This window comes from Oryx dammah, unplaced genomic scaffold, assembly GCF_014754425.2.
Source record: "Oryx dammah isolate SB20612 unplaced genomic scaffold, SCBI_Odam_1.1 HiC_scaffold_4, whole genome shotgun sequence".
Taxonomy (NCBI): domain Eukaryota; kingdom Metazoa; phylum Chordata; class Mammalia; order Artiodactyla; family Bovidae; genus Oryx; species Oryx dammah.
The window spans coordinates 63,992,339-64,136,517 of NW_024070188.1; the positions used below are offsets into that span (position 1 = coordinate 63,992,339).

Sequence of the window (144,179 nt, forward strand, 5' to 3'; positions counted from 1 at the left end):
AAATAGTAGAGGGATGAACTTGTGACTTTCAAGAGCCTAGTAAATAACAAGACATCAAACTCCTTTTGGAAAAAAAACACAAGTAAGATATAATTCTGGTTCCTAAATTGGATGTGGTGATGGCTGAGCAATTTTGGAGGCAAGAACAGTTAACGTAGTAATTTTGGTTGTGGCATAATTCTGGGCTATCAATACCAAGACAGACTCTGGGCTTTTTATGAGGGGACAATGAGAGCCCCTGAGCACAGACCAGCATTGCTGGTTCAGCCTCCATATTCCACAGTAGACCGCTGAGCAGAAAGCCCTGCATGATCCCAGGTTGGTTACGAGCCTCTGTGGCTTGGTCACGTGAGTTTGGGTATATGTATTGTAAACCTGGCGGCACTTTTCAGAAAAGTGAATTGAAGCCAGTGTTTAATAAACTTGAACTTAAAGTACGTGTTTCATTGACAGTAGTTGGTAATCCATCATTATTCTAAAAGGACAACTTGGGCATATATGATATGTATCAAATATTTTGCTTTTTATATTTGTTCAGATGAAAAAGTGTTAGCTTATAACTGATAAATAAGCATTTGTTTTAATCCCCTTTGGTGACCAAAGGTGGCTTCTTTGCCAGCCGCTCTCAGCCTCGTGTCTTCTGTGCACAGGGAGGCTCATGCACCTGTATGCCGTGTGTGTGGACTGCCTGGAAGGTGTTCACAAGATCATCTGCATCAAGTGTAAGTCGCGGTGGGACGGCAGCTGGCACCAGCTGGGCACCATGTACACCTACGACATCCTGGCCGCCTCTCCGTGCTGTCAGGTTGGTGTTGACCCCGCAGAGCAAGCAGTGGGGGACCTCAGGCTTCTGTCCCCAAGTAAATATGGAAGAGTCAGGGGCAGCCCTGGGGTGACACTGGAGGAGGTGGGAGGGCGTGGAGAGCGTGCCGCAGGAAGGAGCGGCCAGGGGCCTCCCAGGAGTCCAGCAGTGACGCTTGATTAACTACAGCATGGTGCCGCTGCTCCTGGAATACTTGGCAGTCATTAAACGGGATCTTGCAGGATACTGTATAATTCTGTGGGAAATAGTTTCAGTCTTTTAAGTCAAAAAAAGCACGTCTTAAATGGCAGAATAGCACACTTTCATTTGTAAAAACTGAACATGAAAAGGACTCTGCTAGCCTGTTACCAGAGCTTGTCTCTGGTTGGTGGGATGGGATGCTCAATGGTTTCTTTAGTTTTCTTCTTGCTTACTTAGAGTTTTTAAAGCTTTAGATGTAAGAAAAAGTTGTCATTTAAAAGGAAAGAAGAAAGTCTCACTTCCTTTCATAGACAGGATTTTCTTTTTGTTTCCTTTGTGTGGGACAGTGCAATTTATACAGAATCTGCCTGCCATGGAAAGTGTCTGAGGCTGACTTGAAAGATTTGTAATCCTTAAAGCTCTGCTAAAGGGAGGCATATTCTGATGCTAAGAAAGCATCTGAAATTTAGCTGTCAGGAGGAAAAGAGGGAAGTATTAACATGTGAAAATGCATTAAATAAGTCCATAGAAACAGAAGACAAAACAAAATCCTTGGAAATATCTTGATTTGTTTCCAAGTGCTTTGGAAAAGAAAAGGCTTTTTATATAATTCCTTGATATTTACAGGCTGGAGAGATTATCTTCCTTTCCTCTTAAGTGGCTAAGCCTTTAATATAAACACCTGATAAACATTTCAGTAGTTTATTAATAGTTTTATATCTTTAGCATTATGATTTGATTTTTATAAAGAGAACATCCTTACCATTAGCAGTTTATTCAGAATGTGTTGGTTGAATGAAGAGGTTGGCAGGGTTGGTATTTCAGCCTTTCTGTGTCTGTACTACTGATCTTAGAAGAGAAATGTAGTCGTGAGAGCCCTGAATGGGTCATTCGTAGCCTGTCGTTTGATTCTAGATATAATTGATTCCTTTTATGCTATTCTCATATACAGACCACATTTCCATTTTAAAACTTAGTCTTGGAAATGAGATATCATTGTCTTTTACTAAGAGTTATTCACTGTAGCATTTTATAATACCCATATACCTTGATGCCTGCTCTTGAGATGAGAGAAACAAAAGGAAGAGTTCTCTCCCACACACACCAGAGAGTTACCTTTTAAAGAATAGGGAAGTGAAAGAATGTGTGGGCCTGTAACTCATAAGAGTGCTAGCACTAGAAAGGACTCTTTATTTTTCACATGCTGTGGAGGCCTGAACAGTTAGAACTTTTTCCCCAGGTCTACCCACATGTATCAGCATGACCACAAACCTCTGTCACTCCCAGCCTGGTTGCTCTTTCTGCTTCACCACTGACAGGCCCTGGGATTGCTGTCTTATCTTTAGGGAGAAAAGTAGAGTGGTATCATGCCACACTCAGCCTGTTGTTACTCACCATATATTTCTTCCTTAAAACAATTTAATCCCAGACACTTTTTTTTTTTCTTGCCCCTTACTGGAGTGGACTTAAAAAAAAAAATCAATTTTTTGACTTAAAAAAATTAATTAACTATATTCACTGAGAAAGGTACAAATGTTAGATGCTACAAAGGCATCAAGGAGTGTCTTCAGGAAGACTTTGAGGCCGAAATAAGCAGGAATTCATTATTAGAAATGAGTAACAGGTTAAAGAGAGTGGTTAAAGAGAGAGGTGTGCTTAGAATCTCACTTTTAATACTGTTCAGAGAGATTAGTCAGTTAAAAGGGAGTTTATTTCAGGGAGACTGTACTGACCAAGAGGGTAGGCTCTGGGAAAGCTACTGGGTTCAGATCTCAGCTTTTCTGCTTCATCACCATATGCTTCAGTATGACCATCTAAAATTGATATGCTACTACCTACCTGTGGAGCGTTTTGAAGATGAAGTGGTTGTAGAATGCATCTGAATTGAGAGCCCACTGTACTTTATAATTTCCTATTATTCACTGAAGTCCTTGGACCTGTTGCTGAAAGCTTAGGTCTGGCGCCACTAGAGGGAGGCCAGGGCATGAATGAAGGTACAGTGTTTTCGCAGGTTCTAGAAGCCTCGGCGTAAACATGGCCCTTATTTCCAGATCCTCAATTTTACTAGCGTATTTTAGGGAAATTTTATTTTTACCTCAAAGAAAGCAGAAGTATAGTTAGGAGTAGAATGAAAAATGTATATACATTTAAGAAATAAACTCAAAAACAATCTTCAAAGAAATTTCATGCAGGTTTGGATAAGAGAGATTGGTTTCAGCCACTTTTTAAAACCCACAGGGAAGAGATTTTTGATTGTTAGGAGTTTTACTGGAGAAGTTTAGGCAGTAGAGATCGAGAATTTTCTTCCCATCTGTAGAGTAATTGCAAGCAGTGCTGCACATCAGGAGAGAAATGAAGAATCGTTAATCTTTTAGGCTGCTGGGTAAATATTTGCGTGTGTAATATCTCGTGCTTATCTGATGCTCTGCCCACTCTGTTTGGGGTGATAAAGGGATGCTTTATTAAACTCTTGATTAGTTTCCCAGGTAAGCAGTCTTGAGTGTTGGTTGCTAATGCTGGGGGGCAGAGGGGTAGTGTGGCTCACGGCCTCTTGTGTTTCCCCCTCAGGCCCGCCTGAACTGTAAGCACTGCGGGAAGCCGGTGATCGACGTGCGAATCGGCATGCAGTACTTCTCCGAGTACAGCAACGTCCAGCAGTGTCCACACTGTGGCAACCTGGACTACCATTTCGTGAAGCCATTTTCCTCTTTCAAAGTTCTTGAAGCTTATTGATGAAAGCTTTGCTTTAGTAATAGCTATTTTATTGATATTACTTTGTTACATATCTTTTCTAGGGAAGCCTTCTGTGACATTCATTTCTTTTCTAATTGAAAGGAGAGTTCCTTTGTGTACATGTGCCACTTAAAGGGGTCCTGCCCCTTGCCCTCTCTTGACCCCCACGTGTTAGTCTGTGGTCATGACCAGCACCCAGCCAGGTACTCCTGTGAGCTTGGGGGAACGGTTCGCTATCACTAAGAGTCTCTCAGGCAGCTTTTAGGGTGGTGGAGGATGGGGTGAATTTAGGAAAGGGATTACGTGGTCATAAACTGAGAGCATGGAAGGAGTTGGGAAGAAACTCTTACTAAGATGTTAACTGCCTACAGATCCACTTTTAAGTCTTCTCTGGGCCTTGGGCAAAACATGTGACAAGTGAATGTAACCTGTGCCTGGAGAGCTGATGGTGTGTTTGTCTGCTTTGGTTTGGCATTCTGCAGCACACACTGACCTGCAGTTTCCCCTCACTGGCAGATCACTGGGAAGTGGACGTGAGCCCTGATCTATCCCTGTTGTATTCTAGCAGCCAGTTTTCATACTGAAAATAATGTCCAAATTATAAGGCATGTGAAAACAATGGGTGTTGCACATATTTTTAGGTAAAACTGACCCGTAACAAAGAGAATATGCTAAAAGAATTTGGAAATGGTGCATACTGACTCAGAGGGCAAAAGGGCAGAATGCTGTCATTTGAATTGTATCTTTGAGGTTGGTCAAACAAGCTTGTAAGGAGAATTCCATGAATAACATGATTTGGGCGGTACTGATTTATATAGCTTTACACTGTCGAAGTGTCGTTTGATGTCAGATTCTTCTCACAGGTAAATCTCGCAGCCACAGACCCTAACTGGTAAGTTTCACAAGCAGTCATTGCCACACTTACCTTCCCCCCAAACTGCTTATGGCTGCATTTTACTCTGTTAGTGCTGAGTTTTCAAAATCAAAGATTTGACCTTTGGAAGGAATGGAAAAAAATCATTTGTGAAGCTTTGAGGAAAAGAATAATTTTAGTATTTCTTTTTAAAGTGTTTCATTTTGGAGGATCACCAATTATAATGCATAACAATATGTTTGAGGATAGATTATTCTAAAGATCTCCATGATACCTTACCACTGTTGAAAAAGATGGTAATTTATAGAACTTTGTTAGTCAGAGCATTGAGCTTTCTAAAATACAGCCTCTGTTTATAGTCTCCTGATTTAAATAGACTGACACCCCTTATCTTTATAAAACTGGAATTGGAATATAATTTCTCAAAAAATGAATTTGGTAATTTCAGCTGTAATACACATATGTGTTATAAGGATGCTGAGAATATCCTTTTATGGGTAACTAAATTTGGGGTTATGTGGATATTTTCTATTATTTAGTTTATATCATTTCCTCCTCTCACCCCCAAGAAAAAACAGTTGTTTTTCCTCTCAGAAGTGTTTAGGCATCATTGCAAGTGAGTTTCAGTTCTGCTACATGGAATATTTGATGTTTTTTTTTGAAAGAACACAGCTGACTGAGAGTTTGACTAATACTCTTCGTCTTTCGGTTTGGATGATGATAATTTGGCTGACCACATCTCGTTTGCATCTAGTTTGATATTTGACGATCTGAAGAATATTTCACAGTGGGGGGAAATGCTCAATTCTCATAAGACGCAGCAAGTTGTTATTAGCCTGTTGGTGTTTGATGCAAGGAAAAGAGGTCTGGAGGACATAGCCCTTGCAAATCTGTCTTTGATACACAAAACTGTAACTGAATCAGCTGTTTCCCTATTGATTCTCTGTCATGGACCAGGTATAAAAAAATTGAGAAGTTTCTCTTGTCTTCAGCGTACCATTGGATTTTATTTCTGAAATTCAGATGAGTAGTAAAATATTTGTAATGCTGTTCTTTAACCCACATAAATTTCTAAAGAGAAGCCTGCTTGTCTTGTTGTTCTGAAGCTTAAAAGCTTACATGTAGATCACCTACATGCCCCTCAGCCTGAAACTTGCAAGTGGAGATGTTTTCCCCTTAGGTTGCTGTCTACTCTTGGAGAAATAAGTATGAGGAGGTGTCACTGTAGTTGAGTAAAATTTGCTTGTGGCCGTTATTTTGATGGTTCTGTTAGGATTCTGTGGGTGTTAAATTGATAATGCCTTTACGGCATTGCATTCTTGTCTAAAATGGAAAATTTGGCAGATTTGAGAATAAAATATAATGGAGTATGCAACCATGTGAAGAATAAATTTTATTTTGGAATCTGCTGACCTTAATATTTTCATCATACTTTCTAGAAGTACTTTGCTCTGAGTACCTTGATAGGAATTGGAATTGTACCACAAAAGATGATTATTTTGGTTGAGGTTCAAATGTTAAAGGATATTAGTCATCCAAGAGGTCCATTTTCTGTTTTTCTAATAGTGTTCAAAGACATGAACCCACTTATGGGTAATTTTTATCTACTTTAACTTGTTTTATCATTATTTTTAAGAGTTAAACCTTGAACAAATAAAATTACCTGCTTTAGTTTAGTGGGATGACTATTTCTGATCGTATTGTCATCTTCTCTTCAGGCTAGCTCAGTTCTTCACTCTCTTCTGTTTTCTGGTTGCATTTGAAGCAGTTGATAACACCTATGGCCATGAAGTTAGGGAGTGGGCTGCATTATCCCATTGTAATTAAGAAAGAGCTTTCTCCAAACAGAATATTCCTAGGTGTTTAAATCCTAAAACTAACAGATAAACTTTTAATGTAACTTGTTAGGTCACCCAGACTAACTTGCTGAAATCTTTCGTTTTGTCCTGTAAGATCAGTGCTTAACATGCAGTCACTACTCCTGTGTTCGGGTCAGCCGCTCCAGTTTGCGCCTCTTTAGTCTCACGGTAGCAGCTGTTGGGTCACTGCAGTCAGAGGTTGGGGAGGAGGTGAGGAGAAAGTGCTCTTGTTCAGTGTTTTGGTTCCTGTAAAAGGATGCTGCCTAACCCAACTCATCTCTGTGTCCTGTTGACTTTATTATTATTCCAGATCATTGAAAGAAAACATAATGGATGGGCGTCATTAACACCAGCTCAAAAATACATTCTTGTCAGTAAAGATTTCTTGTCAAGATGTCTTGGATTGCACTTTTGTTGAGAGAAGACAGTGTAAATAGTTAAAGAATGTTGATAAAGTTGAAACATTTGGAATTGTGTGGTGTTAGAAGGTTTCTGTTTGTGAAATGTCTGTATTAAAAATAATAAAATTTCAGAAACTAATATTGTATTCTCTTTTTAGTGTGCCACTTTATTTTCTGTTGGGATTATAGGTTTTTGAGCGTGGGATTGTTTGGTCAGAAAAGATAATAGAGAAGTGTTAACTATGGTTTGGGTACTATTCATGTAGCTATTTCAAAGTCCCTATTGCAGCTAATAAAGACTGAGAACTTTTTTTGCTGTTTAAAAGTGATGCGTCACATACAAATTCCCTTTACAACAAAATAAGCATTCTGTATAACAGAGTTGGTTCCATGTGGATGATCCACAATTATTGTTCTGGTTATAGGGAATTATATCTGACTAAGTAGATAATCCTGTTCTACAATTTGTTGTTGTTGTTTCTAGGCCTGCAACAATTTGCATAATGAAAAGACTAGATTATATCCTTCTTCTATAAGAAAATGAGAACTGAGTTGTTAAACTTCTTGCTGACTTGAGGCACTGTGATCTAGTTTAGCTTATGTTTCAAATTTCCTTGTTCCCTTCATTTCACATATTATTCTTAGCCAAAAATTGAAATCCACAAAATCATTAGAGTACATAATAACATGTGGAAAGGAGGGTGAGGAAAGAGTCTCCAGGGGATTCCAAGCTTGTTTTACCATTATTTCCTACAGACATCTGAGATATAAATTTTATTTTATTCAAAGCCTTAATGACTTAGGATATCATGATTGCTACTAGTGTAATTTATTTCAACAAAATTCCTTTGCAATTGTAAGGAACATATAGTTCTTACTATGGTAGAAAGAAAAAAGTTAAACTGATTATTAAGAATTATGTTTAATGGAGGAAAATTTTATTTGTTCTTAGTAGTTTCCATTTCTTTAAATCTTGCTTATGTAGCTTTGACTTAAATTTAGCAGCAGTTAGCTTGCTAATTTTATAGGCTGTTTCTCTAGTAAAGAGTTAAATTTTGGAAGAAAAAAAAGCTTTGCGTGAGCTTTTATTCTTTTTATGTTCTTTCAGTTCTCTATACCTGGGATAAACCTTATCTAATGAATATGAAATATCTTTGAAGATCGTAAAGTGTCATGCAAATACACTAGAAATAATGTATTTTTAAAGAACACTTTTATTCTAACGACAATCTTTGACACTGTGGTAATTAATTCATATAAGCTCAATTTGGTATTGTCTCAGGGACAGCAAAAATAAACAGAGCGCTTTGTCTCATGGTATTCAGTAAAGACACTGATTACATCTGTCAGTATCCAAGTGGAACCCAAGTGGAATCTGGCCCCATAGCACCATTTCCTTGTGATGGACACCATGCCAGGGGTTCTGGTACAGTTGTTTGAAAGTTTAGATCATAACTAAAATCAAGTTTGGAATTATCTAATTACATTCCCCATAAGCTTAAAAGTAGAAAATTCATAGCTGTAACAGTCATAGAATTAGACATCCCAGAATTTAGAGCGAGGACTGTGTTTTTTGTCATGTTCACATTGTGTGTGTGTGTGTGTGTGTGTGTGTGTCATTGTGTGTGTGTGTGTGTGTGTGTGTGTGTGTGTGCGCTTCCCAGGTGGCTCAGTGGTAAAGAATCTGCCTGCCAGTGCAGGAGTGCAAGAGACACGGGTTTGATCTCTGGGTGGGGAAGATCTAGAGGAGGAAATGGCAACCTGCTCCAGTATTCTTGCCTTAAAAATTCCATGAACAGAAGAGCCTGGCCAGCTAGGGCTGCAAAGAGTTGGACACAATTGAGCATACACACACATACCTTTAACTGAAGTATAGTTGCTTTACAATATTATATTAGTTACACATGGGCAACATAGTGATCCTGTGTTTTTATAGATTATATTCCATTTACAATTGTAAAAGATTGGCTATATTCCCTGTGCTGTACCATATATCCTTAAAAGTTTATATATTTTATGCATAGTAATTTATACCTCTTAATCCCTTCTATCATGCGCTTCCTTACTTCCCTCTCCCCGTTGGTAACCAGTAGTTTTGTTCTCTGTTTTGTTATTTTCATTTGTTTTTTCAATCTTATTGACTGTTACATTCATCTTAAAGATAAACTGAGGCCCAAAAAACTTGCTGCTGCTGCTGCTAAATCACTTCAGTCGTATCCAACTCTGTGCACCCCCATAGACGGCAGCCCACCAGGCTCCCCCGTCCCTGGGATTCTCCAGGCAAGAACACTGGAGTGGGTTGCCATTTCCTTCTCCAATGCATGAAAGTGAAAAGTGAAAGTGAAGTCGCTCAGTCATGTCCAACTCTTCGCGACTCCATGGACTGCAGCCCACCAGGCTCCCCCGTCCATGGGATTTTCCAGGCAAGAGTACTGGAGTGGGGTGCCATTGCTTTCTCCGCCAGAGAACTTAAATCTACGTAAATAAGTCTGAACAGTTAATGGCTGACTGGGAATTAAGTCTGGATTTCCTCTCCTCTTTCTCAAAATGACATCAGTGAGTGTGTAGTTTGTTTTCAGTTGAGAGAGAGCTTTGGATTTGTTTTGACAAGGGATGTGTGTGCTTAGTCGCCTCTGACTCTTTGCAACCCTGTGGACTGTAGCCCGCCAGGCTCCTCTGTCCATGGGATTTTTGAGAGTACTGAAGTGGGTTACCATTTCCTCCTCCAGCCTATCTTCCTGACTCAGGGACCAAACCCCTGTTTCCTGTGTCTCCTGCACTGCAGGCGGATTCTTCACCCACTGAGCCACAGGGGAAGCCCTTTGACAAGGTGCTGGATTTCAAAGGTACAGTGGCCCTCACTTCAGCAGCAGTGGTGCTAGAGTGGAAGTAATTCTGAGAGGCTTGCTGAGCCCCCTGTGTGAGGGTGAGAAGCACATGGGAAAAATCTCCTATTTTTAGAAGAAAACAAACGGGAACACGTCTAATTTCTAAAGAGGAGAAGTAATATTTGAAATCAGAATAATCGTGTCTTTTCTCTCATTTTTTTGTGTGTTCATTTATTGACTGCTGTTCTTTTGTTAAAATCAATCATTGCTTGAGGAGAGCTGTGTCTGAGTGTTGGGTGACATTGCAACAGTCTACTCTAAGAATCCGTCACTACTTCACTTGGGATCTGACTTTAAGATGTTTCTGGATTCAAACATGTCAGGCTGTCAGATTTGATACCTTTGGTCTCCCCAGCTGGGACAGGGTTTTCCTTTTTGACTAAGTTTTCAAACAGTTGCTCTCGGTGTGTTTCATGTTCAATTTCTCTTCAGTGCTCTTTGTCTGAAGCTCTAGTATTTCAGACTTTTTTGAGTTGCTCTACCTGATCACTGTTTATTTGTAGTGCTGAGAGGGAGAAATTTTTTCATGGTGTAGGGGTTATCTCTTGAGCTAATCATTAGTGGCATTCCTAATTACTGTAAAACCATGGATTGGCAATCACTGCCTTACAGTTTCTTGTTATTTTTTATCACATCAAGGAATCACATATTTTTCTGAGGCTCTGATGACACTGCAAGTGGTTGATGGAGAAAGTAAAGCCAGATGAAGCCCCTGGGCTGGAGTTTGTCTGAAACTCCAGAACCCCATGGCTCTCAGAAGAGAGTGGTTTGGGCCAAGAATGAGACAGTGGAAGTCCCAGGGGCTTCTGTGACTATTTCACAAAACTTAAATGTTACCTATCGCAAGACTGCACAGGATATCTAAAAGGTCAGTTTATTTTTGGCATGAGCAATCCTGGTTATCCCATACTGCTCAGAAACAATGGTATATGCCTTTGATGAATAATATATGAGAACACGAATTAATATCTAATGCTGTTTATTTTGTAGACATAACTTTTCAAAACAAGATAAGAGTTCTGTTAGGTGGAGGGTGGACTTTGTTGATGGCAGAGTTGAGAAAAAGCCATTTTTTATTAATGGAAGTGTCAGCTTTTTCTAATCTTTGTCTTATTACCTGTTGTGATACCTTTGCTTTATCTTTTTTCTACCTGCCCATCTTGTCGTTTCTTCTGCTTTCCCTTCCCTATCAATTTTCTTAACTACTGGAATATAGCAAAGTGAAGGTGGCTCAGTTGTGTCTGACTCTTTGCAACCCCATGGATTGTAGCCCACGAGGCTTCTCTGTTCATGGATGTCTCTAGGCCAGAATACTGGAGTGGGTAGCCATTCCCATCTCCAGGGGATCTTCCCAACCCAGGGATTGAACCCAGGTCTCCCACATTGCAGGAATACAGTAAAAGCCCCCAGACAAACCTAGACATGAGCTGGTTGGTAAATCAAAAAATTTAAAAAGAAAAGATTGCTACAGTTGGCACAGAAATGGGAAAGTGTAAGTGTTGTCGCTTAGTTGTGTCTGACTCTTTGGGATCCCACGGACTGCAGCCTGCCAGGCTCCTCTGTCCATGGATTTCTCCAGACAAGAATACTAGAGTGGGTTGCCATTTGCTACTCCATGGGATCTTCCCGATTCAGGGATCGAACCCATGTTTTCTGCTTTGCAGGCAGATTCTTTACCATCTGAGCCACCAGGAAAGCCTGCACAGACGTGGGCAATTTGATCAATGGAAGGATAGAGTTCAAAAGTAAACCACACTTACATAGATGGGCAATTAATTTTTGCCAAAGGCATAAAAAGAATTCAGTGAAGAGAAGATAATGTAACAAATGGAGCTGGAAAATTTGATATCCATATGTGAAAAAACAAACTTGGATCAAGACTCTTACCTTATTAAAAAAAATTTAACTAGTGGATCATAAATGTAAAATCTAAAAAAGATACTAAAGAGCTTCTCAAAAGACATTATTAAGGAAAAAAAAAGCCACAAACTGGAAGAAAAGGGCTTAGATCCAGAAAATAATGAATGATTCCAAAATGTAGTAATAAAACAAATGAGCCAATTTTAAAAAAGTGCAAAATATTTGAATGCTTTGCCAAAAAAATAAAAATGACAAACACTCAACATCATTAATCACTAGGGATACGCACTTTAAAACCATCATGAAATGCCACTACACACCCATTGGAATGACTTTAAAAAAAAATACCAATTGCTGGCAAAAAATGTGACATAAAAAACACTCACACACTGTTGGAAAATAGCCGGTAGTTTCTTAAAAAGTTAAACATATACCTATTCTATGTCTTGGCCATTCCACTTCTATGTGTTTACCCAAGAGAAGTGAAAGCATGTCCACAAAAAGACTTGTTTAGAAGTTTCTGGCAGCTTTATTTGTAATAGCGCCTAACAGGAACAACACAAATGTCTATATCAACAGGAGAGTGGATGAACAAAGTGGGGGCTACCTATACTATAGAATAGTACTCCACAATAAAAGGGAACAAACTATTGATGCATGCAACACGGCTGAGTCTCATTTACACTAAAGAGAAGTCAGGAGGAGGAAAGTATATACTATATGACTCCATTTATGTAGAATTTTAGAAAATGCAAATGAGCCTGTATTGGCAGATCAATTTTGCCTGGAGATGGAAAGAGGAAATGGGGGAGGGTTTCTCTGGTGGCTCAGATGGTAAAAATTCTGCCTATAATGCGGGAGACTTGGGTTTGATCCCTGGGTTGGGAAGATTCCCTGGAGGAGGGCATGGCAACCTACTCTAGTATTCTTGCCTGGAGAATCCCCATGGACAGAGGAGCCTGGCAGGCTACAGTCCATGGAGTTGCAAAGAGTTGGACACGACTGAGCGACTAAGCACAGCACAGTGAGGGGGAGGGGAGGTAAAATGATGACAGAGAGGCATGAGGACCTTTTGGGGGTGGTGAGTGAGTGAGTGAGTGAGTGAAGTCGCTCAGTCATGTCCAGCTGTGACCCCATGCACTGTAGCCTGCCAGGCTCCTCTGTCCATGAAATTTTCCAGGCAAGAATACTGGAGTGGGTTGCCATTTCCTTCTCCATTGGCAGATGTGGTTCTTTTGCTTGTTTTAACGTGTGATTCTGTCACTTGTAGGACCAGGCTGCCTTTCTTTCTTGCAAAATCTCCTTTTGTGATGCATTCTCTAAGAAACCTCCCATTTGGATTTCTTCAAAATGGAATTAGAACATAAAGGCGTAGGAGAAACTATAAATTTACCAACTCTCTTGACTTTGGGGGTTTCTGGCCCCTAATCTTTGACTGTACTATCTCTTGTGTGTATTATACTCAACAACATTTTTGTGTGTATATGATTTGTCCTGTCACTCCAAAGCATCTTAGTGAGTTACTGAAATGGTGTTTTCTTTATATAATTATATGTCATTGGCTTATGTACTGTTTTTATTAAATTACATTTTTCCAGTGCCAAGTATAACTGGCATAAACAAGTTTGGGGACAAACACGACTAACTCTTGGTAAGGACACAGCTTTGCAGGGGTAAACTGTATGGAGACCCTGCCTAAGAGCAGCTACCAGCTACTAACATCCGAGGTCATCCATCACAGTGTAGATTTACAAAATGAACGAGTCAGTGCACTTGCTAGATTGGCCACGGAAAGGTTGAGGACGATTTTCCTGCTCAAGCACCCATACTGTCTTTCATCAGCTGCAAATAGTAAGAGTGTCTGCCTAGGGGTAAGGGTATTATTATTAAGGTTTAAATGAAGTAATGTAAATAAAGTGCTTAATGCAATAAAATGCTTTAGCACATACCCTGGCGGGTAATAAGTGCTAAAAATGCACCTTATTTTGATCATGTATGTTATTTCAGAAAGCGTTTTTATAATAGTAGGGCAGGAAGGACCTTAGACATAGACTCAACCCATTTATTTTACAGACAAGGAAAGTGGCCCAACCACACACACGTTGGCAAGCATTTTGCCAAAAGTGGGAAATGCTAAGGATGCTTCACAGGAGGCTTCTTCCTAAGGGGCTCCTGAAGATATGGAGAGTTCTCTAATACCAGGGGAGGAATTGCACACCTTGTGTCAGACTCAGGAGCTTCTTTTGAGAGCAGGCTTACTTGTTCAGAAGGTGGATCATCTTCAATAGCTGTGAACATCTTTTGAAAAACATTTGCTGAATTCTGCCCTTGAAGTGTCAGTATTCCTCCCCACAGCCTAAAGCAGTAGGGTGTGTGCAGTGAGCTAAAACCAGCATCAGTGAGGCAGTAAGGAAAGAAGGGGGGTGAGAAGGTGATGGGACTAATAGATGACATCTGATTTAGTAAGGTGGGTTAGACATCTCGTGAAAGCCATGTTTGATTATGCCTATTTGGGTTTTTAGCTTCAAACTGAGACCTGTGCTTTCTTGGGCTGGGAAATGATCCACTTTTTCCCTACTTCATGGTGAAAACAGACAGGGGCCCGTCAGTTGTGCTACAGTGATTATATTTTTCATCTCAAGTATGCCCATGAAGGCTGGCATCCATTCTCCGGACTTGGTGCAATGAACAGCACTTGCAGATGATAACGCTTGGAGTGTGACAGTGACAGACCATGGTCGCCCTGTGCTGGCCAGGGTGATGTCCTATGCTGTTGGTATCTGCCTCTACTGGCCCGGTCCAGCTTGAGGCATCAAGGTTGCGATGCACCTGCTGAAACACTGCAGGATCAGTAACCCGTAACAGGCATCTGAACTCACTCAGCCACCAGGGACTCGGAGGCAGGAAACCTGGGTTTAAACTGTGCCTTCTTCACACTCAGGCCTATCACTTGACCTTTTGGGTCACGCTTTCTGTTACTGCAGGAAAACACAAGTACCAACTTTCTAATATTCTTAGAGTGAGGTTTAATGAGTTAATAGCTTCATGAATTTATAAACTCTTCCCTGAGAAACAGATGTAAGAGGTTATTAAAATGAACAAGTTAGTAATGACTCTGTTTCTACTTAAAAAAAAATTATCCCAGATGCTCTTGATTTCTGGTGTTAAACAGCTATGACTATCTCACTAAAATTCATCTTTCACATGTCATGCTTGACATGCTAAATGCTAGTCAATTCAGTGTTTATTGAGCACATATTATGTGCAGGGGTGGGAGCCAAAAGGAGTCATGATGTTCAGAAGACTGGTCACATTTGATAGCTGTGTGCAGCTTTTAAAAACTGCTGAATTCTACTTCTGAAGTGGTGGCATTCCATGAGAGGGGACAAGACTCCTCAAGGTACGTACACCTAAAATATTCTTGCTGAGAATTACTGTGTCATCTGTGATCTTCCCTGACACTGAAATGAAATTTTAAATATAGATCCTTCTTAAAATAATGAATTGAAATTCTAACAAAGCATTTGGCATATATGATTTGCGGTTTTTGATTAAGAAGAATTTTACTAGATTGAAAAAATTCTGAAGGAGAAGTTTCACTCCTGGCATGTCTCTCATTTACATTTCTGTCAGGTTTATTAATGCATATGTACCACATTGTGTGCAAGGCAGCAAGAGTTCTTTTTGAAGAATTGTGTTGAAATCGCCATCATTTTCCAGATGTCTTTTAATCTGTCATCTAGGTAGATGGGACGTAGGTTCTGGTTCTTACTCTTTTGAAATTGGGATTTTAACATTAAGTATTTATATGATGTTTAGTGTAAGAGGTATTAATGTTTTATTATAGCTTTTGGGGTGAAAAAATTAAAAAGGAGGTAACAGGCAAATTCTGTTTCTGTTGCTAAAAACCTTATAATTTCTCTTAAAGCGGGTGTGCATATTTGGGTTTGTATTAGTTGAAAGCTTTAAGAAAATATCTCTAGCAAATCACTGAAGCTGTGGAAGAAAGTGTATTCAAAATTGCTAAGTTCTAAAATTCAGAAGAAATGATTTTATCAAAGAAGAATGATGTTTAAAATAGTTCAGGAGAAGTTTTTTCTTTTAAAGCTGTCTCTATTTTGAGATTGGAGTGGGTACTTTGGCACTTTCAGTTTTCTTGGTGTGTCCTGTGCTCTGCTAAGTCACTTCAGTTGTGTCCGGCTCTTTGCGACCCTGTGGACTGTAGCCTGCCACTCCAGTATTCTCCAGGCAAGAATACTGGAGTGGGTTGCCATTCCCTTCTCCAAGGTATTTTTCTGATCCAGGGATTGAACCTGCATTTCTTAGGTCTCCTGTACTGGCAGGTGGATCTTTTACCTCTAGCATTACCTGGGTAAGCCCTTTCTTGGTTTAAATATAATTTAAGTTAACAAGATACTAATTATGAGTGTAAAGATTTCAAAATTTATAATTCAACCCCAAAGGAAGAAAATCAGAAAGGCCTTAAAGTAAACGGTCTGCTTTGGAGCTGTGCTCATTTTGAAAGTATACATTTCTGGACCAGATTTCTAATGTGGGCCAAGGAATTAAGCTTTCAAGGTACTGAGAGAAGTTTCTCCCAGCAGCTCACCTAATGGTTAAACTTGAATTTGTAGTAGCTGATAGTTGCTTTAGGTGCCCTCTTTGAACTGAATTGTAGGAATTAAATAAGCCATCTAAGAAATCTTAACGGGTCAACAGTTGAATGATTGGCTGGAAACATGTTTTCAAAACTACTTTGCACAGAACCTTGCAAAAAGAAGGGGGCTGGAATGGATGGAAAACATGATGATTGAGTCTTTATGGGTAAAACTATGAGCTCACATAAATATTTAATACCTTAAGTTATTGCCCACCTGGACTGTAGTCAAAAATAAAATCATAGTAAAATACCAGAAAGTTTAGCAGGGCCTTAAATGCAATTCTCACAGTAGTAGCTTAAGAAAGTTTGTGATGGGATGTGAAAGTCGCTCAGTCATGCCCAACCCTTTGTGACCCACAGGACTATACAGTCCATGGAATTCTCCAGGCCAGAATATTGGGGTGGGTAACCTTTCCCTTCTTCAGGGGATCTTCCCAACCAAGGGATCGAACCCAGATCTCCCACATTGCAGGCAGATTCTTTACCAGCTGAGCCACCAGGGGAGCCCAAGAATACTGGAGTGGGTAGCCTATCCCATCTCCAGTGGATCTTCCCGACCCAGGAATTGAACTGGGGTCTCCTGCATTGCAGATGGATTCTTTACCAACTGAGCTATCAGGGAAACCCTAAGAAAGTTTAGTTTGTGAATAATTAATTCTCCCTTCAATCTGGGTATCTTGCATCCAACATGATACTTCTTTTCCCAGTTCCTATTTGTGTTTACCTGGTCTCTTCCTGGAGAAGGAAGCTCACCTGTGCAGTTCATTGGATTATGCTTGGATGATGGCTGTGGACCGAGGCTGGGCACCAGGATCTCTCTGCAGGAAGGGTCCCCTGGGGTGTTCAGGTTCTGCTGCCCAGATGCAAAAGTGCGTGACCATATCACCCAGTTTTGGGTTTTTTACTTAATAGACTGTTTATTTACTAACTAACCTATTGTTTGTATGTATTGAGGAAGTAAGATTGGGTCATTAGGTGCTAAAAACATTTGAAACCATATTTTATTGATCATTGTCAGAAATGCACTATTAGCACATGTGGAGTTTATGAACACAGGGAAGGGATTGAATACTTTGAGAGTTTTCCTGGCATTATTTTCAGAAAGCCTGGCCAAGAGGACCGGCTTAGGGCATCTGCAAAGCAGCTATTTTGAGAACAAAATTCCAAACATATCATTTGTCAGTCAGCAACTCAAGAATCAAACCAAAACAGAACAATAAAGAATTCGTCATGACTTCTCCTTCTCAGCTTAGTGACAGTGGTGATGGAACACAGGGAAAGATGGAAAACCCTTGGAGGTGGACTCGGGAGTGAATCGTGGCTGAGTTCAGTGAGTGTGTTTCTCAGCTGTGGAATACAGACACAGCTTCGCCACCTTTCTGTTGTTGGTCTAGTGTAGATCATTCCTCCTCCTGTCCCTGGTGCCTCACCCACCGCCTGTTTAAGGGTGAGTCCTTAATTGTGTTCTATAAACTCTGCAGTTGCTGGCTTGCCCATGTCTCACTTAAGTGGAATACTGCCTGGATCCCAACTGTAGTTAAGTTTCAAGTTTGTTCAGAGCAAAATGAACTTCCTTGTAACTTTTTTCAGTGTAACCCTCCAAAACAGTCACTAACCTTGGCAGAAGATGAGGCCTCCTTAATGTCTGTACAAAGGTGGTTTTCAGGCCCGCCCTGGGTGCCATGCCCGTCTTGCTGGCCGTGAAGCCAGCTAGGCCTGCAGTGCTCAGTAGGTGGCGCTCGTACTCTCTCTGTGCCGCAGCCATCGAGGAGGGTGTGGGTTTGGGCCGCAGGAATGCAGATACATCGTCAACTCAAAGCGGCTTCCTTGGGTCGGCAGCAGCATAAACCCATTATCGGCGCAGTGGCAGCTACTGCTGAACTGTCCTTGCTTGCAGGCAGGTTCAGAGTAAAGGCCTTTGGAATCTGTGAGGTTGGGCACTGCAAGAAGCAAAACCGCTGACTGAAATAAGCAGGTTAGGAGTCTGTTATCTGGTTCCCTGCAGATGGGTCTGGGAGCAGCTTGAAGCCTGAGACCAGAGTCCACGAAGGCCCTTCTCTCCTGTAACTGTGGTCTGGAAAAATCTCATCAATGTGGCCAGCTCTCTAAAGCCCCATTTTGGAGCCAATTTAGTGAAAATCAAGAATATTTTGAACCAGTGACAGAATTATAATTTTTATACTTATGAGCTGGCTTCTCCTGGTCAGTCTTGATTTCCAGCATTCGATCTTATTACTGATGTAAGAGCAGTAGCCCTCAGTGCCTCCTTCTATTTGGGGTATAGAATATACAGTCACCATAATTACCACTTTCTGACAGCTGCTGCTGCTGCTAAGTCGCTTCAGTCGTGTCTGAGTCTGCGACCCCATAGATGGCAACCCACCAGGCTCTGCCGTCCCTGGGATTCTCCAGGCAGGAACACTGGAGTGGGTTGCCATTTCCTTCTCCAATGCGTGAAAGTGAAAAGTGAAAGTGAAGTCACTCAGTCCTGTCCGACTCTTCGAGACCCCATGGACTGCAGCCTTCTAGGCTCGTTCGTCCATGGGATTTTCCAGGAAAGAGTACTGGAGTGGGTTGCCATTGCCTTCTCCTTCTGACAGCTGAGTCTCAAGCAATGTTATGGACTGAATGTGTTCTTCGAAATTCTTGTGTTTAAATTGTAATCCCCAATGTGATGAGATCCCCTGGAGGAGGGCATGGCAACCCATTCCAATATTCTTGCCTGGAGAATTCCATGGACAGAGGAGCCTGGCAGGCTCATGGGGTGACAAAGAGTCGGACACCAGTGAGCGACTAATGTGATGGTATTAAGATGTGGGGCCGTTGAGAGGTGATTCAGTCATAAGGGTGGAACCCTCATGAATGGGATGAATGCCCTTGGAAAAGAGGTTCCAGAGAGGCTTCTCATCCCTCCAGCAGGTGAAGACACAGAAGATGGCCAGCTCTGAACCAGGAAGCAGGCTCTCACCAGACATTGAATCTGCCTGCACCTTGATTTTGGACTTTCCAGCTTCCAGAACTGGGAGAAATAAATTCACGTTGTTTTTAAGCCACTCGGTCTGTGATATTTTGGTATAGCAGTATGAAGACTAAGACAATCAACAACATGCCCCCTATTTCTAATTTAAACTTCAATTCTTATAAACAAAGTGATGGGAAACCGAAACCATGGGTCACTGAGATTTGGCTTTTGCTAGTCTCTGGTAGTTCAGCTGGTAAAGAATCTGCCTGCAATGCAGGAGATCCTGGTTCAATTCCTGGGTTGGGAAGATCTGCTGGAGAAGGACTAGGCTACCCACTCCAGTATTCTTGGGCTTCCCTGGTGGCTGGTAAAGAATCTGCCTGTCATGCGGGAGACCTGGGTTTGATCCCTGGGTTGGGAAGATCCCCTGGAAAAGGGAATGGCTACCCACTCCACTATTCTGGCCTGCAGAATTCCATGAACTGTATAGTCCATGGAGTTGCAAAGAGTCGGACATGATTGAGTGATTTTCACTTTAGTCTCTTTTAATAAACAATGCAAAGAAGTATAAGAAAACAATAGAGTGAGAAGGACTAAAGATCTCTTTGAGAAAATAGGAGATATCAAGGGAACATTTCAGGCAAGGATGGGCACAATAAACATCAGAAATGGTAAGGACCTAACAGAGGCAGAAGAGATTAAGAAGAGGTGGCAAGAATACACAGAAGAACTAGACAAGAAAGGTCTTAAAGACCTGGATAACCACAATAGTGTGGTTATTCACCTATAGCCAGACATCCTGGAGTGTGAAATGAAGTGGGCCTTAGGAAGCATTACTATGAACAAAGCTAGTGGAGGTGATGGAATTCCAGCTGAGCTATTTCAAATACTAAAAGATGATGCTGTGAAAGTGCTACACTCAATATGTCAGCAAATTTGGAAAACTCAGCAGTGGCCACAGGACTGGAAAAGATCAGTTTTCATTCCAGTCACAAAGAAGGGCAGTGCCAAAGAATGTTCAACTTCTGGACAATTGTGCTTATTTCACAGGCTTGTAAAGTAATGCTCAAGCCAGGCTTTGGCACTAGGTGAACCAAGAACTTCCAGATGTACAAACTGGGTTTAGAAAAGGCAAAGGAACCAGAGATCAAATGGCCAACTGATTCACTGGATCATAGGGAAAGCAAGGGAATTCCGGAAAAACATCTACTTCTGCTTCATTGACTATGCTAAAGCCTTTGACTGTGTGGATCATCACAAGAAATTGTGGAAAATTCTTAAAGAAATGGGGCTACTTAGACCACGTTACTTGTCTCTTGAGAAACCTGTATCTGGGTCAAGAAACAACAGTTAGAATCTTACATGGAACAAATGACTGGTTCAAAATTGGGAAAGAAGTATAAGGTTGTATATTTTCATCCTGTTTATTTAACTTCTATGCAGAATATATCATGTGAAATGCTGGGCTGGATGAATCCCAAGCTGGAATCAAGATTGGCAGGAGAAATATCAACAACTCACATAGGCAGAGGATACTACTATAATGGCACAAATTGAAGGGAAACTAAAGAGCCTCTTTAGTTCCTCTTTAGAAAGAGGAGAGTGAAAAAGCTGACTGAAAACAACATTCAAAAAACTAAGATCATGGCATCAGGTCTCAGCTCTTCTTGGCAAATAGAAGGGGGAAAAGTAGAAGCAGTGACAGATTTTCTTTTCTTGGGCTCCAAACTCACTGTAAACAGTGACTGCAGCCGTGTAATTAAAAGACACTTTCTTCTTGGAAGGAAAGCTATGATAAACCTAGAAAGTGTATTAAAAATAAATACACTGTTTGTCCACTTTGTGTTTGTACACTTTGTGGACAAACAGTTATATAGTCAAAGCTATGGTTTTTCCAGTGATCATGTATAGATGTGAGAGTTGCATCATAAAGAAGGCTGAGTGCTAAAGAATTGATGCTTGAACTGTGGTGCTGGAGAAGACTCTTGAGAGTCTCTTGGACAGCAAGGAGATCAAACCAGTCAATCCAGAGGAAATCAATCCTAAATATTCACGGGAAGGACCTGATGCTGAAGCTGAATCTCCAATACTTTGGCCACCTGATGCAAAGAACTGACTCATTGGAAAAGACCTTGATGCTGAGAAAGATTGAAGGCAAAATGAGAAGAGGGTGGCAGAGGATGAGATGGTTAGATAGCATCATTGACTCAGTGGACATGAGTTTGAGCACACTCCGGGAGATAGTGAAGGACAGGGAAGCCTGGCATGCTGCAGTCCATGGGGTTGCAGAGTCGGACATGACTTAGCCACTGAACAACAACAATCTCTTAGTTTATGGGATGAATATCTGCCATGTTAGCAAACCTTTGCCCACCTTGCAAAGAGAGGTATTAGCTGTGTCTTTTAAAAATCTGAATGCATACAAAGTAACTTCTCAGAGAGATGAGTCCACTTGTGGGGCATTTTCTTTGTGTCTGACAAATGCCTGGCAAATATGGGCCACCACTCCTCTAAAGGGCAGGCACTATTCATTTATCATGGCACTTTCCTGCTGGATCGGTTGTAGCCTCAGAGTCTTTGGCACATGGGAAAAAAAAAAACTTCTTTGTCTGGTTTCAACTATGGTAGATCTTTAGTATTTTCATTGTATTAGATAATAATAAAGATTAAAATGTTAGCTGAAACAACAAAGCAGATCCCCTCGACTTGGTTCTTTAAGGAAACAGAAACTCTAAGGAGAGCCATAGGGAATAATTTAATTTTAGAGCTCAAAAGAAATGGGATGCATTTCCAGAATCTCAGAATGAAACGGATGCTCAGAAGACGAGCTGGGTGGGAATTTTGCTTCTGGTAAGGGAGGAAGCACTCATTGCAGCTGTTCTTTGCTCCAAGAACAACTAGAAAATATGAAGAAAATACATAAAATGCCTTTGTGAAGGTCCTGGAATGCTACTCAGGCAGCAAAAACTTGAAGGGACAAGGTTCTTAAGAAAAGAAAAAAAAACAAACAAAAAAACAGAAATGAAGTGACATGGGACAAGGTCCTTAAGAAAAGGAAAAAAAAAAAAAAACAGAAATAAAGTGGCATTTGGACTGGTTTTCTCCCTCAAGGAACTTGCAAAAATCTGAACTGTGGCTGAGAGGCTGAGAAGCTCAGCAAAGGTTCCTATAGCTTTATGGGGCATCAAGAACAGAATTGGTGTTTAGAGTGTTGATGACCTAGGCTTCCCAGGTGGCACTAGTTGTAAAGAACCCGCTTGCCAATGCAGGAGACCTAAGAGATGTGGGTTCGATCCCTGGGTCAGGAAGATTCCCCTGGAGAAGGAAATGGCAGCCCACTCCAGTACTCTTGTCTGGAGAGTCCCATGAACAGAGGAGCCTGGCAGGCTACAGCCCAGGCTCTTTAAGTCACAAAGAGTCAGGCACGACCGAAGTGACTTAGCAAGCAATGATCTAGAGTCCTGACAAAAGCTCAGGCTGTGGGATGGGACTGTCTAATTACTATATCATAGGAAGTAGAAGATTCTTTAAAAAGTCAGAAGCCCAACCTCAAATCACTTCAATTTATGCTTGGGTAAGGCTATCTGCTCCAATTTAAGTGTCTGTTAAATTGCTAATATTTGACATTACCAATATTTAAATTTCTGTCAGTCTAATGAGCAAAAGTGATAGTATTTTTTGTTTGTTTGTTTTATACTTTTTGTTGGCCTGATGTATTTCAGTCATTTACATTTCTTCTGTGAATTCCCATCCTGTTCCATGCCAGCAGTGTAAAACTCTTCTGAGTTTACATTGCTTTGTAGGATTTCTGTTTGTTTTCTACATGTTAATGCTTTGTTGTAATTTAGTATGACTGACTTCTCCCAATCTGTGCTTGTCTTTTAATTTTATTTATGGTTAGTTGTTTTGTTCCCCTTAACTTTGGAAGATCATCAGTTAACTTGTATGACAGTCAGTTCATTTGTTATAAAGAAATCTCACTCTCCTTCCTTTGGCTATTGCTTTGAATTACTCCCAGATGGAACTGGAGGACTTCTGGATCAGTTTTCTAATAATGGACAAGGGAGCAGCCAGTTGGTCCAGCTATGACAGCACAGCTCATCAATACTAGGTATTTTTGGGAGATGAACTGTATTACAGCCAAAAAGCTCTCTGTGCAAAGGATGAGTCATGGGCCTGACTGGTGGACTGGTAGCATCTGCAATCAACTCTGGTTCCCTTCTGACTCAATGATTAAGGCAGAAACAGATTGGGGGACTATCTACTTGGCTTTAAGTTCAGAGAAACATTCTTGATATTCAGGGGGTTGGTTTCAGCTGGATACTGGTTTAGCAGAGATAAAGAAGAGTATAATGCTGCCTCCAAGGATCCTGCCTTTAGAGACGGAGGCCATGTGAGAAACTTATTTTACATACAGAAAGACCAGGCCTTTTTGCTGCCATTGCTTATGTTCCTTGCTCACAAGGTCTCATAAGGCCTGTGTAAATTTCCCCAGATATACCCGTAGCCTTGCTTGATGATGGAGTCATGAGTCAGTGGTGGCCGGCACCTTGGGCTGGTGGTGTGTGCAGGTATTTCATGAATAGCAGCCACATTTGTGGCTTACACACCTGCCTGTTTATTCAGAGGCAGATTGTCAGCCAAAAAAGAATGAGCCTTGTGACACTGCAAGCAAAAAAATAAAGGATTAGCTGTGTAAACGGAAGTCTGCAACAAGACATGATCCTATGAAAACAAGCTAGCCACATGCCTAAAAGCACACGTATAGCATTTCAGCTTTTCAGTCCCAGACATCATGCACATGCCATAAACCCGGACACAACTACACACACTTATGTAGGCTCACGTCAACTTACTGTGCAGTGGTATAGTTACATTCAGCTATAAGCATTCACATAGAGATACATTATAGCACACACTTGCACAAAACTGCACACATAAACTGGTACATATAACACAAAAACCTTGTAAATGCCCTCACACACAAGTATGCACTCAGACACATATATATTCACATTTATGTACATATACATATATATGCATATACATTCACACACACAAATAACCACAAACATGTTTCATATAATCTTCCTGCTCTACCAGGAACACACACTTTCCCACCTGGAGATCTGGGTGGCATTTGTAATGAAAATGCCCCTAGAGGTTTCCTTCCTGCTGTTTGGCTGCTGAAATTTGTGGGACAAGTAGTGGGAGGGATGCTTAAGTCTGAGTTAGATGACCAGGTGCTCTGATTGGGAGCAGATAGAGTTAAGGTGTGGGTGGTCCTGAAATCCTTGGTTCAGCCTTGTAGCCACTGCCATTCCAGTGGCCACTATGGAACCTCACACATAGAAGGACTTCAATATTTGTTGAGAAAAATCAACAAACCCCTTAACGCTTTGTCTTTTAAAATTAAAAACAATTTATTAGAGTAATTTCATGTCTCTTTCCCCTTGCCTAACTTCAAATAGACGTGCCCAAGGTGATGTGCAGATCTCTTAGACTAAAACCTCCCTGTAGAGCATAAAACACACGTAACTTCTGAAGTCTTTTTAATCAGAGATGCCAAAACCCTCAGAGATCATCATCTGCTGCTGCTGCTAAGTCGCTTCAGTCGTGTCCGACTGTGTGCGACCCCATAGATGGCAGCCCAACAGGCTCCCCCGTCCCTGGGATTCTCCAGACAAGAGCACTGGAGTGGGGTGCCATTTCCTTCTCCAATGCATGAAAGTGAAAAGTGAAAGTGAAGTCGCTCAGTCGTGTTCGACGCTACTTCAAATACAACTAAGGAGACAGCAACAAAAAATCTAATCGTAAAGTACATTAATATCATGGATAAATCCAAGGTAATCATTTTATAGTTGAGTGAATTCAGGCCCCGCAATGTCAGGTGGTTTCTCCAAAGTCACACAGCAAGTGGGCAGCAAAACAGGAACAAGAGACTCAACAGCCTGATTCCTGGATTAATGCTATCTACATTTTTCACTTTGATTGGACTTGAGTGATATTATTCCAGGGAATGACTCTTTGATAAGAATGTTAAGAAAACAAAGACTTACTTGTAATATAGACTATATTACAATAGTCCATGAGGAATTACACTGGTTTGGGTAGAGCATTGCTATATTCGATTAAATCTTGCCTATGCTATCACACTGGTAGTATTCCAACTAATACATGTTTAACCACGTGACTTTAGATGTGATGAAAGGCATCTCTGTCATACTCTTTTTATAAATTTGGACTCTGATTTTCTTAGCATATGAGATTCTTGGCTATTCCATGGCTGTTTGCATCTGCCTGGTAGATATTAGAGCAATCTCAGGTTTACAATGGTTTTTAGCCTTGCCCAGCTTAATGGATATACTATAGCTAGTGCCGGCAACCATCATTTCATTAGAGCAACAAAACCACTAATGGTCTCATTAACTTTGAAGAAATTAGATTTGCTTTAGAACATTGACCTTTATTTAGTAGTGATTGATGGTATTATCATATGTTTCCTGTCACTTCATCAACTTGAGTCTGACTTTCTCTTGTTTTGTTATTTAAGGCATTTGTATTTCTTTAGAGTAGGTTTCTGATTTTTATATTATTTTTGAGCTGTGTTAGGTTTAGACATGTCACTCTAGCCTATGTCCAGGAGATTTACTTGGAAATGGTAGAATGTTTACGTGAATTGCATTGCATAACTTTTCCAAACAACGTATAAGTGTGCTGTGTATTTGTCTTTGCATAGTCATGCTTATTCCATAAGTAATATAATAAGCTTCCATGTAAGCATATAAAATTTGAATACACAGTGTGAATGCACAAATCTGGTGGCTATTAACAGCTATTACCCTCACTTGAACTACTGTGCCCTCCCAGTGTTAAATAAAAAAGATAATTTAAAATACACCATTATATAGTGAACACTGACAGTGGTTGTTAGTGTGATGAAGTCATGGGAAATTTTTGTTTTCTAAATGTTCTATACTCTTTAATACTAAAAAGAACATGTTTATTATTTTAAAAGAAAGGCAAATGAGAAGACAATAAAACATGATGCTGAGAAACACGCTTGTAAAAATTCCCCAAGTTGAAGTTACCATGTGGAGATGTGTGAATGTCATTATGGAACTTGCCCTTTATTGATGTTCTGCTTTCACAAAGGGGACCACCAATTGATGTGCCACTTCCTTTACTGCTCTTCATCAAGTTTTATATTTTTATTTTTTCTTTTATATAATAGCTTTTCTCTCTCCTTCTTCCTTTCCCTCTCTTAACACATGGCTTCTTGCTTTGCTTCTTATGGTGGTTTTGTGTTATTTGTTGTAAGATGTTATCCACTGGCTATCAATTCTGAGATAATGAGATAACATACCTTACATTAAGGTATGTTTTAATTATGATATGAGGCAATTTAACATTATGATACATCACCTTTAAAAAATTCAAAAGTTAAAATTTAAAACATAGCCAATATTTTAACATAACTGTAAATGGAAAGAAACCTCTAAAAATTGTATAACAGTTTAAAAATTTTTTAAATGGACTTAATTAAAAAATAATTTGGGGTTAAAAAAGAATCAGATAAAATTTCAAAATATAATAAACACTTCATTCATTCATTCAAAAAATATTGTTATATATTGCAAATAAATAAATGAGATGCATGTTGGTGTTAGTGGAAAGTCTGAGGCTCTAATATCCAACAGGAAAGACTTGCACTTGGATTTTACCAACCTTGATTGTCCTGCTGAAATGATTTATCTCATTTCTCATCTCCTGATAGAGTGAAACAGCTTCTATGAATAGTTTTTATGCCATGGATCAATGAATTTGTAGGTTTTTTTTGCTAGTTAAATGTTTCTATCAAATATCCTTATTCATGCAGGAAATGATTCCTTTTTATACTTTGTCCAGGAAAAATGATGCTAAGTATCCTTTGAAAATACAGGTGCAAAGACTCACCCATAGTAACAGAATTAAATCTAGGTCAATTTTATACATGTGTGTATTCACACACATCTGCATCAGCGGATGCAGATGGAACTTCTATCTGTGGAACTTCTATCAGGGGATACCACCAAGGAGACTCAACTTTAGGTACTGAGGATACAACTGAACAGTGCTAAGGAAAACCTTTAATGCTATTATTTGTGAATGTTTCTATTCTCATGGCGTGCTCTCATGGATAAGCTAATGATAACTTTAAGGTTCAGAAATGGCAATTATTTAAGCCTTGTGCAAATTTAACCCATATACTCTACTTGCTTACTTAGTTACTTATGATGGGAACAAATTTTAGAGACCAGAGTTATCATTTGTATTTCATATCTTCTTTTAGAGAATTCTTTACATTTTAATTACTTTTATGTTTTTTCTAAATACTGGATGTAACTACTGGTTAGAGAAGGGGCTAAGGAAGTTTTCCTGAAATGATCTCTCTCCTAATGGTATCTCTTAGCCTTATTGAAAAGCAACCTCAGTTTTGCAATGAACACATAATGATACTTTTATCATTTCAGAAAAAGGAGATATTTTAAAAGTGCGTATCTATACAATACAAAAAGGGCAAGGCTTAATCTTTCTTTGCATTCTAGTTAAGCAATCCTCTTCTCCAAGTGTGCTAGGAAATGCCCTGTTCAAGAAGCCCCTCCTGGATCAAGATGGGTTGGAGAGAGAGAATAAGCAAAAGGCAGAACAATGGGCCTCCTCTGGTCTTCCTAGAGAAAATGCTTAAGGCAGTCAGAGGAACTGGGTAGAGAAAGGAAAATAAGCTGACACCTTTGTACACTCCCTCCCTCAGGGTATTGCAAAGAGGGCACCTTACAGAGAAACCTGTGGAACCTAGTTTCAGGGGAGATTGGCACTGACTGTAGGTCTGAAGCAGTGATGGCCATCCACTGGGTTCTTTGCTCTCATTAGATGTGGGTCGTCATGTTCTCTCCACCTCCCTTCCTCCCTCCCTCTTTCCTCTCTCTCACACACAAACCCAGGTTTCCCAAGTCTTCATGTACATCCTATTCCTAGACTAAAAATTCAACCAAGAGAATATAACCACAATCTGCGTTAGGTACTATTGAAACACAGGAGTAACAAAGGTAAAAATAAATATAAATAAAAAATTTAAAAAGAAAACCACTACAGGAGCATGTGGGGAGAGGTACCTTTTTAATAAATACATAAATTATAGTTATTTAATTTAGAAACCACCAAATAATTCCAGTGTTTCTGGAAAGCAGACTTATCACCTCTAGAATTGGTTACATGACCTTGATAAAGAAGAGAAATTCCTTATTCTTTTGGGTCTTATGAGTTATTGTTATAATTAGTAAGGCCAAAGGACTATAATAAAACATTCTTTGAATATTAAAATAATTATTTCAAAGCCTATATTAAACCTTGCAAATTTTAGGCAAGTTATTGTATCTGAAATTTTGCCCAAGATGTCATGAGTAATGTGTTGCCATGAAAGCTTTTGGATTACAAAAATGAACTTTGGGTATTAGAATATTTGATTTACTAGATTTTGGCTCCTCTCCTGCCTGTTCCTCTTGCTAAACATTCAGACTGAGTCTTTACTATGATTATCTAATCTTACCCCTTCTTGGAAGTTCAGTTGCTGAAAATAAAGAGGAAGGAGACCCTCCTAGATTGTTCTAGTGCATATTTGGCTCTGAGTTAAATGAACATTTAAATCTCTAAGATTTTCAGTTAATGTTGAATTTGGCTGGATACCCTGTGGTTATAACATCTTAAGCCTTTAAAAATACATGGGTTCTCAAATAGCAATATGCTTTTTTCCTGATTTTTTTCCCAACTAGCATTTTGTTATGACTCTCACTGTCTACATCAAACAAATTTTATGCAGTTTACAATGCTTACAGCATACGGTTGCCACCTACAAGTACTCTGTGTGCCTTAGCAGACAGCCACGTGCAACACTGAAGAATGATTTCTTGGATGAGTAGTAGAGAATCTTGCTTCTATCTTTCAAGGTAGGACTGGGTTAGATGTTTTTTCCTCTTCCTCCCTTTCTCTCTTCCTTTTTCCTACCTCCCTCTCTTTTTTTCCTATTTCTCTGTCGCAGCCTCTCTTTACTACAGATACAGTAATTCATGCTGTCAGTATTAGAGGTTCTTATTATGCAATGATAATGTAATACTCGTGTAGACAACCCCAGGTGTTTCTAGCTTTTTCATCTCCTGAATCTTCACCTATGTTTCAAATCATTTTGAGTAGGAATCCATATGTCCTTTGCTTTGTATTTCTGGCTGTACAGTATTCATTAAAGCAGAAAATGTGTTAGCTTGTACACCTCATCACTCATATTGAGACCCTGTGTAGGTTTCTGTTTCAGAAGAATAATAGCTTTTACTAAGCCATAATTGAGATGAGGGCTGAGTGTAATTTTCTGCTGCAAAGGAGAGGATTGGAAAGAAGGAGCAGAAGCTTTGAGAATTTAGACCATGAAAGTGACAGCAGGAGATAGTGGGGAACCCTCTGGAGAGAGTGGTAGACACTCTCTCAGAGAGGCAACTGATGAGTTGGCAGGGTCAGTTGAATATGGTCTCTTGAGACCTCTAGCTGTCGGGGGGAGGGGACGGGGGATCAGAGCACAGCCTCTCAGTCTGAGGGCCCTCAATGCCTCCACCCCCTAGTTCCCTCTCCCACTTCCAACTCTTTCCTTGTAGGAAGCTGCCTCACCACATGAGCGGGTTGCAAAGCAATGGGCTGAGTTGTGTAGGAGAAGCAGCTGGAAGAGGTGAGCAGTCCACTGCTGTGATTGTTCCCCCCTTTTTAGGGCCTCTTTTGGCTATCTTTGTGTCCATGCACTCTCTATAGCCTTGCAGTCTAACTCAGTTCTGTTCTGTCACTTAATCCGTTGGCTGAATTTATTGACCTACCCTTGGGTTACTTATTTTTGCCCAACATTATATGGCCTAATATTTGTGTTCTGAACATATTTCTGATTCACAGAACATTAATCTACTGTAGTCCCAAGTGCAAGTAAGAGATAATTTTTTTTGATTAGCATCTAAATATTTTGCATGAGAGAAAGCCAAAAAGAGGTAAGAGAAATGTGTATGCAATATTTGTTTGCATACATATATATAAAATATGCATGCATATATGTGCATAGACACATATATGTATATATTCACACATATACATGATAAGCATACATACATATGCATAATTATATGTATATAATGTCTAACTGGAAACTGATCATCCATTTAACTTACTGTGGAACTTATTAAACTTTATGGAAATAAAGCATTACATTTTCAGTATTTATGTAGTGGAAGTCTTTAAACACCAAATCTTACTGTTGATTAATAAATTGAATTAAGTACCATCTTAATGGCAAATTAATATAGATTTGCTATGCTGTATGTTTTGTTGTCATCTGGGAAAATTATACTGTCAACCAATGTTAAACAGAAAAGCTCCAAATCAATTATAAATTGAGAACAAATAGCAAAGGCTGAAGATACTTTACATAATATTTAAAACTGTATTGATTCTAATTAAGCCTCTTCCATTAGACCTCCCTAGCCCTTAATGTTCCTTCAGGAGATAATCCTGTTACCACGATGATGGAAAGTCAGGAAGAACAGCCTCCAAAGGCAGAGGAGGCTTAGTCTACTCCTTCCAGATTGGTGTCAGCCACTTTGGGCAGTGGGGGTCCACCTGAGGCCCCTCCTGGCAGCCCCTCTGCTGCTGGTGGGGGCTGTCTCATGGGCTCACATCCAGACTCCCTAGCTGGCAGGTGTGCTCCCACTGCAGGTGGTGGGGTGGAACATTTGGCGTCCATCACACATAAGAAGGTCTCAGCTGGGGGCTCCAGGGCTTGACCGGAAGTCGCTGCCTCAGGCTTCCGGGGCTGCCCGTTCACTTCCATCACCGTTAGCAAGGCCTCGGCTGCGGGCTCCTGGGCCTGACCTGAAGCTGCCTCTGACTTCCAGGGCTGCTCATTGGCCTTCACCACGGGTAGGGAAGGCTTGGCTGGGGCCTTCGGGGTCTGACTGGAAGCTGCTGCCTCTGGCTTCCGGTTCTGCTGATCAGCTGGTGCTGCGCCAGGGAGACCATCGCCTTGGGCCTCAGCTCCTGTCTCTGTTCTGAGGGTAGGTTCTGTCTCACTGACTCCCTTGTCCTCAGCCTGAGGATTTGGGGGAGGGAGGGGGATTTCTGAATGGCATGCGGGACTCAGAGGAGCTTGTTCCAGCCCCCTGAGGGCCGTGTCGCAGTCCCCTGGAAGACTGTTGACTTCTGGGTGGATTTCTTTGGACACGTCAAGGGTTGACTGTGGACAATGCATTATCATGAAGGCCGCCGCGAGATTTTGCACAGCCTTGTGAACGCTGTTGGCTTCCTCTGCGTCAGCCTCTTCATTCACAGGGGTGTTTGGCTCGTCATCAGAGGTGTGCTGACCTTGGTCATCCTTTTCAGGCTTTTTTGCTTCTCTAATTTTTTTATAGAGTTCATTTCTCTCTTCTTGTAAAGCTCGACAGAGGTTCTCTAACCTTCCAATTTTCATCACGAAGCACTCATATTCTTTAGCTCTCAACGCTTTCTGTGATTTAAACACACACACACAAACAAAACGGTGTGAAAAGTAAAACTGCCAGGTTTTACTGGAATAAAGTAAAATGCTCTCTGGAGACAATTAAAATCATTAATCCAGGAATTTGTTTGTTAGGCTCTGACCACAGGGTGGTGGCTGAACAGATACTTGGTCAGGGACATCACTTCTATTTTTGCATTATGTTGGAGACTTCAGTAGAATTTTAATCCACTTTTTTTTTTTTTAAAGGAAAGAAAGCAAAGCTTCTTTCTGCTTCGGTCTAAGGCTTCTACAAATCTTAAAATAGATGCATTTTCTGCTTCTGAGACTTAGAAGGAATAAGCAGAGGCTTGCGACAAAATGCCTGAGATGGACTGGGATTTGGTCAGCAATGCCTTATCTGTCCTATAGGTAAACTGCTATATGCTAATCCAGCAACTGTTTGATTTCTGTTTATGAATAATAAGCACATCTCTTTGGAATTGGTTGCAGTTTGGGATGAATCATTAAAACAGTAATTATATCCAGAGAAAGTAACCACACTCTTTCATGATGCTGCTCAAACTATTCAGTTCTCCTTTTCTCTAGAAATGTTGGTGTGTTGTGCATGGAATCATCTTACTTCTCCACCCCCCACCCTCCCCCACCCTTCTGCTTTGTGCTACTCTGTACCTTTTAAGACTTTTTTTTTTCACCTGTAAGCCCTGCCTCTCACATTAAGGGTCATGTATCTTTGCTTTTTATGATCTCAAAACCTCCAGAGCCTGATGTAATATCAGTATTTAAATGCCTGTTGGAGGAATTAAACAATGTACATGCACATCTGTCTGTAAATTAGCACATACCCTGGGTGCTTGGGCTGGTGTTTTCTCTCAGTATGCTTGAATCAATTAATAAATTTATTCTGCATCTGTTATGTGTCCGGCACTGGGGAAATTCAAAGACAGGTAAAACACTCATCCTGCCTTTGAGGAATTCACAGTCCAGCAGGTGTGGTGCTGTCTTGGGCACAGCTTTGGAATCAACAAGTAGGCATGTGACAAGGTCACAATGCTCTTTATGAGTCTGGAGCCAACTCTAAATTACTTTTGCTCTGATTATTTTTTTATTAGAGTATCATATACCACATCCTAGAAAAAACATTCAGCTCTTCAGAGGTCATCATTTGTGCTATTGGGGCATAATTATTTTCTGAGTATAAATGTATTGACAAGGGAAGATGAGCAAAGGGAAAAACTTCACCTCTTCAATCATGTCCAACAGAGCTTTGTTACAGTTCTCAAACCGAGCTTTCCATGTGGCTGTGTCCTTTTCCAGCTTCTTCATTTTCTTAGTGGTCTACAGAAATTATAGTGTTTTAATGTTAATTCTGAACAGTTAATATATCAGAGAAACTATCAGTTCCATATGTGACATCAAGAAAAAGTCCCTTCATTACTAGGTGCTGAAGCAAGCAAAAATCCAATGTCAAGGAATGAAGATTGAGTGGAAAGAGTCATGATATATTTCTGAATCATCTAGGTCAGTGGTGAACAAACTTATTTGCACCAGAGCCAGTTCAGGAGAAAGAAAACTATTTAGGTCCTTCTTTTTTTGTCATTGTGTCTTCTTGTGTTTAAAAGTAAAAATAACTTTATTGAGTTCCAAGAATACACTTTAAATTTAGATTATTTACTGTATTGAATGCAAGACTGTTAATGAGAAAGTTGGCCCAGCTTTTTTGCTATTAAAGTGTTGATAATATCTGGGCATATCTGAGAAGTAGCCACAAAAAGGCAACTTTCAGTTTTCTCAGCCTTCGTATTTGTAGAGTGTAGTAGGATTCACAGAATGTGATTACATGCGTTATACATTTCATCCTTGAGACAGTCCCCCAAGGAAGGTTCTGTTTTCAACTCTACTTTATAAATGGGAAAACTAACGTTCAGAGAGATGGAGTAATGATTCAGGTGAGTTCTCAGAGGAGTAGGGCTGGAGTCATTTACATTTAATGCAGCATATGCAGAGTGGCTTCTGGTGGCTAGGCAGAGGCTGGGTGTAGGGTATACAGAAATGAATAAAATGCAGCCTAACTTTTGAAAATCTGAAACTACTCTGCATTCCTGGTTATAGAATCTCCTCTCTGCTTGGATGATGTGAAGGACAAGGGTTGTATTCAGGGACAGTTACCCTGGATTAACTACACATGGGTACTGGTTGCTTCATGTCAAAAAGCCTAAGGTTGGATCTGCTTGGAGGCCCAGGCTGTTGGCTTCTGGGCTCTGTAGAGAAGCTACATGAGCCTCCAGTGCTTTTTTTTTTTTCATCATTTCTTAACTGAGTTAATAGTTTATTAACTTTTTAAGATCATCAGCCCCTTTAAGAATTTAATGAAATCTATGGAAAGTGGAGGAGAAGGAAATGGCAACCCACTCCAGTATTCTTGCCTGGAGAATCCCAGGGACAGGGGAGCCTGGTGGGCTGCCGTCTATGGGATCGTGCAGAGTCAGACACAACTGAAGCAACTTAGCAGCAGCAGCAGCAGCTTGGAAAGTGGAAGTGAAAAATAGATTCCAAGGGATTAAATCTGATAGATTAGAGTGCCCGAAGAACTATGGATGGAGGTTGGCGACATTGTACAGGAGGCAGTGATCAAAACCATCCCCAAGAAGAAGAAATGCAAAAAGACAAAATGGCTGTCTGAGGAGGCCTTACAAATAGCTGAGAAAAGAAGAGAAGCTAAAAGCAAAGGAGAAAAGGAAAGATATACCCATCTGAGTGCAGAGTTTGAAAGAATAGCAAGATGAGATGAGAAAGCCTTCCTCAGTAATCATTGCAAAGAAGTAGAGGAAAACAATAGAATGGGAAAGACTAGAGACCTCTTCAAGAAAATTAGAGACACCAAGGGAGCATTTCATATAAAGATGAGCACAATAAAGGACAGAAATGGTATGGACCTAACAGAAGCAGAAGATACTAAGAAGAGGTGGCAAGGATACACAGAAGAACTATACAAAAGCGATCTTAATGACTCATAGCCGTGATGGTGTGATCACTCACCTAGAGCTAGACATCCTGGAATGTGAAGTCAAGTAGGCCTTAGGAAGCATCACTACAAACAAAGCTAGTGGAGGTGATGGAATTCCAGTTGAGCTATTTGAAATCCTAAAAGATGATACTATGAAAGTGCTGCACTCAATATGCCTGCAAATCTGGAAAACTCAGTAGTGGCCACAGGACTGGAAAAGGTCAGTTTTCATTCCAATCCCAAAGAAAGGCAATGCCACTACCTCACAACTGCACTCATCTCACACTAGCAAAGTGATGCTCAAAATTCTCTAAGCCAGACTTCAACAGTACATGAACCAAGTACTTCCAGATGTTCAGATGGATTTAGAAAAGGCAGAGGAACCAGAGATCAAATTGCCAACGTCTGTTGGATCATAGAGAAAGTAAGGGAATTCCGGAAGAACATTATTTTTGCTTCATTGACCATGCTAAAGCCTTTGACTGTGTGGATCACAATAAATTGTGGAAAATTCTGAAAGAGATGGGCATACCAGACCACCTGACCTGCTTCCTGAGAAATCTGTATGCAGGTCAAGAAGCAACAGTTAGAACTGGACATGGAACAACAGACTTGTTCCAAATCGAGGAAGGAGTACATCAAGGCTGTATATTGTCACTTTGCTTATTTAACTTCTGTGCAGAGTACATCATGTGAAATGGCTGGGCTGGATGAAGCACAAGCTGGAATCAAGATTGCTGGGAGACATATCAATAACCTCAGATATGCAGATAACACCCCGTTATGGCAGAAAGTGAAGAGGAACTGAAGAGCCTTTTGATGAAAGTGAAGGAGGAGAGTGAAAAAGCTGGCTTAAAACTCAACATTCAAAAAACAAAGATCATGGCATCTGGTCCTGTCACTTCATGACAAATAGATGAGTAAACAATGGAAACAGTGAGAGACTTTATTTTCTTGGGCTCCAAAATCACTGCAGATGGTGAGTACAGCCATGAAATTAAGACACTTGCTCCTTGGAAGAAAAGCTATGACCAACCTAGATAGCATATTAAAAAGCAGAGACATTACTTTGCCAACAGAGGTCCGTCTAGTCAAAGCTATGGTTTTTCCAGTGGTCATGTATGGATGTGAGAGTTGGACTGTAAAGAAAGCTAGCACTAAGGAATTGATGCTTTTGAACTATGGTGTTGGAGAAGACTCTTGAGTATCCCTTGGACTGCAAGGAGATCAAACCAGTCAATCCTGAAGGAAATCAGTCTTGAATATTCATTGAAAGGACTAATGCTGAAGCTGAAGCTCCAATACTTTGGTCACCTGATACAAAGAACTGACTCATTAGCAAAGACCCTGATGGTGGTGAAGGCAGGAATACAACAGAGGATGAGATGGTTTGATGGCATCACTGACTCGACGGACATGAGTTTGAGCCAGCTCTGGGAGTTGATGATGGACAGAGAAGCCTGGCATGCTACAGTCTATGCGGTGGCGAAGAGTCAGACATGACTGAATGACGGACCTGAACTGATGGGATTACACCTAAAGAAATGCAGTATGCATATCATTTTTTTTTTTTTGCTAATTCTACTAAAAGCCTATAAATGAACTTCAGATAAAAATTCTTGCTCTAATATTTAACTGAATCTTAAAACTATTTAATTTTGAAATAAATAATATTTTTATACTCTAATATTTATTCCAAATTAAAACTGTAATTAAATATTTTTTAAATGGATGAATCCTTTCTGGAGTGGGAAAGTTGTAACTTTTAAGAAATGTTGACCTATTAAGTTTGGGTGTGAATGGTGAAATTTATCATATATGTTTGTGAAATTTTTTTTTAAAGAATATTTTCTATACTTAAAAGAGGTTAATGCTAGTGCCTGTTCAGAAAAACAGTTCTGATGCTGATTTTGTTTTGGGAAAACAATGAATTAAATAAAATTTGAACATTATGTCCAATAATAAAATTAGCAACTTATATTTGTAAAAGTGGACTTCTCTGGTGGCTCAGTGGTAAAGAATCTGCCTAGTAATGCAGGAGACATGGACTTGATCCCTAGGTCAAGAAGATTCCCTGGAGGAGGAAATGACTACCCACAACAGTATTGTTGCCTGGAAAATCTGTGGACAGAGAAGCCTAGTGGGCTACAGTTCATGGGGTTGCAAAAGAGTCTGACATGACTTAGCGACTAAAACAACAACAAATACAATTTGTAAAAGACTTTTAAAAAGTTTAAAATCCTTAAAAATACATTAACTTATTTGAACTTCACAATCTTGTGACATAGGCAAGAAAAATAGCATTTTAATAAAGGAGAAGTTAAGTGAATTGTTTACTGCTACTTGATGAGTAAGAGCATGCCCAGAATTTGAATTCAGACTTCTCATTAAAGACTGTCTTAGTTATATCATATTACATATATTCTCTTCTGAGAATATTCTATGAAATGGTATTTTCTACTCTAACATTCTGCTCTTGCATATTTGTATGAAAGTTTTTTTTTTAATCATTAGAAGATTTGATATTTTTATTTCAGCATAAACAACATAATATTATATTGCTAGCTCTTTTCTTTTTAAACCTCTCCGTGGGCTAGCAAAAGAAAATATTCTTCCTCAGGGTGAAAATGTATCCTGGTGTTTTTGGAGTCTTCTTAAAATTAATCTGCCAGATATTTAACCAATAAAATACAGCTCAGATCTCATTTGCATGTATAAATGTTTCATTACTTCATGAAATGCACTGAAATATCTTAGCGAGAGAAAAATGAACCCAAAGGAAAATTGCCTGTCAAAATAGAAAATGTCAGTATTTCATGGGAGATAAGCAATACTTACTTTATCCATTTCTTGTTTGAAAGTGGCAAACACCTCATTGCTTTTTGTCAGTGTGCTCTGAAACTCTTCAAACCTTCCAGAGTAGAGAGTAAGCTGTAAACAGGGGAAAGAGTAGATCTGCTTTAGGCCTGCTTTCCTGTTTTAGGAATGCTTCCAAAACAAAACCACCTGTCATTGTTTGTTATTTGGAAAGGAAAATGGTTTAAGAGAATTCTCAATACAATGTTAGTGATATGTTCAATTCTTTTTACTTTGCGATCAGCGTAGGTCAGTATGTATGACTGAAGTACTTATTTAAAGAAAAATGACATAATAAAATATATCATCACTATTTCATTGTATCATAACTTTTACCAACAAACATTTATTGAGCTCTGACTTAACATTGCGAGGACTTTTATGTACAAAAGCATTTAACCTGTATCTGCTGTTTTTGAGGGAATCCCAAAGACAACTTGATTACAGAACAGTGAACACAAAGTACCAAATTAGTTAAGTACTGATCAGAGAATGAGATGAATGTGGCAGGTGATCATATAAGCCACATTTTTGTAGAGAAGGTGAGCCTTGGGCTTGGTCTTGAGGGAAGGGAGAATGAAGACAAATATGGACCAGGTATGGACTAGGGATACTGCCATTATGTGGTTGTGCCATTATAAGCACATGTCATTTCCCTTTTTGACATTGTGGTTTTGTGTGTTTTTGAATACAGTGTTCTAGCCAATAGCAGTTAAATGTTCCTTTTCAAGGAAATGAGTATATTATACCAATTTTTAATAGAAATTATACCAGTTCATTGGAAGGACTGAAGCTAAAGCTCCAATAGTTTGGCCACCCAATCCAAAGAACCAGCTCATTGGAAAAGACCCTGATGCTGGGGAAGATTGAAGGCAAAAGGAGAAGGCAGCAGAGAATGACATGGTTAGATAGCATCACTGAGTCAAGGGACATGAATTTGAGCAAACTCCTGGAGATAGTGAAGGACAGGGGAGTCTGGCATCCTGCAGTCCATGGGATCACAGAGTCGGACACGACTTAGCAGCTGACCAATGATGATGACGATACCAATTTTCATGGAAATAATGAGGAAGAAGTGCGTTTTTCTAATTTGCACCAAAAAATATCTTATGGATGCAGGTATTGAGAAGAGCCTCTCTACTTCCATATTTCAAGGCTTGTATTTGGGGTAGGAGTAGGGCAAGATTGTATAAATACTTGATTGATTGTTATTGACAGTGATAATAAAATCTTACTTTTGAAAATAATTTTAGGATAGCATGTTTTGAGTGAGTGGAGATTTAATATGGATGATTCTAGTTTACTGACATGGAACTCTTCCATATTCAAATGAGACTTTGGTACTCTTGAATGTCTGGAATAGCCTGAAGCCCTCAGTTGGGCACCAACTGACTGGTCGGACCTGTAGGACTGTCTTTTCTAAAGCACTAAGAGTGATAGTCACAGCCAGTAGGTTGGAGAGTTCCCAGTCTTGGGAATGGGACTTCAGAGGGATTGTGTGGGAAGCAAACAACTCCTAGAACCAAGAAAATGAGATCATCTAGAATGGTTCATTCTCACATGATTCAGAATAGCAGAGGTTTTACTGCAGTGCATGGGCTTCCCTTGTGGCTCAGCTGGTAAAGAATTTGCCTGCAATGCGGGAGACCTGGGTTTGATCCCTGGGTTCGGAAGATCCCCTGGAGAAGGGAAAAGGCTACCCACTCCACTATTCTGGCCTGGAGAATTCCAAGGACTGTATAGTCCATGGGGTCTCAAAGAGCTGAGCAACTTTCACTTTACTGCAGTACACAAGAACAGTAAAATAACATAAATCCTTTCATAAGAAACAGATTTTCCAAAGAAAAGTCGAAACAACAGCTCATCAGCATTTTGAAATCAGTCATTAACAATGTGAATAGGTGATAAATTTGGGGTAACTCTAGTGGCTTAAAAGTTTTCTCATGATTCCTTGCCATACAGACTGAAAAAGACTGGGTACAGTGTCATCAGGGAATTCACAGCCAGGAAAGCTTTTAGACACAGAGTTCAAAGGACAACACAGTTAACTCTTGAACAAAGCAGGGGGTTAGGGGCATTGACCCTCCATGAAGTGCAAAATCTGTGTATAATATATAGTCAGCCCTCTGTATTCCCAGTTCCTCATCTCTACAGTTCCCTACCCATAGATTCAACCAATGTCAGATACTGCAGTACTATAATATTTGCTATTGGAAAAAAAAAAATCCATGCATGATTAGATCTTCACAGTTCAAATGTGTGTTGTTTAAGGGTCAAAACTAACTCATTATGTGCAATGCACTCTTGACATATTCTGTTTAATTTAATAAATTTGTTTCATTTTTTCCCACAGACAAGTGGCTAGGATTCACTGAATTGATTTCAGGGTGCATGAATAGGTCAGGTTCTTCAGTTTGAGGATAAGCCCCTGTGTGACTGCCTGCCTGTGGGAACAAACATCCCAGCTGATCTTCACCTATCACAAAATCCATTCATTTGCATCTTGGACCAAGTCTCCTGTTAAATTCTTTTCCTTACTCTCCTCTTTCTTTTCCCAACTTTTCAGTAATTCCATTAGAATTACAGTGGTTGTATAGATATGGTCTCCTGAGCTGATCCTCCCAAACCCTCTGCAGACAAGAGGGGAAGGCGGGGCCATGTGTGTGATCCATTTCACCTGCACAACCTTGACAGGGGATTTCCCCAGTGGCTCAGCAGTAAAGAATCCGCCTGCAATGCAGGAGACACAGGAGACATAGGTGAGATCCCTGGGTCAGGAAGATCCCCTGGAGAAGGGAATGGCAACCCACTCCAGTATTCTTGCCTGGAAAATTCCATGGACAGAGGAGCCCGGTAGGGTACAGTCCATGGGGTTGCAAAGAGTTGGACATGACTGAAGCGACCAAGCGTCCATGCATGCATGCAACCTTGACAAGATCAGCGGGAGCAACCACACCCTCCCCGGGCAGCTATCTTCTTCTCTAGGCTGAGTGTTCTTTTGATGTTTAAACTGGATGGATTTTGTTTTCCTCCTCGATGTTTTCTTGTGTCATGGAGAAGACAGATACACCAGAGTTTGAGGGATTAGTGTCTCACTTCATCACCACTTTGGCCTTTTTCTAGTGACCCTCAACTTTCTTATCTTTTAAATTGGGTAAAATACACATAACATTCACTGTCTTAACCATTTTAAGTGTACAGTTCAATATTGTTAAGTAAATTCACATTGTTGTGCAAATGGATTTCCAGAAATTTTCATCATGCAAAACTGAAACTCTATAACCCATTAAACGATAGCTCTCCATTTCTTCCTTTCCTTCTAGTGATTTTTTTTTTTTTAATATTCAGCTTTTCTTCCTGTTTGACCTTTTTGTCATAGGTGGCAAAATCTGTGTGAACTATACTTTTCTCAGGTAACCAACTCTGACACTCTTTACTTATATACTAACTAAAAATGTACACTTCCTGTTTCCTTTATGGATATTTGTTTGGTCATATTTTCCTTCTCACTTTTATGTTGACATGATGTGTGTCTGATGTGTCAAATTCCCTCTTTCACTTTGGTGTATCAGAGAAGCATGGAAAGAACATCCAGAGGTCATCCTCAGGATTCTTACGAGAGGCAGAAATAGAAACAAACTACTCTAGGGTTAGTAACAACAACTCCTGCTCCAATATTTTACTTTTAAATGGGCTGGGTGACACATGCATTCTTTTAACTGAGCACAAATTTTGATTCCAACAGCACAAGAGAAGACTCTACACATGGACATCACCAGATGGTGAATACTGAAATCAAATTGATTATATTTTGCAGCCAAAGATGGAGAAGTTCTATACAGTCAGCAAAAACAAGACTGGGAGCTGACTGTGGCTCAGATCATGAGCTACTTATTGCCAAATTCACACTTAAATTGAAGAAAGTAGGGAAAACCACTAGACCATTCAGGTATGACCTAAATCAAATCCCTTACGATTATACAGTAGAAGTGAGAAATAGATTCAAGGGGTTAAATTGGATAGACAGAGTGCCTGAAGCACTATGGATGGAGGTTCATGACATTGTACAGGAGGCAGTGATCAAGACCGTCTGCAAGAAAAAGAAATGCAAAAAGACAAAATGGCTGTCTGAGAAGGCCATACAAAGAGCTGAGAAGAGAGGAGAAACTAAAGGCAAAGGAGAAAAGGAAAGATATAACCAGCTGAATGCAGAGTTTGAAAGAATAGTAAGGAGAGATAAGAAAGCCTTCCTCAGTGATCAGTGCAAAGAAATAGAGGAAAACAATAGAATGGGAAAGGCTAGAGATCTCTTCAAGAAAATTAGAGACATTTCATGTAAAGATGGGCACAATAAAGGACAGAAATGGTAAGGTAACAGAAGCAGAAGATATTAAGAAGAGGTGGCAAGGATACACAGGCAAGGATACACAGAAGAACTATACAAAAGAGATGTTAATGACTCAGAAAGCCATGATGCTGTGATCACTCACCTAGAGCCAGACATCCTGGAATGAGAAGTCAAGTGGGCTTTAGGAAGCATCACTGCAAACAAAGTTAGTGGAGGTGATGGAATTCCAGTTGAGCTATTTGAAATCCTAAAAGATGATGCTATGAAAGTGCTGCACTCAATATGCCAGCAAATTTGGAAAACTCAGCAGTGGCCACAGGACTGGAAAAGGTCAGTTTTCATTCTAATCCCAAAGAAAGGCAATGCCAGAGAGTGCTCAGACTACTGTCACAATTGCATTCATCTCACACACTAGCCAAGTAATGCTCAAAATTCCCCAAGCCAGGCTTCAACAGTACGTGAACTGTGAACTTCCAGATGTTCAAGCTGGTTTTAGAAAAGGCAGAGGAACCAGAGATCAAATTGCCAACATCTGCTGGATCATCAAAAAAGCAAAAGAATTCCAGAAAAACATCTACTTCTGCTTTATTGACTATGCCAAAGCCTTTGACTGTGTGGTTCAAAATAAACTGTGGAAAATTCTTAAGGAGATGGGAATCCCAGACCACCTGACTTGCCTCTTGAGAAGTCTGTATGCAGGTGAAGAAGCAACAGTTAGAACTGGACATGGAACAACAGACTGGTTCCAAATAGGAAAAGAAGTATGTCAAGGCTGTATATTGTCACCCTGCTTATTTAACTTCTATACAGAGTCCTGTATATTGTCATTTACTTATTTAACTTCTATGCAGAGTACTCATGTGAAATGGGCTGGATGAAGCAAAAGCTAGAATCAAGATTGCCGGGAGAAATATCAGTAACCTCAGATATGCAGATGACACCATCCTTATGGCAGAAAGTAAAGAACTAAAGAGCCTCTTAATGAAAGTCAAAGAGGAGAGTGAAAAAGTTGGCTTAAAACTCAACATTCAGAAAACTAAGATTATGGCATCCAGTCCTATCACTTCATGGCACATAGATGGGGAAACAATGGAAGCAGTGAGAGGCTTTATTTTTTGGGGCTCCAAAATCACTGCAGATGGTAAGTGCAGCCATGAAATTAAAAGACATTTGCTCCTTGGAAGAAAAGCTATGACAAACCTAGACAGCATATTAAAAAGCAGACATTACTTTACCAACAAAGGTCCGTCTAGTCAAGGCTATGGTTTTTCCAGTAGTCATGTATGGATGTGAGCATTGGAGTATAAGGAAAGCTGAGCACCAAAGAATTAATGCTTTTGAACTGTGGTGTTGGAGAAGACTCTTGAGAGTCCCTTGGACAGCAAGGAGATAAAACCAGTCAATCCTGAAGGAAATCAGTCCGGAATATTCATTGGAAGGACAGATGCTGAAGATGAACCTCCAATACTTTGGCTATTTAATGCCAATGACTCATTAGAAAAAGACCCTGATGCTCGGAAAGATTGAAGGCAGGAGGAGAAGGGGACAATAGAGGATGAGATGGTTGGATGGCATCACCAACGTGATGGACATGAGTTTGAGTAGGCTCCGGGAGTTGGTGATGGACAGGGAAGCCTGGTGTGCTGTAGTCCATGGGGTCACAAAGAGTTGGACGTGACTGAGCGACTGCACTGAACTGACTGAAATTTTAATTACAAACATTCATAGCATATATGAAACATAAAGTTGTCTAGAAATTGTCTTAGCCAACTTAGGTGATTTGGCTTGGGAAGTAATCCAATTATTATTACAGTTGCAGAGAAATCGCCTCTCATCTTAAATAGATACAGTGAGGTCTTCTGAGATTAAAGACTGTGGTTACCTGTCTTTAAGAGTTGACTCACTGATCTTCCCCCTTGGGTAGGATTTTGTGTCTGCAATTCTGTGTTGTGTTGATATTGCTGACTTTCCACATCTACCACCATCTTCAGCCTTATTGATCCAATGAACACTCTATTTGTAGCCACAGTTGTATTCCATTGATCATCTCTGACATTTACTCTGTTGCCTTGGTTTGTATAATTGAAAGCCAGACGTCTCTTCCCTGAGTGAGAATCATGTCCCAGACTGGCAAGCTATTGTTTTAGGACTGAAAAGTGACTTCCAGCTAGGAAAACACAATCTGTCCTTTACATTGTCTTTGCTCAGACCATAGAAATGGGGACTAAGATGTCTCCCTCCTACTAACCCACTCTTTTTTTTTTTTTTTGCAGCTTCATGGTTGGTTTTGGCCAAAATTTTTATTTAGTATTCTGTAGTTGCTTAACACACACTTAAATGGTCTTATTGGGGAGGGGGGAAGGGGTGGTTCTTGTAGATTCCCAAGGAAATGTCAGAAAAAGGCAAAATATGGCCAGCATTATCCATTTGCTTTTTTCTGGGTTTACTGGGCGAATAGCACTTTCCTTACATATATGCATCTGATCTCAGGTTTTTCATACTGAGAACATTTGATATTTCAGCTTGAAGACACTGAAATCCTAAGAGTAGTATACCCCGACCACCCTCTAATAGCTAGCTTGTTTATATAGGCAGGAGGATTCATCTCTCCATTTTAGATGACTAGATATTTTGTGTAAGATAAACTGCTTGCCTCATCATTTACTGGGGAAAATCCTACAGGAAGTGGCCTTTAGGGACACTTTTACTTGGAAGATTACACCACTAGTACACATGTCAAGTCTTAACACACTTAACATTCCATTTGCTTGTTGAAAGCAATGTCATAAAATCAAAGATTAAACATGTTTTACTTTCTTTCCTTACAAGAACATAAAAATTATGGAAGGGGAACTTAACAGGAAATTTTAAAAAAGTAACACAATCTTTCCTTTTAGTAGTCCTTGGGTAGTTATGATAGAACAGGTTCTACTTTTGTTTGTTTCTTTGAACAGGGATTTTGGTCCAAAGTTGTTTGTTTTTAATATCTGCTTCTGCCTCCCCCTCTATCAGATCGGCTTCCTCCACGGCCACCACCTCTTGGTGCTCCGCGGCTTGAACTGCCGTAGGAATCTTGTGGAGGAGGGTACCCCCTTTCCATAGAAGGGGGAAGCCCTCTTTCTTGTCTGCCAACCCAATCACAACCACTTGAGTAGAGATCACTTTGGCTGCTTGAGTAACTGTCTCGATTTCCACCATATCCATCATGTGAGCTGCTGTAATCATCTTAGCGACTGCTTCCACCATAAGATGGCGGGGGCCCTCGTGTAGGTGGAGCACTACGTGAGTTACCATAACTCTCATATGAATCTCGGTAGGAACCTCCACTTGGATGACCTGAATAGTCACGATCACGACCATAGCCATCTCTATCACTATAGCCTCTTGATGGACAGTCATCACGTGAACTGGAATGACCATAATCATGGTAAGTATAATCTCTTGGTGGTGGTGCATAATCTCTTGTATCAGGAGAACTTGGGTAATCTCTGCTTGAATAGCTGTCTTTAGTAGAATATCCATCATCTCTTGGGGACAAATAAACATCTCTATGAGCGGGCAAGGGCTCCCTTCGAGGTGGACCTCCGTAACTATCTCTTCCACGTGATACAGGAGCTCTTCCTCCCATTCCACTGCTGCTTCGAACGGGTCCTGAAGGGGCAGATCTTTTAGGAGGAGGACCCCCACTTCGTGGTGGTGGTCCTCTTTTTACTGGAAGTGGTCCCCTGGAAGAACCCGTGTTAAAATTCATGGAATAGCCACCATCATCCATGTGCCCTCCATGGGATGGAGGTCCCCTAATTCCTCCACTTCCTCCTCTTCCTCCTCGAAGGCCTCTGGGAGGGCCTCTGCTTCTTGGAGGCGGAGGTGGTCCACATCTACCACTTTCAAATGACAGTTCAGTGGCTTGTTCTACCTTGTTGGCTTTTCCATCTAAGGACTTTCCATTCATGTCTCTGGCTGCATCCTTAGCACCTGCTGGGCTTTCAAAGGTGACAGAAGCAAATCCTCTAGATTTGTTGGTTTCACGATCTTTCATCAAGAGAACTTCCACTATTCGTCCATATTTGCCAAATACTGCTTCAAGGACTTTCTCATTGGTTTCTGTATTGAGGCCACCGATAAAGAGCTTTCCTGGGCGATCTGCCTCAACCATTCCCCCCCCCCCCCGGTTAAAATTGGAGAGGTGATGACTGTCTCAAGCTCCTACGAGCTCGCCAAGAGCGGCTTCCTAGCAGCTCGGCATGCAGGAGGGCAGCCGACCCTGAGAAGGGAAGCTGTAAGGCGCTCGCACTACTGCGCAACCAGCTAACCCACTCTTTTAATTGTCAGACCAAAGGAAGTATTTGAGTGGTTTGCAAAATCATCTGTGATACACTTTGTTTAAGCTGGCTTAAAACCAAACATTCTAAAAACTAAGATGATGGCATCCAATGCCATCACTTCATAGCAAATAGAAGGGGAAAAAGTGGAATCAGTGGTAGATTTTATTTTCTTGGCTCCAAAATCGCTGCAGATGATGACTCCAGGCATGAAATTAGAGGATGCTTGCTCCTTGGAAGAAAAGCTATGACCAACCTAGACAGCATATTAAAAAGCAGAGACATCACTTTGCTGACAAAGGTCCATCTAGTCAAAGCTATTGTTTTTCCAGTAGTCATGTATGGATATAAGAGTTGGACCATAAAGAAGGCTGCATGCATGCATGCATGTGTGTGAGCTCAGTCGTGTCCAATTCTTTGTGACCCCATAGACTGTAGCCCACCAGGCTCCTCTGTCCATGGAATTTTCCAGGCAAGAATACTGGAATGGGTTGCCATTTCCTCTTCCAGGGGATCTTCCCAACCCAGAGATGGAACCCATGCCTCTTACATCTTCTACATTAGCAGGTAATTCTTTACCACTGTGCCACCAGGGAAGCCCATAGAAGAGTGCTGAAGAATTGATGCTTTATAACTGTGGTTCTGGAGCAGACTCTTCAGAGTTCCTTGGACAGCAAGAAGAGCAAACCAGTCAATCCTAAAGGAAATCAATCCTGCATATTCATTGGAATGACTGATGCTGAAGCTGGACCTCTAGTACTTTGCTCACCTGATATGAAGAGCCAACTTACTGGAAAAGACCCTGATGCTGGGAAAGATTGAGGACAAGAGGAGAAGGGGATGACAGAGGATGGGATGGTTGTATGACATTACTGAGTTGATGCACATGAGTTTGGGTGAACTCCGGGAGTTGGTGATGGACAGAGAGGCCTGGCGTGCTGTGAATCATGGGGTCACAAAGAATCGGACACGACTGAGTGACTGAACTGAACTGGACTGAACCCAAGAGATAATACTAGTATTAACTCATACACTAATTAGTTGTTAGCATTTTAATTAATATTATTATCACTAGATTGTGAGTTTAATTAAGCAGGCATTGTTGGTTCTTTTATTGAGTAGTATATCTCTAACATATAGAACCACACGAAGCCCTTAGATGCTCAGTAAATATTAATTGAATTAATTATGCTTATTATGGGGCAGGCACTGAATTAAGTGCTTTGGATGCATAACTTGAAAACAAACTGCATATATTACATAGACTCATTTTCCTTTTATAAACTGAATCAACTATACGAATAGCTACCATCCATGCTGCTAAGTGAACATGTTATAATGTCAAAAACAACTACATTTTAGATAGCAGCTGCTGTCTCGTATGCTGTTATGTTTTGGAAATACTGAAAAGTAACAGGCTTCCAAGAGGTCAAAGGACTCCAGCTTGGGATCTTAGATACATTGCAGCATCCTTGTTTTACAGACCAGGAAGTTTAGGTCTACGGAGGTTTCGGTGAATTGTACAGAATCAGACAGCTTCTCAGCAGAAGAGCCATCTGGTCCCTGGACTCCACCCAGTTTTGAGGATTGAACAAGGAACACTGGCAAGTCTAGACCCTGGTTTCTTCTTTTTCAAACTTGAGGGAGTATAGGTGGGAAATTAAATCATACCTTTCAGGTTATTAAAGGCCCGTTTTCTGATACCAGCTGAATGAACCACTCTCTAGCCCAGAGTCTCATGGTATTAATGTATTCTTCATTTAGCATAGAAGAGTAGAGATTGCTTATAACAGATGTTGTGAACACTGAATAGCTTCAAGTACTGTCTGTTGTATACCTCAAGGCTTTGTGCTGTGAATGGGACAGAGATAGAGCCAGAAGCCCTGACTTGATGCTCTGGATTCTCCCCTCCTACCAACCCCTATCCCCCTACAGTCAGGTCACACCTTCTTCCCCCTGCCTACTTCTGGCTCTGGAACTGCCGCTGCCTGCCACCCACCTCACACCATGAAATGATGTGCTCTGTGACTGCCTAAAGGATGATCTTGAGTTTGTATCTTTATAATTTAATCTTTTAATTCTGAGTCCTTTGAATCTATTAATAGTGAAAAAATATATTGTTCAAATTTCTATGTAATTAATATTTTAAAACTGTTTTGGTATATTAGTGGGGAAACAAGTCATCATTGTGTTTGGTAAACACATTGGAAAAGTATTCTTTAGGAAGGTTAGAAATCAAAATGTTATCTTTGTTTTTGTCTATGCAGTGATGTATTTTGTGATTTTGCTTCTTTTAAATTTTCCTTTAAAAAAAGGTAGGGCTTCCCTGGTGGCTCAGAGGTTAAAGCGTCTGCCTGGAATGCAGGAGACCCAGGTTTGATCCCTGGGTTGGGAAGATCCCCCTGGAGAAGGAAATGGCAACCCACTCCAGTACTCTTGCCTGGAGAATCCCATGGAGGGAGGAGCCTACAGGCTACAGTCCATGGGGTCGCAAAGAGTCAGACACGACCGAGGTAAAAAAGGTACAAATATTCATTGAACTTGTTCGTTCATACAATGAATAATTTTTTAATATTTACAAATGACAAGTATTCAGCAGTTAGCACATAAACATTTATAAGTGAAACATTCAAATCTTAAATTAATGCTGCCCAGTTTTGGAAGGCTTCTGATTTTCTCGCTTTTGGTGAATTTTCACTGTGTGATTTTACAGTCCCTTTAGCACGTGGGCATTTCTCCCAGCCCGGGAACTAGGACTCTGTGGCCCAGCCTGTGGCACGATGAGCAGAGCCCCAAGGCCCCGGAAAGATGGGAGAAGTCTGGCTTTCCTCCAGAGCCAGCTGATGCATGAACCTTTATTTTTGAGCCTGCAATACGAATTCCTATAATCTAATCAAAATACACTCATAACAACATGAAACCAAATAAAAATGATTTCTAACTTGTCCACCATTTTTAATCATTCAGCACTGGCAAGGCCAGCACGACTCTATTTTGCTGACTCTATTTTTCTAATTTCCTTTTATTGTGAATAATATCAAACAAGTAAGGACATTTTCAGTATTGGGAATTATGCTGCTAAGTCACTTCAGTCGTGTCCGTCTCTGTGTGACCCCATAGACGGCAGACCACCAGGCTCCCCTGTCCCTGGGACTCTCCAGGCAAGAACACTGGAGTGGGCTGCCATTTCCTTCTCCAATGCATGAAAGTGAAAAGTGAAAGGGAAGTCGCTTAGTCATGTCCGATTCTTTCTGACCCCACGGACTGCAGCCTATCAGGCTCCTCCATCCATGGGATTTTCCAGGCAAGAGTACTGGAGTGGGGTGCCATTGCCTTCTCCATTTGGGAATTATAGATGGTGCATTTGAACAGGTTGCATCAATCCTTACCTTGATAAGTTAATGGGGGAGGAGGGAGAGAGGACCTGTGAACAGATGGGCAAGGACCTGGCCACCAGCCTATTCTGGTTGATCCTCATTTGTATGTCAGCAGACCTTTTGACCAGAAGTTGTTGGTGCAGAGCATTTATTTTTCTTAGATATAACATTGTGCCTTTATTTTTACTTAAAAATAGTAAATATGAAGTTATTCTTCATTTCTAAGTCCTGTCCCCACTTCCCCTCCCACATAGAAGGCCTTGTATAGACTATCTTTGGTTCACAGCAAGGAAGACACACTTCATGCATTGTTGTACCCCTACTTCACCTGAGCTTGCAGGACTGTCTCTTGTTCCTTCAGCACTTTAGCCTGAAGTTTCCACTCTGCTGCCTGGTTCAGCAGCTGTAAGGAGAGAGAACGCATGGAAAGACTGTCAAATTGTCTTTTAAATTACCATTTATTGTAACTTAATTGCTTGCTAAATAATCTTCTTAAGTAATTTTTGGGGAACTTTATAAAGAATCTCAGAAAACTAACAAAACAACTAGTTTTAAATGTCTTATTCTCAGCTAAAAGTTAGTGATTCTAATGGGAAAAAAAAAAATGAAAGAAAGTCTCCAACTCAAGCATGAATCACACAAAATTCAACCTCCCACCAAATTCTGGACCCCTCTGTAGCAATTCTTCCCAGCTATCATTCAGCCTCTGCTTGAACATTTTCAGGTTATCCCTACCTGGGGCATTGTTATGAGCAACTGTTCCTTTGTATTAAACCTAACTGTTCCTTTATATTAGACCACTATTCCTCATCATTGTATGCATCAGAAGCTCCTCAGGGGCATGTTGTAATGCAGATCCTTCTCAGAGAATATGATAGGAAGTGTAGGGTGTGATTAGAATCTGCACAGGGAGCAAATACCCAAGATGGTTTGGATATTGGTAGTCCATGGATTTTATTTTGAGAAACACTAGGTTAGAAATTTGACCTATTGGTCCAAATTCTGTATGAAGTTTACAAAAGAAGTCTCGTGCCTCTTCTGTAAGGCAGCCCTTCAAATACAACCATGTCAAACATGATCAGAACTGGAACTCATGGGTTAAATTGTAAAAGTTGTTTTGGCATAAAAATGACACACACATATGTAAGACATGTTATTTTAACTTAAGATGTATATTCATGTATCAATTTTGATGTAGGGCTACAATCTTTGTTGTGGATATGGATCTCTCAATTGGAATTCAGAGGGTTTTTGTTTTTTACAAAAATTATATCCATAATATGCCATATAAGAATTATAGTTTTTTTTTAAAAAACAATAGTGCTAGAACTGGAAGACCTAAGATATTTAATTTGTAAAGCAGCTTGATTGGATAATCCTCTTGAGTTTTACAACTTTCTTCCAGTCTTTTATATCTGCTTGCATCCAACTTGGCAATCATTTTTTTTTTCTATATGCCTACATCTAGGCTTTTGAAGCATTAAAGCATGATTTTTATAGAAACAATTTTTGACATTTATTTCATGGGTTTATATATTATTCTATTGATTTACATAATGCAATACCAAGGATAACTGGGAAGAGAGTTGGGAGCAAAGATCTGACTCTTGGTCTTATTTAGCTTGGGCAACCATGTTCAGATACTGCAGAGTAGCTAACTTGCCCCAGGACCCAACATGCTGTGGGCCTCGTCAGTATGTTTACAGAGAATGGTGAATGTCATGGATAACCCAGTCAGTCAGTCAGGTGGCTGTCAGTTAAGAAGTTTCTATTTTATTTCAAGATAGGCTGATAGAAATTTTTTCCTTTTTGTTAATCCATATATTTTAAAAAACGTCCATTTTTGTTATTGGAACCAAAAATAATAAAATCATTATTTTTAAAAACTTGGAGGCATCTTTTTCCTTATCCAAGTTAGTCTTGACCTCTCCATTTATAAAAGGGGGTTATATGTGTTTCTCTATGCCTCTTAGTGAGCAGTGAAGATTAATTATTCTAGAAGTGCACGGTAAGAGATGACTGAGGCAGCTGCAGTGCAGAAGCCCTGCAGCACCCACTCTGGTCATCTGAGCTGTGTGGCAGCAATGTACATGATGGGCCGCTGCTTGGCCCACAGGGGCCCTGTTACGATGAGTTATGAAGAGGGAGGAAGGAGGCTGCCTGTTCTTGGGATGAAGAACCCCACACCCCAGCTCTAACATGTTGTTTCAGCACTTTCAAAATATCAGAGCCTGAACCCAGGAATGACCAGCGTGGAAGAACTGAGGGGGACTACCTTTCTTTTTTAACAGAAGCAGAAGATATTAAGAAGAGATGGCAAGAATACACAGAAGAACTGCACAAAAAAGATCTTCATGATCCAGATAATCACGATGGTGTGATCACTCACCTAGAGCCAGACATCCTGGAATGTGAAGTCAAGTGGGCCTTAGGAAGCATCACTATGAACAAAGCTAGTGGAGGTGATGGAATTCCAGTTGAGCTATTTCAGATCCTAAAAGATGATGCTGTGAAAATGCTGCACTCAACATGCCAGCAAATTTGGAAAACCCAGCAGTGGCCACAGGACTGGAAAAGGTCAGTTTTCATTCTAATCCCAAAAAAAGGCAATGCCAAAGAATGCTCAAACTACCGCACAATTGCACTCATCTCGCACGCTAGTAAAATAATGCTCAAATTCTCCAAGCCAGGCTTCAGCAATACATGAATCATGAACTTCCAGCTGTTCAAGCTGGTTTTAGAAAAGGCAGAGGAACCAGAGATCAAATTGCCAACATCCGCTGGATCATCGAAAAAGCAAGAGAGTTCCAGAAAAACATCTACTTCTGCTTTATTGACTATGCCAAAGCCTTTGACTGTGTGGATCACAATAGACTGTGGAAAATTCCAAAAGAGATGGGAATAGCAGACCACCTGACCTGCCTCTTGAGAAACCTGTATGCAGGTCAGGAAGCAACAGTTAGACCTGGACATGGAACAACAGACTGGTTCCAAATGGGAAAAGGAGTACGTCAAGGCTGTATATTGTCTCCCTGCTTATTTAACTTATATGCAAAGTACATCATGAGAAACGCTGGACTGGAAGAAACACAAGCTGGAATCAAGATTGCCGGGAGAAATATCAATAACCTCAGATCTGCAGATGACACCACCCTATGGCAGAAAGTGAAGAGGAACTAACGAGCCTCTTGATGAAAATGAAAGAGGAGAGTGAAAAAGTTGGCTTAAAGCTCAACATTCAGAAAACTAAGATCGTGGCATCCAGTCCCATCACTTAATGGCAAATAGATGGGGAAAAGTGGAAACAGTGTCAGACTTTATTTTTTTGGGCTCCAAAATCACTGCAGATGGTGACTGCAGCCATGAAATTAAAAGACGCTTACTCCTTGGGAGGAAAGTTATGACCAACCTAGATAGCATATTGAAAAGCAGAGATATTACTTTGCAAACAAAGGTCCGTTTAGTCAAGGCTATGGTTTTTCCAGTGGTCATGTATGGATGTGAGAGTTGGACCATAAAGAAAGATGTGCCGAAGAACTGATGCTTTTGAACTGTGGTGTTGGATAAGACTCTTGAGAGTCCCTTGGACTTCAGGGAGATCCAACCAGTCCATCCTAAGGGAGATCAGTCCTGGGTGTTCATTGGGAGGACTGATGTTGAAGCTGAAACTCCAATACTTTGGCCACCAGATGTGAAGAACTGACTCATTTGAAAAGACCCTGATGCTGGGAAAGATTGAGGGCAGGAGGAGAAAGGGATGACAGAGGATGAGATGGTTGGATGGCATCACCGAGTCAATGGACATGAGTTTGGGTAAACTCCAGGAGTTGGTGACTGGAGGCCTGGCATGCTGCAGTTCATGGGGTCGCAAAGTGTCGGACATGACTGAACGACTGAACTGAACCTTTCTTTGACTTATATCTGCTGTTCTGCTAAATCACTGAAGGAAAAGAGGGCATCATTTTAGTTTCTTGCTAAGATTGAGTTACTCCATGTCTGTCCCCTAGTCTCTCCCACAAGCATCTTTGCCTGGTTTTTTCCTCTGTTGTGCCTCATATATTAAATCCAAAGGTACTGATATTCTATAGGAAGCATAGTTTACCTGAGGATAACTACATCTAAATAATAAATACTTTATCTCTTACTTTGAGAGCTAGGTTGTAAATGGATTTAATAAATTAATCTTTAAGAGCACATGGACATCTGATTGAAATTATGCAGTGCCCACCAGGTTATGTTTTCCAAAATTCACTCTTGTTGTCATGTTTGAAAACCAAAGTTTATAAAAAAAATTACTATTCTGACAAACTGAAGTGATTCCAGTCTGATTTTAGGTAAATGTAAAGCTCGTGATCTGTTGTTAAATGGCCAAATCTGAATGACTGGTCTGTTGTCTCTCCCCAGCAGCAGACATGTGCTTTAACTCATGCCTCTGAAACACACCTCTGAGTGTGATGTACTATCACTGAGCTTGGGATTTGGGGACAGCTGTACTGGAGATGTAGCCAGCATACCCGGGTCAGTTAGCAGTGTGTGACCTTAAGCAAGTCACATATCCTTTTATGGGCCTCAAGTCTCTCATCTGTTTTGGAGTGTTTAGGGTTAATAAAATATCAGTAAAAGATACCAGTTGGTTTCTTAAACCAAAACTCAGGAGTCATCCTTGATTCTGCTTCTTCACTGTCACCGTCTTCCAGTTCAAAGCATGGCTTGTTGGTTATATGTTAAAAACTTAACTTTTATCCATGTCCAGCTCTCCTTCTCCACTGCCACCTCCCCAGTCAAAGCCATCATCAGATCTTGTCCAGACTGCTGCCTAGCTCTCTTGCCCCTCTCTAGTTCACTTTCCACCTATCAGCCAAAGTCACCTTTTACAGATGCAAAGCAGACCCTGTCACTTCCTTTGCTAAAACTACCCAGTACTTTCCCATTATATTTAGAATAAAATTCAAACTACATTTCAAGCTTACAAAGCAATACAGTTTGCCCCTTGCTTACCTCTACAGTTTCATTTTGAAATTTTCTCTCATTGGGGCACCTACTCTTGCTACCCTGACCTCCTATTTCTGGAGGATGTCAAGCTGGTTCCAGCATTAGGACCTTTGTCTCTGCTACAGACGCTGCTGCTGGGGACCTCCTCTCTGACTCCCTGATCATCAGGAAGGGAGCAGCTCAAGCATCCTCTGCTCCAGGAGGCCCACCAAGTCACCCAGTCTAAAGGAGGCCTCCTCCTCCTGCCCCTTTAAGGTTCTTCCTTATTTCCCTAGTAGCACTTATTATCTGAAATTATCCTTCTTTGTTTGCTTGCTTATTTATTGCCTTTTTCTTCCAAGTTAGACTCCAGTTTCCATGCTGGGATGTGGACTTCTCCATCTTGTTCACTACTACATGCCAGCACCTAGAATGGGGCATAGCTCATGAAATGTGCTTGCCAACGGTTTGGTGAATGGATGCATGATACAGTGTTACAGTGATAGGTACAGTGTTTCCTCCTGGGCTGGCCAGTGTCATTCTCCAGGGAAGCTTAGGCTCTTCCTCCATCAGTCTAGTGCTCTATGACCATTACCAAAAACATTCTCAGGGGTTCTCTGACCCCAAGACAGACCCGACAAGCACATAGATGCATATGATAAATACATATTCCTTCTCGTGTTTGTGTCGCTCCTCTGCTTCCTTCATCATTTCTTGTGCCTGCTCAAGTTTCGCATCCACTAGCTTCTGCTGCAGTTCTCTGTGTTTAAATATTTTGTCGAGGTGCTGAGGAAAAGTAAAGTGCACATATCAAGTTGAGTTATTATGCTGAAAAACATGTGTATAAAAAAGTAATATCGATATAAACATGTTCTCTAGGTTTGAAGAGTTAAAAAGAGGAGGAATAAAGGCATTGGTGTCACTTATGGTTTTATACGAAAGTCATAAATTGGAGTCTCCTGCAGTTTGCACTACATGACGGTGGCTACAAAAGGTGGAGGTGCCAGAGTTCAGCAAGGCAACACCGAAAGGTCCCAACAGTAGCTTTCTAAATATGGCAACTATTAGATATGGCTCTAGTTTATCCTAGGCTCCAAAGACAGTGATGTGTATCACAAGGGCTGTAGCACTATCACTTGGCATTTTGGCTCTTTCTGTGAATATAAAATCACATTTAACCACAATATTAATTCAGTTTATCATGGTGAATTCTCTACATGCTTGCCTCAAGGGTGTGGGGAAGCCTTGAGCTAACAGCCTGTGGCCCTTTGTCTGGGACTGAGGCAGTAGCCCTCTGATATCAACTCTGTTGCTCTGGTGGGCAAGCAAGGCTCAGGTTTGCAGATGAATTGATATGCAAATATGCTACTTCCTCCTCCACACTTTTTGACCTGTTTACTACCTTGGTCAAATGAAGCTTCCAACTCCACCTCAGTGTGGAGAATTTCTTGGTTATTAGGGGCCCCATTGGCAAGAGGACATGTAGAATTATAAATTTGGGCCTTACCTAGAACCAATCCTAGGAATATACAACTGGTCTACCAGGTCATTCCCATACATGATCTCTCTGCAGAGTATGGGCACCTTTTTTTTTTTTTTTTTTTAGCTCCTTCCCTTTTGTTTTTTCTTGAACCTCCACTTTGGAGCAGGATTGATCTTTGTAACAAGATAAAATGGTAGCATGGAATTATGGCCTGCTGCGAGAAGTTTCTTGATTTACTGAACTGCTATATCAGTTTTTTTTTTTTCCTTGATTAAAGCTTAGCATGTTGCCAGCAGAGCTCCTTTGACTATGTTATATTACATTTTAAGGCAGAGATTTAAAATTTTAAGTGAGATGGAAAAAGGGATATGACATATCAAAATCCAGAGGGGGGCATCTGGAATCTTCAAAACATATTAAATATTAAAATATAATCTTGGAATAATGAAAGATCTTTATAGTTCCCCAATGTAAACAATTGATAACTCTTTTGGCTTTTGTGATTGTGGATATGTGATTTAATCTTGTAGCTTCTGCTTCCCATCTATAAAATGTGGATAATACATTATTATCTAGTACATAAGATTGTTGAGACAGTTAAATGACATACTGTATGTAAAGTATAATACTTAGCATATTGCTTGGCACAAACTAAGTATAAATAACAATACCATTATTACTATATTATATATATACTATATAATAATAGTATATATATTATTATTTGTGGGGTATATACAATGGAGACTTTTAATTTCGATGACATGGTAATTCTTAAGAGGGCATGCATGAAGTATTTCTTGGTTCTGTAGAGAGAGTTTTAAAAGGCTGAGAAATAATATTTTTTATTTTCAAGGATAAATCCATTCATATCCTACCCCTTGTTTATTGCCTCTGCTTTGCAGTGATTCTAGTTTTGAAGAAATCCTCTATGACTTTCAGCCAGGTATTTTGTAATATCATATGTTTTTATTTTGGCTAGTAAAAGAAGTCCAAACCTAAATATTAATCAGTTGAGAAGGCTGGTCATAACTTGGTTATTAACTGACCTCCCAACCTTCACAAACCAGACCCAGACCTATATGGAGTGTTTGTAAGTTGTCTGATGTGGTTCTCACCTCCTCTCTGAGCTCATACTGATCAATGATGCTTTTTAGTTTCTCTGCAAGCTCTGTGTTCTCCTGACAGAGCTTCATGTTTCGCTCACTCTGCTGTTCAATCTGGGCCTGGATATCCGTCAGGGTGTTCTGGAAATGACTTGTGATCTCCTTCCTTTTCTCTTCTTCCTCACGTGCCCGCTGAAGGGTTTCCTCCTATAGAGAGAATGCACGCTCTTGTTATGCTGGTTTATAAGCCCCTAGGTTTACAGAACTCAGAGTTTGGTTGTTGAAGGGAGAGTAGTGTGCAGGGTAAGTAGGATATATTTCCTCAGTTCTCTAGAGGTAACATTGCTCAGCCCCAACATAAATGTTTGAGCAGAGGTTTCAACTGTGAATACACGGTCACTCAGAGCAGGTGCAGCAGGGGACTTGAATTTGATAGCTGGTGATAAATAGACTTGTTTTAAAGACAGCGGGTCCCGTGCTGAGTAAATAAACTGCAGTGTTTCCTAACAGACATGCAGCCTGAAGGTTCTATCTCTTGGTTGTGGCCTAGAAAAAAGGATACTCAGTCTTATTGATTGATGGGATAGATCACGTGTTCCCTTAGTTTGGTACAGAAAGAGGAACGGCAGATCTTATGTTCCTCTGTAAAAATGATGGCATATTGATCATGTAATTGTATTCCCCAAGTTTTGTAACTATAAGTGATTACAATATATATTTTTTCTTATTAAAAATAAATGTCATCCAAAAGCTTGAAAAGAAAACTAAGATAGCCATATATGAATTACAGCGATTCAAAAGTATCAAAAAATTTTAGAAAATATGCTGGGTATTTTTTGAAGGAACAATCATCCCATGAGTCACACAGAGTAATTGAAATATTCAGTGTAAATTTTAAATCTGAAAGCAATGTGACGTTTCAAATCTTTGACTCTAAAATGAAACATCTAATTTTCCCCTCTTCCACTTTGTTAACATTGAAGAATTGAAAATTAACTTTTATATCATTTCTGTTCTCTTTTCTCCTAAATCAAAATTCCCCTTTCATTGCTAACTACTTACAATGTACCCAAATTTCCCCCGTATCTATATTGAGAATTATTTGCTTTGTGCTTATTCCTGTCATTCTTTTAGAATAAAAGGGTTTAATCTTCTACATACACCAAAGATAGAGACTCTGCTGACAAGTGATACAGACATTTTAGGATCCCTTTAGTTCTGATTAATTTTATTATGAAAGCTTTCTTCATTGTTGGCAAGTAAAATTATACTGCATTTAGTTGCCTATCATGATCAAATTATGTAACAGGATTTTTAAAAAGAAATACTGATTGAGATAAGTAATTGTGCAAGTCTTTATTATGATAGTAGAATAATGTGATCAAAATAAAAGCTGATGCTGGAAATACATGCTCTGGAAATATTTTAATTTATCATTAGATATCCCCTTTCTTCTACAATATTGATATATTTTCTAACTCTGACTCCTGATATCAGAATCACAAGTTATTCATGGTATAAACATTTATTGAGTGGAAATTTTTTCAGTTCAGTTCAGTCACTCAGTCATGTCCGACTCTTTGAGATTCCATGGACTGCAGCATGCCAGGCTTCTCTGTCCATCTCCAACTCCTGGAGCTTGCTCAGACTCACATCCGTTGAGTCAGTGATGCCATCCAACTATCTCATCCCTTGTCATCCCCTTCTCCTCCTGCCCTCAATTTTTCCCAGCATCGGGGTCTTTTCAAATGAGTCAGCTCTTCACATCAGGTGGCCAAAGTATTGTGCTTCAGCTTCAGCATCAGTCCTTCCAATGAATATTCAGGACTGATTTTCTTTAGGATTGACTGGTTTGATCTCCTTGAAGTCCAAGGGACTCTCAAGAGTCTTCTCCAACACCACAGTTTAAAAGCATCAATTCTTTGGTGCTCAGCTTTCTTATGGTCCACTCTCACATCCATACATGACTACTGGAAAAACCGTAGCTTTGACTAGACAGACCTTTGTTGACTAAGTAATGCCTTTGCTTTTTTAATATGCTATCTAGGTTTGTCAGAGCTTTTCACGCAAGGAGCAAAGGTCTTTTGATTTCATGGCTGCAGTCACCATCTGCGGTGATTTTGAAGCCCAAGAAAATAAAATCTGTCACTGTTTCCACTGTTTTCCCATCTATTTGCCATAAGTCATGGGACCAGATGCCATGATCTTAGTTTTTTGAATGTTGGGTTTTATGCCAACTTTTTCACTCTCCTCTTTCACTTTCATCAAGAGGCTCTTTAGTGCTTCTTCGCTTTCTGAGGTATATTCCTTAGGAAATTTCTTAGGTATACTTAGAAGAAATTTATACTTCCTAATCTGGAGAAATTAAGTATCAGAGATGTTATTTCCTTGAACTTTGAATGCTAACACTTACTATATGTATTTCACTAAAAGTGATTACAACCATCTGTTAAAGAGTTGTTGAATATACATATGACAGTGATTCTCTCCTTATTGTTCCTGATTAACTTAGAAGTCAACAACCTCCTAGTTAGAATTATAGTCCATGATTTGGATATTATTTGCATTTATAACTATTCCATCCATGAATGAATGAGTAAATGAAAGGACCATCCCATGCTACCCAGCAAGTCTGAGTGTTTCACTGGCCACTGGCTAGAAAAAGAGGGTATAGCTGTTAACATGTCATTAAACACATGTCAAAACATCATAGCACCCAATCCTGGCCCATAGAATGGAATCTTGCATTTTATATTACACTGTTTCTCAATGAGAGAAAAATAAGTCTACTGAAATCATAGAATTTGATTCCACTAATAAAACAATCATTTGGGCGATGTCTGAGGTAGAATTTTCTTTACCCTGCACAAAATTCAAAGTGAAAATAATGCAAAAAGAAAATTGAGGGACAAAATCTGAAATAACTAAGAAAACAACTTTTCAGGAATCACTGTGCATCTTAAAACCAGTGCTGTGCCTGGCACACAATCCACAGGTATTCCGTAAATGTTTATTTAATGAGTCAACAAATTTCATTAATTTACATATAGACATATGAATAGCTTGGACTAGATGATTCCTATAGTCTTTTCCACATTAAAATTCAGTGATATTCTGATAACAAACCCTGCTTATTTCTTTACTAAAATCATATTGCCTGAGACACTAATTTCTTATAAGGTGGGTCTTTTGGTATAATTTGAGGCTCAAAATACTATGTTCGTTGATAAAAAGGAAAATATCTCAATAGAAAGGAAAATATCTCAATAAAAAGGCACTGTCAAGAGAAAAATAATCTATAAGAAAGAACAAAGTGGAAATTCTAGAGTTAAAGTTTACAAAATATGAAATGTAAAAACCATTGGGTGGGCTTACAGTAGAATAGAGATAATAGAGTACAGAGTCAATGAATACAAAGATAGGTCAGTGTGAAGTATCTAAGTTAAAGATCAAGGAGAAAAAAGATTGATGAAGAACATGAAATGAGACTCAAGGACCTGTGAGACAATATCAAAAGATCTAACCCATATGGAGTTAAAATCTTAGAAGGGGAATGAGAGAGAGAATGGGGCAAAAAAAAAATATTTGAAGAAATAATGACTGAAACTTCCTGAAATTTGGTGAAAGACATAAATTACAGATATAAAGTGAAAGTTGCTCAGTCGCATCCGACTCTTTGTGACCCCATGGACTATACAGTCCATGGAATTCTCCAGGCCAGAATACTGGAGTGGGTAGTTTATCCCTTCTCCAGTGGATCTTCCCAAGCCAGGAATTGAACCGGGGTCTCCTGCATTGCAGGTGGATTCTTTACCAACTGAGCTATCAGGGATACAGGTAGGTATAAGAAGCTCAACAAATTCTAAGTAGGATAAATATGAAGAAAGCCACACTTGGGCATAAAACAAAATTCCAAAAGCCAAAAATCCATAGAAAAATCTTAAAAGTAGTCAGAGATAAGTGACACGTCACATCAGGAGAACAATAATTCAAATTATTGTTGATTTTCATCAGAAATTGTGGAGCCCAGACTACAGAATCTATAAAAGACTGAGTAAGAGAAAGAAAAAGAAAAAAATTCTTGTCAAGCCAGAATTCTTTATCCAGTGAATATAGCCTTAAATCATAAAGCAAAATAAAGACATTTTAAAGATAAAAAGCAAATAAGAGAATTGACCTATACTATAAGGAATACTAAAGGAAGTTCTTCAGGCTGAAGGGAGTGACACCAAACAGAAATGTAAAGCTTTAGAAGGAATAAAAAGCATCAGAAATGGTAAAATCCGGGTTTGAAAAAAGACAGTTTTGCTTGAATTTTTAAAGGACTATATGAAATTGTTTAAAAATTATAGCATTGCCTCAAGAGTTTTATAAATTATATAAATATAAGATAGGGAGCAATAAAGCGACCTTCTATTTGTAATGTTTCTACATATTATATGATGTGATACAGTTTCAACTCCAGATAGACTGTGACAAGTTAAGAATATCTATAGCAATCACAGAACAACCACTAAAAATGGAAAGAGATATAATTAAAAATCCAAGAGATGAGATAAAAAAAATTTCCAGTAATCCAGATAAGGCAGGATAAAAGCAGAGGAAGAAAAAACAGACGTGACAAATAGTAAATAAATAGTGAAGTGGAAGACATATCCAACCAGTCCAGTAATTACATTATATTAATGGACTACTACTCCAGTTAAGGGACTTCCCTGGTGGCTCAGTGATAAAGAATCCACCTGCCAATGCAGGAGTCTCAGATTCCATCCCTGGGTCGGGAAGATCCCCTGGAGAAGGAACTGGCAACCAACTCCAGTATTCTTGCCTGGGAAATCCCATGGACAGAGGAGCCTGGTGGGATACAGTCCATAAGGTTGCAAAAGAGTCAGATATGATTTAGCAACTAAACAACAACAGTAATCACTCCAGTTAAGTGGCAGATATTGTAAGAATGAAAAGAAAGAAGGCCCAACTATAAGAGATGCACTTAAATAGAAAAACAGAAAAACCCAGGTTGAAAATAAGTGGATGGAAAAAGATATACCATGCAAGCAATGAGTAAGAAAGCTACAGTGGTTAGATTGATATCAGATAATGTAGACATTCATATTGATGAAAGTCACTTTATCAAGGAGACTTAGAAATCACAATAGTATACACATGTACTAATGCTTCAAAATATTAATACATGAATCAAAAATTGACAATTGAAAGAAGTAGGCAATTTCACAATTATAGTTGGAGAGTTTCTACACCCATCCCTCAGCAATTGATAGAGGAACAAGTCAAAAATTCAGTAAAGACATAAATACTGTAGAGTTAATTATTACTTATGTAGCATTACACCTAACTTCTGAAAAACACACGTTCTTTCCAGGTGCATTTTGTATGTTCATCAAGATAGACCATATAAAGGGGCCATAAAAATTAAACAATGCTTCTAAATAACCCATGGGTCAAAGAAACAATCAGGAGGGAAATCAGAAAATGTTTTGAATTTGAGTTCTGCTTCCTTGGTGGCTCAGAGGTTAAAGCATCTGCCTGCAATGCGGGGGATCTGGGTTCGATCCCTGGGTCAGGAAGATCCCCTGGACAAGGAAATGGCAACCCACTCCAGTATTCTTGCCTGGAGAATCCCATGGATGGAGGAGCCTGGTGGGCTACAGTCCACGGGTCGCAAAGAGTCAGACACGACTGAGCGACTTCACTTTCACTTTCACTTTCTGATTTTGACAAAATATTCATGACCTTAGACAACTGATTTTGATCGCTCAGTCTCAGTTCCTTCAATAAAATGGAGATACTAGCTCATGGTTTTTGTGAAGATTGGACTAAATAACATATGTAAAGCACTCAGCACAAGTCCTGGCATAGTAATGCCACTTAATTCCATTGTCCACAACTGGAAGGCATTACTGAGGGTGTGCAGATATACATACGGGGTCTCCTGCCACTTCCACCATTCTGTCTTTGAATGCTGTCCAAAGAAACTTCACCATGTCATTCCATCCACGTCATCAAAGGAGGTTTACCTTTTATCTCCTTATGCTACAACACTACTGAAAGCTGGGAGATTTATGTAGGTACGGAGTGCTATTATTTGATTACATATCTGAAGTTGAGGATAATGCCTCCATTCCCATCTAACCTGGGTTTTGATGGTCCCAGAGCAATGATTAAAGAGATGCCAGAAGTCCATCTTCTACAACTCGTAATTTGAGAGTTAAAAGTTCATCACCCTAGCATTTCATTTCCCAAATATCAAAAACTGACTGTGGGGGGTGGGAAGAGGCTCAAGAAGGAGGGGATATATATATGTGTGTGTGTGTGTGTATGTGTTCAGTTCCTAAGTTGTGTCCAACTCTTTGCAACTCCATGGACTGTAGCACATCAGTCTTCCCTGTCCTTCAGAACTCTCCACTGTGACCCGTCCATCTTGCGTGGCCCTGCATGGCATGGCTCATAGCTTCATTGAGTTACACAAGCCCCTTTATCACGATGAGGCTGTGATCAGGTATGACTGATTCATGATGTCGTATGGCAGAAACCAACACAACATTGTAAAGCAATTATCCTCCAATTAAAAAAATGTGAGAGATTAACAGACTATGTCAAGAATGGTTTGAAATTTTAGTGACCTAAGCTTTTAATGACCAAAGCAGAGTAAGCAGTGGAGATGGTAAGAGATAAAGTCAGAGAGGTAATCAAGGGCCATGTAGGACCTCATACACCACACTAAGGATAATGAAAAGCCACTGAAATGTTTACACAGGAAGATGGCTAGATTGGCATTTTAGAAGGATCACTGTGGCAGATGGATTAGAGAAAGCAAGACTGGAGGCAGGGAGACAGCACCTCTGAAAACTGATATCAAAATGAATAATATTCTTTTTCTACTTCAAAACCCCCCAATTTTGGAATATGAGGAGCCATTCATTATCCAATTCTGTTTTTCTTCCTAATTCCATTGTACAAACTCAGCAATGATATTAATCTCTCTGTTTCTTAAAGTATCTTCTTTTAAACACAGGTAATAATAACTATATCACAGGAATATTGCTGTCTAATTCCCGTTTGTCAAAAGCTTTAGGATCTTCAGCTGGAAAGGGGATTGTGGCTGCATGCAGTACTATCTTGTAGAACTCTGCATCTTGCTTCATTGAATGGAGCTAGTGTGTGTGTGTAATCAAGTTAACCATACTGCTAGAGGCTTATGCTGTGATTAATGAAGCCCATGCAAACTGACTGAAGTGATCAGTCTATTATTTTTAGATTGAATAATTAAGCTTAGAGAGCTTCAGTGTTTTTTTCGAGTAACTTCTTTTTTCAGATGACTGTTGACATTTTAGCTCTCAATCTTCCCTTTTTCTGTCAGTTAGCTTTGTGTCAACTTGTTTCATGTCATGTAGATTTCATTTTCAGACAAAAAATGTTGAATTTTATAAATTTGTATTTTAAAGAGTGTAACTAAGGCCTACCTTAAAAAACAGAACAAACTCAACATAAAGAGGAATAACACACATTTTACCAAAGTTCTACTATTCATTGAGTACTACATGAGCACCTTACATATGTGGTCTCATTTAATTTTTTCCTGACCACACAGTGACATTGGTATAATCCCCAATTTTATGGATGAGGTCACAGGCTTGGGTGGTAAAATAATTTATTGCAGGTCACAAGTGAGCAAGTGGCAGGACTAATATTTGAACCCAAATCTCTCTGATTCTAAAACTCACACCAGAAACAGCAGAAGCCTGTGCCTACAAAGTGTGCAAGAAAGTGTGTTATCTGGGGCCTTGGTGACACATACCTTCAGTGTCTTGTTGTGTCTCTGCAGCTCCCGGCACAGACTCTCCAATTTGCTTCTCGCGAGGATAGCTCTGCTGTGTTCACTTTGTAGCTGGTCCTTTTCTTTTTGGATCTGTGCCTGTTTCTTTTGTAGGAGTTTTAACTTCCTTTGCTCAGTGCGATGTTCATCCAGCTAGATGTAGGGGTGCAAATGTGAAAGAAAATGGCAGGAATCTCTGTTGAGTTGATAGGAGCAGAAGAGGAAATGCCTAAAGACCACCCTCTGGTTGTTTGGAAAATTTGCTGCTATCATCAGTGTACCCTCTGGGGTCAAATGAACTTCATGAGTGTTACCATGGCAATACATGTAGATATGATTTAAAAGCATAACATTTATAGGTTTTTCCTTTATCATTATTATTATTGATCTCTTTTACTTTGATCTTCTTTTCAGTAGTCTAGAAACAGTTTTATCTTTCTTGAGTCTAATGAAGCCAGTCAGTATAGAATAAAGCATGTTTCAGAATCATTATAATGCCTTGCCTTAGGAAAATGGTCAGTGGTGTGTCTGCTTGGTTTACATTTAAATTTTCACAATTCTTTCTCAAAACAAGCTTTAGCAACTATTTTTAAAAGTAGGAAAGCGAAAAGCAGCTAGTAAACAGAAGGTGAAGTGTGTGGGTTATGAGAAAGGGGGAGAGGAACATGTACTCCTCGACTATTTCAGGATTGATGATCTGTCACCAAAGTTTCCGAAATAGCCACTGCACAACTCAAGAGCACACGTGGGAAGTATCTGTAACAAGCCTTGCTCTCTGCCCATCCCCCACACCCTCCATGCTTATGGTGAATAAATCATGACACTTGTTTCTGCTGAGCACAGGTGGGGCCTCCTCTCACAGCAGCCACAGCTAACGAATCGAGGGCAACATGGAAAATGAAACCAATGGACCCCTGGATTTTCTGTCTCAGGATGCTAAAGTTCTGAGCTAGGGGTTGCCAGATAAAATGTAGGACACCCAGCTGAATTTCAATTTCACATAAATAGGGAACAAGTTTTTAGTAAAAGTAATTCAAAGTACTGCCATTTGCTGTTGGTTTACTTGAAATGCAAAGGTAACTGGGCATTCTGTATTTTTGTTTGGTAAATTTGGCAACAAGTATTTATGGAATTCTAGTTGGAATGGGGGAGTGTGGGTTCAGCCTCCCCTATTCCAACTAGAATCCCATAAATATTTGTTGATATAAATTAAGCCTCCAGAGACTGCATACTAGGAGTAGGACTGGGATCTGACAGTGTGACCATGAGCAAGCTGGAGCCTTTTTCTCAGAGCCGTTTCCTCCACTGGACTGAGTTCCCTTAGAATCTGAATGGTGCGTAAGCCAGGTGGGTACTCACTGTGATAGTTATCTTGTTGGCTCATGAGGAGGAAAAGGCCTGGAAGCTTGTGGGTTCTTTGGACTGCAGGTGCCCTTGATGCCTCTCAGAGCCAGATACAAATGGGTACACACACACGCACTGTAAGCCCTGATATGTGTCTTAGTCATCTTAATTTCTTATCTTGAAAAAGCATTTGTTCTTTCTGAGCTAGATGAACACGATTGTCACACTTTCTTCAGTTCACATCTTATTTTAATCCTTTCCTCCCTCCCTCCCATTGCACTGAAATGTCCATGATAAACCTTTGCCAGATTAAGCTGGGGATATTCATTCATGATATTCTGTCTTCATACTTATGTATGTTTTTACTTATTAGTGAGTGTTAGCATCAGGAAAAACTAGGTCCATATTATCCATATTACTATAAATATTAACTGAAATTGGTATCTTTCTTGAGGTTCAATTGGAAAATCAATGATATTTTATTATATATTTATCATGCTAACTTTATTTTGCACCATAGTTATTAGATATGGATGAAACTTCTTGTCCTTGTGTGTGGACTTTAAATGAACTGTTGTCCTTTCTTGAAATTTATATGTTATTATTACTGCTATTGCCATTTTAGTTTAGACTTTTCCTTTGGAAGATTAAACAATTTGTCAGGGTTTCTCCGCCTTAGCACCATTGACATTTGGTGACAGTTCTTTGTTGTGGGGGTTGTCCTGTGCATTGTAGGCTATTTAGCAGATGACCCCTACCAACTAGAGACCAGTAACATCCCCAGCTGTGATATGCAAAGTATCTCCAGGACATTGCATGTTGTCCCATGGTTGTCAAGACTTTCCCTCTTTGGGGGAACACTGCCCTATGTAGATTTATCTGAGCATCAGGAGAAGGATACTTTGCTTATGTTTCATAAGTTGAAGAGATGATTTGTGCTTGCTCACTGACCATTTAAATGTTTTAGTTTTACTGAAGGATCATACACATTTGACATATAGTTAGGTCTATCTTGCTTTGCTCTAAATAAAACCCCTTAACTTTCTGACTTTTTTAAAGAGTGTGACTAATTTTGTTCAACTACTTCAAGTTTATGTGATTGCATATGGTGTTTCTTAATGGGTGAAAGCAAACATTACAACTGAGTTAACTTCAGTCAAATGCTGGCTCTGTGATTTAATAATACATTTAGATGTATGCCTTCTGTCCAGTTCTAACAGGCATATAGGATTTTTATCTGCAGTTTCTCTTGTTTTCTCTTTTTTATTATTAAGTTAAAAAAGTGAAATTAATGCCAAGTAGTTTATGATGTTGTAACTACTTATAAATTGAGGAAATTTGTAAAAGTATTTCTTTCAGGTCATTTCTTAATTTAGTTATGAGGTGTCCTTATTTATTTATGCACTTATTTATTAATAAAATACAGTTGATATTATAGGATTTAGAATCTGTAAGGGTGAGTGAACTTGAGTAGCAATGTGATTCACAGCATTTGAATTTAATAATTTATTCTATGTTAACACTTAAATTCCAGAAACTCTCTATATTAATTTCTGAATCAGTGAGTAGGGAAATAGCTTTTAGTCTCCAAGTAAAAGATTGAAATTCTTCATAACTTTTACTTTCTTAAAAGGATATATAATAGGATTTTGAGGTCAATTTTCTCCTATTTATTTTTTCTAGAAAGATCTTTTGAGTTTAAAAGTTTATTATGGGATATGATACAAATGCAAAAATATAGTAAGACTGAGCTGAGTAGAATTTCTGGAAAAAATAACCTCTGTGGGATTGACTGCTTGGCTAGTAGGGTGAGTGGGTTTGGGAATTCTTGGAGACCAGGGTGAACAGCCCTGTCTCATAAGAAAGATCTTGGGCAGACTGGATAAGTGATTCTTTTCTGATGTACTGCTGTGGGGCTACAGCAACATAAAGAGTAGTAGTCTGGAAGATGCCCAGTTCATCTAAGTATGGGACATGATACTAGAAACTAAATATGAAAGGCCTTGGTGTCAATAAGTAAATTGAAGGGTAAATTAAAGGGATATCAATGTAGTAATTATTGAAAAGAGCAAGGACGGACCAGTGAGGATGGGGTCAGATTTGGGGGAAAAATATTATTTTCGACACCTATTGTTTCATGGCACTGAAATTGTTCATGAGTGGTTGACAGGCAATATTAAACAAGTTGCAATAAAATTGATGCACTAATACTTGCTTTAGAAATTTATACCATTCTTTTGGAAAACAATATGGCCATTAAAAACATTTATACTACTTGATTTAGTAATCCCAATTCTGGAACTTTTCCCAAGGATCATAAAAGAGAAGGAACAAAGCTCATGCATGATGATGTTCACTGCACCAATATTTGGTAATACAAACAGTGGAAGGAATATAAATGTCCCCAAACTAGAGAACCACTAGAATAGAGTCAATTAATGGAAAATTTCATAGCTTTGACAAAATATAATTATGAAGAACACATGTGAAAATGATTGTCACATGAGCCAAAAAAACAGATACTAAATTCTATGCAACTAATGATGGTAGCTATACAAAACGTATCTTTGTATAGTAGAACTGAAAAGGAAGACACAAGTCAGCGTTCATGTTTTAGACTGTAGGATTAGAGATATTTTTACTTGTATATTCAGCATTTTCCTTATATCATTGTGATGTGGTTTATGTGATTAAAACTAATTTAAAAGCATCGTTGGCAGAGTTAAACAGTCACTAGTCATTCAGGGTTTTAGAATTTCTTTGAGGCTGTGCTGTGCTGTGGCTTCAGTTGTGTCTGACTCTTTGTGACCCTATGGACTGTAGCCTGCCAGGCTCTTCTGTCCATTGGATTCTCCAGGCAAGAATACTGGAGTGGATTGCTGTGCCCTGCTCCAGGGGATCTTGCTGACCCAAGGATTGAACCTGAGTCTCTTATGTCTTCTGCATTGGCAGGTGGGTTCTTTACCAGTAGCGCCACCTGGAAGGCCCCTTCTTTGGGTCTGCTGTATGACAATTCAGCGTAACGGTGTACATGAATGTACAAGGAAGAAAGTGAAGACTACACAGGGATCACAGGACTAAAATCAGAGTGAAAAAGAAGGTAAACAAGCCACTCATAAACTCTACTCCATCAATAGGGATAAGATGCAACCAGTGACCTGAGTGGTTTGTGGGTCTCAGTTTTAGAGACTTTCTTTAAAAAAAGAAGAAGAAAAAAAAGAACTATCTTTAGGGCTTCACAGGGGCCTATGCAAGTGAGAGGCCCTGACTCTTAAGCTTTTTTGATGTGAGGTAAATCTGCCTTCCGGGGCAGTCCAACCTACTGCCAGGAGGAATTGTTTTGTTGGTTGGGGGTGGGGGGCTGTCACTGCTTCTCTGAAAGAAATAAGTAAGTGAAAAAAAATGAGGAAAAGAAGCAGAAATGAGAGCAAGGACGCATATTGCCCAGCCTCACTTGAGAGGATGCCACATCTCCACGGTGGGTCTTGTACACCTCAGGGGTGGTGCATGGGCCTCAGATGCAACTCCTTTAGTCAGTTTTTGTGAGGCCTCACTGAAACTAGTGGTGCTGGCTTTGCTGAGCCCTTTTCTTTCTTCCAAGTGGACTGTTGTAAGAGTAGTGGTGAGGAGACCATCCACTTCACGGATTCTCTGAAGTATGGGAGTGGCTTCTCTTCCTGCCACTGGCCCTACCTTGTTGAGAGAGAGACTGCATGTGGAGGATCTATAACTGGAAACAAAATCCATGTCAAGTGCTTTGCCATTGTGTGGGACAGGAGAAGAATGTAGATCATGGAGAATAAATGAATGAATGCATTCATCAGGAATAAATGAGAATGTTTCACAAACTGAAGGGTGGAATTCAGTCAACCTCTGCCTTACTTGAGAAGACCATTCCCTCAAAAACCCAGTGCTTAAGAACCGGTTGAAAATTTACTTTTTATTTCTAGTGTACTTCTGTTTCATTGCAAAGCCAAAAAGAACTTTTAAATTTTCACAACTTTTCACAAATTATCTCTGATTTGCTGTTCCATCTCTCAAATTATGCACATAATTGAAGGTGGAGTGATTCCAACTCTGTTCTCTTTCTTCCTTTTGCTTTTATTCCTCAGTTTTTCTGCTTCTTTCTTTCCTTTTTAAAAACTCTGCCTTTGTGAATTCTGATTTTGACTTGCCTGAGGGAACCAGCCATCCTCTATAATAATGTACCTGAAAAGCTAACAACCTCCTTTTCTCAGCTCTAACCAGAGCTTAAATCTTTCTGGCAAAAGGGCTAATCAAAGATCTTACCAATTCAGCATATTTCTTGAATAAAAAATCAAACTTTTCCTCAGGAGTTTGCAACTTGTTCAGATTTTGCATTAGCAGGTTGGCTTCCTTGCCTTAAAAGAAAACAAAAACCATAAAGACATTTTAAAAATTAAGAGTTGAACTTGAAGTCAGATGATAAGGGCTGGAATCTCAGGTGGTCTACTTGTGCTAAGTTGCTTTGGTCATGTCCGACTCTTTGTGACCCTATGGACTATAGACTGCCAGGCTCCTCTATCCATGGGGTTCTTAAGGCAAGAATAGCGGAGTGGGTTGCCATGCCCTTCTTCATGGGATCTTTCCAACCCAGGGATTGAACCCACATCTACTTGTTAGCTGCTATCCAGCCTTGGGCAAGTCACTTAACCTGTCTGAGATGCAGATGTAATTTTTTTTTCCCTTGGAAAAGGAATGACACCTACTTTGCAAAATAAGTGATTAATTGAGAAGTTTATAAAAATGTATGGTACAGTGTCAGGCTCATGGTAGATTCTCAATAAATGTTGACTATAAGTGAAAGTGAAAGTGAAGTCGTTCAGTCATGTCCGACTCTTTGCGACCCCATGGACTGTAGCCTACCAGGCTCCTCTGTCCATGGCATTTTCCAGGCAACAGTCCTGGAGTGGGGTGCCATTGCCTTCTCCAGGGGGTCTTCCAGACCCAGGGATCGAACCCAGGTCTCCCGCATTGTAGACAGACGCTTTACCGTCTGAGCTACCAGGGAAGTCTATAAGACTATAAGAGTGGTCCCCAAATTTCCATCCCAAGAATTCATTCTTAGTTACTTCCCCTTATATTCTAAATATTCCAGGGAATTGTGAACATTCTGAAAATATTCAGAAGAATAAAAAACCACTTACTTTATGGAAGAGTAAATCATCCACTTCCCCATGTTAATTATTAAAAATAAAAAAGAAGCAGCAAACCAGCCTATATCTGACTATTGTGAAACAGCTGGCATTAATACCTGGAGCTGTAAAAAATTCCAGCCCAAAGCAGAGAAACTTGACAGTTTAGTCTGCCCATGTTTTTGGTTTTATTCCTTTAGTGCTTCTTTCTTTTCGGGGAGGGAAACCAATTGTCTTGTTTCTGTGTGTGAGCCCATTTCATGCAAGTTTGTGTGGGAATGACTCTGATCGTATTTCCTATCAGAGAATAAAGTCAATATATAGAGAAAACGGACCCAAGACACTTTTCCCCAGGCCTTTTTGTGTCTCTTTGGTTACAAGTTTAGCCACCCCGGATCTTCCCTTCTCCCACCTAGGCCTTAATCTCTGTCAGCAGTTTCGTTTTCTGTTCCCAGCTGGAGTTTGTGTTATGTTTAAAAACTCATCTGTTCATGATTATTTGATAGTGAGCCTTAGATTCTTTCTTTTCTTTCCCCATTGTTCTTCCTTTTGTTTTTTGAGCTCAACCTCCCAGTTAGTCTTCCTGAGATGACTGGATCTTTGGTATCCACAGGGATACCTGTAGATCTTTCAGTATCCACAGGGTTGAGGGTTACAGGCAGGAGCTGGACCCTCAGGCTTACACACATGTACCACTGAACATATCTTTGCCAACAGTAGGGTCAAGGTGGAGCAGCTTCCTCATCCTCAGCTACCTGTTATAGCTGCCCTGTCTAATCTGAATAGAGAGGTCAAGCCACCCAGTGGAGCCTACGTTTCCTGATATAAATCTGCTTGAGAATGTTAACAATTTTGACAACCTCTCCCACAAGAACAGGCGTTTCTCCTTTGTTGGAATTTTTGCTTTCATCTTGGAGAGGAAAATATATCATGGAATTAGGGTTTCCAGGTGAAATATAGGACATGGAACACTCTTATACTAAAAAATAATGGTGTCTCTGAAATTTAACGTTCCTTGGGTGGCTTGTATTTTCACACTTGCTAAATCTGGTAACTCTAATGGCATCAAAGAATTTTAGGTTTAGAAGGAACTTCAAAGAGCAGCCAGACAACTGGTTAATTTTATAGATTAAGAATAGAAAGCCCAGAGAAGCCCAAAGTTATGTAATTAGCACTGGCAGAGCCAAGGCTTGGATCCAGGGTTTGTCTACTTGTTCTAAATCACTCCACTCCCCTGTGGAATTTTGATGCCAGGGAAACCTAGAGAAATAAAAAGAAACTTCTTTTGAAAAAAGAAAAAAATGACCTCATTCCTAACAGCTGGTTTCATCTATCTTTGCCCAGTGAGTCAGTTCAGATTAGAGACATGGTCTGAGACAGGGGAGAGGGTGGGGGTGAGTGGTGCCCGACCAGCAACCCAATTATGGCCTATGGCATAACATTACCTTTAAACTGATAAACTCTGCTGTCCCTCCCCAACCAGGCCTGGCTTTGAGTGATTTCTGTAGTAGCAAGGATGGCTTGTGTTGGTCTGGCCATCCCTTCACCCTGGTCTTCAGTTTGTGGAAGGCGCTCATGTGATGACTGCTGTCCTGGGTTAGAGGATCATAATTAAAGGCAGGAGACTGTACTGTTGATCATGTCTGGCCTAGAACCCTGCATAGTGTTTGGTCCATGGGCAAGTGTTTAGTGAATCTTGGTAATAATGGAAATAAACAGAGCCAACCTGTGCACACTAATATCATGTAAATCAAATAAACACTGTCCAGAAAACAACTTTGTGATCAACTGGAGGAAAGACAGGTCTTACTCTCACCTGTGACCTTTAATGTATGCTTAGCATAGCTCTCAATGTGAGTATCAACCAGAAAACCATATCGTGTTTCTTTTGGGAAAGATAGAAACACTTGAGTGAGGCCAGTGGATCTCTTTTTCTGTGTTCAGTATCTTCTCCCCCTTTAGTTTTTCTAACAATGAGAACAGTTTTTTTTTAATTGTCATACTTGCTGAGGTCTTTTTCTGCTCTCATATTCTCTTATTTTGTATAGAAGTTTAACATTCAGATGCCTCAATCTACCCTTCAAAAATGATTTCTACAAAAAAAAAAAAATCCAAGAAGTTGGAGACAAACATGTACATAATCCATAACTTTGTAACATGAGAGAGCTTAGTTTTTACACATCCATTAAAATTTTGCTGGACTAAAGTGCTGTGTGTGATTGTGTGGAGGAGAGATTAGACCAATCATCTCATAAGAAAGGCTGTCATTACAATTTTAGGAAATGGGGTCATTAGGTGACAGTGTCAGACACAGGAAGAAAAATCAGTTTAATGTGTTTAAACTACTACCAGTTTCTTAGCTATAACTATAAAGAAAGCTTTCCTAAAAAGAAAAAAAAAACAACCTGAGCCTAATAATGAGATTAGCAAGAAGAGATAGGAAAGTCTTCCTCAGTGATCAGTGCAAATAGAGGAAAACAATAGAATGGGAAAGGCTAGAGATCTCTTCAAGAAAATTAGAGACACCAAGGGGACATTTCATTCAAAGATGGGCACAGTAAAGGAAGAAACGGTATGGACTCAACAGAAGCAGAAGATATTAAGAAGAGGTGGCAAGAATACACAGAAGAACTATACAAAAAAGATCTTCATGACCCAGATAATCACGACAGTATGATCACTCACCTAGAGCCAGACATCCTGGAATGCGAAGTCAATTGGGTCTTAGGAAGCATCACTACAAACAAAGCTTGTGGAGGTGATGGAATTCCAGTGGAGCTATTTCAAATCCTAAAATATCATGTTATGAAAGTGCTGCACTCAACATGGCAGAAAATTTGGAAAACTCAGCAGTGGCCACAACACTGGAAAAGGTCAGTTTTCATTCCAATCCCAAAGAAAGACAATGCCAAAGAATTTTCAAACTATCACACAATTGCACTCATCTCACACGCTAGCAAAGTAATGCTCAAAATTCTCCAAGCCAGGTTTCAACAGTACGTGAACCATGAACTTCCAGATGTTCAAACTGGACTTAGAAAAAAAGGTAGAGGAACCAGAAATCAAATTGCCAACATCTGTTGGATCATTGAAAAAGCAAGAGAGTTCCAGAAAAACATCTACTTCTGCTTTATTGACTATGCCAAAGCCTTTTGACTGTGTGGATCGTGGATCACAAGAAATTGTGGGAAATTCTTAAAGAGATAGGCATACCAGACCACCTGACCTGCCTCTTGAGAAATCTGTATGCAGGTCAAGAAGCAAGAGTTAGAACTGGACATGGCACAACAGACTGGTTCCAAATCAGGAAAGGAGTACATCAAGGCTGTATATTGTCTCCCTCCTTATTTAACTTATATGCAGAGTGTGCAAAATGTCGGGCTGGATGAAGCACAAGTTGGAATCAAGATTGCTGGGAGAAATATAAATAACCTCAGATATGCAGATGACACCACCTTTATGGCAGAAAGCGAAGAGGAACTGAAGACCCTTTTGATGAAAGTGGAAGAGAAGAGTTAAAAAGCTGGCTTACAGCTCAACATTCAGGACTCCCCTGGTGGTCCAGGGGCTAAGACTCTGAGCTCTCAGTGCTGGGGCCCTGGGTTTGATCCCTGGTTGGGGAACTAGATCCCACATGACACAACTAAGACCCTGAGAAGCCAAATAAATAAAAATAAATATTAAAAAAAAAACCTCAACATTCAAAAAACTAAGATCATGGTATCCAGTCCCATCACTTCATGGCAAATAGATGGGGAAACAATGAAAACAGTGATAGACTTTATTTTCTTGGGCTCCAAAAATCACTGTAGATGGTGACTGCAGCCATGAAATTAAAAGACGCTTGCTCCTTGGAAGAAAATCTATGACCAGCCTAGATAGCATATTAAAAAGCAGAGGCCTTACTCTGCCGACAAAGGTCCATCTAGTCAAAGCTGTGCTTTTTCCAGTAGTTATGTGTCAATGTGAGCGTTGGACCATAAAGAAAGCTGAGCACTGAAGAACTATGCTTTTGAACTGTGGTGTTGGAGAAGACTCTTGAGAGTCCTTTTGACTGCAAGGAGATACAACCAGTCCATCCTAAGGGAAATCTGTCCTAAATATTCATTGGTGGGACTGATGCTGAAGCTAAAGCTCCAGTAGTTTGGCCACCTGATGTGAGGAACTGACTCATTGGAAAAGACCCTGATGCTGGGAAAGGTTGAAGGCAAGAGGAGATGGGGATGACAGAGGATGAGATGGTTAGATAGCATCACCAACTCAATGGACATGAGTCTGAGAAATCTCTGGGAGTTGGTGATGGACACGGAAGCCTGGCGTTCTGCAGTCCATGGGGTTGCAAAGATTTGAACACAACTGAGTGACTGAACCGAACTGAATAATGAGATTATTCCAGGGAAAACAAAACAAAACCTTACAATAAAAAAGAAAAATATCAGACAAAGCAGTAAGAAATAAATATATCCATTTCCAACTTGGGTCAGAAGAAAGTACTAATCATTTTACCGCAAACAATTATTTTTCCCTTACTTCACTTACTCCTCTAAACCCTCCTCTCTTTTCAGGATCTGACCTAAGTTTGAGCATCCCTATGCATCTATTCATGAACCCTTCAGTCTCTGTGGATTCTTCTCTCCCCCAAATTCCTCTGGTCTTCTACCATTTCTTCCAGAAAATTTAGCATTTGTTTCAAAGCTACAGTTTGTTTCCTTCTCAGAGTGAAACTAGAAATCAAGCTAAAATCTTATAAAATAGACCACCTGGGAAGGTGACCGTTCTAAGGCAGAGTAAGTCAATAGCTGAAAAGACTTTAGAAAACCAGTGTCCTAGTCAAGATGCTACTCAGAAGGTAGAACTGAAACTCCCCTGTAACTGGAAAGATGAAACCCATTAAACTGAACTATAGCTCAGCTAAATGCTTCTCAACCGACATACCGATTAGTCTCTCTTTGGTCCTGAACATTAGTGACTCTAGGTCTGCACTTTGCTTTCCTTATGACTAATTGCACAATCACATCAATTAGTTGAATAACTTTGGGGGCAGACTTTAAAACTCTCTAGGCTTTAATTTTCCTATCTAGAAATTGATACATTGACTAGATAAATTCTGAGCTCATAATAGACCTGTGGATCAGCTTTGTTTTTCTCCCAGATTTATGCTTCAGATCCACGATTTCCTACTCAATCGGTTATCAACCTGAATATCAAAAGGGATATTATATTTATCATTGTTTTGTGCTTCTTACTATGTGGTACTTGTGCCACTCACATAATGTTGATAGAGAAGAGATGAATAAGACACCTGTGAGCTGGAGGATGGGGTGAGGGGAGGAAGGGACATACTTAGACGTTAACAGGACAGGTCATAGTGCTGTCTAGTGGGGAATCTTTTTATTTTGTTCAGTGCCAAGGAGAAAGTGACTCCACCAACTAAAGAGATTTTAGTGTTCTTGCAACTGCTCTGGTGTACAGTGTGTTACTAGTGGGAGGATATGCAGCCAGTAAAGGAAAAACAAGTCCTGGGTGCTTGGATTGTGGAGACATTCCCAGATATTAATCAGTGTTCTGTGAAAGATGGATGTTTTTGGTCCAATAAATTCAGGAAATATTGTAAACTATGCCCATCACTGTTGGAGATTCTCACTGTTGTGTATGTTAAAGGTCAGAGAATTCTGGCAGTTGGAAAATTATCTTGGTCTGAAATGTCAAATATCCCAAAGCATATACTTTGGAAAATTTTGGGTTAGAGAGTCAGAACATTTCAGTATCTCAAAAATATCAATAAAGCAAATGTTACCTGACAAACATACAATAATTAAAGATTGGTCTTTGATCAAATATGTAAGCAAAGACTAAGGATATGTCTTAGATATGGATTGAATGACATACTCAAATTCTGTAAAAGTTCTGAATAGTTTCTGAAAGAAGACCACATCTGGCACTTTATATTTTTCCAGAAAGGTAGAGGAAGCATTTTCTGAAGCATAAAACCATCACTTCCACAATCTGTTTGTGTCAAAATTACCCAGAGTGCCTTGGCCCCAATCCAGACCTACCAATTCTGAATCTCTGCTCAGGAATGGCATTTTTGACAAATTCTGTATTTGATTCCAATCCACAGTTAAGTTTGAAGTCATTGGTCTAGACAATAGTTTAAATGACATAATAATGTCATTTAATTGATAAAGAGCCAAGCAGTTTGTTGAAGCCACTTGCAGGCAATTGAAATGATGTTTAAAACAATGGTTACATATTTAAATTAGCCTAAAAATATAGTTTAACTCATAATGTAGCTGAAATAGTACAATGTTTAGAGAATATATCGACAGTCTTCAGAGGAACAGCTTGAAAGTATCAGCAGCTTATACACATGTAATTAGTGTGTACCCATGTGGGCACTCTGATCACAAACATTGGTCCTGATAAACACATTCAATTGAACTTTGTTAATTTATACATAATGACAGAATTAGTTGTGACATTTTTTTCTTTCTCTAAATTTTTTTGATTATTTGGTTAAGGAAAGTGTGAAGTCACTCAGTTGTGTCCGACTCTTTGCGACCCCATGGACTGTAGCCAGGCTTCTCAGTCCATGGGATTTTCCAGGCAAGAATACTGGAGTGGGTTGCCTTTTCCTTCTCCAGGAGATTTTCCCAATCCAGGGACTGAATCTGAGTCTTCCGCATTGTAGGCAGACGCTTTACCATCTGAGCCACCAGGGAAGTAAGTATGTGGTTAATACGCTTCCCAGGTGCATCTGTGCAGTAAAGAATCAGGTAAAGAATCCTGCTAGTACAGGAGACCCAGGTTCAATCCCTGGATCGGAAAGATCCCCTAGAGTAGGAAACGGCAACCCACTCCAGTATTCTTGCCTGGAAAATGCCATGGACAGAGGAGTCTGGCAGGGCTACAGTCCATGGGGTTGCAGAGTTGGACATAACTGAGCTACTGAACACAGCAGCACATGAGGTTAATACAGATTTTGAAATAACTCGTGGAAGACAGAGTAGAAACCAAAATTGGTCATCTTTAACTTTACCCCTGCTTTCTTCACACCTATCCCCCATTATAACACATACAAATTCCTATGTAGAAGTAGTTTTAGAGTGATAAAGCCAAAGATCTTTCCTGGTTAGAAACACTTGAAATCATTCACCTTTGCAATGTGATTATGGTGGCTCAGAGGTTAAAGCGTCTGCCTGCAATGCAGGAGACCTGGGTTCGATCCCTAGGTCGGGAAGATCCCCTGGAGAAGGAAATGGCAACCCACTCCAGTATTCTTGCCTGGAGTATCCCATGGACAGAGGAGCCTGGTGGGCTACAGTCCATGGGGTCCCAAAAATCGGACATGACTGAGCAACTTAACTTTCAACAATGGAAAGTTTAACAATGACTAATGCAAAAGCTTATTTCTGAGGTGCCTTGGATAGAGAACAGAAAATACCTCTATAACACAGAGCAACTTTATTTTCTTTCCCAAAGTTCCAAAACACTAGAGTGATTCCAACCTTGCACTTTAGAACTTGGTATTATCTGAGTTAATCTTTATGCTGAGTACGTAAAGTAGCTGTTTGTGTCTTTTAGCCCTTCTTGAAAGCGTTACCAGCAGTGGTTTTAAGCCTCTTAGTGAGGTCCTACGCCAGCACAGACATACTTTGGGGTTTGCACATAACCTATTCACTGAAGTCTGAACCCAGTTCTGACTCCAGTGCCCAGGATCTTTCACTCCACCACACCAGCTTCCAGAAATTAGCAAGATGTGACCACTATCTCAATAGATTCTCCCTCCAGCTTGGGATACAGGTATATAAACAGATGATTGCTGCAGAAAATTTAATGGAGAACTACAGAAGATGATGCTAACTCTACCTGGGCATGTCAGGGAATGTATCACATAGGAGGTAGTGATTGTAGTGAGTATTTCAGTGAAATTTCACCAAGGAAGACAGGCAGAGGACACTCATATGGGTAGTGACATGCCCTCACTCATAGCTAAAAAAATTAACTCTCTCACCCTTCTTGTATAGATACTTTTGGTGTTGTGTTTCCACCCCTTGTACTCCATGCTCTCCTAACAATTTCCTGTGCCTGTTCTAGCACTTATCCTATATAGCAGTTAGTGTATGTGTCTACTTTCTCTCTAGACTTAGAGTCCTTAACCAAAGATCTTTTTTTATCTTTGTGTACCTCATAAAGACTAGGCATTAGTAAATATTTGCTGAACCAGTGAACTAGTGAAAGTGAAAGTATTTTCTGCAATTTTCAACATTCTATAATTAATATGGAGAAGGCAATGGCAGCCCACTCCAGTGCTATTGCCTGGAAAATCCTATAGACGGAGGAGCCTGGTGGGCTGCAGTCCATGGGGTCGAGAAGAGTTGGACATGACTGAGCGACTTCACTTTCACTTTTCACTTTATGCATTGGAGAAGGCAATGGCAACCCACTTCAGCATTCTTGCCTGGAGAATCCCAGGGACGGGGGAGTCTGGTGGGCTGTGGTCTATGGGGTCACACAGAGTCGGACATGACTGAAGCAACTTAGCAGTAGCATAATTAATATATTTCTGGAGTTTTATTAAAAAATATTTTATATATGTAGTAATGGAAATACTCAAGTGATCCAGTGACAATCATTTTGTATACAAAACCATCCCTATATTTAGACTTTGTTTAAATCTAGATTCTACTAGCTTTGCTTTGAACAATTTCCTTTTCATTCATTCACTCACTCATTCATCCTTATAACAGATATTCAGCAAATATTCATTGAGCACCTAGCGCATGTCAACCACTGTTCTAGATGCTAGACATCCAATGATGTCCAAATACACACATTGCCCCTGCTCTTGAGATAGAAGAGCTAGTGGAGATGAGATGTATTAATCAAATAATCACAAAAATAAATGTATACTCTCAAATGTAAATGTCAGGAAGGAAAGATACATAGTACAACTGAAATGGAAAATAAGACTTCAGGGTGAGACTAAGAAAATACCATTTGAGTTGTGAGCTGAGTGATGAGTTAAGTGCTGAGAGGGCAGAACTGGGAAGTGGGGAGGGATTTCTAGGTAGAGAAAATAGAATGGACATGGGCCCTGTCGGGGAGTGGAGCATGGCCTGTTGAATGAACTGAAAGAGAAGATGAGAATGACCAATTACTAGACGGTGGTGATGATAGTAATGGTATAATCAGAGCAGTGTGTTCAGAAAAGAGGCTTTGGGGGTGACTTGATGAGAGAAAGCTGGTTGGGGTTAGCTATTAAGGCCTGAAAGACAATGTTAAGAAGTCTGGTCTTTGTTCTATGAGCAGTGGGAAACCACAAGGGACAGAAAATAGATGGGTAACATACTGAAAAGTTCATTTTAGTTCTGTTGAGGGGGAGGGGGCTGGGGACAAGTATAGTAAGAGAAGATGTAGGGCGATCCTGAAGGAAGCTATTGTACTAAAATCCAAGTTTGAGGTATGGCTTTTAGCAAAGGTTGGAAGTGCCCCATTTTAGCAATAATTCAAAGAAAAATCATACAGTAGAATGTAACTACTTGCCTAATCCTTTTAGAATTTTCTTCTCCGGTTTTTGCTCTTTGTTGCTGACAGGCTCTTTGGCTGCGGATGGCTCTCCAGTGGCTGCGGGTTCTCTCTCCGCCTCTTCAGGGGCCTCCTCGCCGTCTCCATCCTCATTGTCAGGTGGGTCTGTGTTCTCAGGCTGCTCCTTGACCATGGTGGTACCCTCCTTCCCTGCCGCGCCGGCAGCGGACCCGTACGTGTTAATGATGTCTTCCAGTTGTCGGTTCAACTCTTCAGAGATATCTTGGGGTCCCCGTTCCAGCTGTGTACCGGCCGCCTGCTCTGGTGCTGGAAGTGGGGTTGAGCGGTCCTGATCGTTTTGCTTCTCCAGGCCATTTTGACTGGACAGTGCTGAACTGTCCCTCGCAGGTGCTGATGGTGGCTCCCCCGACAGCTGCCCAGGCTGATTGCTCTCCATCCTGGGAGTGGTATCTGGTGGTAAGCACAGCCAGGGTTGATGTAGTTAACCCAGTTACAGGCATATGGTAAGGCTATCCCCACACTGGTACCTACTGATTACAGTTTCTAACACAGAATGAATGTACTTCCACAAAGTATTGATATTGCAGTTAGTTGGGTAGGAACAGTGAGAAGCATTTCCAAATTAAGTCATACTGTTAGCACATGTTTGATTTTGATCTTTAATTTCCAATAGTATCTCCTATTATTGATATTAACAGATTAATTCAAGGTATTATTTTTCATGGTCATATCTGTCATTTTGCTTAGAATAGCCAATTTGTGTTACCATTCTCATCTATAATTCTACGTAGATTTACAGTAATTGGAAATACATTAATTTAATGTTTAATCTACATTTAATGTCTAAATTTAAATTGATACTTTTCTCCTAAAGTTAAAACATTGAGTATAAGAGCCACTGACCTTACTAAAATCACTCATAACAGTAACAGTCCAAACTCTATTTTAGTGCATATTGATTAGTATGAACCCATTAGTCACTCAGTCGTGTCTGACTCTTTGTAGTCCAATGGACTGTAGCCCACCAGGCTCCTCTGTCCATGGAATTCTTCAGGCAAAAATACTGGAGTGGGTTGCCATTTCCTTCTCCAGGGATCTTTTAGACCCAGGTATTGAACCCAGCCACATTGGGGGCAGATTCTTTACCATCTGAGCTACCAGGGAAACCCATGAGCCCATTAATATAGATCAATTATTATACTGGATACAGGAAACACTTGCTTTTCTGGTATTTTCCTTTTCCCAGATGAGCAACATGGACTAATTAATCAGAAAAAACAGTTTTTTGAGGTTCAAACCAGCATCATTTTTGAAATAAGACCACATGAGGAAAGATGTAGATTAACTAATGAACGTGTATGGAAACATGGTGATACTCATAATGACAGTTCCTTGACTTTCTATATCATTTTGTTCCAATGAGGGCTTCCCTGGTGGCTCAGTTGGTAAAGAATCTGCCCTCAATGCAGGAGACCTGGGTTTGATCCCCTGGAGAGAGAAATGGCAACCTATTCCAGTATTCTTGCTTGGGAAATCCCACGGACTGAGAAGCCTGGCAGGCTGCAGTCCATGGGATTACAAAGAGTCAGATGCAACTGAGCAAACATTCTGTCTTTCTGTCTTTTGTTCCAATATAAAAACGGACTTTCTTTTAGGGGTAAAAAAACACCCCAATATATTATGACTTTCTCATCTCAGTCAAGAAGCTCTAGGATAACAATAATTTTTAAGAAGTAGAAATGTCTTAAAAGCAGGGAGGGAATGAACCAGGGGAATAATCCAAGTATAATGTAATAATCCCAAGTAATCCCTTTGGAAATAGGGAGTGAGGGATGGGCTGAATCAGGCTTTCTAGGGTGGCTGGCTATCACCATTTCTAGAGGTGCAATATGTTTGGCTTCTGCCTTTAAGTTATGGTGCATTTTACTTGTGAATAATAATTAATGGTGGTGCTGCTAACTGGCAGCATGAAATTATGACGGGGTCCTAATAATCCACAGGTTTTGCTGTTGTGTTGGCATGGAAGTGAAAAAAACACACTGCTCCACGCACTATACAGCTTCCTCCTCCCCTTCTCAGGGCAGGTGAAGTGAAATGCTCAAATGCAACAAGAACAGAAAATTCAGTGTCCAGACATTGCCAGCCACCTGCGGCGCTCACCAAGCACTCACTAACTTTGAAGGAAGAACTGTTTTCTCTCATCTATTTTAATTCACCATCTTTCTTATCAAATGATGCAGTAAACAGCTTCATTGTCTTCGTCACTGGAATTCTTTATCCTGACCCCTGCTTGTTGGGTGCACTCATCTATATATAACTTATGCTTCCCCTGAACTTGGAGAAAGATCCATGGCACCTGCTGTCCAGCCAGTAGTTATTTTAAGCTCTTCTAAAAGAAGCCCTGGCCTTTAACACCTCATCTTTAGAACTAAAAGGAAGAGAATACCTTTTAAATCAAATTGAAAATAGTAAACATTGATTGATTTAAACCTGTACGTGGGTTTAAAGTGTTAGGGGGGCTTCTGAGGATGAAATAAAATCTAAAGTAAACCAGACTTCAAAGCAATGAGTTTTAAACCAGCTGTCCATAGGAGTTTTAGTGTGGTTAGTTTGAATACAAATGTTTTGTTTGTATTTGATTTATTCTTCATTCATCAGAGGCCATAATCATTGATTTTTTTTTTATATTAAGTGCATGATCTCCTTTAAACTCATGCTCCACATTTACTTTAAAACAGAATAACTGAGTCATTGTAAACCACAGGACAACTCAGTTCCTAAAAGTAGCCTCAATAAGTCCCCAAGAGGACAAAAACGAAAAAAATCAAAAAACTCTTGTTATTTGTAAATTGTCTCTTTCTTTATCAGTTAGTTTTACAGCAAGAACTTATTTCTAAGTTTTATCTTCTACAAACTTTATTGCCCATCTTTTGCCTCCTCTGAGACAGAATTTTATTTTTCACTTGTCCTGGCAGTCCCATTAGATGACCACACTCACACACACATCCCTTCCTGAGCAACACATTTTACTTATAAATAAAACAATGGAAAGTTCTTCAGCAGTTCACTGGCAGTCTCAAAGTTGCAAGTTTCGAACACCACAAACCGCACCCTACATCTCACAGGGCTCTGGGGAGTGTTTGTCATACTTACCAGAATGCAAGGTGCTAAGCAGAAAAAGAAAGGAGAGGCAAGAGGCAGCAAAAGCTAGTCAGAGCAGCAGCAGCAGCAGGAGACCGGCGGGCCGTTGTGCTCTTACAGGGGAGAGAGAGACCAAACACACACATAGACACACATGCAGCGGGAGAGCAGAGCGGGGGTGGTGGGGGGTGGGGGAGAAAGAACGTCCTGTGACACAGCAAGAGGGAAATACACGAGGCTTCAGTAGCTGTCTCCTGGGCAAATGTCCTAGGAAAAAGAAGCAGCTGATAGATCTTAGCAGACTCCTAGTTTTGTGCTTTAAAAAGTTTAAACTCTCAGTACACATGCCTGTTGCTAGTGCAGTTTTTCACTATGGTTGTTCTTTGGGGCAGAGATCAAATTTTCTTATTTCTTGGTTTATTTCCTGTGATTCATCTTTTTTCCCCCCTCCTTCATATGCTAGCTTAATTAGTGTCAAGTTTCTAATAGGAATTAAGGAAAAAGAGGAACAATGGCATATCAGAAAGAGGTAGGAGAAGCACTTTAATTCTGATGTCATTACTTGGTTTCATTGTAAAATTTGAATATAAATTTAGATGGCTCTTTTGGCAGTGGGTTTAGTGCCATCTTCATGTACATGCCAATTGGTGTGACCTCCGACCCCATATCTTACTCAGGTAACTGCCTTTATTCAAATAAGCCCCAGGGAAGCAGTTGCTTTTTCTTCTTTAGTTGCAGATTTTCCCGTCTCCCACAGTGACGTTTCCAAGTCTTTCCTCCCTTCTCAAATCCTGAACCTGTTCCTTAATCCTCAGAAAAAGAACTTCCTCTTCATTGACCATATAACGGTTCTTTTTCTTAACCTACATCCATGCCCCTTTTCTCCTGTTTCTGGGGAATGTGTTCCCACACTTTTCCAAATCGGATTCCTCCATCAGAACTTCTCCTCTTGAGACTGGCTGGCATACTGATACCCACTGTGTTAGGCAGGATCTTGCCGCCAGAAAGGCTTCCACACCCTAATCTCAGGAACATGTGAATATGCTGCTTTACGTGGTGAAGGAGACTTTGCAGATGTGATCCACTTAAGGATCTTGAGATAGAGAGATTATCCACAATTACTGGATGGTTCCCATGTAATCACAAGGGTCCTTAAAAATGAAAGAGGGTCAGATCAGAAAAGTAGACTTGGTGATCTAAGCAGAGGTCAGAGTGATGGAGGGACACAAGCCAAGGAATGTGAGGAGTCTTGAGAGGCTGGGAAAGACAAGGAAGCAGATTCTTCTCACAGTCCTGCAGAAGGGATGCAATTCTGCTGACACCTGGTTTCAGCCCAGTGAAACTCATTTTGGATTTCTGACCTCCAGAACTATAAAAGAAGAAATTTGTGTTGTTTATAAGCCACTAGATTTGTGGTAACTTGTTTATGACGGCAAAAGGAAACTAAAATATCCTACTCCCAAACTTTCTCACCCCTTTCTCTGAGTTCAGGGGAGGCATAGATTAGGTATAGATGGGTACCTAGTAGGTGGGGGTCAGGATAAAGAAATCCCAGAGAGGAAGACAGTGATGCTGTTTACTGCATCATTTGATAATGAAATTGATGAATTAAAATGAGTGAGAGAAAAAAGTACTTTCTTTGAAGTTAATGAGTGCTTGGTGAGGGCCATAGTGAGTGATACTTCATATTGGATTGTAGCAAACCATTCCAGAGCAGTCTCTCAGTAAATACAAACAATATTTCATCAGTGCTTCTCAAGTTTAAGTAACGTACATATTCTCTTAACAGAATAACTTAGTGTTGAAATAAAGGAAGAAAAAGAACTCAACTGTGACTGAAACAAGTTATTGCATTATTACTTCTACCAATATATACTGATATAAAAATAAGTATAACCTTCTGATATTTAATTATTATATGATAGAATTTTGCTGAACCCGAACTGTTACTTGCTACATGAATACTGGTCCTTTTGAGTTCATGGTATTCTTCTACAATGTGCTTTGTAAAATGATTCCACTTCATCAACTCTGGTCCTTCAGATTACTACATAAGTTTCATTCATATGACCTGCCATAATTTCAATCGGACTTCCTTTGATACAAATACATCATTTACTGCTCTTTCTCATGTTCCTGCAATTATTAAAATAGTGCTGTTTTGAGCTGATTTAACTAGATATGCACATGATACTGAAGACACAAAATGAAAGATATATGTGTTAACACGGACGTGACAGCTACCCAGATGACCCAGAATTGGCTTATACAGGCATACCTTAGAGATACTACAATTCAGTTCTAGACCACCAAAATAAAGGTACTATTGCTATAATCAAGTCATATGAATTTTATAACTTCCCAGTGTATATAAATTATGTTTGCATTGTTCTATACTCTATTAAGTATGCAGTAGCATTATCTTAAAAAATGTACATACCTTAATTTAAAAAATACTATTTTGCTTAAAAAATGCTCGCCATCATAGGAGCCTTCAGTGAGTTGTAATATTTTTGCTGAGATAGAGTCTTGCCTCAGGGTTGGCTGCAGACTTATCAGAATTGTGGTTGTTCAAGGATGGGTGACTGTGGTAATTTCTTAAAATAAGACAACAGTGAAGTTTGCCACATTGATGAGCTCTTCCTTTGACAAGTGATTTCTCTGTAGCAGGCAGTCCTATCTGATAGCATCTTACCCACAGTAGAGCTCCTTTCAAAATTAGTCTTTCCTTCCAAGCCTGCTGCTGTTTTATGAACTACATTTATGTAAAATTCTAAATTATTTGCTGTTATTTCAATAGTTTTCACAGAATTTTCATCAGCAGTAGATTCCATCCCAAGAGACCACTTTTCTTTGCTCATGCATAAGAAGAAATTCTTTGTCTGTTAAGGGTTTTGCCATGAGATTGTAGCAATTTAGTCACATCTTTAGGCTTCATTTTTAATTCTGTCTCACCTCTGTAGCTACTTCCTCCATGGAAGTCTTGAATCCCTCAAAGTCATCCATGAGGGCTAGAATCAGTTTCTTCCAAACTCCCATGAGTGTTTATATTTTGACCTCTTCTCATGTTCTTAGGACTTCCCTGGTGGCTCAGATGGTAAAGCGTCTGTCTACAATGCGGGAGACCGGGGTTCGGTCCCTGGGTTGGGAAGATCCCCTGGAGAAGGAAATGGCAATCCACTCCAGTACTATTGCCTGGAGTATCCCATGGACAGAGGAGCCTGGTAGGCTACAGTCCATGTGGCTGCAAAGAGTCAGATATGACCAAGCGACTTCACTTCACTTCTTCACTTCACTTCATGTTCTTAAAGGCATCTAGAATGGTGAATCCTTTCCAGAAAGTTTTCAATTTACTTTGCCCAGGTCCATCAGAGGAATCACCATCTATAGCAACTGTTGCCTTAAAAATGTATTTCTTGAATGGTAAGACTTAAAAGTTGAAATTATTCCTTGATCTGTAGGCTAAAGAATGAAATTGTGTTAGCTGGCATGATAACAACACTAATCTCATAGTGCATGTCCATCAGAACACGTGGATGACCAGGTGTTTTGTCAATAAACAATAATCTTCTGAAAGGAATCTGTTTTTCTGGGCAGTAGGTCTCAACAGTTGGCTTAAAATATTCAGTAAACGCTGGGCTGGAAGAAGCGCAAGATGGAATCAAGATTGCCAGGAGAAATATCAATAATCTCAGATATGCAGATGACACCACCCTTATGGCAAAAAGTGAAGAGGAACTAAAAAGCCTCTTGATGAAAGTGAAAGAAGAGAGTGAAAAAGTTGGCTTAAAGTTCAACATTCAGAAAACGAAGAAAATGGCATCTGGTCCCATCACTTCATGGGAAATAGATGGGGAAACAGTGGAAACAGTGTCAGACTTTATTTTTTTGGGCTCCAAAATCACTGCAGATGGTGATTGCAGCCATGAAATTAAAAGACGCTTACTCCTTGGAAGGAAAGTCATGACCAACCTAGATAGCATATTAAAAAGCAGAGATATTACTTTGCCAACAAAGGTCCATCTAGTCAAGGCTATGGTTTTTCCAGTGGTCATGTATGGATGTGAGAGTTGGACTGTGAAGAAAGCTGAGCACTGAAGAATTGATGTTTTTGAACTGTGGTGTTGGAGAAGACTCTTGAGAGTCCTTTGGACTGCAAGAAGATTCAACCAGTCCATTCTGAAGGAGATCAGCCCTGGGATTTCTTTGGAGGGAATGATGCTGAAGCTGAAACTCCAGTATTTTGGCCACCTCATGTGAAGAGTTGACTCACTGGAAAAGACTCTGATGCTGGGAGGGATTGGGGGCAGGAGGAGAAGGGGACGACAGAGGATGAGCTGGCTAGATGGCATTAACAACTCGATGCACATGAGTTTGGGTGAACTCCAGGAGTTGGTGATGGACAGGGAGGCCTGGCGTGCTGCGATTCATGGTGTCGCAAAGAGTCGGACACGACTGAGCAACTGAACTGAACAGATGTAAGTAAATGTGCTGCCATCCAATATTTGTTGCTTTACTGGTAGAGCATAGGCAGAGTAGATTTAGCGTAATTTTTAAGGACCCTAGGATTTTTGAAATGCTGAATGAACACTGGTTTCAACTTCTCTTTCTAACAAGAGAGTCAGCCTGTCCTTTGAAGCTTTGAAGCCAAGCATTGACTCTTTAGCTATGAAAATCTTAGATGGCATCTTCTTCCAAAATAAGACTGTTTTGTCTACAATGAAAAACTGTTTAGTGTTGCCACCTTCATGAATTACATTTGGTAAGTCTTCTGGATAATTTGCTGTAACTTCTACATCAAGCACTTGCTGCTTCTCCTTGTACTTTTATACAATGGAGACAGCTTCTTTCCTTAAACCTCATGAACCAATCTGTGCTAGATTCATGCTTTTCTTCTTCAGCTTCCTCACCTCACTCAGCCTTCATAGAATTGAATAGGCTTGGGGCTTTGTTCTGGATTAGACTTTGGCTTAAGGGGATATTGTGGCTGGTTTGATCTTCTATCCAGACCACTAAAACTTTCTCCTTATTGGCCAGAAGGCTGTTTTGCTTATCACTCATATGTTCATTGAAATAGCACTTTTAAGTTCCTTCAGGAACATTTCCATTCATAACTTTTTGTTGCATAAGACTTAGCTTTTGCCGTTTTGACTTTCAACAGGCCTTCCTCACTAAGTGTAGTCATTTCTAGCTTTTGATTTAAAGTGAAAAATATATGACTCTTCCTTTCACTTAGAAGCCATTGTAGGGTTATTATCTGGCCTAATTTTAATATTATCATGTGTCAGGGAATAGGGAGGCCTGAGGATAAAGAGAGAGACAGGGAAACAGCTGGTTGGTGGAGCAGTCAGAACACCAGCAACACTTAATCCATTAAGTTTCCCATCTTATATGGGTGTGGTTTGTGGTGTTCCAACAAATTACAATAATAACACCAAAGATTACTAATCATAGATCACCATAAGAAACATAATAATAATGAAAAACTTTGAAATTTTTGGAGAATTACCTAAATAAAGTGACACAGAAACATGAAGTAAGCAGATGCTATTAGAAAAAAATGGCACCAGTAGACTTGCTAGATGTAGGGTTGCCACAGACTTTTAATTTGTAAAAAATACAGTATCTGTGAAGCACAATAAAGCAAAAGTCAGTAGAATGAAGTATGCCTGTATATATTAATTACAATTAAAATGCATACAAACACACTAACCAAGGGCACCCAAGAATATATCTGTAACCTGATAGAGGCCCAAAGAACTGGAGTAGGTAACTAAAAAGACAAATTGATAGAGCTCAGTGCTGTATTATAAAATCAATCTTTGAAGAATAAAAATTAAATAGAAGGAATAAATTAATTTCTTGAAAATAACATTGTTCTGTAAGTATAGCAAGAAAATAGTTGAAAGTCAAATGATACTAGAAAGCTTATCACAAGAAACAATATTCTTTTGCTCTCCCCATTACCCCTTCCTCTAACTTTGCCATGCTTCTCAAAGCTCCCCAGGTAAAAATATTGAACTACTACAGATATTGCTTCTGTGATTTACTTTCTCATTTGTGAATAAGATGGCTATATTGCTGTCATATGCCTATATTGATGTCCATACATCAGTTTTTGACATTACCTATTATTTTCCCATAATGATATATGAAGAATTAAATTATTTACACTGCTTTCCTTTTCCCTATTTCTTGAGAAAATTACATATCAATTTTTAATTCATATTGTATTTTCTAATTATTGAAATAAAACTCATTGCTAAATCAGATAGAACACTATGATTATAGTTCCATTCTTTTGCAGCTTTCTGTTTTTCTTGGAGTTAATGATAACCTTTTATTTTTATTTGTTTAGTATTAAGAACACTCAGTTTTCCCAACCTGTACAAGAACTCTGTAAAATACCTCTGTATGCAATGTCATCCAAGATCAAATCTATCAGGTAATCTATATTAATACATTCTAATATTTTCTTGGGTGATATCACTTCCACATACAAATACCCTGAGAGTCTTGACTTCTTGCTCTGTTCTGGTTTGGTGACTTTCTTGGTCTGCTGCACAGCTGTGGTCCTACACTTCCTTTGCTGTCATCCTGGGAATTCCCTTTACCTCTCTCATGTTTCCTGATTTCCATTCTTCCTCTTTCTTGGTTTACTTCCTCATTTAGTGAAGCACATTGTCTATTGGCTTCCTGAGAAGGCATTTATGGGAAATTTTTTATGTCTCAAATGTCTTTTTGCTACTCTCGTACTTAATAGTTTGGTTAGATATAAATCTTTTTACAAAACGTAAAAAAAAAATTTGGATAAAACTTTTTTTAACATCTCTATAAGAGTATTTAAGGCATTATCCCCTTGTGTTTTCATTCTCAACCATTGTTCTTAAACTTTTATTCCTGGGTCTTTGTGAGATCTACTTTTGTTTTTCTCTCTGGAACCTCTTAGGATCTTCTCTTTAACTCTGAAGTTTCACAGTAGTAAAATTTGATGTGAGCCCTTTTTCATTTATTGTGATGGGTACTTAATGGGTTTTTTAATATGAAGACTCATGTCTTTAACCTCCTTCCCCCTATGTAATTTGTTCCTCATCTTGTTCTCCTCTCGGCCTCATATCCCTGAATCCAGAATCTTTTAGTTAAGTTTCTCACAGAACAATCCTCAGGTATCTCAAAAAGGTGGAGAGGGGTTGTTTGACTTAGTGATTTGGAGTTGGGGACCCTTGGGTTTAAGTGTTCTCCTAATTAAAAACCGAATACAAAACCCAACCAAACAAAAAAACTAGCCATCAAATGATCCCATTATAGTCCCGTGCCTTGCTACTACTTTTGATATAGTATTACCACTTTAGTGAGTGAGTGAAAGTCGCTCAGTTGTGTCTGACTCTTTGTGACCCTATGGGCTATACAGTCCTTGGAATTCTAGAATACTGGAGTGGGTAAGCCATTCCCTTCCCAAGGGGATCTTCCCAACCAAGAGATAGAACCCAGGTCTCCCACATTAAAGGTGGATTCTTTACCAGCTGAGCCACAAGGGAAGCCCTCACCACTTGCTCAGTATCCACTTGAAATTCTTTAGTCTTTTCAGAGTCTGCCAGGACAATTAGCTTGCTTTTCAGTTTCTCACTGCCTTCCCCATGGCCACCCAATCCCATTTCTGTCAAGCACATTTTTTCTGTGGGATCATTTACCATTATATCTTGTATTCTAGTCTTCATTCATTGTGGTTTGGGGTTTATGGATTCAATTTTTCTGATTTTATTGATGTTAGAATTTTTGTTTCTGTTTGTTGTTCTTGTTTGCTAGTGAATTTTAGAAGAGAAAGAGGTCAGAAAAAAATCTTTGTACTGTCATTCAGGAAGATCTATTTAACCATTATGATGATCCAGCAGTGAAATGAACTATCTTGAAAGAAAGAAGCTCTAGTTTTGGAAATATCCAATAGAGCTGTGCTTTCTTTTAAAGGCACTGAAGAAGTTTCTGCATGGTGGGTTTGGGAGGGGAGAAGGATTAGATTAAATGACTTGCTTAAGTTCTCTTTCAGACATAAGAGTTTATGAATTCTGTATTTTTCTACTATGGGCTTAAGAGAAGCAGAAATCAAATAATAATTACAACTATAAGCCTGAAAATTAGGCTGCCTCTATATGAATTCCAGTTTTGTCTTTTACTTAGGCTATATATTAATTTCTTCAGCTTTAATTTCCTACTCTGTAAAATCAGATCACCTATTTTGTATGGTTAGTATGAGACTAGCACAGTAAATATGATCTATATAATAAGCACTAATATATGTTAACTAATTCCAATAATGTGTTTAAGTAAAGTCTGTGAAATGGGAATTAATATTTTCTAAACTAATAGTATTTTGCAGTTATTGTTATTTAGAACCAAGTTTAAGTGTGAGAATCTATTGTATCGTTTCTTGGTCATGGTGTGTATACACATAATCTGGGTTAGATTTGTGTTGGGATAAGAAGCCATGAAATTAAAAGATGCTTACTCTTTGGAAGGAAAGTCATGATCAACCTAGATAGCATATTAAAAAGCAGAGGCATTACTTTGCCAACAAAGGTCCGTCTAGTCAAGGCTCTGGTTTTTCCAGTGGTCATGTATGGATGTGAGAGTTGGACGGTGAAGAAAGCTGAGCGCTGAAGAATTGATGCTTTTGAACTGTGGTGCTGGAGAAGACTCTTGAGAGTTCCTTGGACTGCAAGGAGATCCAACCAGTCCATTCTAAAGGAGATTAGTCCTGGGTGTTCTTTGGAAGGAATGATGCTAAAGCTGAAACTCCAGTACTTTGGCCACCTCATGCAAAGAGTTGACTCATTGGAAAAGACTCTGATGCTGGGAGGGATTGGGGGCAGGAGGAGAAGGGGACAACAGAGGATGAGATGGCTGGATGGCATCACTGACTCGATGGACATGAGTTTGAATGAACTCTGGGAGTTGGTGATAGACAGGGAGGCCTGGCGTGCTGCAGTTCATGGGGTTGCAAAGAGCTGGACCCAACTGAGCAACTGAACTGAACTGAAGAAGCAAGTCTTTGTATATTCTGTTTGTACTCAGCAGATGTCATCTTTGTGTTTCTAGTATAGGACTTATGGCCAAGCAGAGATGATTTTCAACTAGTCTAAATACAAAACCATGCAGAAATTTACAATATTTGATTCCTATGGTGATACCTTTTCAATTTGTACTAGTTGTGTTCAGATGGTCTGCAAAAGTGAAACGTATGATTCATATCCTATGGAAAGAATTTAGTTTTATTCCTTTTAAGTGAGAATTAGTTAAACAAGGATTTTCTTTAGTAAAGGGCAAAGTGAACTAGCTTTCATTGATAAAACATTTGAAATCTGCATAAATAAATACTGGTTGCTGGGCTTCCCTGGTGGTTCAGATGGTAAAGAATCTGCCTGCAATGAGGGAGGCCTGGATTCAGTCCCTGTGTTGGAAAGTTCCCCTGGAGAAGGGAATGGCTACCCACTCCAGTATTCTTGCCTGGAGAATGCCATGGACAGAGGAGCCTGGTGGGCTACAGTCCATGGGGTCACTTGAGAGTCAAACATGACTGAGTGACTAACGGAACAACTGGGTGCTACACTTAGAAAGAAGAGCTCTACTTCTTAAGTGGCCTTATTTAGTTACTTAAATATATTTTCAGAATAATAATTTAATCATGAATTTTTTTCTTATGAATAATGCAGGTACATTTTAGGGTATGCTCCTTTACTCAGATTTTCTGTTTAATCTCAATTAAAAAGATTTTGCTGCATGCATTCTACAAGGGAGATTTAGCTCATGTCAAGGTAGTTTAGAATAAAGTCTGCATATTGCAATAATATTGAGTTCATCTCTGCAAAGTCCCTCCTTATTGCACTGCTGAATGTACCAGTGAACCAGGAGCATAGAAGTTGTGTACTGTCTTGTTCATACAAAATGTCTCCACTGAGCATAGGGTTGAGTTTTCATGGCCACCAAGGGCTGCAGCAATGACATTCCCCTGGAAAAGGCTTCACTGTTCTAACCTGCTGGCAAGCGGGCTGGAAGACCATACGGCTGAAGCATGGCAGTGTTTCTCTGCTTCCTCCTATTGGTGCCTGTTTCACCAGCACTTTATTCAGCGCAGTTTAGGATACTGTTTTGGATAGTGGTCTACTTGTTGCTGCAGATCAACAGGAAGAGCCTGCGGGCCTTTGAATACTCTAACGTAACCCTGAGGGGAGAATTGCTGAAATCCAGGGTTACAATCACTTCATGGTGTCCCACTTCCTCTGGCTTATGTTCCCCACAGGAGAGTTGGGAAATATATCCCTTTTGAAAGAACTCTAGTCACCAGATACCCAAATTAATGACAAGAAGGTAATGATGTAGAGTGACTGAATTGTCATTGCTGATGGTCCCAACTTTGAGGCTGCCAAGCCACCTGTGGTTTTACACTGGGCCCTTCCTGTCAGGTGTATTTCTTTCCTGCATCCTCTTTTCCCATTGCTCTTTGTTCTGGGTTTGATGGCTATAGTGGCATCTGCAGAATCTTAGCAGGGGAAGAGATCTCACAGATAATCTTCTCTCCTCCCTTGAACTCAGAGGTTCTGTCCAGAGCCACCCTGACCCATCCTCAGGTAGATGACATTTGATGAAAAACAGTTCAGTTCAGTTCAGTTGCTCAGTTGTGTCCAACTCTTTGTGACCCCACGGACTGCAGCAGGCCAGGCTTCTCTGTCCATCACCAACTCCCAGAGCTTGCTCAAACCCATGTCCATTGAGTCAGTGATGCCATCCAACCATCTCATCTTATGTCATCCTCTTCTCCCCCTGCCTTCAATCTTTCCCAGCATCAGGGTCTTTTCCAGTGAGTCAGTTCTTCGCAAGCATCAGGGTCTTTTCCAGTGAGTCAGTTCTTCACATCAGGTGGCCAAAGTATTGGAGCTTCAGCTTCAGCATTAGTCCTTCCAGTGAATATTCAGGACTGATCTCCTTTAGAATGGACTGGTTTGATCTCCTTGCAGTTGAAGGGACTCTCAAGAGTCTTCTCCAACACCACAGTTCAAAAGCATCAATTCTTTGGCACTCGACTTTCTTTATAGTCCAACTCTCACATCCATACATGACTACTGGAAAAACCATAGCTTTGACTAGACAGACCTTTGTTGGCAAAGTAAGGTCTCTGCTTTTTAATATGCTGTCTAGGTTGGTCATAACTTTTCTTCCAAGGAGCAAACGTCTTTTAATTTCATGGCTGCAGTCACCATCTGCAGTAATTTTGGAGCCCAAGAAAATAAAGTCTGTCACTGTTTCCTTTGTTTCCCCATCTATCTGCCATGAAGTGATGGGACTGGATACCATGATCTTAGTTTATTGAATGTTGAGGGTTTTTAAAAAATATTATTCTTATTTATTTATTTGGCTGCACCTGGTCTTAGTTGTGTCATGTGGGATCTAGTTCCCCAACCAGGGATCAAACCCAGGGCCCCAGCACTGAGAGCTCAGTCTTAGCCACTGGACCACCAGAGGAGTCCTGAATGTTGAGTTTTAAGCCAACTTTTTCACTGTCCTCTTTCACTTTCATCAAGAGGCTCTTCAGTTCCTCTTCGCTTTCTGCCATAAGGGTGGTGTCATCTGCATATCTGAGGTTATTGATATTTCTCCTGGAAATCTTGATTACAGCTTGTGCTTCATCCAGCCCAACATTTCTTATGATGTACTCTGCATATAAATTAAATAAACAGGGTGACGATATATGACCTTGAGGTACTCCTTGAAAAAAACTTGAATGTACTCCTTGAAAAAAACTTGAATGTACTTCTTAAAAAACTTGAGGTACTGATTGAAAAACAATCAGTCCTTCCTAATAAGATAGCACTGCTTGGCAAGAGGAGATAAAGGAATCAAGTCTCCAAAAATGATAGATCCATGGTGTTTTACCACTTGAGAACTATGCCTCCTTTCAAAGGTTTGCCAAAGGCATGTATCTCTCTTTCAAAAAGCTTTTTTTTTTTTTTAAGGTTTTTAGTAACTTAACATTTTATAAAGTTCTTTTGATTTTCTTCCCTAAAGGTCATGAGTTCTCCTTTCCCCTACCTGAGTGTCACGAGGCCTGACTTTCGCTGCTAATCACAAAGCCATTCTCAGAAGGGGTCTAAGGTTGAAATTATGTTTTAAGGAAAGCCTGTCATTTTGATGTGTTAAAAAACAGGAGTGTGGTGGTCACCTTGTTACAGTTGAGTAAGTACTTTCCTTCCTTCTTGCAATGCAGTTCTTATCAAAGAGTATGGACCTATTTTTAAATTCTACGTGTATCATTTTTTTCTCAACAAAAGAACTATACAAAAAAGATCTTCATGACCAAGATAATCATGATGGTGTGATCACTCACCTAGAGCCAGACATCCTGGAATGTGAAGTCAAGTGGGCCTTAGAAAGCATCACTACAAACAAAGCTAGTGGAGGTGATGGAATTCCAGTTGAGCTATTTCAAATCTTGAAAGATGATGCTGTGAAAGTGCTGCACTCAATATGCCAGCAAGTTTGAAAAACTCAGCAGTGGCCACAGGACTGGAAAAGGTCAGTTTTCATTCCAATCCCAAAGAAAGGCAATGTCAAAGAATGCTCAAACTACTGCACAATTTGCACTCATCTCACACACTAGTAAAGTAATGCTCAAAATTCTCCAAGCCAGGGTTCAGCAATATGTGAACCGTGAACTTCCAGCTGCTCAAGCTGGTTTTACAAAAGGTAGGGGAACCAGAGATCAAATTGCCAACATCTGCTGGATCATGGAAAAAGCAAGAGAGTTCCAGAAAAACATCTACTTCTGCTTTATTGACTATACCAAAGTCTTTGACTGTGTGGATCGCTATAAACTGTGGAAAATTCTGAAAGAGATGGGAATACCAGACCACCTGACCTGACTCTTGAGAAACCTATATGCAGGTCAGGAAGCAACCGTTAGAACTGGACATGGAACAATAGACTGGTTCCAAATAGGAAAAGGAGTATGTCAAGACTGTATATTGTCACCCTGCTTATTTAACTTCTATGCAGAGTACATAATGAGAAACGCTGGGCTGGAAGAAGCACAAGCTGGAATCAAGATTGCCAGGAGAAATATCAATAACCTCAGATCTGCAGATGACACCACCCTTATGGCAGAAAGTGAAGAGGAACTAAAAAGCCTCTTGATGAAAGTGAAAGTGGAGAGTGAAAAAGTTGGCTTAAAGGTCAACATTCAGAAAACGAAGATCATGGCATCTGGTCCCATCATTTCATGGGAAATAGATGGGGAAACAGTGGAAACAGTATCAGATTTTATTTTTGGGGGCTCCAAAATCACTGCAGATGGTGATTGCAGCCATGAAATTAAAAGACACTTACTCCTTGGAAGAAAAGTTATGGCCAACCTAGATAGTATATTCAAAAGAAGAGACATTACTTTGCCAACAAAGGTCTGTCTAGTCAAGGCTATAGTTTTCCAGTGGTCATGTATGGATGTGAGACTTGGACTGTGAAGAAAGTTGAGTGCTGAAGAATTGATGCTTTTGAACTGTGGTGTTGGAGAAGACTCTTGAGAGTCCCTTGGACTTCAGGGAGATCCAACCAGTCCATTCTGAAGATCAGCCCTGGGATTTCTTTGGAGGGAATGATGCTAAAGCTGAAACTCCAGTACTTTGGCCACCTCGTGTGAAGAGTTGACTCATTGGAAAAGACTCTGATGCTGGGAGGGATTAGGGGCAGGAGGAGAAGGGGACAACAGAGGACGAGATGGCTGGATGGCATCACTGACTCGATGGACATGAATCTGAGTGAACTCTGGGAGTTGGTGATGGACAGGGAGGCCTGGTGTGCTGTGATTCATGGGGTCGCAAAGAGTCGGACACGACTGAGTGACTGAACTGAACTGAACTGATTGTGTCTCCTTCTTATCTCCCTTATATAGTGCACAGATGCCTAGGTTTTTGGTTTTTTTTTTCTTTCCCCGCAACAGACCACTAACTGAGTTTGTCTGTCTGCCTGTCTGGTCTTTAAGATCTCTTTCCTGCTCTAAATATCTTTATGTGACTGGTTGTCCCTATATGCAGGTACGCTCAGTCATGTCTGTCTCGTTGTGACCCCATGGACTGTAGCTTGTCAGGATCCTCTGCCCATGGGATATTTCAAGCAAGAATACTGGAATGGGTTGCTGTTTCCTCCTCTAGGGGCTCTTCCCAACCCAGGGATCGAACCTGCATCTCTTGCATCTCCTGCATTGGCAGGTGGATTCTTTACTGCTGTGTTACCTGGGTTTTTCTTAGATTAGATTAATTTACCATGTATGGATCTTGATTCAAGTTTAAGAACTGGAAAGGAAACACCTCACCTCCTCCATATGTCTTTAAACCATTTTTGCAATCCATTTTGTATCAATTTGAATTGTACCAAATTAATCTTGTGAATCAGTTGATCTTGCTAATCACTTATGATCCCAAATTGTAGCAGAGTCCTGACAGAGCTGCCTTGTTGCCTAACTTCATGGGTCATCCTTCGAGCAAAATAGATGTGGGACCCACTGGTTTTGGGACACATGATGGTCTTAGACTCAGCATGAAACTATTGCCAGATGGAGTCATGGTTTTCTTGGGAAGGACAAATTCCCAACTGCCATCCCCTCAGATACCCAAAAGATATCACATAATCATTAAAAGCATGAAGGAAAAATTCAGAGGAATCCTCTCAGGTATCTGTATGGTGCCAACAGGTGCAAATACAACTTCTTCAAAGACTTTCCTGTGGGAAAATGGAACTGTTATTAAAATGTAATGAAAGCCCTGCTGTAAACCTTCACTCTTAGCCCCAAGTCTGCCTTCCTATGAGGTTCCCATTGGTGAAAAGAAATATTTTGTAGATGGTCTGGAAATAAAATTAAGTCCCTGAGATGTGATCATTACCTCCCCATGGATTAGAAGACTTCAGCCTAGAAGTGATGGGCGCTGATCCTCCCCGAGGAAGCGCGGTCCTAGTGTCCCACCAGAATCGGACAAGGGCCTCCCCAGAAGTTTCTTCACAGGAGTCAGTACTTCCATGCCTGAACCTTACTTTTAAAGTCATGGGATGTAGGTAAAAATGGACTAATATATTTAAATATGTATGATCATCAACAAGTGTGTGCGCATTAGCAAAACAGAAAAATACAAGAAATGGAAAAGCAAGACAAACAACACTTGGCAGACTACTAATGTTTTTTTTAAAAAAATTCAGAATGTAAAATTCAGAGATCTTAGAATCTAAAGAATGAGTAAATGGGCTTCCCAGATGGCACGGTGGTTACAGAATCAGCCTCCCAGTGCAGGAGACGTGGGTTTGATCCATGGGTTGGGAAGATCCCTTGGAGTAGAAAGTGGCAAACCACTCCAGTATTCTTGCCTGGGCTACAGTCAGTGGAGTTGTGAGGAGTCAGATACGACTGAATGATTGAGCATACACACACAAAGACTGAGCATCTTTTGTGGGGGTAGGAAGGCAACAATAAGCAATTAACTTTAAAAAAATCCATATACTTATTGAAACTATGAAACTTTATTAGTTAGAAGCACATATGAAGAATGTGAACATTTTGCTTGAGTGTATTTTGTATATTTAGCTAAAAAATAGAATGGTGATATAAATTTATGGATATAAAGTTAAATATTATATGAATTAAGCTGTTTTAAATGATTATTTTTTATATCAAAGACTTAAACTCAAGAAGAGAAATTTAACTTTGTACTAATAAGAAAAAAATAAGGTCATGGAAAAGATAGATATCTTGGGCCTGAGTCTAAGAGGGGAAAAAAGTAAAAGGTTTAAATCTGTCCTAAATATTAATAATAATAAAAGTCCCAGTTCTAGAAAGCAGGGATTGAAAAATAGCAGCAACAAAAATTAATGTGGTGGGTTTTTAGGTATTTATTCCAAAATTTGATGATTATTTGTATTAAAAAACCTGTTAGATTTCAAGGTAACCACTCCTATATTGTATAATGGAACTGGGAAATTAAATGTGATTTTGTGTTTTTTCTCTATAAGGATAAATGACATAAAAATTGAAGCGAAAATATGCAATTACTTTATGTAAATATACATAAAGTAATGTAAAGAAAAATAATATTTCTGTTGTACTGTCTCATTTTGATACAGTCCACATATTTTCTGATATTCTGAAGTAGTTTTTGGAAGATTGAATTTATAAGATAGTAAGAAATAGATACTTTTATTTATCCAAAGACCCATGAAAAATTGGGGTTCTACATCAGTGTCATCTCTAATTAAATTAAAGATAAATATGCTTTTGATAAATGAAAATTTATTAGATGATATACTCAGAATAAATGAATCTTGGATCATGAGCCAAGGGGAAGTCTTTCAGTTGAAACATCAAAATTGAGTTTACATGTAATTTTCAGTTCAGTTCAGTTCATTCGCTCAGTTGTGTCCAACTCTTTGCAACCCCATGGACTGCAGAACACCAGGTTTCCCTGTCCAGCACCAGCTCCCGAAGCTTGCTCAAACTCATGTCCGTTGAGTTGGTGATGCCATCCAACCATCTCATCTTCTGTCGTCCCCTTCTCCTCCCACCTTCAATTTTTCCCAGCATCAAGGTCTTTTCAAATGAGTCCGTTCTATGCATCACTTGGCCGGAGTATTGCGGCCTACATACAATCCCCGGTGGCTCGGTGGTGAAGAATCCACCTGCCAGTGCAGGAGATGCAGGAGGCGTGGGCTTGATCCCTGGTTGGGTGATCTTCTGGAGGAGAAAATAGCACCCCACTCCTGTATTCCTGCTTGGAAAATCCTGTGGAGGTAGGAGCCTGCCAGGCTACAGTCCATGGGGTTGCAAAGAGCTGCACGCAACTAAGCATGAGCATGCAAAAAAAAAGAAAAGGAAAACAGAAGATTGAATGCTTTGAACTTGTCTTATGCTGAATGTAAGTGGTACTCACTGGGACAATCACTGGATCATAAAATGCAAATAAAACATTCCATGATATATCAGGTTGCTAAGGGAATGAGAACATGTGTGGTATACACTAGGAGGTGCTTTTAGCTTAGGAAAGAGATTCGGATATATTTAAAGAGTTTTATGATAGGGAAAAATTTAGGAGAGATAAGTTTTAATTTACTTTACTTACTAGAAATGAAAGAGAAGTGGGAATCACTTTGCCCAGCAATCCCTTGGATAAATGAATTCATATTGTCAATGACACAGGGAAACTTTCCATCCTCAAAGAGTGAACTGAACTAGCTGTGGGACTCCCTTCCAAAACTATTTATTAGAACTAAGAAGAGTAGAGACCCAAAGCTTGCACTTCTGAGAATGCTGAACTGGCCGTGATGAGGATGCCAAAGACCTAGACACAAAACCAGTTGAAAAAAGTGAAGTAAACCACCTGTCAAACAAACACCATTTCATAGCTATGGAGAATGAAGGCTGAAGAATGAATTTAGAACTGAGTAGCTGAAATACACATCCTTTTTGGGCTCCCTGCTCAAAACAAACATGACTAACCAGAAAATACTGGGCTTTACTCAGTATTTTATTGTCCATATTGACCTTGAGGTGGATATCTTAGAACTCATGGTTCAATAATGAAAATAAAAATTAGTCTTGCTTGTGTCAGAGAAAAAAAGTGCTGCAATTATAGAATTACTCAAATTAAATAGGATCATTGTACCTCTAGAACAGAATTAGAAATATCAATGTAAACTTTAAAAGAAAACTTTTGTACCTTTGACAATGCAATAACCTAGGTACAATGGTACCCCATGTTGTACTCTATCACCTTGTTCTTGCTCTCTGTATTTTTTCACTAAGGAAAATTAAGGATCCTTAGAGAAACATTTCAGTCTAGGCTTGGTGTAGAAATATACCAGGTAGCTTGGATCATCCTCTACCAGAAAGCAAGAAAGCTCTCAAAGATTAATAAAGTCATATAAAAAAGACAGTTCAATTCAGTTCAGTTGCTCAGTCGTGTCCAACTCTTTGTGACCCCATGGACTGCCGCACACCAGGCTTCCCTGTCCATCACCAACTCCTGGAGCTTACTCAAACTCATGTCCATCGCGTCAGTGATGCATCCAACCATCTCATCCTCTGTTGACCCCTTCTCCTCCTCCCTTCAATCTTTCCCAGCATCAGGGTCTTTTCAAATGAGTCAGTTCTTCACATCAGGTGGCCAAAGTATTGGAGTTTCAGCTTCAGCATTAGTCCTTCCAATGAATATTCAGGACTGATTTCTTTTAAGATTGACTGGTTTGATTTCCTTGCAGTCCAAGGGACTCTCAAGAGTCTTCTCCAGCACCACAGTTCAAAAGCATCAATTCTTCAGTGCTCAGCTTTCTTTAGAGTCCAACTCTTACATTCATACATGACTACTGGAAACAAGACTACTCTCACCATACTTGCAGTCAACTGAAGTCCTCTTGTTTTGTTTTGGTTGTTTTTATGTGATATATTTTAAATATGATTTTCTAATTCTATATTTGTGTATTTTGAACTAGACTGCTATTTTGAACCTAGAAATTTTACTTATTATCTCTATTAAATTGATAGTTTTGGCTCATTATTCTAACTTACTTTGATGTTTTGGAATGGTGGTTCTATCATTAAATGTTCTGTATTCCAAGCTTTTCTCATCTGTACTACTGCCACCTCTTCTTTCCTTTCTATGACACTGTTATGTATGGAATATGTTGGTGACTTGTTTCACAAGTTAGTCCATAGTTACACTATAGAAGGGTAAGATCATATCATCACTAGAGGAAGAATAAATATCATCAAGAGATCTTTGTATTGGAGCTGAATGAAGCAACTATTGATGCTGAGTCATTTCCCTATGGGAAGATGAGCACATTTGCTACTCTGAATAGCACTGGTAATGGTAGTCACTGTTTTCTATTAGGCAGGAGGATTTATTTTGATATGGAAATGTTTGTTTTAATGTAAAGGGTAAGTGGTACATATAGATATTAGGAATCCAAAGTGGTAGACAACAGTGAACACTTGCTATTCTGATGGCTGTCCAACATCCAAATCTTCTGTCCATTTCAAACCCCATTCACCAATGCATTGGTCTTGTTTGAGGGCAGGGTTCTGCCTTCCTGTAGTAAGGTAGAGAGGACCATTTCCTTCCCGACTGTTGGAAATGAGTACAAGACCCAAACTTGTCCAAATACACTATCACCTGGAACTTTGAACAGGCGGAGTGATGCCGGGAACAAAGGTTACTTTCTGGGGGCAGTGATAAGTGTCCAGTGGGATGAACAGTTTCCAACAGTCCCAGTATTACAGCAAGAGGTTTTAGCAGTATAACCTTAATCAGAATATTTAATCAGGGCCAAATCTCTCCTGCTTAGATTTTGTTGATTCCTTATCATTTTTTGAACCTGGTTCCCATTATTTCTTAGATTTGGTAGGCTAACTGTAAATTTCCTTTCTGTTTAAATGTTATAGAATCAGTTTCTATCACTTGCAAGAGGATCTCAGAGTAGTATGGTACACAAAGTACACATCATAGGGGAAGCCCATCACAGGGCTTTGCAGATGCTCATTAATGGTGATTTCTTTTCTTCCTTTTCCCCTCTTTGTTCCCTTCCAGTTGTATTATAAACTCTTTAAAGGTCTATTTCTCTTCACTAACCCCCTCTAAGAAGGTGCTTATTGTATTGCCTTGTAAAAAGAAAGCAGTCAATACTGCTTCTTGCCCACATTACACACTGAGTGAACTGGAGTTTATCACTGATTCCTTCAAGGTTGCAAACAGCATGGGTGAAAATAGAAAAATGCCCTGGCAAGCAAATTGAAAACAGAAGTGGTGGTCTAGTTCTGGCTAGCTTCTTTGGTTACAGCATTTATAATGCTTAGGAGGTGGGACGACTTAAATGCATCTTGTTTGTTTGGTTTGGTTTTTGACCTAACAAACAGTATGGGAATTCCTTCTTGAAATTTTACTTGGCACCATACATTCCTATACCATCAGCAAAAACAAGACTGGGAGCTGACTGTGGCTCAGATCATGAACTCCTTACTGCCAAATTCAGACAAATTGAAGAAAGTAGGGAAAACCACTAGACCATTCAGGTATGACCTAAATAAAATCCCTTATGATTATACAGTGGAAATGACAAATAGATTCCAGAGATTATATCTGGTAGACAGAGTGCCTGAAGCACATGGATGGAGGTTCATGACATTGTACAGGAGGCAGCGATCATGACCATCTCCAAGAGTTCAGTTCAGTTGCTTAGTCATGTCTGACTCTTTGCAACTCCATGGACTGCAGTGTTCCAGGCCTCCCTGTCCATCACCAACTCCCGGAGTGCACTCAAACTCATGTCCATTGAGTTGGTGATGCCATCAAACCATCTCATCCTCATCCCTTCTACTCCCGCCTTCAATCTTTCCCAGCATCAGGGTCTTTTCAAATGAGTTGGTATTTCGAATCAGGTGGCCAAAGTATTCTGGACAGATTTCCTTTAGGAGGGACTGGTTTGATCTCCTTGCAGTCCAATGGACTCAAGAGTCTTCTCCAACACCACAGTTCAAAAACATCAATTTTTTGGTGCTCAGCTTTCTTTATAGTCCAACTCTCATATCCATACATGATTACTGGAAAAACCATAACTTTGACTAGATGGACCTTTGTTGGTAAAGAAATGTCTCTGCTTTTTTTAATGCTGTCTAGGTTGGTCATACCTTTTCTTCCAAGGAGCAAGAGTCTTTTAATTTCATGGCTGCAGTGATTTTTGAGCCCCCCCAAATAAAGTATTTCACAATTTCCATTGTTTCCCCATCTATTTGCCATGAAGTGATGGGACCGGATGCCATAATCTTAGTTTTTTAATGTTGAGTTTTAAGCCATATTTTTCCCTCTATTCTTTCACTTTCATCAAGAGACTCTCTAGTTCTTCTTCACTTTCTGCCATAAGGGTGGTGTCATCTGCAGATCTGAGGTTATTGATATTTATTTCTGCAAACTTGATTCCAGCTTGTGCCTCATCCAGCCCAGTGTTTCTCATGATGTACTCTGCATATAAATTAAATAAGCAGAGTGACAATATACAGCCTTGATGTACTCCTTTCCCTTATTTGGAACCAGTCTGTTGTTCCATGTTCAATTCTAACTATTGGTTCCTGACCTGCATACAGATTCCTCAAGAGGCAGGTTAGGTGGTCTGACCTGACCACTACCTCTCTGGAATACCAGAGAGGTATTCCCCTCTCTTTAAGAATTTTCCACAGTTTATTGTGATCCACACAGTCAAGGGCTTTGGCATAGTCAATAAAGCAGATGTTTTTCTGGAACTCTCTTGCTTTTTTGATGATCCAGCGGATGTTGGCAATTTGATCTCTGGTTCCTGTGCCTTTTCTAAATCCAGTTTGAACCTCTGGAAGTTCACAGTTCATGTACTGCTGAAGCCTAGCTTGGAGAATTTTGAGCATTACTTTGCTAATGTGTGAGATGAGTGGAATTGTGTGGTAGTTTGAGCATTCTTTGGCATTGCCTTTCTTTGGGATTGGAATGAAAACTGACCTTTTCCAGTCCTGTGGGCACTGCTGTTTTCCAAATTTGCTGGCATATTGAGTGCAGCACTTTCACAGCATCATCTTTTAGGGTGGGAAGGTAAATTTCTGATAGAAACAGAACTGCAAACTTATTTTTTAAGACATCTGTGTGGCAGGCAGGCATAGCATTCATTTATAAGAATTTTTTCCCTTCAAAATGGGACTTAAAGCTTTTCAACTTTATCTGGAACAATACAAAGTAGGGTTTTTTGTTTGTTTTTTTTTTGTTTTCTTTGCATTTTTTTTTGCATGAAGTCTGCATCCATGTAATTATGTGTTTGTCATACCTCTTACTGAGACTGTTATTCACTTGAATGAAGTAATAAAGAAACAATTACATATTTGAATACTAATATCATACAAATAGAATATTTACAGCATCCTAGAAAAATTCAAGTATCAAATTCTCTTAGAATATATTACAGAAAACTGTGAAATGCAAGAATGGATATCTAGGCAAGGAAGTTTGAAATTCTTTATGAAAATAAGCAATAGAAGAGGGAAATTTATACTGACATAAAATATATGTGGGCCAATTTTTGAAAAAATCAATACCTTTCTTGTGACTTTATAAGCCATTTACTCATAAGAATAATAATGGATACTATTTTAGACACAGAAAATTTACAGAGAATTTGGATCCTGAGATTAAGTTTACATATTAAAACAATGTATAGGTTGAATAAATGGAAATAAAAAGTTACATTATGTAATTAATGATAATAGTAAAATCTCTTTCAGCTGAAAAACAAAGTGAAATATGACAGGGAGAAAATATTCTCAGTAAGAATATATTGAAATATTGTTAGAAAATTTCTACTTCTATCTATGGCAGAGTAGTTTATATCAGATCAACTCCCTCCCCCAACAAGAACAATAAAAAAAGATAATAAAATTTGTTTTATTTTATTATTTTTTCTTTTAAAAATTATTTGTTTTAATTGGAGGCTAATTACTTTACAATATTGTATTGGTTTTGCCATACATCAACATGTATCTGCCATGGTTGTCCACGTGTTCCCCATCCTGAACCCACCTCCTACCTCCCTCCCCGTACCATCCCTCTGGGCCATCCCAGTGCACCAGCCCCAAGCATCCTGTATCCTGCATCAAACCTGGACTGGCGATTAGTTTCTTATATGATATTATACATATTTCAACACCATTCTCCCAAATCATCCCACCCTCTCCCTCTCCCACAGAGTCCAAAAGACTGTTCTATACATCTGTGTCTCTTTTGCTGTCTCACATACAGGGTTATCATTACCATCTTTCTAAATTTCATATGTATGCACATTAGTATACTGTAATGGTGTTTTTCTTTCTGGCTTACTTCACTCTGTGTAATAGGCTCCAATTTCATCCACCTCATTAGAGCTTATTCAAATGTATTCTTTTTAATGGCTGAGTAATACTCCATTGTGTATATGTGCCACAGCTTTCTTATCCATTTGTCTGCTGATGGGCATCTAGGTTGCTTCCATGTCCTGGCTATTATAAACAATGCTGTGATGAACATTGGGGTACACGTGTCTCTTTCAATTCTGGTTTCCTCTGTGTGTATGCCCAGCAGTGGGATTGCTGGGTCATAAGTCAGTTCTATTTCCAGTTTTTTAAAGAATGTCCACACTGTTCTCCATAGTGGCTGTACTAGTTTGCATTCCCACCAACAGTGTAAGAGGGTTCCCTTTTCTCCACACCCTCTCTAGCATTTATTGCTTGTAGACTTTTGGATAGCAGCTATTCTGACTGGCATGAAATGGTACCTCATTGTGGTTTTGATTTGCATTTCTCTGATAATGAGTGATGTTGAGCATCTTTTCATGTGTTTGTTAGCCATCTGTATGTCTTCTTTGGAGAAATGTCTATTTAGTTCTTTGGCCCATTTTTTGATTGGGTCATTTATTTTTCTGGAATTGAGCTGCAGGAGCTGCTTGTCTATTTTTGAGATTAGTTGTTTGTCAGTTGCTTCATTTGCTATTATTTTCTCCCATTCTGAAGGCTGTCTTTTCACCTTGCTTATAGTTTCCTTTGTTGTACAGAAGCTTTTAATTTTAATTAGGTCCCATTTGTTTATTTTTGCTTTTATTTCCAGTATTCTGGGAGGTGGATCATAGAGGATCCTGCTGTGATTTATGTCAGAGAGTGTTTTGCCTATGTTCTCCTCTAGGAGTTTTATAGTTTCTGGTCTTATGTTTAGATCTTTAATCCATTTTGAGTTTATTTTTGTGTATGGTATTAAAATCTTAACAGACCCATCACAAGCACGGAAATTGAAACTGTAATCAGAAATCTTCCAGCAAACAAAAGCCCAGGTCCAGACAGCTTCACAGCTGAATTCTACCAAAACTTTAGAGAAGAGCTAACGCCTATCCTACTCAAACTCTTCCAGAAAATTGCAGAGGAAGTTAAACTTCCAAACTCATTCTATGAGGCCACCATCACCCTAATACCAACACCTGACAAAGATGCCACAAAAAAAGAAAACTACAGGCCAATATCACTGATGAACATAGATGCAAAATCCTTAACAAAATTCTAGGAATCAGAATCCAACAACACATTAAAAAGATCATACACTGTGACCAAGCGGGCTTTATCCCAGGTATGCAAGGATTCTTCAATATCTGCAAATCAATCAATGTAATACACCACATTAACAGATTGAAAAGTAAAAGCCATATGATTATCTCAATAGATCCAGAGAAAGCCTTTGACAAAATTCAACATCCATTTATGATAAAAACTCTCCATAAAGCAGGAATAGAAGGAACATACCTCAACATAATAAAAGCTATATATGACAAACCCACAGCAAACATTATCCTCAATGGTGAAAAATTGAAAGCATTTCCCCTAAAGTCAGGAACAAGACAAGGGTGTCCACTTTCACCACTACTATTCAACATAGTTTTGGAAGTTTTGGCCACAGCAATCAGAGCCGAAAAAGAAATAAAAGGAATCCAAATTGGAAAAGAAGTAAAATCTCACTGTTTGCAGATGACATGATCCTCTACATAGAAAACCCTAAAGACTCCACCAGAAAATTACTAGAGCTAATCAATGAATATAGTAAAGTCAAGGGATATAAAATGAATACACAGAAATCCCTTGCATTCCTATTCACTAATAATGAGAAAATAGAGAAATTAAGGAAACAATTCCATTCACTATTGCAATGAAAAGAATAAAATACTTAGGAATATATCTACCTAAAGAAACTAAAGACCTTTATATAGAAAACTATAAAACACTGGTGAAAGAAATCAAAGAGGACACTAATAGATGGAGAAATATACCATGTTCATGGTTGGGAAGAATCAATATAGTGAAAATGAGTATACTACCCAAAGCAATCTATAGATTTCAGTGCAATCCCTATCAAGCTACCAAGGGTATTTTTCACAGAGCTAAAACAAATAATTTCACAATTTGTATGGAAATACAAAAAACCTCAAATAGCCAAAACAATCTTGAGAAAGAAGAATGGAACTGGAGGAATCAACCTGCCTGACTTGAGGCTCTACCACAAAGCCATAGTCATCATGACAGTATGGTACTGGCACAAAGACAGAAATATAGATCAGTGGAACAAAATAGAAAGCCCAGAGATAAATCCAAGCACCTACAGACACCTTATCTTTGACAAAGGAGGCAAGAATATATAATGGATTAAAGACAATCTCTTTAACAAGTGGTGCTGGGAAAACTGGTCAATCACTTGTAAAAGAATGAAACTAGAACACTTTCTAACACTATACACACAAAAAAAATTTATTTTAAAAAAGCCACAATCAAATAACATTGGAGGCATTAGAGAGAAACTAACAACCTGTTAGGGTGCGCAGGATGAAACCCAGGAAACAAGCAATGCATTGATGTAAACCTGATGTTCTTTACTGATTATCCTCTGAAGTTGTTTTTCCAATAAGAGAGTGACACAGGTATGAAGATAATTAGAATAGTCTCAGAACTTTTGGTTGGCTCACAAAGTTGGGTGGGCAAAAGATGGAGCTCAGTATGACCAAAGTAGCTAAGACCTTGGAGAAAAGGGAATTGCAGGTAAGTATGTTTGATGTTTTATGGTTCTTTTTCCCTTAAGGGTATTTAATAAGACACAGAATGAGAATATAAACAACAAATCAGAAAGTGGAAGTTAAGATGCTAACTAGAACTTTAGGCAGTTTCACAACATTTGAGAAATATAAAAACTGAATTCAGAGATTTCCAAAGACCTCTTGGATTTAAATCATCTTCTTTCTTATTGGATCAATGTGATCAATAACTCATCTGTCTTCCAGGAAAAAATCAAGCAGCAACAATTAAAAAAAATACCCAACAGTCTCTCTAAAGAAAGATATCATTCAGAGCCCTTATAATTCATCACTCATACCTGGCGTTCAATTAAAAATGATCAAGTAACCCCAGAGACAGGACAAGGACAATGTGGCCAAAAATGAAGGAAAAAGGCAATAAAAACAGACCCTGGGTGATCTATGTATTGAATTATTTGGTACTTTTAAATGTTTGTAGTTAATAGATTTAAGAAAATATATAAAAAGAATTTTGGAAGATAACTGGAACCTATAAATGTGGTCCATGGAAATTCAAGTGTTGATAAATGCAATTATCAGAAGATTTCATCAAATGAGTTTAACATCAAATTAGAGCAGAGTATTACTGAACTGCTAAATAGAAAGTACAAAATTGAAAAGGTGATAAGTACAAAAGAGAACAAGATATATATATATGGCAAATGGTGAGAGAAGTTCTTACTTATGTATAATTGGAGCCCCAGGAGGAGAAGGGGGAGAGAAGTGGGGGCGAAGCAATAATTGAAGATATATTATCTGATAATTTTCCAAAACTGATGTAAGACATTGCCAAAGATTCAAGAATTTCTATAAAATCCAAGATTACAGAAGCACTACTTAAAATTAAAGTCAAAGAGAAAATTATAAAAGCATCCAGAAGATAAAACACATCACCTCCGAGGAGAAACAGTTAAAATGGTGAAAGCTGGAAGACAATGGAGTAATATTTTTAACACACTCTAAGAAAAAACTGCCAAATCAAAATCCTTCAAGCAGTGAAAATACCTTTCAAAATTCAAGGTTCAATGAAGACATTTTTTCAAACAAAATTTGAGAGTGTTTGTTGCCAGTAAATGGACATTAAAATTGATTGATGTAGAAATACTCTCAAATATTACTTTATATAAACAAATGGACTAAAATGATGAATTCACAAAAGGTAGTTAATTTTTGGGGGGGTTTAAAAGAGTGTAGCTTTGTTTAGGATTTATTAGGTTATTTTCCTCCTTTATTAAAAAATAATATGAGAAGAGGGGCTGTGCTTGCAGCAGCAGACATGACTGGGAGGCTATGAGTTCTCATCTGGGAAGGGATCCAGGAGAACCAGGTAATTTGAAGCACTTATGAAGAAATTTAAAGGGGGAATTTCCCAAATCACACCCCAAGCAAGAATGTCTCTTTAAGGTGCCAATAGAAGTTAAAGGAACCATCTCTGGTCACAGGAAACACCACCTGATCTGCCTCTTGAGACAACTGCATTCAGGTCAGGAAGCAGCAGTTAGAACTGGACATGGAACAACAGACTGGTTCCAAATAGGAAAAGGAGTATGTCAAGGCTGTATATTGTCACCCTGCTTATTTAACTTACATGCAGAGTACATAATAAGAAATGCTGGACTGGAGGGAGCACAAGCTGGAATCAAGATTGCTGGGAGAAGTATCAATAACCTCAGATATTCAGATGACACCACTCTTTTGGCAGAAAGCAAAGAACTAAAGAGCTTCTTGATGAAAGTGAAAGAGGAGAGTGAAAAAGTTGGCTTAAAGCTCAACATTCAGAAAACTAAGATCATGGCATCCAGTCCCATTACTTCATGGCAAATAGATGGGGAGACAGTGGCTGACTTTATTTTGGGGGGCTCCAAAATCACTGCAGGTGGTGACTGCAGCCCTGAAATTAAAAGATGCTTACTCCTTGGAAGGAAAGTTATGACCAACCTAGATAGCATATTAAAAAGCAGGGACATTACTTTGCCAACAAAAGTCCATCTAGTCAAGGCTATGATTTTTCCTGTGGTCATGTATGGATGTAAGAGTTGGACTATAAAGAAAGCTGAGTGCCGAAGAATTGATGCTTTTGAACTGTGGTGTTGGAGAAGACTGTTGAGAGTCCCTTCGACTGCAAGGAGATCCAGCCAGTCCATCCTAAAGCAGATCAGTCCTGGGTGTTCATTGGAAGGACTGATGTTGAAGCTGAAACTCCAATACTTTGGCCACCTGATGTGAAAAGCTGACTCATTTGAAAAGACCCTGATGCTGGGAAAGGTTAAGGGCAGGAGGAGAAGGGGATGACAGAGGATGAGATGGTTGGATGGCATCACTGACTCAAAGGACATGGGTTTGGGTAGACTCCAGCAGTTGGTGATGGACAGGGAGGCCTGGTGTGCTGTGGTTCATGGGGTTGCAAAGAGTTGGACATGACTGAGCAACTGAACTGAAGTGAACCCATTTTTCAGTTGGGTTTTTTGTTTTTGAGTTGTATGAGCTGTTTGTGTATTTTGAAGATTAAGCCTTTGTTGTTTACATAATTTGCAAATATTTTCTCCCATTTCATAGGTTGTCTTTCTGTTTTTCTTTTTTGTTTGTTTTTCTTTTCTGTACAAAAGCTTGCAAGTCTGATTATGTCCCATTTGCCTCTTTAGTTTTTATTTCTATTGCCTCAGGAGACTGACCTTAAAAAAACGTTAAAATATAGCCAGCTATATCTATCTCTCTGTCTCCATAAAATATTCATCCAGAAGTACATAGATATTTAAGCATAAAAAAAATAATATGAGAAGAAATAAATCCTTTGGAAGAATACATCATATTAATTGATGAATGACAATATGGGCCATTTGTAGAATGTGACAATTTTAACAGGAAATAAGCAAATTATGAAGGGCTCAGCAAAATGCAACATGCTAAAATGGCAATTGAGTAAGAAGCCAAAAGATTATTAATTTTAAAATATACTTTATGAATACTTTATGACTATAATAGAGAACTGAAGTATATAATTTGTGGTGATTATTAAATACAGTGCTTTATTCTCATGTTTTTTAAAAAATTTGGAAATCTAATGTGGTCTTCTGTACTCATGTACTCTTCCTTTAGGATTCTGTTCCCAAATAATTTCTGGAAACCATGAAGAATATTTACCAATGAATGAGATAATCCCCTTTATTGCTAGCTTGTTGTGACCTGCCAGTTTCAGTCCTAGAGAAATATAGTTGTTGTCAGTGAACTCAGTTTCTTTCTATAACTTTCTCTGTCACCTAAAATCCAAATTCTTGGACCTGGTTTGGAGATAAAGCATTGGAAATCGGAGGAAAATTTTTCTCATATTTTAGTTTTAGTAAGAATGCAAAAGAAACTTAGTTCCAATGTTTCCACTTCTGAAAATCATACAGAGGAATAAGGAAAGTGCAGAAATGCTACATCTGACCACAGTGGTATTAAACTATAAACAGAAACTAGAATACCTACAGATGTAACACTGGGAAGAAACTCTACACACATCAATTTAACAATTGTGTTGAAATGAATGAATTCTTTGAGATTCAAAAGCTGCCAAAGCTTACCCAAGATGAAATAGATAACCTGAATAGTTCTATAACTGTTAAAAATATTGAACTTAATGTTTAAAACCTTCAGAGAAATAAATCTATGGTCTTAGATTATTTCCCTGGCAAATTTCACTGAATATTTAAGGGAATAGAATGAATGCTATGTAATGCTGCGTAATCTCAAAAAAAAATCAACGAAGAAAAAACACCTCCCAATACATTTTATAAGATTATCATTACCCTGATACCAATACACAAAAAGGGAAATGGAGAGAAATACAGACCAGTATCCCACATGAATATAGATTTAAAAAATTCTCCAGAAAATATTAGCAAGTTGAATCCAATTAAATATAAAAAAATAAAATACTATAGCCAATGAGGCCTGGAAATGCAAGCCTGGCTTTTTTTGGAAACCAGTCAATGTAATCCATAATATTAATAGTCTAAAGAAAAAAACACATAATTGTATCAATTGATAAAAATAACCTTCTGACTAAATATAGTACCCATTTAAAATAAAAATCTGAACATAAATGTTTATAGAATTCTTCATAATGAAAAATACTGGAAACAACTCAAATGTCTTTCAGCATATAAATGGATAAACAACCACTGGTATATCTGTATAATGGAATATTACTCAGCAATAAAAAGGAATCAACTGTTTAACATACAATAACTTAAATGAATCTCAAAGATGTTATGCTGCATGAAGTAATTCAGTCTCAAAGTTTATGTATTATGTGATTACAGTTATATGACAGTCTCTAAATGATAAAATTATGATAGAGAACAGACTAGAAGTTAAGGGTTGGGAGGGTGTGACTTTAAAAAGATAGCACAGAGGAAATTTGGGGGTGATGGAATTTTTCTGTATCTTTATTGTGCTGGTGGTTACATATATATTTGTGAACATGGAATTTTACATACCCTCCAAGTCCAATTTAACTGTAAAATATGAACAGAGGAGCTTGGCAGGCTACAATCCATGGGGTTGCAAAGAGTTGGACATGACTGAGAATGCACGCACACATGCTATCTTTAAATAATAATTTAAAAACACATTATAGCTATATACCCAGCAAGGAAAATGAATCTTTAAGAAACAAAGAAATGCTGTAAGCTCCACAGTATATGAAAGTATGGTCAAAAGCAATTGAGATCAGCAAAACGAATATTGAGTTTATAGGGAAGAATAAGTAGTGTAAAGAAGGCCAGTTGTGGAAAACACTAGAAATTGCCATCAACATCCACTTCTAAATAAGAAAGCACTACTCTGAGTGAGTAGGACTGAGAATAAATAGAAATAATTACTGAGGGAGATGGTGAATATGCATGGAACAAACAGATGGATGACAAAAGTGGTGGGTCTCAGTACCCCTTTCTAAAAAGGAAGACAAGAGTTTGTTTCTCTGGGTGACTGTAGCCAGTGAAGCAACCGTCACTTCTACCCACATTTCATTGACCAAAACCAGTCATATGAGCTTAACTTCTAGGGGAAGTACAAAACTGCCACAGGCACAAACAATCACTGTAGTCTACCTCGTGCTTGTGTGAGTGCTCAGTAGCTCAGTTGTGTCTGATTCTTTGTGACCCTGTAGACCGTAGCCCACCAGGCTCCTCTGTCCTTGGAGGCAGGAATACTGAGTAGGGTGTCATCTGTTTCTCCAGGGGATATTCCTGATCCAGGGATGGAACCTGCATCTCCTGTGTCTCCTGCATTGGCAGGTGGATTCTTTACCACTGAGCCACCCAGGAAGGCCCTATAGTCCACCTCTCTGGTAATTAAGGCCACTTTCCTTCCTGCATGTCAAATAACACCCAGCTTCTTTCCAGGGGTAACATCCCCAAAGTCCCACTAGTCAGTGATGTCAAATTCAAACTCCAGTATGTCTGGGTGGTATAGGATTGTCTCTTCATTAGGGTATGGGTCACAGGGCTCTCTATGTCATGTCCAAGCATGGCTGCTCTTAATCTGGAAACCTAGGAACTAAATGACAAGATATCTGCCTCCTACTCAAAGGACAATGACTGATTAAGGACAGGGTAATACAGAAGCACTCCAAGTAAGAATGGGAAATGGAGGGATACTGTAAAGATAGTGGCCCAAAGCTGCTTCCCTGGTGGCTCAGATAGTAAAGAATCTGCCTGCAATGCCGGAGACCCAGGTTCAATCCCTGGGTTGGGAAGACCCCATGGAGAAGGGAATGGCAACCCACTTCACTATTTTTGCCTGGAGAATTCATGGACAGAGGAGCCTGGTGGGCTCCAAGTCATGGTGTTGCAGAGTCAGACACAACAGAGTGACTAACACACACACTCTATATGAGCCATATATACTCTATACAAGCTATATATTGAGTGGAATATGGTTCTCTTCATAAAATGTCCATTATTAAATTTATTAATAATGCATTCCTAATGCATTAAGGAAGAATTGATCAAGATTTCTGAAGGCCAGTATGGCAAAATGAAGCAAAGCCTTTAAAGATATTTATTCCTCAGTACTTAGTATTTTTGTTTTTTATACTTTATCGTGAGTAAATAATCAGAGGATGGAGATATTTATACCTAATGTTCATTGCAGACTTACTGTAATACAAAAAATTGAAAACAACTGAAATATCCACAGGATAAAAATAAAATTTTTACATATTTATGAATTGGAATATTTTGAAGTTCATAAAGATGATTTAATGGCATGGGGACATGTTCATAATATAAGGTCATGGGGAAAGATGAGTGGAAAAGATTTGTATATATGTAGGTGCTTGTGTATATATAGACATGCAAAGGAAAAAATTTGAGGATATATGTCACTATACAACTAGCAGTCATTTCTTTATGGTTGGTGGATTACAAATAAGTTTTTTTTTTTCTGCACATACTTCTGTATATTAGTGTCTCCCATGCCCAGCTTTTATCTCCATTATTTGCTTTGGCTTACTCTTTAGAACTCATCTAACATAATGTATGTCTTACTTAATTTGCTTTTTCTACATCTTCTCCTCTTGTCTGTGTGCTCTGTGGAGGCAGGAATTTTTGTCAGGTGTTCCCCTGCTGAATCCTTCATAAACATTTGCTCATTGAACAGTGAGTGTCCCAGGATAGAGACTTGAGGCAATCAATATTTTTTTTCATGTTCATCTCTTTAAGTCCTTTTATCTCCTCTGGACCTTTCCTCATTTTCAAATACTAAGCCAAGGTTGCAGTAAGAGATTGGCAGGTTGTCTTTTCTGTAAGAAGCTTCATTTTGGGTCAGTGACTATGATTTTCCTTCACTTAAACACACAGAAAATCATTTCTTAGTGTTGACTTTTTGGTCAGCACAAGATGAAGTAGGGATTTGGGTTGGTGTGTGATCAGAACCTCTTTGTTTGCAAGGAACTCCTAGAGATTATTATAGTGATCCCGGGAAAAGGTGTTTGTTTACCTTTTAACCTTCTTATACAATAATAAAGACACGTGTACACTTGAGCAGGGGATGAACAGGAAAGTCAGAATCATCAGGCACATAGTTTGTCTTTTACCATCCTCTCTCTGCAGGTCGGCTCCATCTTCCTCTCTTGGCTTACTTACCAACTTCCGCTGCTTACTGATAACTTCTGTTTCCTCTTCAGTTTGCAAGGGCCGTAGTCTACCTCAGGGCTTCCTTTGTCTGCTCCCATCCCCCACTTCTAACTGATTTAGCCTCTGGTTCTCAAAATTGATCTGCTTCTGGTTTTCAGCAAGGGACAAAGCATAGATTGCTCTGGCCTGTGCCTACCCTGTATCCAATCTGGTGCTTTTGGGGTTTGGAAAGGATCCCATAAACCAAAATATGCCCCCAGGAGCACCTTACTTCCTCTTGAAGCCCCAGACCCTTGCCTCCTTCTCCGTAGTCTAGAATATATATACCTCACCTTGCTTTGCTGTCTTTGGAATTTTTCATACTTACATGGATATGTAATAGATTTGGTTTTCTCCTGTCAATCTGCTTCATATCATTTTAGCTGCCAGCTAAAAGAAGTAAGAGGGTAAAGAGGGGAAATTTCCCTTCCCCTGACAGTTGTTTCTGAAAAGAAAATTTCTATAAAAATTGTTCAAATTTCAATATAAAACTTAAAAAAATGATTAGGGCTTTTTTTGGGGAAAAAAAAAATCCTCAGTTCAGTTCAAATGTGTGCCCATACCTTCCAGAGTCAAGAAACATTAAGAGTTGTTCTTGATAAGATGACACAGAGAAAATTCTGGAAATTTCTGAAATATTAATATTTCCATCATGTCGATGAGCCATTGCTGGTGTCTTGTCTCCTGCTGAAATAAAGAAACAGATATGGAGAGATATGTGGGTAAGAGAAGAGCCCTCAAAATTTGATATCTGAGTATTAGTCACATGTCATTTTGATTCTGAACATCATTTGTGACTGGAAGATAAAAATAGTTCCTTTTTTGTTTCTATGCTTTTATGTTACTGTGTTTGATTCCTGATGTTCTGAAAAACACTAATTTGTGTTTTTCACAGTGCAAACTAAAATATATTTCCTTTAAGAAAACAACAGCAGGCTGAACCCAACTGTAGAAATTATATTTACTTTAATTTGTAAATCAGATTTGTTTCTAGCCTCTGCTTCTGTGGTCAGAGATCAAAACAGTGTACTGACTTCAGTAGTTACTTCCTCATTCTTTCAGGGGGTGTTAATTTTTATGCCTGTTTATAACCACAGTTTCCCTCAAATACAAACACACAGAGTCAAACAATTTGACAAATAATTGTTAATTATTTTATATTATAGTTAACATAAAGATTTTTCTTAAAAAAAATCCTAAACTTTAAGCTATATGATTCTCTAAGTCAGTAGTATTTCCATCTGATAAAGGAAATAAAATGAAGCAGCATGGATAATCAAGACCTAGGAGAGATTTGCTCTTGGCATTGCTGAACTGGTAATACCAAAATAGTCCCTCCCCTGCACCAGTCAGTCCAAGTTTGTTGGCTGGGGAATGTTTCTTTTGCCCACGGGAGCCCTGACCTCCTGTCTGATCTTCACAACTGCTTCATCCACGTGACTGTGAAGATGGTCACCACTGCTTACTTACTTCTCTCCCTCCTTCAAGGAATGGCCATCTCTACCACTGCTGATCTATGAAAAAGTCCCAGGTGTTTGCTTGCTGGTTTTTTTCTCTGTTTCCTAGACTATAGGCTGCCTGAGGGCAAGAGAGGTATCCATTAATTTCACCTTTGTACCTTCCCTCATAGGACCTCCCTCATAGCTCAGTCAGTAGAGAATCTGCCTGCAGTGCAGGAGACCCGGGTTCAATTCTTGGGTTGGGAAGATCCCCTGGAGAAGGAAATGGCAATCTACTCCAGTATTCTTGCCTGGAGAAACCCATGGTCAGAGAAGCCTGGCAGGCTACAGTCCATGGGGTTGCAAGAGTTGGATACAACTTAACGACTACACCATCACCACAGTGTTAACAACTGTACCCAGTCTTAGTGTGATAAATATTTGTTGACTAATGAGAGAACATCTCAGCATCAGTCATGTACTTCTGTCTCTTTTTGAAAAATTCACTTTATTAAAAATCATTACCATATGCACATGTATTAATCTCTAATTTAGTTGAGAAAGAGAGTCCAAGGGCAATTTGTCCACTGTATCTATTGCTCTCTGGCCCATTGTTAGATTTGTTTGATTGAGCTAACAGTTTAAACAGATATTCATTTCTGTACCATGTTTCTGCCACTTTCCCCCTCACTCTTCAAGCAGAAGTCATACTGATCTTTCAGTTCCTCAAATGTGCTGGGCATTTTCCTGTCTCTGGCACTATTAGAGTACTTTTTCCTCTGTTAGGAATGTTTTTATTCTTACCCTCCTTGACTTGGCCCTCTTAGAGTTCTTTCAGCATCCAGCATGAGTGTCATTTCCTACGGGTTGTTTTCCCAAATCTCCTGATTTCCCCTTTGCATTTTCTCCTCACACTTTGTTTTTTAATTCTGCATAGCATTTAGCATTTTATTATGATATATTTAGCTAACAATTTTGTCCGTTTAATGTCTGTCTCCTCTTTTGATTGTAGGTTCCAAAAGAATAGAATTGAAAATGTAATGCTTTGTACATAGTGGGTGCTCAGTAAATATTTGTTGAAAGAATGGATAAATGACTGAATCGTTACAGTATCCTCTTCCTCTCTTGCAGTTCTATGTGTACTAAAAGAATTGAACTTCTCTGGGGGGGGGGGGGGGGAACCATTTTTTTTTTCCAGATGGCAGTGTACATGCAATATAAATCAAGCAATGAATAAATTAGAACAAAAGTTTAGATATTAAAGATGTGGCATTTCATTTGAGGTCACATCACTTGCTGTTAATCAACACTTATTTGAAAATTGTGTTTCTCTCTTTTTTTTTTTCTAAGAGAAAAGCTTAAACCAGTGTTTTTTATGGTTTATGAATCTTCATAGTAGTCTCCATTTCCACAGTGCTTTTGGCTTTAGTATCAAAAAGTCCTTTTACATAACTTTCTTTCAACTTTAATTTCAGTTCAGTCAGTTCAGTTCAGTTGCTCAGTCGTGTCCGACTCTTGGCGACCCCATGAATTGCAGCACGCCAGGCCTCCCTGTCCATCACTAACTCCCGGAGTTCACTCAGACTGACGTCCATCAAGTCGGTGATGCCATCCGGCCATCTCATCCTCGGTCGTCCCCTTCTCCTCCTGCTCCCAATCCCTCCCAGCATGAGTCTTTTCCAGTGAGTCAACTCTTCACATGAGGTGGCCAAAGTACTGGAGTTTCAGCTTTAGCATCATTCCTTTCAAAGAAATCCCAGGGCTGATCTCCTTTAGAACGGACTTGTTGGATCTCCTTGCAGTCCACGGGACTCTCAAGAGTCTTCTCCAACACCACAGTTCAAAAGCATCAATTCTTCAGTGCTCAGCTTTCTTCACAGTCCAACTCTCACATCCATACATGACTACTGGAAAAACCATAGCCTTGACTAGATGGACCTTTGTTGACAAAGTAATGTCTCTGCTTTTTAATATGCTATCTAGGTTGGTCATAACTTTTCTTCCAAGGAACAAACGTCTTTTAATTTCATGGCTGCACTCACCATCTGCAGTGATTTTGGAACCCCCAAAAATAAAGTCAGCTACTGTTTCCACTGTTTCCCCTGGTCATAGCAAACACCCTCTTCCAACAACACAAGAGAAGACTGTACACAATGACATCACCAGATGGCCAACACTGAAATCGGATTGATTATATTCTTTGCAGCCAAAGATGGAGAAGCTCTATACAGTCAGCAAAAACAAGACCGGGAGCTGACTGTGGCTCAAATCATGAACTCCTTATTGCCAAATTCAGACATAAACTGAAGAAAGTGGGGAAAACCACTAGACCATTCAGGTATATCCTAAATCAAATCCCTTATGATTGTACAGTGGAAGTGAGAAATAGATTTAAGGGACTAGATCTGATAGACAGAGTGCCTGATGAACTTTGGACAGAGGTTCGTGACATTGTACAGGAGACAGAAATCAAGACCATCCCCAAGAAAAAGAAATGCAAAAAAGCAAAATGGCTGTCTGGGGAGGCCTTACAAATAGCTGTGAAAAGATGAGATGCCAAAAGCAAAGGAGAAAAGAAAGATATACCCATTTGAATGCAGAGTTCCAAAGAACAGCAAGGAGAGATGAGAAAGCCTTCCTCAGCGATCAATGCAAAAAAAATAGAGGAAAACAACAGAATGGGAAAGACTAGAGATCTCTTCAAGAAAATTAGAGATACCAAGGGAACATTTCATGCAAAGATGAGCTCAATAAAGGACAGAAATGGTATGGACCTAACAGAAGCAGAATATGTTAAGAAGAGGTGGCAAGAATACACAGAAGAACTAGACAAAAAAGATCTTCATGATCCAGATAATCACAATGGTGTGATCACTCACACTCACCTAGAGCCAGAAGATGCAAAAGGGTCTAAGAATGACCATTTTTTATACCAACCTTTGGTAGATACTGAGCTGATAATATTAAACTTTTTAAAAGGCTTTTCAGTAAGGAGTTAAGTTAATGTTTGTTGGTTATTGATTAACTACTCTAAAAGAAAAAGTTTATCTAGAAAAGAGACAATACATCCTTAAATATCACTTAGGATAATAGAACCCTAAAATACAGCAGAAAAAATTATTCCCCTTTATGCCTTTACCCAGGTTTCCACCTGAGTTCCTGGTCAGGGGATTATTCTAAATGTTATTTTGGTTAGAATTACATTCTGAGAATGGTTTGCAAAGCATATCATTACCTGCAGGATAAACTGACTTGTTATGTGGAATTTCCTTCTTATAGTCTATGCAGGTTTGAAAATGTTCCAGAGTATTTTAGTATAGTTTATCCTAAGCTGAATCTTCTGACCATAATTAGATAATAGGTTTAATTGTGAACTATCCTCATAGGTTTTTATAGAACTATTCCAAAAATGAAATGTAATTTTTATCTTCTATAATGAACATTTCATGGTAACAGGAATTTGTGAAGCCAATCTGAACATTACATTTCTCGATTGATTCAGAGATTGCCCAGCCACCCAGTTAGAATTAAGCAAGTGTAATGACATTTGCTGATTCCTGGAAGAGAATCTTCTCCCCAGCAGGAGGAGAAGCCTCATGGGATGAAAGTCCAATAGCTACTTCCTCTGTCTTGCTACCATAAACAGCCAAGACATATTGTAAAGCTGGATAGAGAATTGCCTGGATGTTAGCTTTTAAGTCCTAAATCCAGCCAAGTTTGGAGAAATGCCTTTTTTGTTTAGTTCAACTTGAGTCCAATTTTCTGTTGTTTGCAGCTGAGAACATCTAACTAAATCTTCTGTTCAGAAGGTTAGAAAACTTATATTTAAGATCTAACTAATATCCTTTACACACACACACAAATTCAAAGGGCTAAAATATATTCATTAAAAATTATTGAAGTATAGTTGATATACAATGTTGCATTAATTTCTGTTGTACAATACAGTGATTCCATTATATATTCTTCATTTTCATGTTCTTTTTCATTATGGTTAATCACAAGATATTAAATATAGTTCCCTGTGCTTGCAGTAGGACTTTGTTTTTTGTCTATTCTATATATAAGAGTTTATATCTGCTAATTCCAAATACTAATCCATTCCTCTCCCCTTTTCAGTCACAAGCTTGTTCTCCATATCTGTAAATCTGTACATGTTTCACAGATAAGTTCAGTTTTGTCCCATTTTAGATTCCACATAAAAGTAATATCATATGGAATTTGTTTTTCTCTTTCTGACTTCACTTATAATAATATATATAATATTATTATATATATAGAATCTCTAGGTCCATCCATGTTGCTGCAAATGGCATTATTTCATTCTCTTCTATGACTGAGTAGTATCTACTGTATATATGTACCACATCTTTTTCATCCATTCATCTGTTGGTAGACATTTAGTTGGTTTCAATGTCTTGGCTATTGTGAATAGTGCTGCTATGAACATAGGGGTGCATGTTATCTTTTTGAATTATACTTTTGTCCAGATATATGCTGGGTCATATGGTACCTCTGTTTTTAGATTTTTGAGGAATTCCATACCACCTTCCATAGTGGCTGCACCAATTTACATTCCCACCAACAGTGTAAGAGGATTCCCTTTACTCTATACCCCCTCTAGCATTTGTTATTTGTAGATTTTTTTAAAATGATGGCCATTCTGATTGGTATGAGGTAGAACCTCATTATAGTTTTGATTTGCATTTCTCTAACAATTAGTGATGTTGAACATTTTTTCATGTGGCTGTTGGTTATCTGTATGTCTTCTCTGGAGAAATGTCTATTTAGGTATGCCCTCCCCCCCCCCTTTTTTTTAAGGACTTCCCTGGTGGCTCAGACGGTAAAGTGTCTGTCTACAATGTGGGAGACCCGGGTTCGATCCCTGGGTCGGAAAGATCCCCTGGGGAAGGAAATGGCAATCCACTCCAGTACTATTGCCTGGAAAATCCCATGGACAGAGGAGCCTGGTAGGCTACAGTCCATGGGGTCACAGAGAGTCGGACATGACTGAGTGACTTCACTTCACTATTTTTTTATTGGATTGCTTGCTTTTTGTTGTTGAGTTGTATGAACTGTTTGTATATTTTGGAAATTAAGCTACTGTTGGTTGTGTCATTTACAAATATTTTCTCCCATTCTGTGTGTTTTCATTTCATTTTGTTCCTGGTTTCCTTTGCTGTACAAAAGCTTGTAAATTTGATTAGGTTCCATTTGTTTATTTTTGCTTTTATTTCTATTGCAAAGGGCTAAAATAGGCTCAAATTTGAAAACATTAAAATTAAAACTCTGTCTTTCAGGATGTTACTCTTAGCCATTTTCATTCTGCCAGAATGTTATGATACTGGCTAAAAAAAAATTCAAAGCCTGGTTTCTTCACCAAGATCAGTCATTTGCATGGAACGGAAACCAGTTAAAATTGTGAATGAATGCCAACCTGATTCTGACAGTAATTTGACTATTTCATGAAACTGGCAGGAAGGAACATAAAGCAGTATTGTGTGGTCATATGGTCATTTTTCCCCCTTGCAAAAAAACTGAGAAACCCAGACTTGACAGCTGAAATCTGTCCTACACTTTCAGAGGAAGAGAATATTCTGAGGAATTTGTAAATTGAAATGACAACAGAATTATCTTCTGAATAGAGGTTGATTCCACACAAAGTCCATTCTGAGGAAACAACACCTGAGATATTAATGAGAACAAAGAATTGACAAAGAGTGAGTCTTGTCACTCAGGATAGTTTCTAAAGGATTCTATAAACAAAAGATTGTCTTTTGAGTCTCCCTTCTTTTTGAGGTGACGGAGTAGATCTCATCATCCAGCTGTAAATGTTTGTTCAAATAAATTATTGACTGAGAAAAGTTTTGGGAGATATAGAATGAGGAGAGGTTGTTAGAAGCCTATAAAGCTGAGTGAAATAGCTCAGATGGTAAGAATTAGAATTTGTTCTTTCAAGATGCTCTTGTGAAAGCCATAGCAAGGGTAACTATGACCCTCAATCTACACTTATTGATCCTATTGGCTGTGTCCAGGACCCTTCATTATAGTTGTTTTAAAGGACAGTGTAGAGTAAATACTTGAATTTAATACATTCCAAGTTAACAATAATTACATATATAGCTGTGTACTTTTTAAAGTTTTGTTTTCCCTTAGATTAGAAAGTTCCTTTTGAAAAGTTGTTTCAGATAATGATTTAATAAGATGGAAAATAAACATGTTTTTTCCTGACCAGTGGAGAAGCTCAAATGCCAATTAGGATTCTTATTGCAAATATTTGAAGATTGAACTCTGAGTTAATATTTGATGTTCCTTTTGATGAAATGGAGCTAATTTTAGGTACTGCTAGATTTTGTGCTCAAATAATGCCATTAGGGTCCATTTCGAGGCTCTGTCCTGTGGCTCACGACAGATTGAAGTTTATATTATTCTACTTTTAAATTCTATGCAGAGATAATCTCTTCTTGTACCTTCCTCATAATTTTAAGGATTCACATATATACTCTCTCTGGCCCAAACTGGGTTGCTATGCACACTCTGTCCTTTAGCTGATCATTGTTGATGAGGAGTGGTAAGGGGTGGGGTGGGGGGGGATGGTAGCTAAATAAGCAAATTGGCTTAGGCCCCACTCCTGAAGTAAAGTGGAGTGACTTTTTTCCACACACATGGAGATGGGATGAGATTGTTCACTCAGGAAAATTGTGATACTGTCACTATCATAAGGGGGAGTGGATGCTCTGGGCAAAAGAACAACCACTCTTGAGTTAGAATATGGGTGTTCCAGTGGCAGAGCTGGTCAGAGTTTGAGGTCAGTGACCTGGAAAGCCTCTTTATGAACCCGTTCTTCTGATCTACATCTTTAGGAATGAAGGGCATAAATATTTATTGAGATATGAAATATTGTTTTATCATGTTCAGGAAATGAATGAGTCAAAGAACTTCTCTTAATAGCCCAAATATTCTTGTGGAGTACAGTTATCCTGGAAAAGATAATCCAGTGTTTCTATGGTGAAAACTTTCAATGTTTTAACATGCTTTTTCACATATCATCTGACAATGGTATTGTGCAACCCAATATGTAACTTGAGGACAACCACAAAGCATCTTGATTTAGAAATATATACACCACATATTTACACTGCCAACACTATTTAATCCGTTTAGAATTGTATCTTATGAGAAACTGAAGGTCTCACAATTTGGCCAACAGTCTGCATCTGAAGCAGTTCACTGATGGGGAGAGAGATTTATTTTTCAGTTTCAAGTTTATGACATGAAGTGTTTGTTTCATAGACAGTATTTACCTGGTTCTTTTTTTTTTTTTTCCTGTCTTTAATTCTTGGATCCCAGATACCAAGTGAATAACACAGTTAAATCAGCCGATTCTGCATAAGACCAGAAAGAAGAGTTCTATTTTAGAAAAATTATTGAATTCTAAATCTGTGTCTGAAGAAATGTCATATAGGTTTTAGCTGTGAAACTCTTCTAAGAATGTAGCGGTATTCCCTATGGTTTTGATTGTGTTTGTCCTGAAAAGTTTCAATTTAATCTTAGAAAGGTTTGAACAGTAAGAAAATCAATTATCAGGGTTTCAATTTTCTCCAGGCAATTTTCACCATTTCAGCATGCCCAAGAGGGAAACGGCCTATAATTTTGTTATGCTGAAGAATTTGGCAAGCTGGCTAATGGTCTTAGGAAAAGTAAAGAAATCCCTTCGGTGGCGTATGCAGGAAGTTATGTCTGAATCATTTGGAACCACTATAGAGAAGCTTTTTGTTCCTGAAGAGATCTGTGGGGGATTTTCTTGGGAAGAAAAGGTGTCTGAATATTCTTAAATCTTGGACAGATTTATCAAACTCACTGTTTCACTTAAACCTTTGCCAAATGTGACTCATCTTCCATCAAACAGACCTCTCCACAGGCATCTTCATCTTCAAAAAAATCAACACCCAACACCATCCTATGTTATCTTTCAGTGATACAGTGATGAAGTCTGTCTCAAAAGACACATATTTGTATTGATTTTATAATCTTAGAGGTTATAATATTCGAGTGAGGCTGTTATTTAGAAGCATACTCCAAAAAAGTGTTTTTGAAGAGGTTTTTTTGTTGTTGTTGTTTGTTTGTTTTGACTGTGGGGACATTGAGGGTAGGGAAGCTGAATGATAAGTGAAATGGCCTGAAACCATGAGTCAAGGTAAAGAAAAAAAAAAGAATAAATCAAAGGGAAGTCATTGAACATTGGTGAATATGAAAAAAGAAATTAAATCAGGCTACGGAGCAAAATGCATAAATTTAGTATCCAGAAATACTCTTCATGGGAGGTTTTGTTAGTTTGTCTACTAACAGAGGTCAGTGAAGTAATAGTCTCCAAAAGGTGGGGCCATTAACTCTGCAGGCATTTAGAACCGGTCTGAACAAAGCACCTGTAAGCTTTAAGTAGGGAATAATATTGTAGACAAGCTGAATAAGCAAGTGTAAAGACTCTTTGACACCCTCTGACTTCCAGCTCATCATGTATAGGCAGTTCAAAAATCCTGCTGCCTTGTTCCTGCCAACTTGGATGCAAATTCTCCTTGGCCAGAAAACTGATCATTAGATATGAAAGCCTCTTTTTTTGTTGTTGTTGGCTCCCCAAGTTCCTCACATATCACCTGGCATTCTGCTCAACAAATAGTTACAACTTTAAATGCAATGTGTAATGTCAGAGGTTTACAGATGCTATCTCATAATTCAAGATCACTGCAGTCTCCTGTCTTACATAGGAGGCAAACGGTGCTCAGACACCAGGCTGGTGTGTTGGATTTCTAACCCTGGGATACCTCCTGAGAAAGAGAAAGAGAGCCTGGGTATAGATGCAAATAAACTTAGGCGTGATATCAGGCTTAAATTCCCTTTACTCTGCCAAAGCCTCCACCAGTTTGTACCATAACCTCCTTTATCCTTGCAGTGGAATTATTTGAAATTCTTATTTGCAACTCTGTCTAGCAGTTTGCACTGTTCACTCCATCATTGTCTGAATGAGACCATCCAGAGCGTGGTTTCTATTCCTAGTAGGAACTGAGGCTTTTAGTGGATGTAGTCCTCATGACCCAGATAATCACGATGGTGTGATCACTCACCTAGAGCCAGATATCCTGGAATGTGAAGTCAAGTGGGCTTTAGGAAGCATCACTACAAACAAAGCTAGTGGAGGTGATGGAATTCCAGTTGCGCTATTTCAAATCCTGAAAGATGATGCTGTGAAAGTGCTGCATTCAATATGCCAGAAAATTTGGAAGACTCAACAGTGGCTGCAGGACTGGAAAAGGTCAGTTTTCATTCCAATCCCAAAGAAAGGCAATTCCAAATAATGCTCAAATACTGCACAATTGCACTCATCTCACACGTTAGCAAAGTAATGCTCAAAATTCTCCAAGCCAGGCTTCAACAGTATGTGAACCGTGAACTTCCAGATGTTCAAGCTGGATTTAGAAAAGGCAGAGGAACCAGAGATCAAGTTGCCAACATCCGCTGAATCATCGAGAATGCAAGAGAGTTCCAGAAAAACATCTGCTGCTGCTGCTGCTGCTGCTAAATCGCTTCAGTTGTGTCCGACTCTGTGCGACCCCATAGACGGCAGCCCACCAGGCTCCTCCGTCCCTGGGATTCTCCAGGCAAGAATATTGGAGTGGGGTGCCATTTCCTTCTCTTCTGCTTTATTGACTATGCCAAAGCCTTTGACTGTGTGCATCACAACCAAGTGTGGAAAATTCTTAAAGAGATGGGCATACCAGACCACCTGACCTGCCTCTTGAGAAATCAGTATGCAGTTCAAGAAGCAAGAGTTAGAACTAGACATGGAACAATAGACTGGTTCCAAATAGGTAATGGAGTACATCAAGGCTGTATATTTTCACCCTGCTTATTTAACTTATATGCAAAGTACATCATGAGAAATGCTGGGCTTGATGAAGTATTAGCTGGAATCAAGACTGCTGGGAGAAATATCAATACTTTAGATATGCAGATGACACCACCCTTATGGCAGAAAGTGAAGAACTTAAGAACCCTCTTGATGAAAGTGAAAGAGGAGAGTGAAAAAGTTGGCTTAAAGCCCAATATTCAGAAAACTAAGATCATGGCATCTGGTCCCATCACTTCATGGCAGATAGATGGGAAAACAGTGGAAACAGTGGCTGACTTTATTTTGGGGGGCTCCAAAATCGCTGCAGATGGTGACTGCAGCCATTAAATTAAAAGACACTTGCTCCTTGGAAGGAAAGTTATGACCAACTTAGACAGCGTATTAAAAAGCAAGGACATTACTTTGCCGACAAAGGTCCATCTAGTCAAGGCTATGGTTTTTCCGTAGTCATGTATGGGTGTGAGAGTTGGATTCTAAAGAAAGTTGAGCACTGAAAAATTGATGTTTTTGAACTGTGGTGTTGGAAAAGACTCTTGAAAGTCCCTTGGACTGCAAAGAGATCCAACCAGTCCATTCTGAAGGAGATCAGCCCTGAATATTCATTAGAAGGACTGATGCTGAAGCTGAAACTCCAATACTTTGGCTACCTGATGCGAAGAGCTGATTCATTTGAAAAGACCCCGATGCTGGGAATGATTGAAGGTGGGAGGAGAAGGGGAAGACAGAGGATGAGATGGTTGGATGCCATCACCAAGTCAGTGGACATGAGTTTGAGTAGGCTCCAGGAGTTGGTGATGGACAGGGAAGCCTCACGTGTTGTATGCATGTTTCCTTCATCAGAGAAAGGAAGCAGCAAGGTATAAAGTTTTAGAACAATAGCTAGTAATTTACTTTGTAAATTACTTACAAAGTAAATTACTAATAGTTTTACTATCTTCAGTTTAGTTCAGTTCAGCCGCTCAGTCGTGTCTGACTCTTTGTGACCCCATGAATCGCAGCACACCAGACCTCCCTGTCCATCACCAACTTCCAGAGTTCACTCAGACTCACGTCCATCGAGTCAGTGATGCCATCCAAACATCTCATCCTCTGTCATCCCCTTCTCCTCCTGCCCCCAATCCCTCCCAGCATCAAAGTCTTTTCCAATGAGTCAACTCTTCGCATGAGGTGGCCAAAGTACTGGAGTTTCAGCTTTAGCATCATTCCTTCCAAAGAAATTCCAGGGTTGATCTCCTTCAGAATGGACTGGTTGGATCTCCTTGCAGTCCAAGGGACTCTCAAGAGTCTTCTCCAACACCACAGTTCAAAAGCATCAATTCTTTGGCGCTCAGTCTTCTTCACAGTCCAACTCTCACATCCATACATGACTACTGGAAAAACCATAGCCTTGACTAGACGGACCTTAGTCGGCAAAGTAATGTCTCTGCTTTTGAATATACTATCTAGGTTGGTCATAACTTTTCTTCCAAGGAGTAAGCGTCTTTTAATTTCATGGCTGCAATCACCATGTAAACCAGCCTGTCCTGAAATGTTGTGCATTTTCAGTTAGGTGCCAAAACTGTATTGAGAAAGACCCTGACACAGTGCCAACAGAAGGCATTGTGAATTTGGCAGTGACTGCTATAGCTGTGAGGCAAAGGAGGTCTTTGACACTAGATCAAAAGAGGGACTCTAATAAGCTGTAGGTTTTTGGTGCTTTCCTTATAATTAAAGCTATTGTAGAATCAGAATTTTGCTTAGAATCTTCTCTATACCAATCAAAATAGATAGTACATTTGACATTGGAAAATTGATTGCCTATTTGTTCTAAGATGGAGAATTTTGAAAATTTTCAAAAATTTTTTGAGTTCATCTAAAGTGGCCACTGTGACTCTGAATTACCCTGCGTGAAATAGTGCCATTTCATCCACACATTTGTGAGATGTGTGTAAGAATTTGAGTAACAATGATATACATAAAAAATAGATATCTGGCTTCTCAGAAGTGCAGACTTTGATTAAATAGACTACTTCTGGAGAAATGATCATGGTTAGTCTAATGTGCTGATTCTGTAACTCGTATCTTGAGCCCCTAGACAGTGGTTGGCTATTTTTGACAACAGACTTGATAATTTGTGACCCTCGCAGATAGAATTTATGGAGATTTGTTTCCCAAATTAAACTCTCAGGGCTGTAAACACAGAAAAAATTTAAACTAGACCTTTTAAGACTAGACAGTATATTAAAAAGCAGAGACATTACTTTGCCAACAAAGGTCCATCTAGTCAAAGCTATGGTTTTTCCAGTAGTCATGAATGGATGTGAGAGTTGGACTATAAAGAAATCTGAGTGGCGAAGAATTGATGCTTTTGAACTGTGGTGTTGGAGAAGACTCTTGAAAGTCTCTTGGACTGCAAGGAAATCCAATCAGTCCATCCTAAAGGAAATCAGTCCTGAATATTCATTGGAAGGACTGATGCTGAAGCTGAAACTCCAATATTTTGGCCACTGGATGCAAAGAACTGACTCATTTGAAAAGACCCTGATGCTGGGAAAGATTGAAGGCAGGAGAAGGGGAAGACAGAGAATGAGATGGTTGGATGGCATCACTGACTCAGTGGACATGAGTTTGAGTAAACTCCGGGAGTTGGTGATGGACAGGGAGGCCTGGCATGCTGCAGTCCGTGGAATTGCAAAGAGTCAGACACGACTGAGTGACTGAAATGAACTGCAAATTTTCTGATGATGACCCAAAGTAAATTTCATCCAGTGGGGAACATTAGCTTGTAAAATTTTTTGAGGTATAACTGATTAATATAATAAAATGTGCATAATTAAAGTATAAAATTTGATAAGTTTTGACATTTGTATACACTCATAAACCAATCCCCAATCAAGATAATGAAAACATCCATCATTTCCATAAAGTTCCACATGCCCCTTGGTAATACCTTCTTTCTGCTTTTTTCTGGTTTCTCTTTATTCTTCCATCTGTGGACAACTTCTGACATATGTCTTGTAACTATAGATTACTTGAAGTTTTCTAGAACTTAATATAAATGAAATATGTATTCTTTTCTATCTGGATTATTTCATTTGATATAAGTATTTTGAGATTCATCTGTGTATATAACTGTTCCTTTGTTTCTAATCATTGATGTGTATACTGCTGTGAGTATACTATCAGTTGTTTATTCACTCACCTATGCTTAGACATTGAAGTGTTTTCCAGGTTTTTGTTATTAAAAACACAGCTGCTGTGCCCATTCATATACAAGTCTTTATGCAGACATATGCTTTGTTTTCTGCTGAGTAAATATCTAAGTGTGGAATAGCTGCATCATCTGTTAGGTATATATTCAGCTTTTTAAAAAACCACCAAACTGTTATCCAAAGTGTTTGTACCACTTCATGCTGCTGTAAGAGAGTTCTAATACCTCTGTATACTCACCAACACTAGTATGGTCAATGTTTTTAGTTTTAGCCACTATACTAGATGTGTGGTGGTATTGCACTGTGGTTTTAATTTGCATTTTCCTGATGACTAATGATATTGAACATCTTTTGTGCTTACATCTGCATATGTTTTGGGTTTTTAAATATTTTTCATTTTTGTTTTTTGATGGTGTGCCTGTTCAATCAAGTCTTTTGCCCCTTTTTAAATTGGATTGTTATGAGAGTCCTTTACGTAACCTGAAGGCCTATTTTTTTCAGATATGTGATTTGCAAATATTTTTTCTTGGTCTGTGGCTTCTCATTTTCTTAGTATCTTCCAAGGAGCAGAATTTCTTAAGTATTAAAAAAATACTATAGTTTTATGTCTATGTCTAAGAAATGTTTGCCTAAACCTAAGCTTGCAAATATTTTGCCCTATTTTCCTCTAGAAGTCACACAGTTGTTAAGGTTTACATTTAGATCTATGATCCCGTTTGAGTTAATTTTTGTATATGGAGAGATATATAGACAGAGTTCATATTTTTACATATGAGTATCCAAATATTTCAGCATATTTGTTGAAAAGATTATACTTTCTGCTTTGTATCTATGTGGAAATCAGTTTTCTATATTTTTTTAGGTCTATACTCTTCATTCTGTTCCATTAATGTAGTTGGTTATCTTTATATCAAATACATGCAGTCTTGATTACTGTAGCTTTATGCTAGGTCTTAAAATATGGTGAGTTCTCCAACTTCATGCTTTTTTTTCAAACTTGTTTTGGCTATTCTTGTTCCTTTATATTTCCTTTAAACTTTGCATTTAAACTTTAAGATCAACTTGTCAATTTCCACAAAAAAATGCCTGCTGGGATTTTGATAGTAATTGTGTTGACTCTATAGATCAGTTGAATTGGCATCTTGGCAATACTGAGTCTTTCAACCCAAGAATGTGATATTACCACTTCATGTATTTAGGGGTTCTATTATTTATCCCTCAGCATTGTTTTATACCTTTCATTGTGTAAATCTTTAATATCTTTTACTAGACTTAGGCCTATATCACATTTTTGAAGCTATTGTAAGTAGTATTGCTTTTTAAATTTTCTGATTACTGCTACTAGTAAATATAACTTCAGTTGATTTTTGTATATTGATTATGTGTCCTAAACCTTGCTAAACTCATTTGTTTGTTCTAGCTTTTTAATCATTTGTTGAAGCTTTTTAATCAATTCCATAGGCTTTTCTGTATAGATAATCATGTTATCTTCAAATAAGAGTTTTATTTCTTCCTCTCTAATCTGGGTATTTTTATTTATTTTCCTCTTTACCTTTTGCACTATTTACAGCCTCCAGTAAAGTGGTGGATAAAAATGGTGAGGGTGAATACCCTTGTCTTGTTTCTGATGTCAGGGCAAAAGTGTCTGTTTTTCATTATTAAGAATGATGTTAGGCATACAGAAACCAACACAATTCTTTAAAGCAATTATCCTTCATTTAAAAATAAATAAATTTAAAATAAAAAAATAGAATGATGTTGGCCATAGATTTTCATAGATGAACTTTTTCCCTTCCTTTCTCAGGGTGAGAAAGTGACCTTGCTGAGAATTTTTCTCAGAATGAAAATTGGATTTTTGTTAAATGATTTTTCTGCATTTGTTTAGATTATTGTGTGTTTTTTCTTTTAGTTTATTGATATGATGAATTACATTACTTGATTTTTTAGAAGATTTATTTGTTTATTTTTGGCTGTTGGGAGGTGGGTCTTGGTTGCTGTACACAGGCTTTCTCTAGCTGCGGAGAGCAGGGGCTCCCCTTCATGGTGGTGCACACGCTTTCTCATTGCACTGGCTTCTCGTTGCAGAGCATGCACTCGAGGTGCAAGGGCTTCACTAGTTGCAGCATGTTGGCTCAGCAGTTGGCAGCTTACAGGCTATAGAGCACTGGCTCAGTAGTTGCGACACACAGGCTTAGTTGCTCCATGGCGTGTGGCATCTTCCTGGACCAGGGGTCAAACTGATGTCCCCTGCATTGCAAGGCGTACTCTTCAACCATTAGACCACCAAGGAGGCCCCACTGATTGATTTTTGAATGTTAAGCCATTGTTGCATTCACAGGATACACCCCCTCTTGGTCATGATGGCATTTTAATATATTTTGGATTCAATTTACTACAATTTAACAGTTAACATTTAAGTGATTATTGATATAGTTAGGTTTAAGTCTGTCACTTTGCCATTTGTTTTCTATTTGTTCCTTCTTTCTCCCCCTTCCCCCTTTTCCTCATGTTTGTCTGAAAAACTTCCTTAAAAATATTTCTTATAGAGCAGGTCTGTTGGTGATGATTTTTTCCCCCAGCCTCTACACATCTGAAAGATTCTTTATTTTACCCTACCTCTTAAAAGGCATTTTTTGCTTAGTATAGAATTCTAGATTGGCAGATTTTTGGGAGTTTAAGATATTGTTTCACTGTTTTCTCACTTGCATTGTTTCTTACAAGAAATTGGCCATCATCTTTATCTTTGCTCTCTGTACTTAATAAGATGTTTTTGTCTGGCTAGTGGTAACAGGCACTGTTCCCAGTCCTGAGTGAGTACCAACTATTGTTAGATCTAGTCATTTTGAGTAGTTCTTTGCCAGCAGCAGTCTCCAATGCTCTGTCCTGTGTACTCTAGCCTCCTATTTTCCTCAGACTCTTAGCTCCTCTTCTCAACCCCTCAAGTCAGCCAGGCTCCTCCAGGACTCCTTTTCTAAGTTGTCTGTGGCCTGAAAACTCTCTCAAAGCTGTAAGCTGAGGCAGTCATAGGATTCACTTTGTTTCCCGCTTCTCAGTGATCCGTGTTCTTCATTTCCCGATGCCCAGTATCTTGAAATCTATTGTTTCATATATTTTGTTCCTTTGTTTTGGTTGTTCAGACAAGAGGGCAAATCTAGCCCCTGTTATCCCATCTTTGTAATAAACAGAAGTTCTCAGAGTTGGTTTCTGTCATGGACTTGGACTTACTGGAACTGTGTTGATCATCCTATGTTGTTTTCTCTCTTATTGACATGTTTATAAGAAGACAAGATAAGGTAAAGTTGAGGTTAAATAGAGAACACAATACTACCAAGATTTTTAGTAAAACAAGTTTATTCAGAAAGTTCAGTACATAAATAAGTAAAATATAATTTTCTCAGGAAAGAAAAAAAAGAAATTCAGTGTTAAAAATTTCAGTAAAATCATATCATAGACCCAGTATAACTTTTCCACCATATACCAGAAGAGATACACAAGGCCTTGAGGAATGCACACAGGAGTTGTCGGGCTCAAGAGTCCTGTCCATGGCAGGAAGGTCAGAGCTGAATCTTAGTAGGTCCTCCAAACTGTGGAGAGCCTCCTCTTCAAATAAAGAAACCTATTACAATATAAAGAAATGTACTTTATAAACTTACAGAAACAAGGGAGAAAATATCAGTTCTGAAATGGCATCTCATTAGGGAAAATGACTGCACAGTTTTTAATGCTCATTGTTTGGTTTGGGGATATTACAAGTGGGAAAAATCTGTGGATCTTTGATTTCTTAAACTGAGGGTTGATGCCAGTGACATGAAGTTCTGAATGAAGAAAGAAATGTTAAGCAAGTCCTACTACACTGTAAAGTTGAAATTGGAGGTAGTTCTTCCAGATCTCAGTTTTGTGTGAGTGGTGGAGGTGGTTGTTCTGGTTCTAACCTGTTAACACAGGCAAACCCTGTGTAAGGTTACCTATTATTATATATTTAGGCAATGATGACTAGCTCAGTAGGCTGTACTCTGCACTTATGGCAGTATACATTTGTGTGGCATGCCCCGTATGCTCCCCAGAGTACCTTTCTGAGTTGAATTGTCCATGTATTACAACATGGTGGTTTTCTTTTCTGACTTCCCTTTATGTTGTTTATTTTGTGCTTGAAAAATAGATCTGGATTTGAGAAAAGTGAAGCAAAGGAACGTCATGCTAGCTATTAAAATGTGAGTTTTACATTGACTAAGGCATCTTCAAAGAAAGAGTTGTGGAACCAGCCAGTTACAGATTGGTGGCAGTCTACTGTAAGGTATACTTCAAACATAACCTCAACTGACCAGAAATTAAACAAATTGGGCTGGGAAAAAACATATTCCAGACATAAGTCATGGGGAGATTTGAGAACTGGAGAGTGAGCACCAACTTACAACACAGTACTAAGTGCATCCCCATGGGGGCCACAATGATGTCAGCCACAGTGGATGTAATTAGCACTCATTTCTAGATACACATCCCTTCTGCTAAACAAAGTGTATTTACTTGATTCAATCATCAGTTACTTTAAACTCAGTTTAAAGTTTAAATTTTGATCATTGTCAAAAAACAGTTACTTTAAACTCCCTGTTTAAGACAGGAGAGGTTATGCTAGAAATAATCCCACATTCTCTGCAGTTGAATACAATAAAGATTAATTTCTTATTGATGCAAAATCTGCTGTGTGCCCAGGTGACTCGCCATGGGCACTATCCATGTGTTGACTCAGTGACTGAGGCATGATCCTGGAACCTGTCACCCTAAAACACATGGCCTCCTCAGTTAAAAGGCAGGGAAGGAGAACCTGCTTTAGCCTGGAAGTGCTGATGTCACTCCTGCTCACCTTTTAATGGACAGAGTTAGTTACATGACTCTGCCCAATTACTAGGGTACTGATTCAGCCCTCAGCTTGGTTTCACCAACACCCACTAATCTTTCTGGCTTCAGGTTAACTAATTATTTGTTTCACACTTGTCTCTCCCGTTATCTCACCAGGGATTCCCTCGTGGCTCAGACAGTAAAGAATCTGCCTGCAATACAGGAGACTTGGGTTCATTCACTGGGTCAGGAAGATCCTCTGGAGAAGGGAATGGCTACCCACTCCACTATTCTTGCCTGGAGAATTCTATGGACAGAGAAGCCTGATGGGCTGAAATCCATGGGGTCACAAAGAGTCCTACATGACTGATTGACTTCAACACCTTCACATTTTCTCTCTCCCATTGGACTGTAAATTTGACATTACTTATTCTCTCTCATTTTCCTAGGTTCTGACACACTCAATATCTAGTATTTAGTTGGTGTGTGTGTGCTCAGCTGTGTCTGACTCTTTGCGACCCCATGAACTGTACTCTGCCAGGCTCCTCTGTCCATGGAATTTCCCAGGCAGGAATACTGGAGTGAGTAGCCATTTCCTCCTCCAGAGGATCTTCCTGACCCAGTGCTCAAACCTCCACCTCTTGAATCTCCTGAATTAGCAGGCAGATTCTTTACCACTGCACCACCTGGGAAGCCCAGTATTTAATAGTCAGATATTTATAAATAAATAACTACTTTGGATAATAATGTGCATCTGAGATTTTTTTCTTGATATTGTCAGTAATTTCTGTTTTATTGGCTATAGAAGCATTCAAAAGATATAGACAGCCTGATTTCATAAGTGGCAGGCAGGAAGCTGAGAGACATTTACAAATCTGTAGATTGTCAATGACTATTTTAGTTTTTGACATTGGAATAGTGTCGCCTTTATTCATGACACATCATTCCTGCAGATGATATTGTTAATTTTTAGAAAGATAGATATTAGATTTTTCTGTTTTTTTCCCCTGACTATACGTGTGAGGGCTTCCTGTGTAGCTCAGTCGGTAAAGCATCTGGCTGCAATGCGGGAGACCTGGGTTCAGTTCCTGGGTCGGAAAGTTCCCCTAGAGAAGGAAATGGGAACATACTCCAGTATTCTTGCCTGGAAAATCCTATGGACAGAGGAATTTGGCAGGCTACAGTTCATGGGGTCACAAGAGTCAGATACAACTTAGTGCTATCTTTCTTCTATACATGTAAGATGACAGAGAATGAGATGGTTGGATGGCATCACTGACTCAATGGACATGAGTTTGAGCAAGCCCCAGGAGATGGTAAAGGACAGGGAAGCCTGGGGTGCTACATTCCATGGGGTTGCAAAGAGTCAGATATGACTGAGCAACTGAACAACAACAAATACGTGTAAGATATGTAAATTATAGAAAAACTGGAAAGTACATCAAATATAAAGAACCCATAATTCTAGTGCTCAAAAACCACTGTACTTTGGCATAGTTATATTCAGACTTTCATCAACACACATCTTCACAAGGTTAAGCTCAAACAGTAAAATAGATTCTTCTGAATTTCTTAAATTTTGTGGCAGCATTTTTACTTTTCATTGAAGTCTGTTAATACATCATTTTCAGTGACTACATAATATTCCTTTCATGTCTCTACTATGATTTACTGAACCATCCCCTTAGAAGTGGATTATTTCTGGAAATTTTTCTCTGGATAAAACACTGCAACAAATATTGTAATGCATGTGTTTCTCCATATTTTGCACTACTTTCTTAGAGTAGATTCATAGAAGGAAAACAGATAAATTAAAAGGTAGGAGCATTTATACATTAGGGACACCTTTGGTCTTCCTGGGTGGCTCAGTGGTAAAGAATCTGCCTGCGATACAGAAGACGCAGGAGGTGCTGTAGAGTTCAATCCCTGGGTCAGGAAGATCCCCTGGAGGAGGGCATGGCAACCCACTCCAGTATTCTTGCCTGGAGAATCCCATGGACAGAGGAGCCTGGCAGGCTACAGTCCATGGGGTTGCACAAAGTCAGATACGACTGACATGACTGAGCACACACACACACAGGGACACCTTTAAAGTAGTCAGTAATTTTAAGCAAAAACAGGCAACATCTAACCGGCTTAATATTCTCCTATGAGTTCTTGGGGTTTTAAAATGCTTAGTCTTATAAGGACCTACTATATAGCAGAGTGAACTCTACTCAATACTCTGTAAACTCTACTCAATACTCTGTAATGGCCTACATGGGAAAAAATGTAAAAAAGATTAGTTACATGTATAACAGACTCAATTTACTATACACCTGAAACTCACATAACTTTGTAAATCAACTATACCTCAGTAAAAAACTTTTTTTTTAAGTAAATTTAAAAAATTCTTAGTTTTTTTATGTAGAAGTCAAAAAAGTATTTGAAATTTTATGTGATCAGCACTCATTGCATGGAACAATATCTCATTAGGTGAGACAATAGTAACATGCCCAGCATTTCCACATTTCCTTTTTTCCCCCCACACTTCCTTTTATAGCAGGTTCTTAACATTTGAGAGAGATACATCTGAACTCATCTGGAATCCTTCAAGTTACAAAACTATTTTAACATACAGTTTTTTTTTTCCCCAGAAATTTCCATATTTGCATTGGCTAAAGCATTTTACTGAACTAGTTTCTTTAATCACTTTTTCTTCCCTCCACATTGCATAAATATGGCAGAATCATTTGCAAAACAGAATCACTAGTCACTGCTGAATTCCACATTCCACTCTATATTCAAAACTTAATTTTTCTCACTAGTAATTATCACTTTCTTAGCTCTCTTTACAGTCTTCTCAATTTTGCCAACAACACTTGCAGATGGCTTGCTTTGCGGGGTGGGGGTGGGGGTGTGGGTCCTTGATTAACAAAAAGTGAAGTTTCATTGCTCAATGTGAATTTTCACTGATGAGAAAGGAACCAGAAAGCCTGAAGAAGATACAGTTATTGGACAGTCCGGGAGCTCAAGCACCAGCTGAATGACTGTCTCAGATGCTGTCCTTAAACATCCCCTAATTCAAAATGACAATCTACTGTTTGTGTCAGGGACTTTCAGGTTTAATGCATAACCACGAACATTAAATCCATACATTCCAGGGGTCTCCTGTGGTATTTCCAAACACATGAATAAGCAGGATAGTTATAATTATCTCTTTTGTCTAAAAGAGGAAGCTAAAGTCAGCAAGGACATAATTGTCTTGGCCAAGGTCATATAGTCCATAAACCAAGCTGCCGGGATGAGACTGAGATTCAGGAAGAGAACACTTTAGAAACTGAATCTTCATTACGTACATGAGCAGATGGAATGGATCTAAGATGTTATTCCTGAGAATCAATGAGATGTAAATATAGTTGGAAATAGGAGTGGACAAGAGAATAGGAAATCAAATCATCCTACAGAGTAATCTTTACAGAATAATGACTGCACAAGAGATGACCTCAATTCACTCATGAAGGGAAGAGAAAGCAAGCTGATACTTTTGCCATATGCTGGCTGAAAACATGTGGAGAAGACAGCAAGCTGATATTAGCTGAAGGTACATTGCAGGAGCTGGCAGCACAATTTCTTTTCCCATCAGTTTTCACCCCGCCCCCACTTCTACTCCACAAGAGATCTTCCAAAGTAGACATTCAAAATAAGTATATCTCAGTTAAGAATAGAATGTTATGCAGTACAGCTGAGTGGAAAAGGAAAAAGGTTTCTGATAGAACCTACTTTTTAATCGCTAGATAAAATTGTAAATAGGAATTATGTAATTGTAAAAAGTATCCTAGATAGACATTAAAGATATTTATTGTCTAGAATGTCATACACATTTATCTGCTCAAACACGACTATAATTAATTGGAAAAACTTCTCTCTGTTTTTCTAATTCAAGGTTTATATTCAAATACATTATTTCTGAGTAATATATGCCATGATACAAATTCTGCTTGATTAAGCTTGACTGACTTTTACTGAGTTCAAAGCTAATTGCGCTGCTAGAACTAACTAAAAGTATCAATTCTCTTATTACTAACATAAATCATAGGTCTCATTTAGCAATCTTAAGAGAAAGAGACAGAGCCCCATGAATAGTCTATGTAAAACTGAAGACTTTATAGAGCTGCTATGGGAGTCAGAGGATTTCATTTTAATCCCACCTGTAACATTTAGGACTTCTGGACTTCAGTTTCTCCATCTGTGAAATAGAGACACAATGATATTTAGCCTTCCAACCTTCCAGGATGACCTGAGGATCAAATAAGGTAAGGTAGGGTTGATGTCTGTAGAATACTATGGTGACGTGAAATTGTCAACGTTGAGGTGATTGTTACTGACTGTAGAAGAGCTCTCTTTCTTCATATATAATATTTGTGAGATGAGAGTGTGTTTGGTCCACCTCAGCTATTCAGAGTGTTTGATAGATTAGATTCTAGCACATGGGAAAAGGACAATTTTTTTTTTTCCCTAAGAACTTCTCCAAACCAAAGCAGATTTATTCTAAGATCTTATATTTTTGTTTTAGTCAATTAGTCTATATTTTGATATGAAAAGTGGCAAATGGTAAAATGGGTTAATGAATAAAAGAAAAATGACAGTGATAAGTGTGGCTTGGCCTCAAATAAATTTCATGGCTTATCACAGTTCATATATATCTCTTTCTATTCATTCATTCACTCATTTATTCATTCAGTTAGTATTTATAAATCATACCCTATATGCCAATTTTGTGTTCATTTGAGCATCTTGCTGTGCCAAATGAAGATGACTGCTTAAACTGCATGAGACTGAGTTTCTTAAAGGTAGGAGATATGCCTTATACTTTTATCCTGCCCTCAGTTATAAAGCTTAGAAGAGTGCTAGGAAATTTTAAGAAACCATTAAGTAGTTACTGTGTTTTTCTTGCTGTTGTTTAGTTGCTAAAATGTGTCTGACTCTTTTGTGACCCCAGGGACTGTAGCCAGCCAGGCTCCTCTGTCCATGGGATTTCCCAGTCAGGAATACTGTAGTGGGTTGCCATTTCCTTCCCCAGGGATCTTCCCAGTCCAGGGGCTTTTTTTCTCAATGGCAGGTATTCTTTACCACCAAGTCACCAGGGAAGCTCAAATATTATTTAGTTTTTCTTGTTGTTCAGTCACTCAATCTTGTCTGACTTTTTGTGACCCCACGGACTGAAGCACGCCAGGCTTCTCTGTCCTTCACTATCTCCTGGAGCCTGCTCAAACTCATTTCCATTGAGTTGGTGATGCCATCCAACCATCTATTCCTCTGTCTTCCCCTTCTCTTCCTGCCTCAGTTTTTCCCATCATCAGGGTCTTTTCTAATGAGTCAGCTCTTAGCATCAGGTGGCCGAAGAATTAGAGCTTCAGCATCAGTCCTACCAATGAATATTCAGGATTGGTTTCCTTTAGGATTGACTGGTTGGATCTCCTTGCAGTCCAAGGGACTCTCAAGAGTCTTCTCCAACACCACAGTTCAAAAGTGCTCAGTCTTCTTTATGGTCCAACTCTCACATCCATACATGACTACTGGAAAAACCATAGCTTTGACTAGACAGACCTTTGTTGGTAAAGTAGTGTCTCTGCTCTGTAATATGCTGTTTAGGTTTGTCATAGCACTTCTTCCAAGGAACAAGCATCTTTTATTTTCATGGCTGCAGTCACCATCTGCAGTGATTTTGGAGCCCAAGAAAATAAAATCTGTTACTGTTTGCATTGTTTCCTCATCTATTTTCCACGAAGTGATGGGACTGGATGACATGATCTACATTTTTTGAATGTTGGGTTTTAAGCCAACTTTTTCACTCTACTCTTTCACTTTCATCAAGAGGCTCTTTAGTTCCTCTTTGTTTTCTGCCATAAGGGTGGTGTCATCTGTATATCCGAGGCTATTGATGTTTCTCCTGGCAGTCTTGATTCCAGCTAGTGCTCCATCCAGCCCCGCATTTCTCATGATGTACTCTGCATAGAAGTTAAATAAGCAGGGTGACAATATACAGCCTTGATGTACTCCTTTCCCAATTTGGAACCAGTCTGTTGTTCCACGTCTGGTTCTAACTGTTCCTTCCTGACCTGCATACAGATTTCTCAGGAAGCAGGTCAGGTGGTCTGGTATTCCCCTCTTTGAAGAATTTTCCACAGTTTGTTGTGATCCACATAGTCAAAGGCTTTCACATAGTCAATGAAGCAGTAGTAGTGTTTTTCTGGAATTCCCTTGCTTTTTCTATGATCCAGAGGATGTTGGTAATTTGATCTCTGGTTCCTCTGTCTTTTGTAAATTGAGCTTGAATGTCTGGAAGTTCTCAGTTCACATACTTTTGAAGCCTAGCTTGGAGAATTTTCTTAAAACCACATAATATTTGATAATTTTTGAAAAGTACTATCTTGCAGTTGGGTTTCTTGGTTGGTGGCCTCTGAGATGGATTTTAGCATCTCCTACTGGGAAGTGGGTGGGCCAGGGGTGGGGGGGTTACTGTTGGAAGCATTGCCTATGGAAGGAAGTTGCAGGAAGCAGATTGGGCAGATGATGGGGTACGTTGCAGCCTGGATAAAGTCCTCAACTCACCCCCTAGAATCTCTGAAGCTAGGATGGCCTTTCAGAGTTGTTCTGAGTTGGGGTGAGGGAACTAGACCTTTATCCCAGTCATTGGAGGCAGGCTACCTGAGGAATTACTGACTCAAGGGACATGAGTTTGAGTAAGTGCTGGGGGTTGGTAATGGACAGGGAAGCCTGGTGTGCTGCAGTCCATGGGGTCGCAAAGAATCAGACACAACTGAGTGACTGAACTGAACTGAACCTGAGGAAAAGGAATGGTCTTGGGCAGAGTGACCAGGAATTCTGAAGAGCTGTGGGCCGTCTGTGGGCTGCATTCCCAGCAACTGAGGGAAAAAGTCCTTCAGTCCTGAAGGGAAATTTGCACAGCACATCAGTGTCCATTGCTCACTGTAATATCGGTGCAAGAGTATGTTAGAAGCTTTAACTGAGGAGGAAATTTTAAATTTCCTCTGATACTTTAAAACAGACACTTTACATACCTCATTTTTTTGTGGAAAAGATCATTTTTTACTTCACTCACTAGTGTAGGTATAAAATAACCCCCCAATATGTATTTTAATGAAACATTTAAAAAAATTTGTGTTAGTGTGTGTTAGGATGGTTTTGTGCCATGTGACTGAATCTAACTCAGATTAGTTCAGTGGCAGGAAAATATATTGTTTCATGTAGCTAAACTTCAGGAAAGACAAAGTTGCAACTAGACTTCAGGGACTCAGATTTTTGCCTCTGCTTCTCTCTTCATGTTGTTTTGACTCTCTCAGACTAGCTCATTCAGTACAGCTGGCAGTATGGCTAACAGCAGTTTCCAAACTTATAATTTCATCACTAGGGAAAAACTTGACCTCTCTATTGTTAAACTCACTGGGAAAGGTTTTTATTGGGTCAGGTTTTATCCATGGACCAGTCAGCTGCAGCCAGGTGGATAAGTTATGATGATTAGACCAATTCAGTCTATCTGGGCAAACCTAACCAAGCATGGTCGTCAAGTAAAATCATGTGTATTCTTATGTGGATACATTACTGGGATGGAGAAAGGTATTTTGTGGAAGGCTAGAGCAAGCAATGAGTACATAGAATAAAAGATTTCCTGTGGTAGA

General features: G+C 39.3%; 3 protein-coding genes, 1 long non-coding RNA gene and 1 other non-coding gene across 5 annotated transcripts in view; 2 read left to right on the plus strand and 3 right to left on the minus strand.

The window, feature by feature from the left end:
- HECA (hdc homolog, cell cycle regulator) overlaps positions 1-7,016 on the plus strand; it is a 42,913-nt gene extending 35,897 nt beyond the window's left edge. The window contains exons 4-5 of the mRNA XM_040238788.1: positions 651-805; positions 3,572-7,016. Of these exons, the coding sequence (XP_040094722.1) occupies positions 651-805; positions 3,572-3,736 (320 nt within the window). The 3' untranslated portion in view covers positions 3,737-7,016. The remainder of the gene's footprint in view (positions 1-650; positions 806-3,571) is intronic.
- A 4,770-nt stretch (positions 7,017-11,786) lies between these two features.
- On the minus strand, positions 11,787-25,189 carry LOC120862702. The gene is made up of 3 exons (XR_005720824.1): positions 25,177-25,189; positions 17,087-17,092; positions 11,787-11,876 (listed from the first exon to the last, which is right to left on the minus strand). It is a non-coding gene; the product is annotated as an uncharacterized LOC120862702 (long non-coding RNA).
- Positions 25,190-28,378: 3,189 nt separating this feature from the next.
- Positions 28,379-84,452, minus strand: TXLNB (taxilin beta). The gene is made up of 10 exons (XM_040238786.1): positions 84,306-84,452; positions 81,150-81,602; positions 70,738-70,829; positions 65,086-65,256; positions 57,282-57,476; positions 55,347-55,466; positions 50,038-50,112; positions 37,645-37,737; positions 33,042-33,137; positions 28,379-31,808 (listed from the first exon to the last, which is right to left on the minus strand). The coding sequence occupies exons 2-10, from the start codon at positions 81,586-81,588 to the stop codon at positions 30,873-30,875; spliced, it is 2,217 nt and encodes a 738-aa protein (XP_040094720.1). The 5' UTR covers positions 81,589-81,602; positions 84,306-84,452; the 3' UTR covers positions 28,379-30,872.
- On the minus strand, positions 44,292-46,393 carry LOC120862700 (RNA-binding motif protein, X chromosome-like). Its single transcript, XM_040238787.1, is given in 1 exon segment — positions 44,292-46,393. A coding segment is annotated over 1 exon segment (1,176 nt). The 5' UTR covers positions 46,167-46,393; the 3' UTR covers positions 44,292-44,990.
- Positions 48,656-48,727, plus strand: TRNAS-GGA. Its single transcript has one exon. It is a non-coding gene; the product is annotated as a tRNA-Ser (tRNA).
- Positions 84,453-144,179: the final 59,727 nt, after the last annotated feature.

Bases quoted from the DNA above. Each gene is read 5' to 3' on its own strand.
- TXLNB (XM_040238786.1), bottom strand. From the start codon at position 81,588: ATGGAGAGCAATCAGCCTGGGCAGCTGTCGGGGGAGCCACCATCAGCA. The intron at 70,830-81,149 runs GCAAGTAGTTAC...TTTTCTTTTAAG, and splicing joins GAAAATTCTAAAAGGATTAG to GCAAGGAAGCCAACCTGCTA. The intron at 57,477-65,085 runs GTATGTGTCACC...TTCTCTCTATAG, and splicing joins GACACAACAAGACACTGAAG to GAGGAAACCCTTCAGCGGGC.